Source organism: Melospiza melodia, chromosome 28 (assembly GCF_035770615.1).
Source record: "Melospiza melodia melodia isolate bMelMel2 chromosome 28, bMelMel2.pri, whole genome shotgun sequence".
Lineage (NCBI taxonomy): Eukaryota > Metazoa > Chordata > Aves > Passeriformes > Passerellidae > Melospiza > Melospiza melodia.
The window spans coordinates 6,993,757-7,115,652 of NC_086221.1; the positions used below are offsets into that span (position 1 = coordinate 6,993,757).

A 121,896-nucleotide genomic window follows, 5' to 3' on the forward strand; every position below is an offset into this window, starting at 1 on the left:
AGAGGGATCCAGGAACACCTGGGGTGGCACTGGATGAGTTTTAAGTTTTCACTTCCAACCCAAACCCTTTTGGGATTCTGCGTGGGAAGTGCCCCCTGCAAACCCCAGCTGTCCCTGGGAGCTGATGCTGGAATTTTCCTGTGGGGCTGGGAAAATAAAGAGACTTTTTAACACCTCAGGACCCATTTCAGCGACACCAAACCCGGGAGAAGGGGATGGATTTTGCAGGTGGGGAGCAGCCCCACAGCTGCCTTGGCTCCCAGAAAGCAGAGCAAGGAAATCTCTGCAATAAAAATTTATTTATTTATTTTTGCAATAAAGAGGGAGAGGCTGCAAAACCTCTGATGCCTGTCCAGAAACTGACTCCAAAGAGAAGGGGCTCTGTGGGTGAGTCTGGCTAGGGAGGATCTGTTTGGCCCTGCTGCTTTCCCATCAGCAGCTTTTGAGGGACTGGGGAGCCCTTGGGATTTTTTTGGGCAGCCCTGAATCCCAGTTCTGGGATTTTCCTCCCAGCTGGGTGACCCTGGAAATGGGGGATTCCTCATCACACTGCACCCCAAATCCTGGCAATCGGCTCCCTCTGCCTGAATCCCAACCCTGGGATTTTCCTGCCAGTTCAGAACATGGAATTCCTCATCTCACTGCACCGCAAATCCGTGACCTCTACTCCCTCTGCCTGAATCCCCATCCCGGGATTTTCCTCCCAGTTCAGAATGTGGGATTCCTCGCCCTAAACCCCTTCAGGCTGCACCCCAAAGTCTGGCTATCAGCTTCATCTGTCTGAATCCCCATCCTGGGGTTTTCTTGCCACTTGGAAATGTGGAATTCCTCCCCCTAGACCCCTTCAGGCTGCGCCCCAAATCCTGGCCATCAGCTCCCTCTGCCTGAATCCCAGTCCTGGGATTTTTCTCCCACCTGGAAATGTGGAATTCCTCACCCTAAACCCCTTTAGGTTGCACCCCAAATCCTGGCAATCTGCTCCTGCTGCCTTGGAGCCACTCTGAATCCCAATCCAGGATTTTCCTCTCGTCTGGAAATCTGGAATTCCTCACTGTAAACCCTTTTAGGCTGCACCCCAAATCCCAAATCCTGGCCATCAGCTCCCTCTGCCTGAATCCCAGTTCTGGCATTTTCCTGCCATTTTGGAACATGGAATTCCTCATCCCACTGCACCCCAAATCCTGGCCATCAGCTCCCCCTGCCTGAATCCCAGTCCTGGCATTTTCCTGCCATCTGGGAATGTGGAATTCCCACCCCAGCCCCTCCAGGGCCCTGCTCTGTTTGTCCACCTCCCACACCACCCTGGAGCTCTTTTCCCCCCCAACGCTCTGGAGCTGCTTTAATCAGCTCCCAGTTTTCATTTCGTGCCTTTCTCTCTCTCTCTCTCTCCTTTTTTTTTCTTTTTTTCTTTTTTTTTTTTTTTTTTTTTTTTTTTTTGTGAGGGGGCAGTGAAATTTATACAATATTTAAGCAGCATAGTGGAGTCCTGGAAGATATTATTAATGTAAAAGGGACAGGCTGGAAATGCACTTGAACCTGGTTACAATTAGAGGGTGATTTTTCTAAAGGTCAATGAATTCAGATAATATCCACAGGGGGGAAAAGAAATTTAATACCTTTTTAGTGAATTAATTAATTATAATATTATATCAGCTTGGGGTTCTTTTCCAGAATGATTAAGGGAACGATCTGTCTTAGGAGAGGCTGGGGGGAAGTCAGGGAGAGAAGGAGAGACTGGCAGAGAGAGGGGGGAGGCTTTAATGGGAGAATAATGGAGCCTTTTCTTCCCTTTCCAAACTTCCTGGGTTTGCAGGACGCACGACCCCGGCCTGCTGGGTGCACATCCCTCCTTTCCAGCCTCTCCAAGGGCTCCTGCAGGGATTATTCTGAGTTTTCCTCTCCCTTCTGGAGGAATTCTTCTGAGTTTTCACCTCCCTTCTGGAGGGATCATTCTGAGTTTTCCTCTCCTCCTTTCTGGAGGGAATATTCAGAGTTTTCACCTCCTTTCTGGAGGGAAAATTCAGAGTTTTCACCTCCCTTCTGGACGGATTATTCTGAGTTTTCCTCTCCTCCTTTCTGGAGGAATTCTTCTGAGTTTTCAACTCCCTTCTGGAGGGATCATTCAGAGTTTTCACCTCCCTTCTGGAGCGATTATTCTGAGTTTTTCTCTTCCTTCTGAAGAGATAATTCTGAATTTTAACCTCCCTCCTGGAGGGATTATTCTGAGTTTTCACCTCCCTTCTGGAGGGATAATTCTAAATTTTCCTCTCCCTTCTGGAGGGATTATTCTGAGTTTTCACCTTCCCAAGCTCCTCTGGATGCTTCAGCACCTCCAAGGCTGGACATGGTGCCAACCTCCAAAGCATTTCCATCCCTGGTGCCACCAACGGGGTTGTGGCCAGCTGGGAGGGCACAGAGATTCTGGATGGATTATTCTGAATTTTTACCTCCCTTTTGGAGAGATAATTCTGAATTTTCACCTCCCTTCTGGAGCGATTATTGTGAGTTTTCACCTCCCTTCTGGAGCGATTATTGTGAGTTTTCACCTCCCTCCTGGAGAGATTATTCTGAGTTTTCCTCTCTTTTCTGGAGGGATTATTCTGAGTTTTCACCTTCCCAAAGCTCCTCTGGATGCTTCTCCACCATCTCCAAGGCTGGATGTGGTGCCAAGCTCCGAGGCAATCCCAGCCCTGGTGCCACCAGCACGGTGCCCAGAGGGGTTGTGGCCATCTGGGAGGGCACAGAGTCCCCAAGAGCCACCAGAATCCGCGGCTTGGCTTTGCTCCAGCCTGGGCAGCCCCCAGCCCTCAGCGCTGTTGGTTCATCTGCAGCCCAGGCTGAGGCTGGAATTTACACTCCCTGCTAATCCAGCCAGCCTCGGAAATTAATTACAGCCCTGTGCATTAAAAATGAACATAACCTTTCTGGATCCCTGTTCCCGTGGCACGGGAGAGGGCCGGGGTCCCCCCAGAGCTGCCGCAATCGGAGCTGCTTTGCCTCTCACCCTTCCCCTGCCCTGTTTTTCGGAGATGTGCAGGGTTGAACTCGTTCATCGCCAGCCTGGGAGCTGGGAGAGTTCGGGGGTTTGGGGGTGTCTCTGCTTCCGGGGGTTTGGGGTGTCTCTGCTTCCAGGGTTTTGGGGGTGTCTCTGCTTCCAGGGTTTGGGGGTGTCTCTGCTTCCAGGGTTTGGGGGTGTCTCTGCTTCCAGGGGTTTGGGGTGTCTCTGCTTCCAGGGTTTGGGGTGTCTCTGCTGCTGGCAGAGCGTGCAGGGAAGGGGGAGGTTGGGGGGTCCCCTCTGGCCGCCCTTGGGGGGTTAAAGCAGCACCCACGGGCTGGGCTGGGCTGGGACCCCCAAACTCACCCGGGAGCTTTGGCTGCAGGAGAGATGGGCTGGGGAAAAAGCTCTCGCAGGTGTTGTTCTGCTGTTCCAGGAGCTACATTTACACTAAAATAAAAGTGACTTTATTTTATTTTATTTTATTTTATTTTATTTTATTTTATTTTATTTTGCTTCATTTTATTTTTATTTTATTTCATTTTATTTTGCTTTCTTTTATTTTACTTTATTTTTATTTTATTTTTTTTATTTTATTTTTTTATTCTGCTTTATTTTTATTTTATTTTTTATTCTATTCTATTTTATTTTATTTTACTTTATTTTTATTTTATTTTATTTTATTTTATTTTATTTTATTTTATTTTATTTTACTTTATTTTAATTTATTTTATTTTAATTTAATTTAATTTAATTTTATTTTATTTTATTTTATTTAAATAAAATTTTATTTAAATGCTTTATTAAATTAATTATTAAAATACTTTAATATATGTTAAATTATATAAAATATATACTTTTATACCATATATTTTAATACAGTATACTTTTATAAAATGTACACTTTTTATATTTTTAATATACTTCAAAATACTTTATTAAGTTAAATATTAAAATAATTTATTAAAAGAATATTTTGTTATTTTACTTTATTTTACTTTTATTTTATTTTAGTTTAGTTTAGTTTATTTTGCTTTATTTTATTTTATTTTATTTTACTTTATTTTACTTTATTTTATTTTATTTTGCTTTATTTTTATTTTATTTTATTTTATTTTATTTTATTTTATTTTATTTTATTTTATTTTATTTTATTTTATTTTATTTTACTATATTTTATTTTATTTTGTTTTATTTTATTGTATTTTAACGTGGGAATTCCAGCCCATTGCCACCCTCTTGCTGAGCTGCAGGGACCCCAGTGCAGAAAGGGGTCTGGAGGCTTTGGGGTGCAGCATCTCCACACCCTGCCCTGGCCCTCTGGGACCCTTCCTCAGCTCCCTCCGAGGAATTTTGGGCATTTTCCCAAAAAATCCATCCCGTGCCCGGCCTGGCTGACGCTGCTGGGCGGTGGAATGATTGGATGATTTGGATTTTAATGGATTCCATCGTGTCCCACCCTCGTTCCACAACCCCAGAGTGGGTTTGGACACCCCCAGCGATGGAGCAGCTCCAGGACGGGGTTTAGCAGGGCCGGGTTGGGGTGCTGGGCTGGGGGCTCAAAACGGGGTTCTGGGCTGCCAGGGGGTGTTCATCGCTGAGCCTTCATCACTCAGTCTTCATCCCTGAGCCTTCATCCCCGAGCCTTCATCCCTCAGTCTTCGTCCCTCACTCTTCATCCCTGAACCTTCATCCCTGAGCCTTCATCCCTCACTCTTCATCCCTGAGCCTTCATCCCTGAGCCTTCATCCCTCAGTCTTCATCCCTCAGCCTTCATCACTCAGTCTTCATCACTGAGCCTTCACCCCTGAGCCTTCATCCCCGAGCCTTCATCCATGAGCCTTCATCCCCGAGCCTTCATCCCTCACTCTTCATCCCTGAGCCTTCATCCCTGAGCCTTCATCCCTCACTCTTCATCCCTGAGCCTTCATCCCTGAGCCTTCATCGCTCTGTCTTCATCCCTCAGCCTTCATCCTCAGCCTTCATCCCTCAGCCTTCATCCCTCAGCCTTCATCCCTCAGCCTTCATCCCTGCAGATGTTCATCCCTGAACCTTCATCCCTGAGCCTTCATCCCTCACTCTTCATCCCTGAGCCTTCATCCCTCACTCTTCATCCCTCAGCCTTCATCCCTGAGCCTTCATCCCTGAGCCTTCATCCCTCACTCTTCATCCCTTAGCCTTCATCCCTGAACCTTCATCCCTGAGCCTTCATCCCTCACTCTTCATCCCTCGGCCTTCATCCCTCACTCTTCATCCCTCAGCCTTCATCCCTGAGCCTTCATCCCTCACTCTTCATCCCTCACTCTTCATCCCTGAGCCTTCATCCCTCCTCCTCCTCCTCCTCCAAGAGCACAGAGAACTTCCCAGCCCTTTGGCCGCATCTCCTCTCCCCTCCTTCCCCATTTCTCCTCACCCCCCCCCCCCATTTTCCACCGAACCAACCCTTTCATCCCCCTTCCCTCCCCCTCCAACCCTCACCCTTCATCCCTCACTCTCCACCCTTCATCCCTCAGCCTTCATCCCTCCTCCTCCTCCAAGAGGATTTGAGAACTTCCCTCTGAATTTCTCCTCAAACCCCCCCCCGTTTTCCACCAAACCAACCCTTCCATCCCCCTTCCCTCCCCCTGCAGCCCCTCCACCTCCCTCAGACTGCCGGCAGAGCGCCAGCCCCGCTCCCATTGTGCTATCTTTGGGTCCTAAATTAAAATTTATGACATCTTGAAATGAGCAGTGAGGGTAATTTTGCTTCTGAGCGAAGATGCTAATGAGTCCCCTTAATGGCGTGAATAAGGAGTTGACGGGTCGTGTGTCACTCGTGCTGGTGGTGTAATGGCCGCGGTAAGTGGCTGTAATTACACCCTGTCTCGCTCTATTTTGGCAGCCGTGGTGGGAGAGCAGCGCCTCAGCCGCGGCCGAGGCAGGGGGGAGGGAGAAAGGGAAAACGGGGAGAGAAAATCCTGGTTCCTCACGGGCGCTCTCTGCGCCACCCAGGCTCCTCATCCCCTCCAAAGCCCCTCCTGGCCTGGCCAGGTTTGGCTCCTGTAGGATGGGTGATGGCTGAGGATGGATGAGCTGCTCCATCCAGGGTAGGGGGGAAAAGGGAAAACGAGGAAAATGAGGAAAATGAGGAAAAGAAATCCCAGGGTGTTCTCTGTGGCGCCCTTCATCCCCTCCTGTGGGGCTTTGGAGCAGTGGCTGTGCCAGATTCCAGGTGGGATGGTTGTGGCTGTCTGATGCTCAGCTGCTCCATCCAAGGCAGGGCAGAGGGAAAAAAGGAAAAGGGGGAAAGAAGATCCTGGTTCCTCATGAGCGTTCTCGGTGCTCGCCTGGCTCCTCATCCCCTCCTCTGTGACTTTGGAGCAGTGGTTTTGCCAGGTTTGGCTCCTGTAGGATGGGTGATGTTTGGGGATGCTCTGCTCCATCCAGGGTAGGAGGGAAAAGGGAAAATGAGGAAAAGAAATCCAGGTTCCTCACGGGTGTCCTCTGTGCTCCCCAGACTCCTCATCCCCTCCCGTGGGACTTTGGAGCAGTGGCTTTGCCAGGTTTGCTCCAGTAGGACACTGGATATATTGCCTCCATTACAAGGAAATATATAAATTAACTTTCTGACCCAACAGGCTGATGCCACGGAGTTTATTTTGCTTTTCTGACCTGTCACCTTCACTTCTTTCTACTGCAACGTGGATCCTTTTGCCCAGTAATGTCTGATAACATGGACACACATCTGTCTCTATTACAACATCTAAACTCTCAGTTTATTCTTACAATCACATTACTGCACCATAAATCCCTTTATCATCTTATCCACTGCAGTTTCTTACTCACTTCAGGCATATTCTTACTTACAACTATAGAAAGATAAGTTTATGATTTCTCTGTCATGTCCGTGTGGTTTCAATGAAATAATTTCAATGATTTCTCTGTCATGTCTGTGTACCTTGCTTTCACGCCAATGCAAACTTCTTCCAGCTTCTTGCAAATCAAACCCTCCCGAGCCTGTGAAGATTTCTGCCTCTCCCATTCCCACAGGATGCTCCACACCCCCCTGGCACATCCCTTGATTTCCCCTTGATTTGCCCTTGATGTTCCCCTTGATTTGCCCTTGATATTCCCCTTGATTTCCCCTCAATTTTCCCCTCGGATTTCCCCTTGAATTTTCCCTCAATTTTCCCCTTGATTTTCCCTTGATTTCCCCTTGATTTTTCCTTTATTTTCCCTTGATTTTTTTCTTTGATTTTCCCCTCTATATCCCTTCTAATTTCCCTCAATTTCTCCCTCGATTTCCCCTCAATTTCCCCTTGAATTTCCCCTTGATTGTACCCTTGATTTTCCCCTTGATATTCCCTTGATTTCTTCCCTTCGATTTCCCCTTGATATTCCCTTGATTTTTGCTTAGTTTTCCCTCAATTTTCCCTCTATTTCCCCTTGATTTCCCCCTCTATTTCCCCTTGATATTCCCTTGATTTCCCCTTGATTTTTTCCTTGATTTTCCCCTCTACATCCCTTCTAATTTCCCTCAATTTCCCCCTTGATTTCCCCTCAATTTTCCCCTAGATTTTCCCCTCAATTTCCCCTTGATATTCCCTTGATTTTCCTCTCAATATCCCTTCAATTTTTCCTCAATTTTCCCTTGATTTCCCCTTGATTTCCCCTTGATATTCCCTTGATTTTCCCCTTGATTTCCCCTTGATTTTTTCCTTGATTTCCCCCTCTATATCCCTTCAAATTTCTCTCAATTCTCCCCTCAATTTTCCCCTCGATTTCCACTTGAATTTCCCCTTGATTTTCCCCTTGATATTCCCTTGATTTCCCCCTCGATTTCCTCTTGATTTCCCCTTGATATTCCCTTGATTTTCTCTTGATTTTCCCCTCGACATCCCTTCAGTTTTCCCTCAATTTTCCCACGATTTCCCCTTGATATTCCCCTGATTTCCCCTTGATTTTTTCCTTGATTTTCCCTTGAATTTTTTCCTTGATTTCCCCCTCTATATCCCTTCAAATTTCCCTCAATTCTCCCCTCAATTTCCCCCTCGATTTCCACTTGAATTTCCCCTTGATTTTCCCTTTGATATTCCCTTGCTTTTCCCCTCGATTTCCTCTTGATTTCCCCTTGATATTCCCTTGATTTTCGCTTGATTTTCCCCTCGACATCCCTTCAGTTTTCCCTCAATTTTCCCACGATTTCCCCTTGATATTCCCCTGATTTCCCCTTGATTTTTTCCTTGATTTCCCCCTCTATATCCCTTCAAATTCCCCTCAATTCTCCCCTCAATTTCCCCCTCGATTTCCATTTGAATTTCCCCTTGATTTTCCCCTTGATATCCCTTGCTTTTCCCCTCGATTTCCTCTTGATTTCCCCTTGATTTTTTCCTTGATTTTCCCCTCTATATCCCTTCAAATTTCCCTCAATTCTCCCCTCAATTTTCCCCTCGATTTCCACTTGAATTTCCCCTTGATTTTCCCCTCGATTTCCTCTTGATTTCCCCTTGATTTTCGCTTGATTTTCCCCTCGACATCCCTTCAGTTTTCCCTCAATTTTCCCACGATTTCCCCTTGATTATTTTTTTCCTTGTTTTTCCCCTCGATATCCCTTCCGTTTTCCCTCAATTTTCCCTCGATTTTCCCCTCGATTTTTCCCCCTTGCTTTTCCCGAGGACCCTTCCATCTCCTGGGGACACCAACACCTCCATCCCAGCTCTGCCACGTCCCCAGGTGCCCGCAGAGCCAGCCCAGGTGTGTGACAGGACACACGTGGCACCTTTGAAGGGGACAAAATCAACAAAGTTCGGGATTTCTGTTCCCAGGCCCGCCGGGATCGTGACCATTGAAATATTGAAGTACTCGCATATAAACGGCGCTTTCAAGTATTTTTGACAAGGGTACTAATTAAATCTTAATTGACACTGCACTAATTAGCTTCTTAATTACATGGAACCACATAATTAGCAGCACACTCTGTGCTAATTGTTAATTAGGAAAACCAGGCTTCCCCCCCCGCTCCATCCCTCCCCTCCTGTTGTCGTTTTTAACTAAAGAGGCTCTGGTGGGAGGAGGAGGAGGATGAGGAGGGGTTTGTGCTGCCAGCACGTGGCACGGGGGTGGTTTTGGGCTCCAGGTGGGGTTTGGGATGGGGATGGGGCGCAGGCACACCTGTGAGAGGGATGGGAGCTCTCCTCGGTGATGAAAAACCCCAAAATCTGCTCCAGCATCTCCCTCCCCACCCCACCGTGCCCATCCTCACAGGGGAACAAGCCTGGACTTTTCCAGCTCTCTCCCTCTCTGATTCTTTTTAATGTATTTTTTTTATCATTTTTTAAATTGTGCAGTTTTTCCAGGGAATTAAAAAAAATAAAAAGTGGCCCAACACCTGCTGCAGAGCCCGACTCTCCCAAGAGCCTGGAGGAATGGGATGCGCAGCTGGGATTGCAGCACCGTGTTTATGGGGAAGGAGGTGGAGGGGGAAAGAAAATAAAGAAAATATCTGTATTTTCATCAGGGGGAAAAGGGGAGGGAAAGGAAAGGGGAGAGGGAAAAAAAAAAAAAAAAAAGAAGAGGTGAGAAAATTGTGCTCATTTGACAAATCTTTCTAATTAGGGGCCAATTATGTCCTCAGATTCCTAATTGGGATTCCGGCAGGTTTTCAGGCTTGTAGGGTAATTACAGGCTCGTAATTCTATTAAGATGGAAATTTGGGAGAAATACCTTATCATAACATTTAGATTTTGCCATCTGTGTTGACGGGGCTGCAGCTCGGGTGGGAAGGGGCTGCTTCACTGCCAGGGTGAGCCTGATCCTGATCCGGGTCCTGGTCCTGATCCATGTCCTGATCCTCATCATGATCTTCATCCTGATCCTCATCCTGATCCTGATCCTCATCAAGATCCTCGTCCTGATCCTCGTTCGGATCCTGATCCTGATCCTGATCCTGATCCTCATCCTCATCCTGATCCTGATCCTGATCCTGATCCTGATCCTCATCCTCATCCTCATCCTCATCCTTTTGCTGATCCTTGTCCTGATCCTCATCATGATCTTCATTCTGATCCTTGTCCTGATCCTGATCCTCATTCTGATCCTCATCCCAATCCTCATCCTGGTCCCAATCCTCATCCCAATCTTCATCCTGATCCTCATAGTTATCTTCATCCTGATCCTGATCCTAGTCCTCATCCTGGTCCTGATTCTCATCCAGATCCTTGTCCTGATCCTCATCCTGATCCCCATTCCAATTCCAAGCCTCATCCTCATTTCATCCTGATCCTGATCCTGATCCTGATCCCAATCCTGATCCTCATCCTCGTTCCATCCTGATCCTCATTCCAATTCCAAGCCTCATCCTCATTTCATCCTGATCCTCATCCCACCCTGATCCTGATCCTCATCCCATCCTGATCTTCATCCCAATCCTGATCCTCATCCTCATTTCATCCTGATCCTCATCCCACCCTGATCCTGATCCTGATCCTCATCCCATCCTGATCCTCATCCTCATTTCATCCCAATCCTGATCCTCATCCCATCCTGATCCTGATCCTCATTTCATCCTGATCCTCATCCCACCCTGATCCTGATCCTGATCCTAATCCTCATCCCATCCTGATCCTCATCCTCATCCCAATCCTGATCCTCATCCCAATCCTGATCCCAATCCTGATCCTGATCCTCATCCCACTCCTCAGCCAGTGCCGTTGGCATCCCCACGGGCAGAGGGGAAAACGGGGACGGGGGACCTGAGCCTGGTCTCAGATCTGTTGTGTCCCCAGCGTGCTGGGACCCTGGATCCAGGTGGAGATTCCCAGGATCCTGCAGGGTTGGACACCCCCAGGTCCATCCCTGCCCCATCAATCCCAACTCCAACCCCAGTCCTGTGGCGTTTCCAGCCGGGAATATCCAACAGTGAATTTAAAAGGAAGGAAGAAACAGCTCCCTCATCTTCCTCAGGTTTGCCTTGTCACCTGTGCTTGTGCCATCCCTGGATGGGTTGGGACACTCCTGTCCCCATTCCCCCCACGAGCATCTCTACAATTCGGGGTTCCCCAAATCCCTAAAGCTAATTTTCATTTTTGTTCCCCAACTCTTGGCTAACGAAACCAGCTGTGGGTAATTATTTTAATCTGCATTCCTGGGCGGGAATGCAGCTTCCCCTTCTGGATCCGCAAATTTAGAATTTAAAAAAAAGGGAAAGAATTAAAAAAAAAAAAAAAAAAAAAGAGCAAAACCCTTCTCTCCATGAGAGTCTGGCTGCCTTTGATCTTTTGTGTGAAGCCTCTTATCAGGAGCAGAGTAGGTTTACACTGGAAGATACAGGGATAATACAGAGATAAGCTGCAGCCCCAGCTCTCCTTTGTGTGGCAAATTCGATAGGACTGGCAAAATGTTTACCGGGAGAGCCTGGCAGAGAAGGAGTCCCCAGCTCAGCTGAGAGGAAAATGATAAATTTAAATTTAATATTAAATAAATATTTATTATTAATATATATATTTAATATTAATAATAATAATTGCTTTTCGCAGGGTAATTAAAGAGTGGGGGCTCAGCCCCGTGATGGGGTGGGAGCAAAGGGTTGGTTTGCTGGGAAACCTCTTGGATTTTTGGGGTTGAATGGGACTGCCAGGACCCCTTGTGGGGAAATTCCATGATCCAGATGTGTCAGATATTCAACCACTGGATCATTTTATTGGGATGAGAGTGGAAATGGCAGCACTGGGGTTAAAGGAGTGACCCTGGGGGTGCTTTGGTCACAAATTTTGGCTCTCGGGGTGTCACAAATTTCAGTTCATGGACTGTCACAAATTTCAGTTCTTGGGATGTCACAAATTTCAGCTTTGGGATGGATCAGAAGCCAGAGCTTCCCAGAGGCTCAGGAGCATCATTTGGAGGGGAGGGAGAAGATCTGGATGGGGAAAACTGCTGGGAACCCCTTGGATTTTTGGGGGTGGATGGGACGGGCCACTGCCACGTCCACACAGGAAATTCCCTGATCCAGAGGTGTCAGATATGCAACCACTGGATCATTTTATTGGGATGAGAGTGGAAATGGCAGCACTGGGGATAAAGGAATGATCCTGGGATGCTTTTGGGGTCACAAATTCCAGCTTTGGGGCGGATCAGGAGCCAGAGCATCCCAGAGGCTCAAGAGCATCGTTTAGAGGGGAGCAAAGAGACCAGGATGGGGAAAACCACTGGGAAAACCCTGCTGGATTTCTCCTCCTGGAGGAATTCCCCAACTCTTACAGGTGCCAGGAGGAATTTCCCAACTTTCCCAGCACCCCAGACACCCCTTGGCAGCCGGGCAAGGACATTTCTCCCTCCCAGGACCCATCCCTGGGGTCGCCCCAGGAGCAGCCCCCACCTCCTGCCTCTCTGTAATCTCTCTCCTATTAATCCAGCTTTTTATTATTATTATTATTGTTATTATTATTAAACATCTCTCTTCTCCCAGATCATCTCGGAGCCGCGGCGAGGTCCCCGGTAATAGCTCCATAAATTTCAGCCATAAAAAGTAATGGAGGGAGACAAATGAGATAATTAGGAATAAATCTTGGCGAGGTCTCTATTCATCAACATCCCCCAGAACTGGCCAATATTCCAAATCATTAGCAAAGCCCGTAATTAACAAAGAGCCGAGGCTTCCAGCGTTAATAAAGCTCGCTCAAGTTGAGATTATCAGGTAGCAGCTGACGAATCAGCCCTGGTAATATTATGGCCTTTGTTAAGGATCTTCTTGCTTTTTTTTAAAGCTAAAAACCCCGTGTCTTTTTTTATTTCCCCCCCCTCTCTTCTGCTAAATTTTAATTAGATTTTTTTTTTTTTTTTGCATCTGTAGAGGGCAAGGGAGGGGACAAAGGGATGGGAATTTTTTTCTTTTATACTTTTTATGATGGCAAAAGAAGAACCTGATAGGTTTTTTCTTTTTTTAATTTTATTTTTTTCTCCCCTCTCCATTTCTCACTACTTTTATTCATTCCTCCACATTCCACTGCAGGGAGTTCTCCAGGCTGGTACCAATTAACAGGCAACTTTTATTGATTCTTTCCCCTAAAAACCTCAGGGTTTTTTGGAATATTTGAGGTGCCAGCTCAGCTCTGTGAACCCGCCACCCCCAGCGCCTCGTTTGGGTTAAAAACAAAAGGAATCAGCCAAAATTCAAGTGCAGGGATTATTTTCCCACACTGGATTAGGAATTTTGAGGGTTTCTGAGGAGTTTTTCTGTCCCTTACCCACCTGGACAACGTGGGCACCACAAACTCAGCCCCCCATATCCTTCATCCTCCCCAGCTGGCACGGAGTGTTCAGATAATTAAAATTTAACTCATTTAATTAAAAATGAAGCACTTAAAAATAACTTTTAAACTGTTTTAGAGCTGCAAGGCTGCTCAACCCACTTCAAACCCCAGGGAACCTCAGTTTGGGGGTCTCTCTGCCCCAATTTCAGCCTCTTTAAACTCTCTTAAAATCATTTATTTTATTATAAGCTAAAAAATGCTTCAAATCAAGCTGGGTGAAATCCTCGCTGCTGCCAGGGGTGTCTCCAGACGAGGTGCAGCCACTTGGCTCTTCTGGAATGAAAATGTGACCCTCGTGTCTTCATTTTCCTTGATGTTTTTTCTTGATTTCCCCTCGATTTCCCCTTGATTTTTCCCTTTGATTTCCCCCTGATTTCCCCTCAGTTTTCCCCTCGATTTTTCTCTCAATTTTTGCCTTGATTTCCCCCGATTTTTCCTCAATTTCCCCTTCATTTCCCCTTGATTTCCCTCTAGATTGTCCCTTGATTTCCCCTCGATTTCCCCTCAATTTTTCCTTGATTTTCCCCTTGACGTTTCCCTTGATTTTTTCCTTGATTTCCCCTCGGATTTTCCCTTGATTTCCCCTCAATTTTCCCCTCGATCTCCCCTTGATATTCCCTTGATTTTCCCCTTGATGTTCCCTTTATTTTTTCCCTTGATTTCCCCCTCGATTTCCCCTTGACTTTTTCCTCGATTTTCCCCTCGATTTCCCTTCGATTTCCCCTCAAATTTTCCTCGATTTTTCCTCGATTTCCATTTGATTTTCCCCTTGATTTTTTTTCTGGATTTCCCCCCCGATTTCCCCTCAATTTTCCCTCAATTTCCTCTTGATTTCCCCCTTGATATTCTCTTGATTTCCCCCTTGATATTCTCTTGATGTTCCCCTTGACTTTTTCCTCGATTTTCCCTGGATTTCCCCTCGATTTTTCCTTGATTTCCCCTCAATTTCCCCCTCGATTTCCCTTTGATATTCCCCTTGATTTTCCCTCGATTTTCCCTCCATTTTCCCCTTCATTTTCCCTCGATTTTTTTTCCCTTGATTTTCCTTCGATTTTTTTTTTTTTCTTTCTTGATTTTCCCCTGATTTTCACGAGGACCCTTCCATCACCTGCTCCCAGTCCGCGGGCTCTGGTGGCACTGGTGGGACTGGTCCCGGCCTCACTAGAGGGCAGCATCCAGCCTGGAATGGACCGGGAATGAACGGGGAAATTCGGGAACTATTCGGGAATTATTTGGGAATTATTCGGGAATTATTCGGGAATTATTCGGGATCCGCCCCGGGAGCATCCTCAGCACTCGGCACCCCCAGGGTCCACCGAGAGCATCGGGTTTGGGATTTGGGGCAGATTTGGGGAGATTTGGGTTCCTGCAGGAGCCACTTGATCCCAAAATCGGGGTGGGATTTGGGAAATTTGGGTTCCTGCAGGAATTTGGGTTCCCAAAATCTGGGTGGGTTTTGGGAGAGATTTGGAGAATTTGGGTTCCTGCAGAAATTTGGGTTCCTGCAGGAATTTGTGGTCCTGCAGGAGCCGCTTGTTATATATAAAAATACAAATACAAATACAAATACAAATACAAATACAAATACAAATACAAATACAAATATAAATATAAATATAAACATAAATATAAATATAAATGTAAATGTAAAATGTCCATCTAATACATACATATGTTATATGTATCATACATATAATATATATGTATAATATATACACAAATCTATAAATATACATATATAATATATAAAAATATGTGTATATATTGGTATGTGTATATCTAAAATATATTTAACATATATATAAAATATATATAAAATACATATATATGTGTATAATGTGTGTATATATAATGCCACTGGGTGAATATAGAAAAATCTATATTTGTGCAATATATATATATGAGCCTATCTATATATAAATGTAAATACATATTTAATTTTTAATCTATTATACATGTACATATTTAATAATGATAATATATTTATAGATCATATTATATTTTAATATAATTCTATAATATATTTTGATATATTTATTTTTATGTCTTTTTATATAATATATTTTAGAGAATATATTTCAATATAATGTTTTATAGAATCTACTTTACCTTACCATTTTTATTTTAATTAAAATACATTCTAGATATAAATTATTAAAATATTAAATATAAATACATTAAAATATATTTTGCTTTGAAATTTGTGATACTTCAATATCATATTCTGGTGTAATGTTTTAATATTTTATTTAAACATGATATTTAAATATAATATTTTTTAAAAATAGAATATATATTTTTTACCATATCTTTTTTCATCCCATAAATCAGTTTAACCCATGCAGGGCTAAATCCAGCACCGAATTTTCCTCTCCTCAAAAAATTCCCCTGAATTCCTTTCAAACATTGGCACCTCCAGCTCTCAGATATTCCTGAATTCCAGCCCCTCTCTGGTTTCCAAAAGAAAACAACCGGGCAGGAAATCATTATTTGGGTTTGGGAGGCTCCTCTTCCTGAGGGGCTGCCTGGAAAAATCACTGGAAAAGCTGGAAAAGATGGAAAAGCCTCTGGAAAAGATGGAAAGTGTGGAAAAGGCTTTGGAAAAGGTGGAAAGGCTCTGGAAAATGTGGGAAAGGGTTTGGAAATGCTGGAAAAGGTGGGAAACATTTGGAATAGGTGGGAAAACCTCTGGAAAAACTGGACAAAGCTCTGGAGAAGGTGGGAAACCTCTGGAAAAGTTGGAAAATACTTTGGAAAAGGTGGAAAGGCTCTGGAGAAGGTGGAAATGGCTCTGAAATAGGTGGGAAAGGCTCTGGAAAAGCTGGAAAGGCTCTGGAAAAGCTGGGAAGCCTCTGGAAAAGGTGGAAAAACTCGGGAAAACATATAAAAGGCTCTGGAAAAGCTGGAAAGGCTCTGGAAAAGCAGCGGATTTCTCGTCCAGAGGACGCTCACGTTTCTGGCAGGTTCTGGAAAGGCTCAGGAAAAGCTGGAAAGTCCCTGGAAAAGGCTTTGGAAAAGGTGGAAAGCCTCTGGAAAAGATGGAAAGGCTTTGGAGAAGCTGGGAAGGTTCTGGAAAAGCTGGAAAAGGCTCTGGAGAAGCTGGAATGTCTCTGGAAAAGCCCTGGATTTTCCATCCAGAGGATGCTCACATTTCTGGCAGGTTCTGGAAAAGCTGGGAAAGGCTCAGGAAAAGGCAGAAAAGGTTCTGGAAAAGATGGAAAGGCTTTGGAGAAGCTGGAAAAGGCTCTGGAAAAGCTGGAAAAGGCTCTGGAGAAGGTGGAAAAGGCTCTGGAGAAGGTGGAAAAGACTCTGGAGAAGCCAGAAGGGCTCTGGGAAAGCGGGAAAAGGCTCTGGAGAAGGTGGAAAAGGCTCTGGAGAAGCCAGAAGGGCTCTGGAAAAGCTGGAAAAGGCTCTGGAGAAGGTGGGAAAGGCTCTGGAGAAGCTGGAAAGGCTCTGGGGAAGCTGGAATGTCTGGAAAACCCTGGGTTTTCCATCCAGAGGATGCTCACATTTCTGGCAGGTTCTGGAAAGGCTCAGGAAAGGCTCTGGAAAAGGTAGAAAAGGCTCAGGAAAAGCTGGAGAAGGGTTTGATGAAGCTGGAGAAGGCTCTGGAGAAGCACTGGGTTTTCCATGCAGAGGATGCTCACGTTTCTGGCAGGTCCAGGAGGGGCTGTGGGACACGGGCAGTGGGAAAAGTGACGCTGCTGGGGCCGGGGAGGGCTGAGAGCAGCAGAGGAGCCGGTGGCCCCGAAACGTTAATTCCTTCCAGCTGCTGTCAGGCTGGCAGGTTCTCAAAGGAAGTTTAATAGACTGCAGTCGTCTCCCCTCGGCCCCGTCCCCCCATCCTGCCAGAATCTGGGATTACATGAGCTGCTCTGCCTTCCAAAAAAACCCAGGTTTATTTTATTTTATTTTTATTATTTGTTCCCCCCCCCCCCGCTTTGGCTCTGGGAGTGTTTTCTTTTCTGTGTGAGTGTGCGCGCACGCACGTGTGCTGCCTCCCAGCTGAAGCTGCCCCTTGGATTGCAGGGATTTTGGGGGGATTTTGGGGTGGCACAGAGCAGGAGTGGGGGTTGGAATGAGGAGGAGGAGGAGGAGGGTGAAGAGGAGGATGAGGAGGAAAAGGCTCCCTGGGCCTCCTTGCTGGAGCGCTCCCCAGCCCCGCCGTGTGAACGGGGAGGAAACAGGATGGAGAAAGTATTTGGAGTGGAAAATAAAAATGCTCTCCTGCTTTATTGATCGTGATTGAGGACAGAAATAGCCCAGGCTGCTGACAGCCCTCCCCACCGAGGCAGCAGCCAAACGTGGGGCTCATCCATGGAAAAACCAGGAGGAGTCTGGGGAGCTCAGGGCAGGTTTGGATCCCAGGGGCTCCTGCAGGATTTCCAAACCTCCCCTTGTCCCTTTTCCAGGGGCTGAGCAGCCCCTGGAACCCATCAGCAATTAAACAACGAGCTCCCATCATTAATATTCCCATTCCCATCCCCTCCAATGTCCCAGGAATGATCAATCCCCAGCAGGGATTGCAGGAAAAGGAAACCCCTGTGCCCAGCTGGCATCGGGCACTGCCCACCCCAGGGAGCACTGGGGGCACCCTTAGCCAAAATACTGGTTTAGGTGACTTAAAAATCATGAATTTTAATGGATTTTAGCCAATTTTATTGAATCGTTTCACTTAAAACATCAAACTCAGGGCCAGCCAGGCTGGGGAAGGTGGGCAGGGAAACCCAGGGTGCCCAGGAAAGCCCAGCAGGATCAACACAGTGTGGGCACGGTGCTCCAACTCTGAGAAAACCATAAAAACCAAGTGCTGGCAGGAGAATAATTAGTTAAAACCAAGCACATCTGTTGTTAATTAATTCCCAGGCAGGAGGGTTTAACTCTTGCCCTGCCCAGCGTTTTGCAACCTGCACGGCCAGTGCCAACTTGCGTCCAGGGGAAAGGTTTAAATCAGGGTTTAAATTTTTCAAGTTTGCTCTGGTTCGTCATTCCCTGCTCTGGGTCACCAATCCCTGCTCTGATCCACCATTCCCACATCCCAGAACCACCCCTGGGAATCCCAGGAGCTCCTGGGGTGTGAGCAGAGCAGCCAGCACTGCCCAGGGCAGGGAATGCACCTCAGGTTTGGGGTGGGGGCTGAAATAAATTTGTCTTTGCCCCTTCCAACCTCCAGCCCTGAGGAGCAAGGTGGGAACAACTCTCTGAGGTGGGGTTTGCAGAGGGCAGAGATCTGGGCAGCCCTGTGCTGATTATTGCTCTTTTATTTGCGTTTTCCCCAAGGCAGCCGTTGCGGAAGCATGAACATCACACCCGTGGAGGAAAACACACCAGGATCCCATCCCCGCTCTGGATGGGGACCTGCTCCTTTGGGAGCAGCACTAAAGGGCTGAGGAGGAGCAGAAGGGGGGCTCAGGGTGTGTGTGTGACCCCCACCCCACCCAGCCAGCCCTCAGGGCCCCCCTGCACTGGGGGAATCTGTTCCCCATTAAGCGGCTGCGGCTGGTGGGAGCAGCCCTGGCAGCTCCACGCTCCCTAATTAGCAGCAGACACGAGGCCAGGCTGGGGAAGGCCAGAACCTCCGTGCCAAGGATGCGAAGGGTTTGGAGCAGAGCCCGTGGAACAGCTCTGCCAGTGCCACATGGGGCCCTGATCCTGTTTGTGCCAGGCTGGGCAGGGATGTGCATCCCACCCCTCACTGCTTCACCCCAAAGCCAGCACCCCCAGCCCTCCCTGCGGGGTGTGGGGTGGAGGAAGGCTGCCCACACCATCCTCTGTGCCTCCTCTGTGCACTTGCACCACGCCGGGCTCTTGCTCACCACTAAAAATAGGATTCCCGGCTGAGCTACAGTGCTGGAGGGCAGCGAGCCCAGATCCCCAGGCAGCCACTGTCACTGTGACCAACTGACCCATTTGGCCCCGGTTTTTAAGTGATTTTCCCTCCTCACTCAGCTTCAGCCCAGGCAGCAGCTGAGCTGGGCCAGCTGAGCCTTTCCAAGGGCAGCCAGACCCCAGAGTGGGGTCGTGGTCCCTGGCCCTGGTGGCATGGCCTGGCACGGGTGGGGGTGGCCAAAACCACCCCAGTTCCAAGGGCAGCAATCTCACCAGCCCCAGCCCTTCCATAGGAATTTGCACAATTTATTTTCTCCTTCGAGTAATTCGTGCTCTGGGGCTGGTGAAGCAGGTGACATCCGAGGGATGGTGGGACAAGAGCCAGGGTTTGTCCCAGGGGACCCCTGGGATTGTCCCAGTGGAGCCCAAGGCACTCCAGGACCTCAACCTGCTGTTCTCTGGAGCCAAGGACACAAAGTCCTCTTGCATTTTCCTTCCCAGCACAAGGAGCCAACAGGAGCACCCTTGCGGGCTTTCACTGACCTGTCCCATGTCCCCAAAGCCAGCTGGGAGCAGGATGGGCTGCAGGGACAGGGGACACGGAGCCTCTGTCTCCAGGGAGTGCCCTGCAGAGCACGTGCTGGGCCAGCTGCCAGCCAGAAATGAAGAAAGACTTTTATTTACAGTAAAAAGGAACAAAAAAAAAAAATCTATAAAATACCGTGACACTTCCCTTCCCGTCTCCCCAGCCTGTCAGGGGGTGTCTGCCACCCTCACCCAGCCACCACCTGTCCCTGGGATGGTGGCATGGGGACAGCAATGCTGGGGTCATTTGGCACCAATTGAGCCACCATGCCTGGGACACACTGGGGACACATGGGGGACACAAGGGGGACACACGGAGCTCAATGAGAGGAAAAGCTTGTTCCAGGAGGGCTCAGGCTGTGGGTATTGCACTTGGCAGCCAGGCTGGGCACGGAGGGCAGGGGGCTGGCAGGACGTGTCCCCCAGTTTGGGACACCACAGTGGGCTGGAGGCTCCAGCATGTCCCCGGTGCCCAGAGGTCACCCAGCCCTGGTGCTGTCCCTGCTCTGTGCCACCCCCTGTAACCCCCTTGGAGCACTGTCCTGGCGTGGTGGCAGTGGGATGGGCTGTCCCCAGTGTCAGGCTCTGCAGGATGGGTGTCCCCAAGGCCAGGCCCCAGGGTGGCTCTGCAGGATGGGTGTCCCCAAGGCCGGGCCCCAGGGTGGCTCTGCAGGACTGTGTGTCCCCAAGGCCAGGCCCCAGGGTGGCTCTGCAGGACTGTGTGTCCCCAAGGCTGGGCCCTGGGATGACTGGGATGGGCTGTCCCCAAGGCTGGGGTGGTTCTGCAGGACGGGCTGTCCCCAGGGTGGCTCTGCAGGACGGACTGTCCCCAGTGCTGGGGTGGCTCTGCGGGATGGTCTCTCCCCAATGCTGAGGTGACTCTGCAGGACAGGCTGTCCCCAAGGCCAGGACCTGGGGTGGCTCTGTGGGACAGGCTGTCCCCAAGGCCAGAACCTGGGGTGGCTCTACAGGATGGCTGTCCCCAGTGCTGGGGTGGCTCTGCGGGATGGGCTGTCCCCAGTGCTGGGCCCCAGGGTGGCTCTGCAGGGTGACTGTCCCCAATCCTGGGATGGCTCTGCAGGGTGACTGTCCCCAATACTGGGATGGCTCTGCAGGGTGACTGTCCCCAATACTGGGATGGCTCTGCAGGATGGACTGTCCCCAATACTGGGATGGCTCTGCAGGGTGGCTGTCCCCAGTGCTGGGATGGCTCTGCAGGGTGGCTGTCCCCAATCCTGGGATGGCTCTGCAGGGTGGCTGTCCCCAATACTGGGATGGCTCTGCAGGGTGGCTGTCCCCAGTGCTGGGATGGCTCTGCAGAGTGGCTGTCCCCAATGCTGGGATGGCTCTGCAGGGTGGCTGTCCCCAATACTGGGATGGCTCTGCAGGATGGACTGTCCCCAATACTGGGATGGCTCTGCAGGGTGGCTGTCCCCAATACTGGGATGGCTCTGCAGGATGGACTGTCCCCAATACTGGGATGGCTCTGCAGGGTGGCTGTCCCCAGTGCTGGGATGGCTCTGCAGGGTGACTGTCCCCAATACTGGGATGGCTCTGCAGAGTGGCTGTCCCCAGTGCTGGGATGGCTCTGCAGGGTGGCTGTCCCCAGTGCTGGGATGGCTCTGCAGGGTGGCTGTCCCCAGTGCTGGGCTGGCTCTGTGTGACAGTCACTCCTGCTCTCGGCTCAGGTGGCAGGAGGCTCCCACAGTCCCCCGGTGCTGGCAGAGGTAGAGCAGGCCCAGGCACCACCAGAGTTCCCGTGGCCCTTTCGGCTCAGCCTTCCCCGGGCAGGACACGCTCCAAGGACGAGGATTCCAGCGGGGGATCCACTCTCCTCCTCCTCCTCTTCCTCCTCTTCCTCAGCAAGGCCTCCTGAGGGCCCCGCCGGAGCCTGACCCACCATGGGAGATCTGGGGGGTCCTGGCACAGCTCCCCCCGCCCAGAGGGGCCCTCAGGAGGAGAAGCAGAGCCCGCAGCACTCCATGCAGATCTCCAGGCAGTCGGCAGACTCGCAGCAGGCGTCGATGATGCCGCAGTCCATGTCGCAGGGCAGGTCGCAGTCTGCGCACTCGCCCGAGTTGCAGCAGCAGCAGCAGATGCAGGAGTCCTCCGAGGTGCAGGAGCCGCACGTGGCGCAGTCCAGCACGATGTTGCACAGGGTCAGGAACTCGCAGAACAGGCAGGAGAGGATGCAGTGCACGCAGCAATCTGGGGAGGAACGCGGGGTGAGACAAGGCCGGGCTGGGGGAGCATCTGAGGGTGGAAATGCTCCCTCAGGAATTCATGGAAGGGAGGGAAAAAGGGGTCAGGAGTGAGTCTCCCTCAACACCCAGCCCTCAAGAGACCAGTTTTGGAGGACAGGAGATGGCCAGGAGGGTCCTGGGGTCCTGCTGAGCTCAGAGGATGCCACCAAGAGATCCCAAGGGATGAGGGGCCTGAGGAATTGGAAGATGCCACCCAAGAGATCCATAGAGATGATGAGTCCAGGGCTTGGAGGGTGCCACCAAGAGATCCCAAGGGATGAGGACCTTGAGGACTTGGAGGGTGCCACCAAGAGATCCCAAGGGATGAGGGGCTTGGAGGATTCCACCAAGAGATCTCAAGGGATGAGGGCCCAAGGAGTTGGAAGGTGCCACCAAGAGATCCCAAAGCATGATGAGCCCAGGGCTAGGACGATGCCACCCAAGAGATCCCAAGGGATGAGGGGCCTGAAGAGTTGGAAGATCCCACCAAAGAGATCCACAGGGATGAGGGGCCCAGGACTCAGAGGGTGCCACCAAGAGATCCCAAGGGATGAGGAACCCAGGGCTTGGACGATGCCACCCAAGAGATCCACAGGGATGAGGGGCCCAGGACTCAGAGGGTGCCACCCAAGAGATCCCAAGGGATGAGGAACCCAAGGAGAAGATCTGGAAAGCGCCCTCAGGGTTCAGCAGTACCTTCCTGCGCCTCAATGGGGATGTGGGAGGAGGGTGACTTGGAGCTGCCCTTGCTCTTCTTGCTGCCCTGGCTGTTGATGGAGTGGTGGGGCTGCAGCTTTCGGGGAGGTTTCTGTGTGCTGGGCACAGCTCGGCAGATCCCGTTCCCCGCGTCCCCGTTGGGCAGCAGCTGCGTGCAGGGACCAGGGGACTGCAGGGGTGGCCCCACCTGGGGCTGGCCTGGAAGGGAAAAGCAGAATGTTACCAGCCCTGCCCTCTCCACAGGGAGAAATGTGTGCCCAGACCCCGGGGAAAAACGGGAATCTGGTCACCAGCTGGACACAGGGTGAGCTGGAGGGTGGGTGGGCCAAGGGGATGGGTGGCACAGACATATTTTATGAAGAATACTTTCATTAGGACTTTTTCTCCTGAGAAGCTGCGAGGCCTCAGGAACAAAATGTAACCAATGATTATCTGCTGCTGTGGAATGCAACAGGTCCATCTTTGATTAATCTCATGTGGTTGTTTTCAATTAATGGCCAATCACAGCCCAGTTGTCTCAGACTCTGGTCGATCACAAGATTTTATTATCATTCCTTCCTTTTTATTCCTTGCAAGCCTTCTGATGGAATCCTTTCTTCTATTCTTTTAGTATAGTTTTAGTATATAATTTTTAATATAATATATATAATAAAATAATAAATTCTTTTAATATAATATATATAAAAAATAATAAATAAAATATTTTTAATATATATAATAAAATAATACATCTGAAACATGGAGTCAAGATTCTCATCACTTCCCTTGTCCTGGGACCCCTGTGAACACCACCACAGACGGTCTCAAGCTACGTCAGGGAAGGTACAGGTTGGATATTAGGAAAAAGTTTTTCATCAAAAGAATAATAAAATATTGGAATGCTCTTCCCAGGGAGGTGGTGGAATCACCATCTCTGGATGTGCTTAAAAAAAGACGGGACATGGCACTTCGTGCTGTGTCTGGTTGAGGTGTTGGGGCATAGGTTGGACTCAATGATCTGAGAGATCTCTTCCAACCTCATTATTCTGTGATTCCGTGAGGGAGATGGAACAGGAGATGTGGAAAAGGCGGCTGGAGGGAAGGAGACAAAGGCTGCTGAGAGAGGAAGGGATGGAAAGACACCAAAAAATGCAGATTTGTCATGAAAGATGGGCTGAAACTCTTCAGAGGACCTGAAGGAGGAGATGTCCCTGCAGGGCCAGGAGGGATGAAACCACCAAGAGCTCCTGAGTGTCCCCAGAGCCACAGGAGATGAGGCACCATTGCAGAGCCACAGGAGCTGAGGAACCACTGCAGAGCCACAGGAGATGAGGCACCACAGCAGAGCCACAGGAGCTGAGGAACCACAGCAGAGCCACAAGAGATGAGGAACCTCTGCAGAGCCACAGGAGCTGAGGCACCACTGCAGAGCCACAGGAGCTGAGGAACCACAGCAGAGCCAGCCTGCTCCTCTCCCCAGCCCTGCAGGAACCGGCCACTTCCTTGAGGTCTCTGCAACCTCTGGCTGAACTTCTCTGCAGGAGGAGGAAAATAACTCATTTCTGTGGCTGTGCCTCCCTCCAGCCTCTCCTGCTGCAGCCCTGTGTCCTGCCAGAGCCAGAGGGGTGGCTCGGCCCTTGCTCCTGCCCGCGCTGCCTCCTCATCCTCACCTGGGGGAGCACTGGGAACCAGCACAAGGTTCCAGCAGCCATCATCCTCCTCAGTAAGGCCACAAGTAAAGTAAAGTAAAAAAAAAAAAAAAAAAAAAAAAAAAAAAAAAAAAAAAAAAAATTTAAAAATAAAAATAAATATAAAATATAAAATAATAAAATTTAAAAATAAAAATAAAAAATAAAAAATAAAAAATAAAAAATAAAAAATAAAAAATAAAACATAAAATATAAAATATAAAATATAAAATATAAATAAATAAAATAAAACCCTGTCTGGTGGTGCTCCAGCCAAACTTTGCTTTTCCTCTCCCAGGGCAGTAAACAAGGGATGATTCAGGGCAGAGGCTCGAGGGCAAAGGCACCTCCTGGCACCAGGGAACAGGAGCTGCTTTCTGTGCAGGGCACAGGCGGCCCCTGTCCTGCAGCCACCAAAATAAAACAGATGGAAGGTGAAAATAAAGTGGGTGGAAGGTGAAAATAAAGTGGGCGGAAGGTGAAAATAAAATAGATGGAAGGTGAAAGACACGAGGGGATGGTCCCAGTACTTCGTTTGACCAGGCTGAGCTGGGCTTGGGCTGCACAGGGAGGTTAAAGTGGGAATTTGGTCTTTGAAACACGCTGGGAAAGGAATTTAAAATAGCCAGAGGTGAGCAGGAAGAGTGGGCTGAGAGCAGAGAGTGGGGAGACACAAACCAGGTCTTGGATAAAACTGGGATTGTCTGCCCTTCCTAAAAACCTCACGTGTGACCGTGTTCACAGGTGTCTCATGTTGACGGAAGAGACGAGGATCTGATTCCATGTTTCAGAAGGCTGATTTATTATTTTATGATATACATTTACATTAAAACTATACTAAAAGAATAGAAGGAAAGGTTTCATCAGAAGGCTAACTAAGAATAGAAAGGAATGATCACAAAGGTTTGTGGCTTGGGCTCTGTGTCTGAGCCAGCTGACTGTGATTGGCCATTAATTAGAAACAACCCCATGAGACCAATCCCAGATGCACCTGTTGCATCCCACAGCAGCAGATAACCATTGTTTGCATTTTGTTCCCGAGGCCTCTCAGCTCCTCAGAAGGAAAAATCCTAAGGGAAGGATTTTCCATAAAAGATGTCCGCGACACTCACGGAGGGTTCGCTCATTATGTGCCCTCACCCAGTGCCCTCTCCTGCCCCGTGCGTGGCACCGAGGTGCCCAGGGCTGTGCCAGGAAGGGGCTGAGCCTGCAGGGACCCAGCAGCAGCAGCAGCAGCAGCGCAGCAGGCTGGGACAGCAGCTGGATTGTCTGGGACTGCAGCAGCGTGCACTTGGCGCTCCCCATTTCGCTGCATTCCTCAGATTAAACTGTTTGTAAATCAAAATCACGCTGTGGCTCCGGCCAGGGGCAGCCAAAGGCAGCCAGGAATCCCCCCTCAAAGTTAGGGAAAACAGCTCCCATTGTTTTTAGGACAGCCTTTAAGAAACGAGGACAAAACTCTGCTAAAAGAGGCACCTTCAGCTCCCCTGTAATGCAGGAGTGGGGGAGCAGCCTGGAAAACAGGATTTTGGGGGGAAACTGCCTGTCTACAGCTCTTCAATAACAAAAACCTCCGGGATGTTTGTAACCTGAAACCCAAAACTTTGGGTTTCCCATGGAGGTGATGCTCTGGATGCCCTCAGGCTGTCCCAGGGCAGCATCACCAGGGTCCCTGAGCCACTGCCAGGGCCTGGATCATTGTGGCCACCTGGGTCTGCTGTTCCTGCCTGAAGCTGAACACACAGCATGCCAAACCTGCAATCCCTGTGTCCCAAAATGCTGCAAAACTGGATTTGAGCAGAGAGCTGAGCCTCAGAGGGGCCAATCCTGGCACTGGTGGGCAAGGACATCACCCTGCACCCTCCAGCCTTTTCTGCCTGGTTCCTCCTGAGCCTGCACAAGCCAGGCTGGCACAGGAATGCCCCATCCCATGGGAGAGCCTAACTGTGCTCCTCAGGGCGTGCCAAAATGGGAACAACCCCAAAAACCAATGGTGACCGCCCAAGAGCAGTGGGGACAGCAGAGGTGACGCTGCTCACCAGGAGGAGGGTGCCCCAATCCCCCCCAGCCTTGGGGGGCTGGGCTGGGCTGGGGAGGGGGCCGTGCAGGGCTGAGCTGTGACTCAGGCGTGCAGAATGTCTGTGGGCAGCCGGCCCAGCTCGCAGATGCTGCGCGAGGGCTCGGCCGCGGGAACCGGGAGCTCTGCTGTGCTCTCCTTGTGAGCTCTGCTGTGCTCTCCTTGTGAGCTCTGCTCTCCTTTCCTGAGCTCTGCTCTCCTCACTGAGCTCTGCTCTCCCTGTGAGCTCTGCTCTCCTCACTGAGCTCTGCTCTCCTTGTGAGCTCTGTTCCCCTCATTGAGCTCTGCTCTCCTCACTGAGCTTTGCTCTCCTCACTGAGCTCTGCTCTCCTTTCCTGAGCTCTGCTCTCCTCACTGAGCTCTGCTCTCCTCGCTGAGCTCTGCTCTCCTCCTGCAGTGCCTGCATTTCCCATCCTCTCCCCTTCCCTGCCTGCTCCCTGGAGGGGCAGCCCCATTCCCAGCCTCCCTCATCCCCCCCCTGGGGACCCTCCATCCAGTTCACACCCCTTGGAAGGGACCTGGGAAGCTTCCATCCATTTTCTGCCTCTTGCAAAGGGACTGGGGAGCTTCCATCACTTTACACCCCTTGGAAGGGGAGCTTCTGTCCACTCTACACCCCTTGCAAAGGGACTGGGGAGCTTCCATCCATTTGGGGTTTTGGGGGATGCTCCTTTCCCAGGCAGGCTGATCCCCCTTCCCACCACAGCACCCCAGAGAACCCCAACCCTTCCCAAGCAGCTCCAGGTGCCGCCCTTCCCTTCCACCTCTCCAGGTGACTCAGCCTCGCTTCAGGCTTTGATGTGGGGAGGAACAAAGCCGGGAGGAGCCGGGTTCCCACCTCAGCCCTGCTCTGTGATGAGTCCCCGAGGGCAACACTCACATGTCACAGCTTCGGGAGCGCCGCAGAGCTCGGCCCGGGGGCTTTTTGTCAGCACTGCCGGGGGTTTGTCACCTTCCAGGGCTTTCAGGGGTTTGTCACCTTCCAGGGCTTTCTCCTTCGAGGGTTTGTCACCTTCCAGGGCTTTTGAGGGTTTGTCACCTTCCAGGGCTTTCTCCTTTGGGGGTTTGTCACCTTCCAAGGCTTTCGGGGGTTTGTCACCTTCCTGGGTTTTCTCCTTTGGGGGTTTGTCACCTTCCAGGGCTTTTTCCTTTGGGGGTTTGTCACCTTCCAGGGTTTTCTCCTTCTTCAGGGATTTGTCTCCTTCCAGGGTTTTCTCCTTCTTTGGAACCGCGGGGCGGGCAGGGGACCGGGGACCCCTCAGGGCAGGGAGGGAGGGCTCAGGCACCTCTGCAAGAGAAACGGGGTTAGAGCTGAAAACGGGGTTAGAGCTGAAAACGGGGTTAGAGCTGGAAACGGGGTTAGAGCTGAAAACGGGGTTAGAGCTGAAAATGGGGTTAGAGCCGAGCCCCTGGGTCAGACAAACTCCCAAACACTGCCCACAGACTGGGGCAGGAGGTCTGGGCTCTCCTGTGCCACACAGCACACAAGGATGTCACCAAGGGATGCCAGCCAAGGGATGCCACCAAAGAATGCATCCAAGGATGAATCCAGGGGATGAACCCAGGGGATGAACCCAAGGGAGGAACCCAATGGATGCCACCCAAGGGATGAACACAAGGATAAACCCAAGGGATGAACCCAAGGGATGAACCCGAGGGATGAACCCGAGGATGAACCCAAGGGATGAACCTGAGGGATGAACCAAAGGGATGCCAGCCAAGGGATGAACCCAGGGGATGAACCCAAGAGAGGAACCCAGAGGATGAACCCATGGGATGAACCCAGGGGATGCCACCTGAGGGATGAACACAAGAATAAACCCAAGGGATGCACCCAAGGATGAACCCAAGAGAGGAACCCAGAGGATGAACCCATGGGATGAACCTGAGGGATGAAAACAAGGGATGAACCCGAGGGATGAACCCGAGGGATGAACCCCAGGAATACCACTAAGGGATAAACCCCAGGGATACCACCAAGGGATGCCACCCGAGGGATGCCACCAAGGGACGAACCCAAGGATGCACCCAAGGGATGCCAGGATGCCACCTGAGGGATGCCACCCAGGGCTTGGGCAGCCCAGGACGGGCACCGGGGCTGCACCACCCCCCAGCTGCTCCCCCCGCTGCAGCACCATCCCAAAACGCCTCCCCAAGCTCTCACATTCCTCCTCCAGAAAGCCAAGGGATCTGGTTACACTCGGCAGCCAGCGCTGGGTTTTTCATCCCCCTTCCCATGAAAGAGCCACTGTCTGCCCTGCCGGGGCTGGCCGCCACCTCCCTCATCCTCTGCACTCTGGGGCAGCACCAAGCCCTGCAGGAGCCCTCCGTGGGGCAGGAAAACCCTGCCAGCCCCTGAGTCATCCCCATGGGAGAAATCCCTGTGCCAAACACCCCCTGGCAGAAAGGCAGGAGGGGGCAGGACCACCTTCAGTGCTGCTGAATTCCCACGGGGAATTTGGGGTGCCAGGGGTGCCCGGGGCTGTGCCACACTGCCCCAGCCCCCCCTGCCCTCTGCCCATCCCTCAGAATAGCAAAGTCTTGCACAACAGGGGCTGGAACACACTTTATATAAAACTAAATTATAGGCTGGGCAGAGGGAGGCAGAGCACAGAGCCATAATTGCCCTGGCTGGAACAGGAGCCCTGCAAGCAGCCAGGGAGGGCAGGGGAGGAGGGAAAGAGGCCTGGGATGGTTCATGATCCTCCCTAAAACCAGGGTCCCACACACCAGAGCTGAGGGGGAAAGGAGGGCAATTAGGGATAATTAAATATCAATGTTATTAAAAGGAGAAAACGAGGGAAGTTGGGGGGTTCCAGCTGCACCCCAGCATCAGCAGGAGCCTGGAAATGCTGCAGCCAGTCTGGGGTGGTGCTGCTCTGCTCCACAACACCCTCCAAAATCATCCACGTGCCTCAGTTTCCCCTCTCTGCCCTCCCCAGGGTGCAGATCCAGCCTGGAGCTCCTGAGACAGGGTTGGGTTTTTTTTGGGGGGGAATTAAAACTCATGCCAGCACAGAGCCCTGCTCACACAGAGCTCTCACCGGCGAGGAGATTTTGGGGCTCAACCAAGGGAAACCCAGCAGCTCCTGCTGAATCTTGCACGACAGCATTGGCTCCAAATCCCAACGGAGCGCGAGCCCCAGATGGGAGAAAAGGCATTGCCATGGCTCTGCAAAGCCCAGAGCAGAACGGAGAGGTGAGGAGGGCAGGCCGTCACCTCCCCAGGGCTGTGGGGGTGAGAGACATCCCCAGCCTCTGGCACGGCCCAGCCCTGACCCAAAGGCAGAGGTGGAATCCTGATGGATGAGGGTGGGAAACGGATCATGAGGGAAATGGATCATGTGTGAAATGGATCAATGGAGTGTGGGAAATGGATCATGAGGGAAATGGATCATGTGGGAAATGGATCATGAAGGAAATGGATCATGAAGGAAATGGATCATGTGGGAAATGAATCATGAGGGAAATGGATCAAGAGGGAAATTGATCATGAGGGAAATGGATCATGAGGGAAATGGATCATGTGGGAAATGGATCATCACGGAAATGGATCATCAGGGAAATGGATCATCAGGGAAATGGATCAAGAGGGAAATTGATCATGAGGGAAATGGATCATGAGGGAAATGGATCATGAAGGAAATGGATCAATGGAGTGTGGGAAATGGATCATGTGGGAAATGGATCATGTGGGAAATGGATCATGAGGGAAATGGATCAAGAGGGAAATTGATCATGAGGGAAATGGATCATGTGGGAAATGGATCATCAGGGAAACGGATCATGAGGGAAATGGATCAATGGATTGTGGGAAATGGATCATGTGGGAAATGAATCATGAGGGAAATGGATCAAGAGGGAAATTGATCATGAGGGAAATGGATCATGTGGGAAATGGATCATGTGGGAAATGGATCATGAGGGAAATGGATCATGTGGGAAATGGATCAATGGAGTGTAGGAAATGGATCATGCGGGAAATGGATCATGTGGGAAATGGATCAATGGAGTGTGGGAAATGGATCATGCGGGAAATGGATCATGTGGGAAATGGATCATGAGGGAAATGGATCATGTGGGAAATGGATCAATGGAGTGTAGGAAATGGATCATTGCCCTGGCCAGGAAGGGGCTGGGGGTGCAGGAGTTTTGGGGAAAAGCAAGAGGTGTCTCATTCCAAGGATGCTAGAGATGAGGAGCTCTGAGTGGAGCCACAGCTGAAGCTCCCACAGAGCTCCCCGAGCTCTGGTTCCTGCTGGGGACAAGGACAGGCCAGGTGGATCCACAGCGATATCCAGGCTGTGCTCCAGCTGGGATGCAGCCCAGGCTCGTCCCTGCTGTGCCCACTTCACACTTGTAATTACCCTGCACAAGCCTCACACACAACCACAGGCAGGCAGGGAGGAAGGTGGCAATTAAATTAACTCCCCCGGGAACAAGCTGGCCAGGAGAGGGACAGAAATAGCCAGGAATGAAGTTTGGGTGAGCTGATCCTTCACACAGCCTCACATCCCACAGGCTGGATGTGGGGATGGGGCTGAGCCCCAGCCGCCCCTGGAATGGGGTGGGGAAGGACCCAGGGAGGGGTGGGAGAAGGTGGGAATGTGTGGGGTCAGAACAGAGCCCACAGCTCCCTGTCCACTGGGATCCACAGGGGAATGCAGGGGGAATGTTCAGGGAAAGGCAGAGGGAATGGGAAATGCAGGGGGAACGTTCAGGGGAAAGGAGAGGGAATGGGAAATGCAGGGGGAATGTTCAGGGAAAGGCAGAGGGAATGATCAGGGAAGGGCAGAGGGAGTGGGAAATGCAGAGGGAATGTTCAGGGAAATGAAGAGTGAATGCCCTGGGAAGGGCACAGGGAATGCCTTGGGAAATGCCCTGGGAATGTTGTGGGAAATGCAGAGGCAGTGCCCAGGGAAATGCAGAGAGAATGCCCTGGGAAGGGCACAAGGAATGTCCTGGGAAGTGCAGAGAATGCCCAGGGAAATGCCTTGGGAATGCTCTGGGAAATGCAGAGGCAATGCCCAGGGAAATGCAGAGGGAATGCCCAGGGAAATGCAGAGGGAATGCAGAGAGAACAACCTGGGAAATGCAGAGGCAATGCCCTGGGAAATGCAGAGGCAATGCCCAGGGAAATGCAGAGGCAGTGCCCTGGGAAATGCCGCAGCAGCAGCTCCCCAATGCCCCCAAGCAGGGGCAGCAGCTCTGCAGGCACAGGAGGAGCTGAGCAGACCCTTCCATCACTGGCACAGCTCATCCCACAGCTCCCTCTCCTTTAAATTCCCCAATCCCTGCCCTGCTGATCCCCCCTGGACCCCTCCTCCCCGCTGCCCCCAGAACAGGACCAGCTTTGACCCAAATCCATCAGATTTAAACCCAATTGTGAGCCTGGGCCAAACCCTGAGGCCAGCCAGCCCTTGGGATGGGACATCTCACTTTCCCCCAAAATTCCTGCACCTCAAACCCTTCCTGGGCAGGGCAAATCCTCCTCAGAGCCTGGGATGGGCAGCACAAGGGAGATGTGGGACAGCAGCTCAGAGCTCTGGATCTTGGGCGCAGAGGTAACGAGGCATTCCAAAAACAATAACTTCAATAAATCACAGCGCTGCCCCAAGGTACCAGAGATCAGCAAAGCGATAAATGTGGGGCTGATTTCTCCTGCCAAGCCCGGGACATGCACATGGAGCCGATTTTCTGATTATTCTCCCCGATCCCAAAGTCCAAATCCATCGGTCATGGGAGTCCTGAGACATCAGGGAGCCCGGGAAAACAGGACAGGAGAGAGGAGAGATGCAAAAAAAAATGGAAGTTCATGGCTGGAAATGCAAAATTCCTGCAAATTCCCAAGTTCCAACATCCCTCTGGGGGATGCAGGAGCTTCTGTGGAAAAGATCCTTGTGCTCCCAGTGGGAATTCCTGATGGGCTGAGCTCAGCATTCCCAAAGAGCTGGACAAACAAAAGGCAGGAGCCACAAACAGGAGCCACAGCTCCCAAAAATCTGTGGGTTCCCTTCTCCCTCCCTGCGCTGCCCAGACCCCCAGAGGCAAAGCTGGAGCTGTGCTTTGGGGTCCAAACTCAAATTTAGTCCCAGTCCGGGTCTTTTCCCTGCTGTTTTCCCTTTGTTTTCCCCCACTCTCTGTCCCCACAGTGTGTTTGGGATGGTTTCTGTTGGATTTGGGATGGTTTCTGTTGGTTTGGGATGGTTTCTGTTCGTTTTGGGATGGGGATTCATGCTGAGGATGAGGAAAGGAACCTGCTCCTTCCCAGCTTTGTGTCCTGGGAAGTTTTGCTGTCTCTTAAAAATTCCTCTTTCCCTTGCAGCTCCCCACTGGAATGGTGCCTTAATACCAACAAAATGTAAATATATTTACATTAAATTGATTTTTGTGCATAAGGAATAATTCCTCCCAAATTGCTGCAGTGTGGGAAGACGCAAAGCTGGAGCTGTGCTTTGGGGTCCAAACTCAAATTCAATTCCAGTATGGGTCTTTTCCCTGCTGTTTTCCCTTTGTTTTCCCCCACTCTCTGTCCCCACAGCGTGTTTGGGATGGTTTCTGTTGGTTTGGGATGGTTTCTGTTCGTTTTGGGATGGGGATTCATGCTGAGGATGAGGAAAGGAACCTGCTCCTTCCCAGCTTTGTGTCCTGGGAAGTTTTGCTGTCTCTTAAAAATTCCTCTTTCCCTTGCAGCTCCACACTGGAATGGTGCCTTAATACCAACAAAATGTAAATATATTTACATTAAATTGATTTTTGTGCATAAGGAATAATTCCTCCCAAATTGCTGCAGTGTGGGAAGACGCAAAGCTGGAGCTGTGCTTTGGGGTCCAAACTCAAATTCAATTCCAGTATGGGTCTTTTTCCTGTTGTTTTCCCATTGTTTCCCCCATCCTCTGTCCCCACAGTGTGTTTGGGATGGTTTCTGTTGGTTTTGGGATGGTTTCTGTTGGTTTTGGGATGGTTTATGTTGGTTTTGGGGTGAGGATTGGTGCTGGGACATGAGGAAAGGAACCTGCTCCTTCCCAGCTTTGGGAAGTTTTGTTCTCCCTGTTTTCCAGTCCAGGCTTAAAAATTCCTCCTTCCCCTGCAGCTCCCCATTGGAATGGTGCTTTAATACCTGTAAAATGTAAATATATTTACATTAAATTGATTTTTGCTGCATAAGGAATAATTCCTCCCAAACTGCTGCAGTGCCAAAGGTGCTTCTTGCAGGGAATTGATGTTTTGTCTTTCCTGAAACCCCTTGTAGGAACATTTCTCGCATTAATTTGGTTTGGCAGGAGCTGGTTGGAGCCACGAGGACCTTGCGGGGATGGGGTTTGTGGGGACACCAACCTGGAACTGGGGTTTTGTCACCCAGGTCAGACTCCAGCAGGGATGGACTGGATGGACCTGGCTGGTCCTGGCCTGTCTGGCCCCAAAATCCCTCCCTCCCTTCCCACCCAAATCCTATAAATAACAAATAACAACAACTCCCAGCCTTGCTGAGCTATTTGGGGTTTTTGTGGGTATTTTTTTTTTTGTGCTTTGTTTTGCTTTTTGTGCATTTAGGAAGTCACTTCTCACAGAAACCACTTTGTTTTTTGACTGCATTCCTCATTTTCGCTGTTTATCCAAAGCTTTGCCCAGGTGAGGCCAAAGGGTTTCCAGGTGGGAAGCAAAGCTGGGCTGGATCCTGGGCAGCAATTTGGGAGGAATTATTCCTTATGCAGCAAAAATCAATTTAATGTAAATATATTTACATTTTATAGGTGTTGAGGCACCATTCCAGTGTGGGGCTGCAAGGGAAGGAGGGATCTTTAAGCCTGGACTGGAAAACAGGGAGAACAAAACTTCCCAAAGCTGGGAAGGAGCAGGTTCCTTTCCTCATGTCCCAGCACCAATCCTCACCCCAAATCCAACAGAAACCATCCCAAAACCAACAGAAACCATCCCAAAACCAACAGAAACCATCCCAAAACCAACATAAACCATCCCAAACACACAGGGAATGGGGGAAAACAATGGGAAAACAACGACTGGGATTGAATTCAAGTTTAAGGAGCAACTGGGGCAGGAAAACTCCCCCCAAAAAACGGAAAATCTGGGAAATCAAAGAAGGAAATCCTGGGTGTCCCTAAGGAAAAGCAATTATCCCTGGAGCCTGGAAAGCAGCTGAGGTGAGGCCTTATCAGATCCAGGGAGATTCTGGGAATTACAGAGCAGGGAGAAATGATGGAGGGAGTAATTAATGCCCAGGCCAGGCTGGAAATTGGGTAACCTTGGGGGTTAAACCAGCACAGGTACTGCCAGGGGAAAAAAAAATGTGTCTTGCCCAATTTAAGTCCTTTAAAAAATAAAAGTTAATTGAGGAGGGGATGAAGGGGAGCTGCTCAATAATCTGAATTTCTCCAGCTCCTTTCATCCCAGCATAGATTGAAAAACCAGGGCCCAGCACACCTTCCCTGAGCTCCAGGGATTTTCCTTTAAAAATTGCTTTAATTATGGGGAAACTGAGGCAGGAAAATGGGATTTTCCCCCCCCAGAAAAACCTGTGGAGATGGAGCACAGAACTCTCTGTAGGTTGGGGTTTCTCCCATGCACAGGTCCCCAAAAATTCTCCAATTTTGGGGGCACGGGAAGGGATTTTGGGACTTTCCTGGTGCCCATCCCACAGAGGGGGGAACTCCAGGCATGGAAAAATCTGGGAAAAATCAGCAGAACTGCAGCAAACAGCCCGAGGAGGGTTTGGGTTTCTGCAGCTCCCAGGCTGGAGCTTTCCAAGGAAATTCAATCAGGATTTGGAGCAGCAGCAGGGGCAGCACAGCCCCAAGGCCCAGCTTTGTTTTGCTCAAACCCAGAAACTTTGAAATAAGCCAGAAATCTGCTTTTTCTTCTTTTTTTTCCTCCTCATGTTTCTTTTCTTTTTCTTGGTGAGTTTTGCATTGCTCAAAGAACAAACACCAGCGAAGCGTTTTCGGGAGCTGACAAGAAAAAAAACTTGGAAAGAGAAACCAGAAATGTTGCAAAAACTTCTTTCTGTGGGGTAAAAAAAATACATTTTTGTTGCTTTCAGGGCTTTTTTTCGGGAGGGGCTCTTTGCACTCTGTGTGCAACTCTGCAACCCTGCATTTAAATCAGTGCTGAGACAAGGAAAAAACCCATTTATTTTGATTTTGGATGGTTTTTTTCTTGGTTCCTGAGTGAGGTGGCCTCGATTTCTGCTGAGAATTCCCTGCTTGGGGCAGCCCAGGGCTGTTTTGGGGCTGAATATTTCGTGTTTGGGGCCGAATGTTTTGTGTTTGGGGCCGAATATTTTATGTTTGGGGCCGAATATTTCGTGTTTGGGGCCGAATATTTCCTGTTTGGGGCCGAATATTTCCTGTTTGGGGCCGAATATTTCCTGTTTGGGGCTGAATTTTTCATGTTTGGGGCTGAATGTTTCGTATTTGGGGCTGAAAGTTTCGTGTTTGGGGCTGAATATTTCAGGTTTGGGGCTGAATATTTCAGGTTTGAGGCTGAATTTTGCATGTTTGGGGCCGAATTTTTCATGTTTGGGGCCGAATATTTGGTGTTTGGGGCCGAATATTTCGTGTTTGGGGCCGAATATTTCGTGTTTGGGGCTGAATATTTCATGTTTGGGGCTGGGCACTCCTCCTCTTATACCTCAGGGCAAAATCCTTGGGAACAGACAGAAAAAATTAAGGAAATCAAAGGAAATGTGTGTGTGCCAAAGCCTGAGCTGGGACAGCTGGGACACAGGCAGGGATTGGGGACATGGATGGGGACACGAGGGTGGCAAATGTCCCCTCTGGGAATGGGAAAAGGGAGGTGGGACTGAGCAAATTTTGCTCATTTCAAACCCAGGTTTTGCTTCTGGAGGTGGATTTGTGTCCATCTTCACATGGAGAACGAGGAAGAGGAGGAGAAGGAGAAGGAGAAAAAAGGAGAAAGAGGAGGAGGAAGAGGAGGAGGAAGAAGGAGATGGAGGAGGAGATGGAAAAGAAGGAGGAGGAGAAGGAGGAGAAGGAAGAAGAAGAAGAGGAGGAGGAGGAAGAAGAGGAGGAGGAAGAAGATGACAGAACCTCTCTTGCTTCCCACTGTCCCTGCTCCTCCTCCCTGAAGGAAGAATCATCTCACCAAGCAAAAAACTCTTGTTTTTTCTCCTGTTTTCTGCTGATTCCTCTAAAAAAACAATCACCAGGACGGACAGACAGACAGACAGACAGAGAGACTCTTCTCTCCCAAACTACCTGTGGCTATTTCAGGCTGTGCCCCCGTCCCTGCTGGGTGGGAGGAGCTGTGGTGGCACCCAGCCCATCTCTGGAGATGCCAGGGAATGAAATTTTGGGGGATAAAATCTCCACGTCCAGCTGGGGACCTGAGCGGGGCCACCCCCCCCCATCGTGCCTCAGTTTCCCCGTTTGTTCCCCATCCTAGAGGGAGGGTCCAAATGAGCCGGGCTGGTTTGTAAAACTCGGGAAAGGGAATGCAGGGAGAATTCCCAGGCTCTGAGCTGCGTGACAGAGCTGCTGGCTCTGGCCCAAAGCCACCAGGGCTCTGCTCCTGAGTGTCACAGGGACAGACAGACAGACAGACAGACAGCCTGGGACACGCTCGTCCCCAAAACCACACGGGGAGGGAGGAGGGAGAGTCAGGGTTTGGGATGGGGAGCACAGAGCTGATCCTGAGGAGGAGCAGGGTGGGATGAAGGCTCTGGAGGAGGAGCAGGGTGGGATGAAGGGAAGCTTGGGCCGGCTCTGCTCAGTTCACACTCAGCTCTGGGGGAGCTGAGGAAGAGGAGGAGGGGGTTTGGGATGGTTTGGGATGGAGGTGAGGCCACTTCAACGTGGGAAAATGGAACTGGGCACTGATGGATGTGCCTTAAACAGGGAACACCAAACTGGGCACTCAGGGATGCCCCTGAAATACGGGAACACTGAACTGGGCGCTGATGGATGCCCCTTAAATTTGGGAACAACAAACTGGGCACTCACAGATGCCTGTTAAAATCTGGAAGACCAAACTGGGCACTGATGGCTGCCCCTTCCAACAGGGACAAGAAGTCCCCAACAGGGACACACCAAACTGGGCACTCACAGATGCTTCTCTAAGATGGGAACACTGAACTGGGCACTGATGGATGCCCCTTAAGTTTGGGAACAACAAACTGGGCACTCACAGATGCCTCTTAAAATCTGGAAGACCAAACTGGGCACTGATGGCTGCCCCTCCAAAATGGGAACACTGAACTGGGCACAGATGGATGCCCATTAAATTTGGGAACAACAAACTGGGCACTCACAGATGCCTCTTAAAATCTCAAGACCAAACTGGGCACTGACGGCTGCCCTTCCAAGATGGGAACACTGAACTGGGCACTGATGGATGTCCATTAAATTTGTGAACACCAAACTGGGCACTCAGGGATGCCCCTGAAATATGGGAAAACTGAACTGGGCACTGATGGATGCTCCTCTAACACGGAAACACCAAACTGGGCACTCGGGGATGGCCCTCCAAGATGGGGAAACTAAATTTGGCACAGATGGATGCCCCTGAAATTTGGGAAAACAGAACTGTGCACTCATGGATGGCCCTTAAATTTGGGAACACCAAACTGGGCACTCTCTGATGTCCCCAGTGAGGTCCCAGTGCTCCTGCTGATGCCACCAGCACCCCTGGGAGCTGAACCACTCTCTACCCACCCACAGCTTTGGTGTGGCCACAGGAAAGGCAGAAAAGCTCCAAAACCATTTCCACCAAAGCATTTCACGGATTTTGAAGCCGCTTTTTGAACCCTCCCTCAGCTGCTGGTGCAGGAGCTCAGCAGAGCTGGGGCTGGGGACAAACCCCTTGCAAAAATCTCCTTGCGTTCCCAGCTCGTCATTTCCCACCTGGAAAAGGAAGGAAATGCAGGGAAATCAGCCCCAGGGAATGCAGCTGCTGCATCGGGGATGAGTTTGGAGCAGAGCTCTTCCAGCTGCAGGGGGAACAGAACAGGAGGGTGAATTCTCCAGAGCCAGCAGGGGCCGGTCCAGCTGTGCTGGTCCCGCTCTGCTCACCAAATTTTGGGAATTTTTTGGGATTTTGGGAGCTGTTCCCAGGCTGGATTTGCCCCTTTTGTGTCTGGCTTGACAAACCACCATGTGCTCCTGCAGCCTCCTGCTCGAGGGGGTTTTAGTCCCTCCCTGGGGTTTTTAATACAGTTTTTAGTGCAGTTTTAATGCAGTTTTTAGTACAGTTTTTAGTACAGTTTTAATGCGGTTTTTCATGCACGTGAAGCTCAGCAGGGCCAGAGGGGCTCGGGGGGCTCATCTGTGAGGATTCCCCCAAATTTTCACCCATTTCTGATCCCTGTAACGTGCCCAGAGCAGCCCCCGTCCCTCGGGGGGTTTAACTCACACCCCCCTCCCCGGGCTTGGCACCGGGACAGAAACTGAGGCAGAGTTTGGGACTGAAATCCCAGCGGGGCCGGCGGCTGCTGAGCTCACACACAGACACAGCAGCACGGGAAACGCGGCCGGGCACAAACGCACACTCACGTGTTCACAATCACACACAAACACACACTCACATGTTCACAATCACACACAAACACACACTCACATGCTCACAATCACGCACAAACACACACTCACATGCTCACAATCACGCACAAACACAGCCAGGGGCACAAACACACACTCACATGGTCACAATCACACACAAACACACACTCACGTGTTCACAATCACACACAAACACACACTCACATGCTCACAATCACACACAAACACAGCCAGGGGCACAAACACACACTCACATGCTCACAATCACGCACAAACACACACTCACGTGTTCACAATCACACACAAACACACACTCACATGTTCATAATCACACACAAACACACACTCACATGCTCACAATCACGCACAAACACAGCCAGGGGCACAAACACACACTCACATGCTCACAATCACACACAAACACAGCCAGGGGCACAAACACACACTCAAATGCTCGCAATCGTGCATAAACACACACTCAGATGTTCACAATCACACACAAACACACACTCACGTGTTCACAATCACACACAAACACACACTCACATGTTCACAATCACACACAAACACACACTCCAATGTGCACAATCACACACAATCACACCCAAACTCACACCCAAACACGGCCAGGGCACCAGCACAGCCTCACATGTTCACAATCACACACAAACACTGCCAGGGGCACAAACACACACTCAAATGCTCACAATCGTGCATAAACACACACTCAGATGTTCACAATCAGCCCCAAATACTGCCAGGGGCACCAACACACACATTCAGATGTTCACAATCACACACAAACACACCCAAACTCACACCCAAACACTGCCAGGGGCACAAACACACATTCAGATGTTCAGAATTCTGCACAAACACTGCCAGGGGCATGAGCCGATGCTCAGATATTCACAATCCTGCAAAAACACACACTCAAATGTTCACAGTCCTGCAAAAACACACCCGAACTCACACCCAGACACTGCCAGGGGCACAAACACACACTCAGATGTTCACAACCCTGCACAAACACACACTCAAATGTTCACAATCGTGCACGCTCCCCGTGCCCAGCAGTGCATCCCCACAGCCCCAAACTGCAGCCGGTGCCCCATAAACGCACCCCGGGAGCCCCTGCACACACCCCCACTGTGCACACACCCTGCCCAGCACCCCAAAACCTTCCCTGGGATCCCCAAAACCTTGCATGCAATCCCAAAAACTTCCCTAGGATCCCACAGCCTTCCCTGGGATCCCAAAACTTTGCACGGGATCCCCAAACCTTCCCTTGGATCCCAAAACCTTCTCCATGATTCCAAAATCTTTCTCGGGATCCCACAGCCTTCCCTGGGATCCAAAACCTTGCATGCAGTCCCAAAACCTTCCCTGCGATCCCACAGCCTTGCAAGGGATCCCAAAACTTTGCAAGGGATCCCAGAACCTTGAAAGCGATCCCAAAACCTTCCCTGGGATCCCACAACCTTCCCCGTGATCCCCAAACCTTGTATGTGATCCCAAAACCTTCCCTGGGACCTCAAAAACTTCCCTGGCATCCCACAGCCTTTCCTGTGATCCCAAAACGTCCCCTTGGATCCCAAAGCCTTCCCTGGCACCCCAAAACTTTGCACGGGATCCAAAACCTTGCATGCAATCCCAAAACCTTCCCTGCGATCCCACAGCCTTGCAAACGATCCCAAAACCTTCTCCATGATCCCAAAACCTTCCCCGGGATCCCACAGCCTTCTCCATGACCCCCAAAACCTTCGGCGCGATCTCAAAACTTTGCACGGGATCCCAAAACCTTCTCCATGAATCCCAAAACCTTTCCCGGGATCCCCAAACCTTTCCCGCGAGCACACAGCGCTCGCTCCCCTCCAGCCTCGCTGCCCCTCTTTGTCCCCCCATGTCCCCCCTTTGTCCCCCGTACCTGGCGGCGGTCCCGGTTCGGTTCGGGGCCGCTCGGGCCGGGGGCTGCCGGGCCGGGACATGGCTGCGGGAGGCTCGGCGGGGCTCGGAGCGGGGCCCGGCCCGTCCCGGTGCGGTGCCGGTGCTCGGTGCCGCTCACCTGGGGCCCCGCGGGGCTCCGCGCCCGCCCCCGCGCCCGCCCCGCATCCCCCGGCCCCGCCGCTGGGCTGGGCTCCGCTCCGGGGCTTTGTCCGCGCCGGCCCCTTCCAAAAATAAAATTTAAAAAAAAAAAAAAAAAAAAAAAAAAAGAGACAGAAAAAAAATCGAATTAAATTAAAAAAAAAAAAAAAAAAATAATGAGGTTGGGAGCGCGGACCCGCGGCCAAGCCGCGCTCCCGGAGCTGCTGCCGGAGGCTGGAGCGGAGCCGGGAGCGGGGAGAGGCGGAGGAGGCTCCTGGGCCGGCCTCGGGTTTGGGATTGCACAGCTGGGCTGAGCCCTCGGCTGGGGCTGAGGGAAACTGCGGGGGGAGAGCAGCGCTGAGCCGGGTCTGGACCCTTGGGTGGGTGGTGGAGCCCCTTGGGTGGGTGTTAGGAGCCCCAGGTGGGTGTCAAAGCCTTGGGTGGACATTTGGATCCCCTTGGGTGGGTGTTGAAGGCCTGAGTAGGTGTTGGTACCTTCCAGGTGGGTGTTTGGACCCCCTTGGGTGGATATTTGGACCCCCAGGTCGGTGTTGGACTCCCTTGTGTGGGTGTTTGAGCCCCTTAGGAGGGCGTTTCAACCTCTTGGGTGGGTGTTTCGACCCCTTAGGAGGGTGTTTCAACCCCTTGGGTGGGTGTTTCAACCCCTTGTGTGGGTGTTTCAACCCCTTAGGAGGGTGTTTGAACCCCTTGGGTGGGTATTTGGAGCCCCCCAGGTGTGTGCTCCAGCCCGTCCACTTTCCCCCAGGCACCAAACCCAAGCGGGACCTTTGTTCCCTGACTCCCTGGCGTGCCCAGTGAACTCCTCTGCTTCCCCCACCCCTCCCTGCCTCAGTTTCCCCAGCTGGAAAATGAGGTTTGGCTCCCTGGGGCGATGCTGGGATGGGAGGTGACGGCGTCACAGTGTCACAGTGTCACACTGTCACTCTGTCACACTGTGCCAGACCAGGGGTCACTCCCTGCCCTCTGGATTTTGCCCTCTGGAGTTCCAGCTCCGTGTTCCAGAGCCCTGGGAGCTCCTCACTGGAGTTCAGGTTGAAATTCTAAGAGTAGAGCTGCCACTGGAGTTGTGATAAATCAGATTGAGGAGGATGCTGATGGTCAAATGGGCTCTTTAATAAATAGTTTTACACCGTCTGCCACAAGTCCAAATGGGCCAACAATGGCCTCTCCCTTTATTTGAATAAAGCCAGAAAGGACTCCTCTCTCTCCTTTTTGGACATAAACCTCTGTGGATTAATTTTCCCAACACGCTGAAACAACAGCTTGGCCTGACAGCCTAAAAAAATAAAATTTAAAGAGTAGTGGGGAAGCTTAATCATGATTTTGGGGCTCCAGGATCTGTGCAGCCCCAGCTGTGTGGGGAACAGGGTTCCCCAGGCTGGCAGCCCCAGCTGTGCCATGCAGGGAAAGGTTTTACAGGGATTTTGGGGCTGGAGAGCAGCAGGGCTTTACCCACAGCAGCCTGGGCTGCCACCTGTGCCACGGGCAGTGGGACAGCCTGGAAAAAATCCGTGCTGCTGCTTGGCATGGGCAGTGATGGGCCAGCAACCAGTGCCCCCATCTCTGGGGGCTGCAGGGCCCGGGGCAGGGTGGTCTGGGGGGAAATCTGGTCCCATCCCGACACTGGAAAAATCCAGGGATGGAGGAGAGCAGCAAAACACTGGCTGTGTCCAGGGGGTCACACTCAGCACACTGAAGGGAGCGTGGCCACAAAAACAAGGATGTTTTACCCCCCAAAATAACAGAGGGTGATAGAAAGGAGCAGTGAATCCCTCAATGATCACACCAAGCCTCTTCCTGCACTGTGAATCCCTCAGTGATCACACCCAGCACTCTCAGGGTCCCATGAATCCCTCAGTGATCACACCCAGCCTCATCCTGCACTGTGAATCCCTCTGCAATCACACCCAGCCTCATCCTGCACTGTGAATCCCTCAGTGATCACACCCAGCACTCCCAATGTCCCAGTGAATCCCTCAGTGATCACACCCAGCCTCATCCTGCACTGTGAATCCCTCAGTGATCACACTCAGCACTCCCAATGTCCCAGTGAATCCCTCTGCAATCACACCCAGCCTCATCCTGTGCTCCCAGTGAATCCCGCAGTGATCACACCCAGCCCCATCCTGCACTCCCATGAATCCCTCAGTGATCACACCCAGCCCCATCCTGCACTCCCATGAATCCCTCAGTGATCACACCCAGCACTCTCAGGGTCCCAAGAATCCCTCAGTGATCACACCCAGCCCCATCCTGCACTCCCATGAATCCCTCAGTGATCACACCAGCCCCATCCTGCACTGTGAATCCCTCAGTGATCACACCCAGCTCCATCCTGCACTCCCATGAATCCCTCAGTGATCACACCCAGCACTCTCAGGGTCCCAAGAATCCCTCAGTGATCACACTCAGCACTCCCAATGTCCCAGTGAATCCCGCAGTGATCACACCCAGCACTCCCAATGTCCCAGTGAATCCCTCTGCAATCACACCCAGCCTCATCCTGCACTGTGAATCCCTCAGTGATCACACCCAGCACTCCCAATGTCCCAGTGAATCCCTCTGCAATCACACCCAGCCTCATCCTGCACTGTGAATCCCTCAGTGATCACACCCAGCACTCCCAATGTCCCAGTGAATCCCTCTGCAATCACACCCAGCCTCATCCTGCGCTCCCCCCGGGCCGGCTGTGCTCCGAGGAAGGCTCTGGCTGTGGGATCTGGCCGGCTTTGTGCAAACAAGGCCGTTCCTGTAGGTGTGTGACTGCACTGACCCACATTCACAAACCCTGGCATCCCGCGCCGCTCCCGGCTCCGCCGCCGCCAAAATAAACCCAAAATAAACCCAGGCCAGCTCTCGCAGCTCCCGGTGCTCCTCGGGGGGAGCAGGGGCTGGGCTCCACCTCCCCTGGATCTACACCCCAAAACCCCTGGATCTGCTCCCCCCAAACCCCCAGATCCACACCCCATCACCCTCAGATCTTCACTCTATAACCCCTGGATCTACATCCCAAAATCTCTGGATCTGCATCCCCAAACTCCTCTGGATCTGTGCCCTAAAACCCCCAGATCTGCACCCCAAGCCCTCCAGATCTACACCCCAAATTCTCAAGATCCATGCCCTAACCCCTCCCGATCTACACCCCCAAACCCTCCTGATCTGCACCCTAAACCCCTCTAATCTATACCCCCAAAACCCCAAGATGTGCACCCAAAATTCTCCAGATCTGCATCCTAACCCCCCGTGATTTACACCCCAAAAACCCCAAGATCTGCACCCCCAAAATCCCAGATCTGCACCCCAAACCCCCCTGACTTACACCCCAAAAACCCCAAGATCTGCACCCTGAATTCCCCCTGATTTGCACCCCCAAAATCCCAGATCTGCACCCCAAACCCTGTGGGCTCCCCGTGCCCCAGACTGGAGGCGTTGGGAGATTTGAACCTCCCTGACCTTCCCGTCTCCGGCAGGATTTAGCGCTAAAACCTCGACTTTTCTGTTCAAAGAAGGTTTTGCAACATTCCCGGCATCCATCCCTGGGCAGAGGCTCGGAAAATAAAATAAATAAACAAGAGAAAAACGCGTGTGATCCTGGAAAACAAGGAATGAAAGAGCGGGGTGGGATGGGGCTGGGACAGAGCTGGGCTGTGTTTTTTTGGGGTCTGAGCCATCACCCCCTGATTCGTGGAGCAGAATTTCCCTGTGCCTCTGCACACACAAAGTCTCTAAACAAAATAAGCTCCTCAAGGCCCTTCTGCTCTGCCTGCCTGGCTGGGTCTGCAGTGAATGACCCCAGTGTTTTACATGTGCTGCTGAAAGGATTTTGATGAGTCACGAGCTATTTCTGTAAATAATTAAAAAAAAAAAAAAAAAAAGAAGGAAATGGACATTCAATATTTAAAAAAAAAAAAAAAAAAAAAGGGGCCCTGTGAACGTTCATCTTCAGAAGACGGAAAAATTAAAAACTTCCCCAAAACTTCGCTGTGTGCTCCTTCATGGGTTTCTGCACGGAGTGAAGTTTTGAGGAAGTTTTTAATTTTTCTGCACCCCAAAACCTCCAGATTTGCACCCCAAAATCCCCAGATCTGCGCCCCAAAACCCCCAGATCCACACCCCATCACCCCCAGATCTGCCCTGCACAATGCCCGGGATGAGCTGAGGTTTCTGGAGAGGTTGGGGTGGCAGAAGTGGGAGCTGACGCCCATCCAGGTGTCCAATCCCATCCAGGGCCTGCTCCCACCTTTTCCTGGGCTTTTCCTTCCCACAATTTTTCCTCTCCTCATTTTCTGAGCCCCCAGAGCAGGGGGGTTCACAGTAATCCCACTGGGATGAGTGGGCTGAGTGTTTTGGGGTCCCTTCAGCCCCGATCCCAGCCACAGAGACCCCCAAAACACCAGGGAAGGCTCAAATCTCGGAGCAGGAACCCTTTGGAAATTTCCCTTCCTGACCCTGATATTCCAATTTCTTAATGCTCATTTAGGTAAAAACCAAACTCAAAAACCTCAAAGTTCTCCCTCTTTTTTTTGGTTCTTTAGAGCTCTCTGGAAGCTTTGCTGGCTCTGGGTTATCCAAGGCAGTGACTTCCCCCAGTTGTGCTTCAGGGGTGAGCAAAAATCCCAAAGATTTGGAGTAAAACATCGGGCTGAGTAAAAATCCCAAAGATTTGGGGTAGGTAAAGCATCTGGGTGGGCAAAAATCCCAAAGACTTGGGGTAAAACATCGGGGTGGGCAAAAATCTCAAAGATTTGGGGCAAAGGATTGGGGTGGGTAAAAATCCCATGGATTTGGGGTCCAGCTGGAGGGAAGGGAGGGATCCATGTGGACACAGCTCTGGAGCAGAGGGGTGGGTGCCTCCTGCCAGCGTTTTTTGGGGTGCAGGAAGTCGTGTCCCAGTGTCCCCTCCCATCCACAGACTGGTTTTGCAATCAAACTGGGAGAGCTTTCATATCTGTGCCAAAGGGAAAAAAACCACCAAAAAATAACTAAAAAAAAAGAAAAAGGATAAAAAAGTTTCTAGTTCAAAAGTTAAAATCATCTCCAAGTGTTAAATCCATCAGAGCCAGCGATGATCCCAGGGTGGTTGGGGAGGGGGAGATGGGGACCCAAACCAAAATGGGGAGGGGGAGATGGGAACCCAAACCAAACTGGGGAGGGGGAGATGGGGACCCAAACCAAAATGGGGAGGGGAAAATGGGGAGCCAAACCAAACTGGGGAGGGGGAGATGGGACCCAAACCAAAATGGGGAGGGGGAGATGGGACCCAAACCAAAATGGGGAGGGGGAAATGGGGACCCAAATTGAGCTGGGTGAGGGGAAATTGGGGAGCCAAACCAAACCAGGGAGGGGAAAATGGGGACCCAAACCAAACTGGGGAGGGGAAAATTGGGACCCAAACCCCCAGAAATGGGGAGGGGGAGATGGGACCTAAACCAAACTGGGGAGGGGGAAATTGGGGACCCAAATCAAGCTGGGGAGGGGGAGATGGGAACTCAAACCAAACTGGGGAGGGGGAAATGGGGACCCAAACCCCCAGAACTGGGGAGGGGGAAATGGGAACCCAAACCAAGATGGGGAGGGGGAAATGGGGACCCAAACCAAACTGGGGAAGGGAAAATAGGGACCCAAACTGAGCTGGGGAGGGGGAAATGGGGACCCAAATCCCAGCTGACCCCACACTCACCGAGCAGATGAAGCCACTTTTCTCCCCTCTCCTTCCTTCCTTCCAGGGCCGGCCTTTGCTCCTGGAAGGATTTTTTGGGAGAATTTCCTCACTGAAAAGGGAGTCAGGAACTGGGGAGGAGCTGCCCAGAGAGATGGTGGAGTCCCCATCATCCCTGGAGCTTTTCAAGGTGGGGATCACAGACAGATCTCAAAAAATCAGTGAATTCTGTAAAAAAATTTGTCTTTTCCTGGAGCTTTTCAAGTTGGGGATCACAGACAGATCTCAAAAAATCAGTGAATTCTGTAAAAACTTTTGTCTCTATCCCTGGAGGTTTTCAAGTTGGGGATCACAGACAGATCTCAATAAAATATTGAATTCTGTAAAAAGTTGTGTTTTTTTTTTTTTTTTGGATTTTTTTTTTTTTAGTTTGTTTTTTTTTTTTTTTTTTTTATTTATTTTTTTATTATTTTGGGGGGTTTTTTGGGGTTTTTTGGTTTTTTTTTTTTTGGTTTTTCGGGGGTTTTTTTTGGTTCTTTCTTCTTCAGGGGTTTTTTTTGGTTCTTTTTTTTTGGTTCTTTTTCTTTGGTTCTTTCTTCTTTTTTTGGTTCTTTCTTTTGGTTCTTTTTCTTGTTCCCCCCACAGCAACCTCAAGCAAAGCAAGGCCCAGCAGCAGCAGCACGATAGGTAATTTCTTTTTATTGCATTTTATAATGCCATTGTCCATACAGATTACATGCAGCTAGACCTACTGTACAAGGGTTTACCGTCTGCCCACGCAGACACACGGAGAGCTCGGAGTACAAATACACAGCCAGGATTTTCCTTTTTTACAGCACGGGGAGGGCAGCGAGGGAGCCTCGGGGTCGCTTTTTACACATCCGCCCTCCCCTCCGCCCCCTGGGACCTCACCCCACCTCCCCAGCATCGCCTTCCCGCCCAGCGCCGCGCAAACCGGGGGGGAAAACGGGGGAAAAAAGGGAAAAAATGGGAAAAAATGAGAAAAAAAGGGGAAAAAAGGGGAATAAAATAGGGAAAAAAGAGGGAAAAAGAGGAAAAAAATAGGAAAAAAAAAAAAAAAAGAAAAAATAGGAATAGGAAAAAAATAGGAAAAGGAAAAAAAAATAGGAAAAAATAGGAATAAAATAGGAAAAAGGAGGAAAAAAAGAGAAAAAAAATAGGAAAAAAAGAGGAAAAAAGAGGAAAAATATAGGAAAAAAATAGGGGAAAAAAGGGGAAAATAGGAAAAAAAAGGAATAAAAGAGGAAAAAATAGGAAAAAAAAATAGGAAAAATAGGAAAAAACTAGAAAAAATAGGGAAAAAAAGAAAAAAGAGAAAAAAAGAGGAAAAAATAAGAAAAAATTGGGAAAAAACAGGAAAAAACAGGAAAAAAAAAAGAGGAGAAAAAGAGGAAAAATAGGAAAAAAAAAAGAAAAATGGGAAGAGGAAAAAAATAGGAAAAATAGGAATAAAATAGGAAAAAAGAGGAAAAAAAGAGAAAAAATAAGAAAAATAGGAAAAAATTAGGAAAAAATAGGGAAAAAAAGGGGAAAAAATAGGAAAAAAAGGGGGAAAAAAGAATAAAAGAGGAAAAAATAGGAAAAATATAGGAAAAAACAGGCAAAAAAAGGGAAAAAAATAGGAAAAAACTAGGAAAAATAGAAAAAAACAGGAAAAAAAAGAGGAAAAAGAGGGAAAAAAGAGGAAAAAATAGGATAAAAAAGGAAAAAATAGGAAAAAAGAGAAAAAAAGGAAAAAAAACGGAAAAAATGGCAAAAAATAGGAATAAAGAGGAAAAAAAGAGGAATAAAAGAGGAAAAAATAGGAAAAATATAGGAAAAAAACAGGCAAAAATAGGAAAAAAAAATAGGAAAAATAGGAAAAAAAGGAAAAAACTAGAAAAAATAGGAAAAAATAGAAAAAAAGAGGAAAAAAAGAGGAAAAATAGGGAAAAAGAGGAAAAAATAGGATAAAAAAAGGAAAAATAGGAAAAAAGAGAAAAAAAGGAAAAAACAAAAAATGGCAAAAAATAGGAAAAAAGAGGAAAAAAGAGGAAAAAAAGAGGAAAAAAGAAGAAAAAAAAGGAAAAAATAGGAAGAAAATAGGAAACAAAATAGGAAAAAAGAGGAAAAAAAAAAGAGAAAATAGGAATGAAATAGGAAAAAAATAGGAAAAAAAAGAGGAAAAAATAAGGAAAAAAAAAAGAAAAAAAAAGGAAAAAAAAAGGAAAAAAACAGGAAAAAAAGGTGGTGGCAATGCTGGCGCTTCCCGGATGTCCCCAAGGCGATGTCCCCAGTCTGTCGCAGCTCCATCCTCCCAGCCCAGCCCCTGGCTCTGGAATGTCCCGACCTTCCCCAGCGCCCGCAGGATGAAAACCGAGATCCAGGGAGAGGCTGCGGGGCAGCGAGGTTGGCCAGGGGTGTAAACAAAGCCAAGAAAACCCTTTGGTTTGGTGCAGGTTCAGCAGCTCCTCCTTCCCTCCCAGCGCTGGGTTCTGACCCACCCCGTCCCCAGGTGTGGGGAGAAGAAATCATTGAGGAATTAATAAAATAAAAATAAAAATTAAAAAAAAAAAGAAAAATAAAACAAGGACAAAACCGTGGAAAATGAATAATTCCTTCAGTGGGAGATACCAGAAAAATGCCTTTAGGTCCAGGGAGGTGCCCTCAGCTGCCCCCAAGGGTGGAGAGAAACAGAAAATAAATCACAAAAATACAGAATAACCCCCCCCCCCAAAAAAAAAAAAACAAAAAGAAAATTTGTGTTGGTAGGTTGACAGCCAGAATATCTCTATCTCAATATATACAGACACACAATTCCGTTTGGTCCTTGATCCTCCCTCCCTCCCTCCCCAGCAGCGTTTTGAGGTAAAACTCGCAGAATTCCGGAAAATTCCAACCAAAAATGAAGCAGAGGGGCGGGAAGGGAGGAGGCAGCGAGGCAGGAGGGGACTCTCAGTACCTGGGCTCAGGTGGAGCCTGCAGAGGTGGCCGGGCTGGGTGGGGGTGAGAGAAGGAATTCAATTTACCCAATTTAATTTAAATTAAATTGAGTATCAAACCAGGCACGTTTCCCTTTGGAATCGTGGAATTCCCAGGGTGGGGGGGAAAAGGCATCACCTGGAGCCACTGGGCTTTTCCAAACCTGTGCGTTGTGTTTTAAGGAAAAAAAAAATCCTCTTTTCTATGGATAGATTTATTTTTATATATTTAATATACAGGGAGTGCTCTTGGATGGGGCCGAGGAGCAGAGGGGAAGGAGCCCCTGGGTTTGGGGAGGGATTTGGGCTGAATCCATGGGGATCTGCAGGCCTTGGGATGCATTTTGGGGGTGTTTGTACCTCTGGAAAAATTAAAAAAAAAATAATAAAAATCACACCCCAGGGAGGTTGGAAAAAAAAAAAAAAAAAGGGAAGGTAAAGGAAAAGGGTGAGAAATGGGAAAAAAGGGGAGCAGCTACAGAACCCCCCAAAAATCAGCTGAAGAGCTGGCAAAGAGGGATAAAAATCCCCAAAATCCCAAAAGCCTGGATGGGGACAGAGGTTCCCTGTGGAGGGCGATGAGGGGTGGCCCAGCATCCCAAAGTCTGGAATGTTCCTGCTCCTTCCCGGGAATAAAGCAGCAAAAGGCGAGAAAAACCCCCATGGCAGCTGTAAACGTGTCCCAACAATGATTTAAATTAAAGAGTGGGGGAAAAAAGGGGAAAAAATGAAGAAAAAAGGGGAAAAATGGAAAAAAGGGGGAAAAAAGGAAAGGAAAGAGGGGAAAGTAGGAAGAAAAATAGAGGGAAAAGGGGGGAAATAGGGAGAAGAAGAAAAAAAGAAGAAAAAAGAGGAAAAAGAGGAAAAAGAGGAAAAAGAGGAAAAAGAGGAAAAAGCAAAGAGGGAAAACAGGAATAAAGAAAGATGAGGGCAAAAAGAAAAGAGGAAAATAAGGGGAATAAAGAAAAAATAGAAAAGGAATAAAAGACAAAGGGGGAATGAGGGGAATAAAGAAAAAGGAAGAAAAAAGGAGAAAATGGAGAGAAAAAAAGGGGAAAAAAACTAAATAAAAAAGAACAAAAGAGGAAAAAGTAAAGTAGATGGGGAAAATCCACGGCGCCTCGCAGCTCCTGGGGCAGGAGTGGGATGGAGTGGGATGGGCACAGCAAAAGGGGCTCCTTGGTGCCCCCCAGCCCGGGCAGGGTCTTTGGTGCCCGGCAGAGCCCGGGAAGGGGCCGGGCACGGGGAATGCACCGGGAATGAACCGGGAATGAACCGGGAAGGAAGAGCCTGGAATGGGCTGGGAATGAACGGGGAGTGAGCTGGGAATGAGCCGGGGATGAGTCGGGAACGGTCCGAGGATGCTCGGGAAGGAAAGCCTGTCCCGGAGCCGGGGATGCTCCGGGAATGAGCCTGGAATGAGCCTGGAATGAGCCTGGAATGAGCCGGGAATGAGCCGGGAACACTCCGGGAATGAGCCGGGAACACTCCGGGAAGGAAGGAAGGAAGGAAGGAAGGAAGGAATGAAGGAAGCGCAGTCGCGGCGCTCGCACGGCAGCCGCGGGCACGGGTGACACCTAGAGGGGTGTCGGGGGGATTTATGGAAATGCGGGGATCCGGGCACGGGAGAGACCCCCGGGCACCGCCCCAGCGAGTGGGACACACCCGGGACACAGAGGGGGACACAGGGACACCCCAGCCCCTGCAGCCGGCTGGGCATGGAGGATGCGCCGGGCAAGGAAAAGGATGAAAGGGATGAGGGGGAAAGGAAAAGGATGAGGGGGAAAAAAAAAGGATCAAGGGAAAAGGATGAGGGGAAAAGGAAAAGGATGAGGGGGAAAAGGAAAAGGATGAGGGGGAAAGGAAATGGATGAAAGGAAAAGGATGACGGGGGAAAGGATGAGGGGGAAAGGATGAAGAGGAAAGGAAAAGGATGAGGGGAAAAGGAGAAGGATGAAGGGAAAAGGATGAGGGGAAAAGGAAAAGGATGAAGGGAAAAGGAAAAGGATGAGGGGAAAAGGATGAAAGGAAAAGGATGAGGGGGAAAGGAAAAGGATGAAGGGAAAAGGATGAGGGGAAAAGGAAAAAGATGAGGGGAAAAGGATGAAAGGAAAAGGATGAGGGGAAAAGGAAAAGGATGAAAGGAAAAGGATGAGGGGGAAAGGAAAAGGATGAGGAGAAAAGGAAAAGGATGAGGGGGAAAGGAAAAGGACGAGGGGAAAAGGAAAAGGATGAGGGGAAAAGGAAAAGGATGAGGGTAGTCCAGGCTCACCCCACAGCCCCAGGAGCCCCTCGGGGGGGTGCCCTGGTTTGAAAACCAAGTGAGGATTTTTTGGGATGCTCTGCTCACAGCATTTGGGTGCTGTTTGACCACAGCATCCCCAAAAAACCTCACTTCCTCTTCAAACCAGGACAGGGGGTGACAGAGGTGGCACACGGGGACAGGCGACACCTTGCCCTGACCCACGGCTCCGGGTGTGGCACTTCCAGCCCCAAACACAGCTCCTGTGATGCCAACGGTGACACAACCGCCGGGAATGTCACATCCCAGGAAAACGGGACAGAGAGGGACGGAGGAGACCTCGGGGTCACTTTGGAGGGCCCAGAGATGGCCAAAAAAACCCAGAGCAGCTCCAGATCCATCACAGCAGATCCTGCTGGGTGCCAGGACAGCCAGAGCCAGCCCGGCTGTGCCAGGGAAGGGGAGGATTCCAGGGGAAGGAGAGGATTCCAAGGAAGGGGATGCTCCTGAGGGAAGGTGATGCTCCCCAAAGCCACCACGGGACACTGGAAATGCCACACTGCCTCCCTGGCACTGGGTGCCCACATCACCACCCCAGAAAGAAAGAGCAGGGAGAAGAGGGGTGTTTGGTTGTGTTGTTCTCGTTATTATTAATACTTTTTCATGTTTTTTGTTGGTTTTTTTTTTTGGCATGAATACCATCTGTTCACCTGAACTACGGACCTTCTGTCTCTAAGAAATCTTTTGGTATCTTCCCATCTGGACGCAAACAAAAGGATGAGGAAAAGAAAAGATGAAAAGCAGAATTTCCTCCCCCCACACCCCACCAGCAGCAGCAGCAGGACTTGGCCACCACAGGGATCCTCCAGGGCCAGCTTTGATGACCCCCAGGTCCCCTGCAGGTGCTCAGCTGTGGGGATGGTGCCCCTTTGCTGCCCTGGCCCAGCTTTGGGGGTGCGATGGGGGGCACTGGGAGTGCCTGGAGTGACGTGGGAGCAGTGGCCAACCCTGCTGGCTGGGAGGTGGCAGCACTGTGGCTGATGGCCAGCAGGACAAAGGGAGCTGTGACCTTGCTGCCAGCACTGCTGGGGATGGTCAGCAGTGATGGTCAGCAGTGATGGTCAGCACTGATGGTCAGCACTGCTGGTCAGCACTGATGGTCAGCACTGATGGTCAGTGGGGATGGTCAGTGCTCCTGGGGATGGTCAGTGCTGCTGGGGATGGTCAGTGCTGCTGGGGATGGTCAGCACTGATGGTCAGCACTGACAGGGTGGTCAGCAGTGGTGGGAATGGTCAGCACTGATGGTCAGTGCTGCTGGGAATGGTCAGCAGTGATGGGAATGGTCAGTACTGCTGGGAATGGTCAGCACTGCTGGTCAGCACTATTGGGGTGGTCAGCACTGCTGTGGCCAGCAGCCCCCCTCCAGCTGGGGCTCAGGGAGGGTGGCCAAGCCTCGAGGCTGCTCTGCTTGCCCCGCAGAGGTGACAAGGGGACACGGTCCCAGCACCACGCGGCTTGGTGTCCATCCCAGCTCCGTGCCAACCCCCACACCCTGCACAGGACTCAGCCCCGTTTCTGCTGTTTCTTCCCCCAAAGCTGGGTGGAGGCAGCACGTGGGCAGGGTCCACGATCCCTCCGTAGTGCAAAGCCCACTGGGGGACACAGAGGTGACAGCAGGGCCCTGCCATGGCTCCCCAGGGCTCAGGGGACAGAGGTGCCTTCCCTGCAGGAAGGAAGGAAGGAGGGACCGCTTTGGACAGGAACAACCAACCCACCATCCTCGTCCACCAGTCACTAACCAAGGGAGGAGGGCAGGAAAAGTCCAGCTCTTGGGGTTTTGCTTCCATGTCGTGGTGGGGCCAGTCCGTCCCCAGGCAGTGGCAGCGTGAGGGACACGCCAGCAGCAACAGGTCGGTGCCATTGTCATTGTCATCGTCCCAAGGAAAACCCTTTTGCTTTGTGGAAGTGCCTCGAAAGAACCAGGAGAGCGCCAAGGTCACCTTGGGGAGGTGGGAGCGTGGCGTGGTCTCCGTCCAGGAGGGTGGGAAGGGTCTGCCCCGGGCTGGGGGAGGAGGAAGGAGTCCTTAGGACAAGTCCTCCACCGGCAGCTCCTCCTCCAGGTCCCTGTCGTCGGCGATCGTCACATTCTGGTTGGTGGTGGCCATCAGTGACACGGGTCTGCTGTCCTCCTCGGCCTCAGCTGGCTCCTCCTTCACGTGCACGGGGTGGCTGTGGGGAGGGGGAGCCTTCAGCCTCGGGGAGTGGGTGCCACCACCCAAAACTCCCCAAATTTTCTGGTCCAGAACCCCCTCACCCTTGGAGAGGGAGCCAAAATCCCATTTGCTCTGAGAGGTGCCCACAAGCAGCCCCTGGTGGTTTTGGGGAAGGGGAGCCTTCAGCCTCAGGGAGCTGATCTCATAACCCAAAACTCCCCAAGGTTTTCGTTCCAGAACCCCTTCACCTGGGGATGAGAGCCCACCAGCAGCTCCTGGTGACTGTGGGGAGCCTTCAGCCTCAGGGATTGTGTCCTACCACTCCAAACTCCCCAAAGTTTTTGGTCCAGAACCTCCCTCACCCTGCGAGCAGAAGCCAAAACCCCCTTGGCCCTGAGAGCCGCCCACAAGCAGCTCCTGGTGGCTTTGGGAAGAGGGAACCTTCACCCTCAGGGACTCGATCTCATAACCCAAAACTCCCTGAGTTTTTTGGTCCAGAACACCCTTGCCTTGGGGACGGGAGCCCAAACCCCCTCACCCTGTGGGGATGGGAGCCCAAACCCCTCACCCTGGTGCCGGGGGCTGCCCGTGCCCCACGTGCCAGCCTCCCTGGGCACCCCCGTGCCCGGGCAGGGCCAGGCTGACCTGTACTGCTGCGGGGACAGGCGGGGGCTGTTGCTGCCGTTGCTGTTGACCTGCTCCACGGTGCTGCTGACGTCGTCGTGGCCCACGTGCAGCATGGCACTGGCCGAGCTGGTGTTGATCATGGTGGGGCTGTTGAGCAGGGGGAAGCTGCTCTCTGCCAGTGCAGCCTGCGACAGGGAGCATGGAGGGATGTGGGATTTGGGTTGGAAGGGCCTTAAATCACATCTCATCCCACCCCCTGTTGTGGGCAGGGACACCTTCCACTGTCCCAGGTTGTTCCAGCCTGGCTTTGCAGACTCCCAGGGATGGAGTCGGTGCCAGGGCCTGCCCACCCTCACAGGGAATGATCTCTTCCATGTATCAAACCTAAATTTCCCTCTTTCAACTTGAACCCAATCCCTTGACCCTCATTTCCTGATGAGATGCAAAGCCCCAGTGGAGAACAGGACTGTGGAGGGTTGAGAGTGTCCCCATGTCCCTGTCAGGGCCAGGGCTGGGTCCTTACCTGGTAACTTGCATTAAGTGCTCCATAACCGAGTCCTGAAATCATATTTTTGACTAAGGTGGGACTCCTGCAGGAAACAGAGAGAAAACAGAGGGATGCAGGGCTGAGCGTTCCCAGCCTGGGCACGGGGCTGGTGGCAGCTCTGGGGCTGTGTCCCACGGGGGAAGGAGCACCCACCCTGTCATCTTTGGTGGCCTTCTCTTTTGGTACTCGTGCTCGTCCACGGTCCACACGGCGCCCTTGACGTTCTCCACGCGCACGAAGCACTTGTGCAGGCTCAGGTTGTGGCGCACGGCGTTCTGCGGGCACACGGGCACGGCCTCGGTGCCGCAGCCTTGCCAGCCTCCCCCCTGCCCAGCCCCACACCTCCTGGGGGTGTCCTGCCCCCCAAAACCCCGCTGGGTGCTCCCTGACCCCATTGGCACCGAGTGGTCACGACCTGGCTTGGAGGATGCTGAGGAAGGTGGGGACAGGGTGGGACAAGGGACAGCGGCTCCACTGCAGCTCTGGCGATGCTCAGCAAAGCCAGCTCCTCTTTCCTTTCCTTTTTCTTTCCCCCCCACCCCAACCCCTCCCCTGTCGTTTTGGTCCTTTCCCTCCCTTTCTTCTTTACATCGACCATCTTTACATTTCTAAATGTAAAATAAAGAGACACACACGTAGGCAGACAGCGCAGCCCCGAGAGATACCAGCTCCCTTTTCCCCTTCCAACTCCCTGCCATTTGCTACTGCCCCTATTTCATTACCAATTTTAATTTGCCTCTAATTAAATCCTGTGTATTTTTCCGACTCACTTGCTAATCCATGAGGGAGGCAGGAGGCTGGAGTGGAATCTCTCCGAGCTATAATTACAAAGGGCCTAATCACGCCGGGGCTCTGCCTTTGAATAAATTTCCTTGCATTAAGGTTCTCAGATTCTCTGCCTTGCAAATGAGAATGACCCCAATTTCAGGAAGTTGGCCTCGGAGGGTTTTTTTTTTCTCTCCTTTTTTTTTTTTTATTTCGAGTCCTGATTCGTGATGAGAGACTAATTCGTTACGCTAAAACATTAACAGCAATTTAAAAGGTCGAACGGGGGCTGTATAAACAAAGGAGCCTGGCCAGCACAACAAGGCAAAAGGAGACACAAGGACTGAGCACCCCCCGTGCCTTGGAGTGCCAGAGTGCCCAGAACTCAGCAATGGCACCAGCATCGCCCCTTTGGATTGGAATTTGAGGAGAAAACAAAGCTGGGATCGTCCCTTGTCATCCATTTGTCCGTCCATCCCTTCATGGATCCATCCATGGATCCATCCACAGATCCATCCATCCATTGTCCACCAATCCATCATCCTCCATCCATCCATCCATCCATGGATCCATCCATCCATCCCTCCATCCGTGGTGCCAGGGTGACACGGTGACAAGCAGCAGGACAGGCTCCTCTGACCCTTTGGGGACACTTTGTGAGCATCTCCCAGGGTCCCTGGGGAGGGAGCTCCAGGCCCAGCCAGGGCTGCCTGATGGGATTTTGGGGGAACCCCCTGGGTCACCCCTGATTCAGCTCCTCAGGGGACACTTGGTGTGGCTGAAGCCAGGCCCTGTGTCCCAGCCTTGTGTCACTGTCACCAGAGGGACATGCTCCATCTGAGCCATGCCCTGGCACAGGGCTCTGGCACCCCTCAGCCCCAATCTCTGCACTGCCATCGCCCACAGGGACATCCCTGGAATTCCAAGAGGGACCTCAGGGTGCAGGACAAGCCCTCGTCCCCCACTCTGTCCTCACCCCAGGACTGTCCTGTCACTGTCACTGTCACTGTCCCTGGGAGCACACACAGGATGTCCCTCCCTGCCAGGCTGGGTCCTGCCCACACTCCCTCCTTCCTTTTGTCCAAACAAATCCCTGGATTTGCCAAACTCCAGCAAACTGCAGCCAGGGGTGTGGCAAAGCCAGAACCCCCCTGTCCTGTGTCCCCTTTTTGCCCTGGTGACATCCCCTGCTCTGAGGCACAGTGAGGATGGGCCTGGGAAGGCTCGGGGGGGGATATAAAATAAAATAAAATATAAAATGAAATAAAATGAAATAAAATGAAATGAAATAAAATAAAAAAATAAATTAAAGAAAATTAATACAATAAAATAAAGTAAAATAAAATAGAAAATAAATTAAATAAATGAAATACAGTAAAATAACTAAAATAAAATAAAATAAAATAACTAAAATAAAATAAAAAAATGAAATAAAGTAAAATAAAGTAAATAAAATATAAAATAAATAAAATAAAATATAAAATAAAATATAAAATAAAATAAAATAAAATAAAATAAAATAAAATAAAATAAAATAAAATAAAATAAAATAAAATAAAATAAAATAAAATAAAATAAAATAAAATAAAATAAAATGTGATGCTGCATCCCTGGTGCCTGGCATGCCCCATCCCTGTGCTGCTCCCTGGTCACAGAGGAGGTCCCAGGCCAGCCCCTGCTTTGGGGACAGAGGGGACGTGTCCCCCGCCTCAGCCTGAGGTGGTTTTGTGCTTCCAGGCAGTGTTTGCTCAGAGCCAGCCCAGCTGCTCTGTTTGCTTCTCATCTCTCTCCTCTAATGATGTTTGCTCTGCACCCTCCACCCACTCCCTGGGCCCTGCTGGGGTCTCCCCGTGGCTTCCCCACCTTGGTTCCAGCACTCCTGTCCCATCCCAGGGGGGAGCTGCAGGAAAGGAGGGAAAAACCCCAGAAAAGTGGTTTTCAAGAAGAGGAAATATGTTATTTTTCCCTGTGTATCCCTTTCCAGAAGAAGCCTGGCCTTGGGCACTGGAAGTTGTGAAGGGAATTGTCCTTCCCCCACCTCAAGCTCTTTTTAATCCCTTTTTGGGGCTAGAACAGGAAAAAATAAAGAATAAAAAAAAAGAGAAGCAGAAAACTGAGGGATGCCCTTCTCCACCTCTGCCCCTGTTAACACGGGTTATGTGGAAAATGCAAAAAAACCCCAAAATATTTATTCCTTTCAGCAACAAAATGACAGAAAAAAGGCAATTTCACCTCATTGCAGAGGGGGAAACTGAGGCTCTGGGGACAGTGATGCCACAGAGGGCTCTGCCCCATTGCTGCCACCCTGTCCCCATTCCAGGGCTTTGCCCAAATGCCTGATTTCCACCCAAAAGCTTCCCACAGAAGCAAAGCCTGGCTCTGCAGCAGCGACACACGGGGGCCCTGAGCTCCTGGAGAATGGATTCCTCCTCCCCAAGCCTCTCCAAAAGCTCCATCTCACTTGCACCTTGCTGATTTTAATTATTTTTATTTGAACTAACAGGTTTCCCTCTGCCACTTCACTCCTTGCTGCCCTGAGCAGGAGGGAGCTGAAGCTGCCTCTCAGTAAATATGGGCAGCAGGAAACAATAAATAAATAAATCTCCCCTCTTGGTTGAGGCAAGAAATGAATCACAGAATCACAGAACTGCTCCTTCCACACCCCCCTGCTCCTCTCAGATGGCTTTTCTCAGCTTTAATTTCTACAAAAAACAAAGAGGGAGCAGCCCCAGCACTCGTGTGCTGCTCCAAAATTCACTCCAGCAGTGAATTCACCCCAAAATTCACTCCAATTTTGGGGAGAATTCACTCCCCAAACCAGCAGTGTCACCTGCCCCCAGGTTATCATTAACCTCATTTGCTATTTCCAGTCTCTCCTCCTCTCCTGCCTCTGCCCTTGCTCTCCACAGAAAATCCCTGGATTTCACCACACAGCCTTTTGCTGTATCCCAGTGCAGGGATGATGCATCCCCACAGCCCAGCGAGGCGTTTTGGGGGGCAAAAAAAGTAGGATTTGGTCCTAAAATAATTTCTTACAGCATTTTAGAGCTGGGCAATGAAGTGGTCCTTTAGCACAGGAGCATCTCCTGCAGCAGCCAGGCCTGGGTGGGACGGGGTGAGGCATGGGGGGAATGGGGTGAGGCTTAGGGGAGAATGGGGTGAGCCCAGGGTGGGTTGGGATGAGCCTGGGGTGGGATGAGGTGAGTCCAGGGTGGGTTGAGGTGAGGTTTGGGTGGGTTGGGGTGAGCCAGGATAGGATGGAGTGAGCCTGAGCTGGGATGGGGTGAGCTCAGAATGGGTTGGGGTGAGCCTGGGGAAAATGGGGTGAGCCTGGGGTTAATGGGGTGAGCCCAGGCTGGGGTGAGGAGAGCCTGGGGTGGGTTGAAATGAGCCCAGGGTGGGCTGGGGTGAGGTCTAGGTGAGCTGGGGTGAGCCCAAGGTGGGATTGGGTGAGCCAGGATAGGATGGAGTGAGCCTGAGCTGGGCTGGGGTGAGCCTGGGGGAAATGGGGTGAGCCTGGGGTTAATGGGGTGAGCCCAAGCTGGGTCAGGGAGAGCCCAGGGTGCCAGGCAGAGCTGCTCTCACCTTCCAGGTGGCCGTGTTCCTCCGGAAGTAGGCGAACATCCGCGTGAACCAGTTATAGATTTCATTCAACGTTAGCTGCCTGTCGGGGGTCTCCAGGATGGCCTGGGCAGCCAGAGAGGGGACAAGGCTGTCACTTGTGGGGTTGGACACCACCCCAAGGGGTTCAGCAGGTGGGGAGGGGGATGAGGGAGGGTTTTGGGGTGCAGAGCTGGTCCCTGGGGCTCTCACCTGCCGGATGAGCGAGGCGTACGTGAAGGGCGGCCGGACGTCGGCGTTTTTGTAAAACTCGTGGTTCTGTGCAAGCTCTGCAAAGACACAACAAACAGAGGGGAGGGCTGCAGTGAAGGAACCCTCTGAGCCCCTCAGGGGGGCGCTGAGCCCCAGCCCCGAGCTCACCTGAAGAGATTGGGGTGCAGAACTTGTCCGAGTTCCTCCTGCGGATGGGCCCCACGTTGTGTAAAGTGGAAGAGCTGATGACGGAGGGGCCCTGCCGCAGGGGGGTGATGGGCGCCGTGGCCGAGGTGGGGGGATGAGGTAAACCGTCAGGAAACGTGTCAGAAGTGCTCTTGGAGAGGCTGGCGCTGGAGACCAGGTTCAGCTGCACGGACAGGCAGGGAGGGAAGGGGTTGGGAAGGCTGGGAGAGCATCGGGAGCGGCGGCGGCGGCGGTGCCAGAGGAGGTGGGGAGGGGATGGCAGGGGAGGCTTGGGGGGCTTGGGAAGGGTGGGATGCAGCCAGGGGGTGGGGATGGACCCAGGGGATGGGGATGGACCCATGGGATGGGAACGAACCCATGAGATTGGGGATCAACCCATGGGATGGGAATGAACCCATGAGATTGGGGATTAAGCCATGGGATGGGAACGAACCCATGAGATTGGGGATCAACCCATGGGATGGGAATGAACCCATGAGATTGGGGATTAAGCCATGGGATGGGGATGCACCCATGGGATGGGGGTGAATTCATGGGATGGGAATTAACCCATGGGACTGGGATGAATCTGTGGGATTGGGGTGAATTCGTGGGATGGGGATGGACCCCATGAGATGGGGATGGACCCATGGGATGGGAATGGACCCATGGGATGGGAATGAACCCGTGAGATTGGGGATTAACCCATGGGATGGGGATGGACCCATGGAATGGGAATGAACCCATGAGATTGGGGATTAACCCATGGGATGGGAATGAGTTATAGATTTGGGACTGGGATGAATCTGTGGGATTGGGGTGAATTTGTGGGATGGGGATGGACCCCATGAGATGGGGATGGACCCATGGGATGGGAATTAACTCATGGGATGGGGATGAGTCTGTGGGATGGGAACTAACCCATGGGATGGGGATGAATTTTTGGGATGGGGGTGAATTTGTTAGGATGGGAATTGACTCATGGGATGGGGGTGAATTTGTGGGATGGGGGTGCAAGAGTGGGATGGGATAAACCGGTGGAATGGGGGTGACTCCCTGGGATGGGAATTAACCCATGGGATGGGGATGAATTTATGCAATGTGGATGAATTCATGGGATGGGAATTAACCCATGGGATGGGGATGAACCCATGGAATGAGGATGAACCCACGGAATGAGGATGAACCCATGGGATGGGGATGAGTTAATGGGAAGGGGATGAACCTGTGGGACAGGGATGAACCCATGGGATGGGGATGCACCCACTCCATGCCAGAACTGGTGGAGCAGCTGCATCTCCCAGAGGGTGGCCAGGGCACATCCACCCCCCAGAGCCCACCCAGGTGAGCGTGCACAGGGCAAGGAGGGGACAGCCGCCATCGGGGAGGGGACAAAGAGGGCAGGAGGGGACTCACGCTTACAGGCTGGCTGAAAGGCTTTGGCTCTGAAGGTCTCATGTGGAGATGGGCCATCATTGCTTGGAGACGCTCGCTCTCCTTGGCCAGCTGGGGGAGGCAGGAAGCAGGACAGGGACGGTCACACAGTGCCAAAGTCACCATGGAGGAGCTGCCATGAGCCCCCAAACCTGATCTGGACATGCAGCAAGCCCCAGGGTGTCCCCCAGGTGCCACCTCCCGAGAGCCCCAGTGGGGCTGTGGCCTGTGGGGGCTGCTGCAGCCACCATGGAGGGCACAGGGGCCACTCCAGCTCCGTGTGTGCACTGGGGGAAAGATCCACAGAGCCATTCCCAGAGCCCCCAAGCTGCCACCCACCAGCAGGGCCACCCACAGCAGCCCTGGGTGCTCTTGTCCCTGTGCTTGCTGTCACTGTCCTGTCCCCTCTGCCTCCCCAGCAGCTCCCTGTCCATCGGTCCATCCATCCCCCAGCCTTCCCACATCGCTGTAATTGCTCTCCCTGCCTGTTTACTCCCTGCACTGAGCAGAGGCTGAAATATTCACTGTGGCACCAGGAGAGATTTTGAGCCCGGCGCAGCCGATGGGATCTGACACCCCACTCCCCTCCCGTCACCTTCCCTTTCCACGGGGACCCCTCAAGCTCAGGGGGAGTCCCCACGCTCCAGCCAAGCCCCCTGGCAGAGCTGGGCGAGGAAGGGGTTAAAAGCAGGAGTTTGCAGCAAGTTTGGAGCAGCTCGGTGCTTTCTGTGCCGCGGCGCTCATTAGAGCTGACAGCTCTCCCCTCGTGATGCAGCCGGCACAGCGGGAGCTCCGCGCTCCAAACTTTCTAATTGGTGGCTCCGTGGCAGGTTCCTCTCTGCACACACACGGCTCTGCTCTCGCCCTTCAGCTTCTTTTTTTTTTATATTATTATTATTATTTCCCTCCTCCCCTTTTCCTTTCCCTCCCCTCTTTAAGCCCCAGTAATTGCTTTCAAGCTTTGGCGAGGCGTGGGGAGCGGGATGGACGGCAGGGATGGTCTGAGGGGACACAGCCTCCAGAGCCACCCGGGTCTGGCTGTGTCCCCCCATCCCACAGACCCTGTAAGGACCCTAATTCTGGGCGGGGGGGTCCCAAGGGTGCTGCAGATCTTGTCGTGATGTGACCCCTGTGGTGTCACACACACCACGCTGAGCCCCTGCCACCCCAAGCATTGTCCCACCATGGGGGTGACCCCCACGCCCCATCCCACAACCCCTAATTCTGGGTGGGGGGGGGGTCCCAAGGGTGCTGCAGGTCTTGTCCTGATGTGTCCCAGGACAGTGTGTCCCCTGTGTTGTCACACACACCATGCTGAGCCTCTGCCACCCCAAGCATTGTCCCACCATGGGGGTGCCCCCCCTGCCCCATCTCATTTTCCAACCTCCCCCATTTTCTCCCCCCCTTTTCCCGGTCAGGTCCCTAATTCTGGATGGGGTGGTCCTAAGGGTGCTGCACTTGTCCTGCTGTGTCTGTCCTGTCACCAGTGTCACCCCTGTGTTGTCACCCACAGCCACCCCTGCCACCCCAAGCATTGTCCCACCATGGGGGTGCCCCCCCTGCCCCATCCCATTTTCCAACCTCCCCATTTCCTCCCCCTTTTTCCCTCCCCTCCCTTCTCCATTAACAGAATTATTTCAGAGCATGCTGGGGGCTCAGAGAGGCTGGCAAAGGCACTATTTAAAGAACTGCCTGGCCAAAAATAGCAGCCCAAAGTTGGGCTCCAAAGACCACAAAAAATAAGTGGCCTGGTTTTCATGCAGCCCCGTGGCTCCCAGGGAGGTGGCACAGCCCATGAGGGGACAAACCCTCCCATTTTCCACATCTGTGGCATCTCCCGCTACCCACAGGACACTTTGGGATGAGACAGGAATGACTTTGAGGGCTTGATTTCCACCTGGATGCAGGGAAAGTGTTTGGGAAGGGAGTTTAAAACAAGTCCCCACTTGGGTGGTTACAGTCCCCAACCCTGTCACCCTCTCCTGAGGGGAGCACAGGGTGACAAAGAGGTGGCACAGCCCACATGGGGACAAACCCTCCCATTTTCCACATCTGTGGCATCTGCTTTTACCCACAGGGACACTTTGGGATGAGAGGGGAACGAGTTTGAGGGCTTGAATTTCACCTGGATGCAGAATTCCTCTTTGGGAAGGGTGTTTAAAACAAGTTACAGTCCCCAGCCCTGTCACCCTCTCCTGAGGGGAGCACAGGGTGACAGAGAGGTGGCTTTTTGTCCCTGTTTCCATGGGGACACCCACCTGTATCTCCAGCTGCTGTACCACTTGCATCTGGACTCGACACTGGGCCGTGCTCCGGTCATCAAGTGCATGTTCTGTGTTGAGGTGTCTGTGAGGAGAACACGGAGGTTTGCTTAGGCCTGGGCATGCCCAAAGCTCGGCCCCCTCTGCTGGGGCCACACCTGGGAGCAGCCCTGACCTGCAAATTGCTCAGGGATGCTCCAAAGCGGGGCGAGCACCAGGGAAACTGAGGCACGGAGGTGACTGAGCAAAGCAGGCTGTGGCAGCAGCCCAAACAAAGCCGGGCTGGAGGACGCTCAGCCCCAGCCCAGGCAGGGCTGAGGAGCAGCCTCTGGCACAGGGGCAGCCCCGTGGAGGTTCCTGGAGCAGGCAGGAGGTGCCAGCAGGACCTGAGGAGCAGGTTCCCATGGCAGGGTGCCTTCCACGCTCTGAGGAAAGCCCTGAGGGCACACGGTGCCATTTCCAGGCCGCTCCCCTTCCTGCCTCGTGTTTGTGAGGTGCTTTGTTGAAGGAAGCACCAGCACCTTTGGTCCTCGCTGCCCTCCCTCCTCCTCCTCAGGGAGAGGAAGGCTCCTGGTGACAGAGTGACAGAGCCAGGGACAGCCTGGCATCACCTCACCCCCAAACCCACCAAAGCAGCAGCCCGGGGACACAGCCAGCCCTGGGGATGTCACAAGGCCAGGTCCTGTCCTTGCCGGGGAGCCTCACTAGAGGAGCAGGATGGTTTGGAGAGGGATTCTGGGGAAATGCCACCCTGGGAACACCCCAAAAGGTGATGCTGGGGGGTCCCAGGGGCCGTGTGCCAGATGTTCCCCAGGATTAAAGCTGAGACACCCCAGAGAAGGCGCCTCAGCCTCCCAGGCTGGCTCTGGAGCACAGAGGAGTCTCACCCTGCTGCCTGCGGGAGCCTCCCAGCCCCAGCGTGCACAGACACGTCAGGGAGCCAGGCCCTGCTGCCAAACCCATCCCTGAGCAAAGCCCCCAGAGCCCCAGCCCTGCCCCTCTGCCTGCCTGGCACTGCCAGGGCACGGCTGCCTTCTGCAGGGGAACAAAGCCAGCTGGGAATGGAGCCAATTCCCACTGACCCCAACCCAGCACAGCTGCAAGGCCACGCTGCCCCTCCAGCCCAGCACAGCTGCCCATGGAGGGGATGCCCAGGGGATGCCCAGGGGATGCCCACGGGATGCCCAGGGGATGCCCAGGAGATGTCCAAACTCAAGGCAGGTTCCAGCTCCAGTTGGGCTTGGCTTTTGGGAGCTGCAAATTTTCTGTCCATCTGTCCCACACCTCAGCACATGCCCATGTTGGCACGGAGGGGACAGAACCCCTTCCCCAGTGCTGCTGGGGGGCTGCCCTGGTGCCCATGGTGGCAAAGAGGGACAGAACCCCTTCCCTCGTGCCCATGTTGGCAAGGAGGGGACCCTGCCTGGCACAGCACAGCTCCGCCAGCCCCCTGACCCAGCTCTGGGCATTCCCTGCCAGCTCCAGCTCCACCTCCCAGCCCGGAGCTTGCTCATCTGGCCCGTGCCACTGGAACATGCCCTGCCAGGCAGGAGGAGATGCCTTATCTGGCTTCACCCCATGACTCAGAGGAAGGAGCACACAGGAGGCTGAATCATCCTTCACTCATCCCCCGGCTGCCTTCACACCTCCTCATCCTCCTGGGCAAGGCTTGGCACAGTCCAAGGGATGTTCCCACCCAGAGCCAGCCCTCAGAGGGTGGCAGAGGACAGAGGGTGAGTGTGGAAAGCCCCAAATCCTGCCTGCTGCAGAGCGCGGTGCTCGGCCAGCAGACAGCCGGGGAGGCGGGGGAAGGAGCCCCGTCAGCTCCTTCTGATGTCTTTGCTAAAAATCCCGGCTACAAAGAGATCTAATTGCAAATGAACTAATTAAGTAAACCTCTGACGAAGCGTGAAAACAATTTGTTTGACCCTGACGCTAGCAGAGGGCTCTCAGACAGCAGAGTTAATCAGTCAGCGCCGGAGCCCACAAGCGGTGTCAGCGGTGCCATCTGCCATCTGCTGCCTCCCCCCCGTGTCCCCAGCAGGGCTGCCAGCCCCCCTCGCCTGCTGCCGGGCTCTGGCCTCCTCCACATCATTCACTCATCCCATGGCTTGGCTTGGAAGCGCTCATAAAGCTCATCCCATTGCACCTTTGCCCCGTGCAGGGTCACCTTCCACTCCCAGCCAGCCCAGACTCGGATATTTCCAAGGATGGGACGACACCGGCAGCAATTCCTGCTGGGTTTTCTCCTTCTCCATGAGGTCACTCAGCTCAGGGTACACACTTTGGGACGCCTGGATCAATTCCCAAGATCTTCCCCTCCATGGAATGGAGGAATGCAGGGACAGAATCATCCTCTTTGGGATGCCTGATCTGTTTTCTCCTCCTCCATGAGGACACCTAGCTCAGAGAGCACATTTTAGGATGCCTGTTCTCCTGTTTTCTCCTTCTCCATGAGGTCACCCAGCTCAGGGCACACACTTTGGGACGCCTGGATCAGTTCCCAAGATCTTCCCCTCCATCAATTCTGTCCCTGATGGAATGCAGGGACAGAATCATCCTCTTTGGGATGCCTGTTCTCCTGTTTTCTCCTCCTCCACGAGGTCACCCAGCTCAGGGCACACACTTTGGGACGCCTGGATCAATTCCCAAGATCTTCCCCTCCACCAGGTGCATTTTATCCCAGCTGGGACAGAAAAACCTGCCCCAAAGAGGTGACACTTACTTGACAAACTGCCCCAAGTCCTCACAGAGGGTTTCGCAGCCAGGCCACTTGCACTCTCCGTGGCCGTAGAGCGGGTGGGAGCCGGGGGTCTCTTCGTGGGAAGAGCTGCACAAGAGGGAAAGGGGCCTTCAGGTGGGGCAGCTGGGATGCTCCAGCATTCCCAGGGCACCCATGGGACACCCCACAGTGACAGCTCCCTGTCCTCTGTGGGTGCAGCAAAACAGTGCCAGGCCTCTTTTATGGGGTGGGCAGAACGCCCCATCCCTCCCAGCCCTGTGGGTGATGGATCCCAGCCCCTTCCACCTGCCCAGGAATAAAACCACAAAGTGCCAGGGCCCGACCCGGCTCTACCTGTCCCTTCTGGGCGTGTGCATGGTGCTCTGTCCATTGGGCAGAGGGTGGTGGGAAATGGGAGGCGAGACCTTGGCGGCCGAAAACGAGGTAGAGTTGGAGGTGTTGGTGGTGAGGTCAAGACCTTCCTGCTTAATGCTGTCCTCCACGGGCTGCGTGGCCGTGACCTCCTTCCAGAGCTGCTGGAGGTCTGAGGGACAAACAGCTGAGGCACAGGAGAGCAGTGTCAGCAGGGACATGAGACAGCACCCAGGGCTTCTTTCCTGCTCCCTGACTCCCCAAATCTCACCCAGCACCGGGAGAGCATCACCTGGAGCTGGGCACAGCAAGCAGAGGCTGCAGGGCCCCATTGGGAAACACAGATCAAGGCACCTGCAGCACTCACAGAGCTGTTCTCAGAAGGGAGAAGAGCCTGATTTCCCAAATCCTGGCACCCCTCTGCCAGAGGAAGAAGTGTCCCAAATCCTGACAATCCTCTGCCAGAGGAAAAGGTGTCCCAAATCCTGGCACCCCCTTGCCAGGGTACCCCAAATCCTGACACTTCCCTGCCAGAGGAAGAGGTACCCCAAATCCTGGCACCCTTCTGTCAGAGGAAGAGGTGCCCCAAATCCTGACACTCCTCAAGAGAGCTACCCCAAATCCCAGCACCCTTCTGCCAGAGGAAGAGATACCCAAATCCTGTCCCAAATCCTGTCACTTCCCTGCCAGAGGAAGAGGTACCCCAAATCCTGGCACCCTTCTGCCAGAGGAAGAGATACCCCAAATCCTGACACTCCTCTGCTAGAGGAAGAGGTGCCCCAAATCCTGACACTCCTCAAGAGAGCTACCCCAAATCCCAGCACCCTTCTGCCAGAGGAAGAGATACCCAAATCCTGTCCCAAATCCTGACGCTTCCCTGCCAGAGGAAAAGGCACCCCAAATCTTGACATTCCTCTGCTAGAGAAGAGGTGCCCCAACCCTGCACCCCTCTGGAACCCACACCCCAAACCCCGCACATCTCCAGCTACTGACACCACCACCCCCCAAACTTTGGGGGCACCACAAAACCCAACACCAGCGCCCCTCCCCAGCCCCCCTCAGGCAGATCTGGGCAAGCTCCACGCCAGGGACCCCCCCAGGCTGTGATCCTTACCTTGGGGCAGGCTCTGCAGGGGCACCGTGCCCTGCCCCGGCGGGAGGCTCACCAGGCCCTGGCGCTGCAGGTTTAACAGGTGCTGCTGCTGGAGCTGCTGCATCTGCAGGAGCTGCTGCTGGAAGGCCAGCTGCTTGTTCCCCAACGGCTGCTGAGACAAAAGGAGGGACAAATCCCAGCTTTATTGGCGGCCTGGCAGGGCAGGAGGGGGTTGGAGGTGGCGGCGAGGGGCGCTGGCAACGAGGGGTGGCAGCGCTGGGGACGCCGAGCCCGGCCGTGCCTCCATCCTGCTGCGGGGCCTGCTCGGCTCAGAGGCTTTGATCTATCGGAAGAGGAGGGGAAGGAAAGGGAAAAGGGGAAGGGAAAAATAAAGCGCTGGAAGGAAAGGGAGAGAGAGGAGCTGGGGGTTTGCTCGGAGGAACGCACAAAGCTTGGCTGGGGGGTCCCCAAGGGGGAGGCTCAGCTGTGGGGTTGGTGTAAAAAAAGGGGGGATCACAGCAGGCAACAGGCACAGAACCCTCCTGTAAGGCAGAAATTTAGCCCTGTTTGTCAAAAATGACTGTTGTGAGCCCTTTCTCGGTGAGGGGATGGAACTGGTGCAGGGAAGGGGGTGCCCAGTGGCAGTACTGGTGTCCCCACCCCAGCCACAGCCACCCCCTAAGGAGGTGACCCTCCGTCACCCCCCAGAGCTGGCCAGGCTCTGACCAGCAGCGCTGGCCCTAAACTAGTTAGGCAGGACGGGTCCCTGGGGAGGCGCCGAGAAATCCATGAGAATTAAGTGAAGGGGAGAGAATTCAATTAGGGCTGGGGACAGGCAGCTGCTAATCCGAGCTGGCCGGGAGAGGGGAGCTGCCCCGGGGCTGCCCGGCCTCATTAGTGGGGCAGGCGGCTCCGTGACCCCGTGAACCCCCCCAAACCCCCCTGCTTGGGCAGACGGTGCCGGCGGGGAGCCAGGCTGGGGCACGTCCCCCCCTCGCTGCGCTCTGCACCCCCCAAAGCAGCATTTCCATGTTCGTGCTCTGACTGAGCAGCACAGAGAGCTCTGCAGGCAGGACTGGCCTTGTTTTGTGAGCACCAGGGGATTCGGGCCCCCCAGGCACTGGGAATTCCAGGGAACTGGTGATCCCTGAGGCTGCATCAGCAGGGAGCAGCAGCCAGACTCTCTGTGGCAATCCCTGAGTGAGTTTGGGGCCATCCCAGTCCCTGAATTTGGGGCCATCCCAGTCCCTGAGTGAGTTTGGGGCCATCCCAGTCCCTGAGTGAGTTTGGGGTCACACCCAGGGTCTCACTGCATGCAGGTGGATCCCTGTGGATGTTGTTGGTGCTCAGCCTGGGATTTGTGAATCCAAGGCTGAGCCAAACCCCTCTCTGCAACACCAGGCACCACCACCAGTCCTGTCTAGGGCACAGGCTGAGTTTAATTCCAGTTTCTCAGCCTCAGGGAGATGTGTGGGCTCTCCCTGTCCTCTCCACCTCTTGGCCACGGTGGAATTGCCTCCCCAGAGTCACACCTGGATCCTCCCTGGCTCTGTCTCAGCCCTGCACCTCTGAGGCTTAAAGATCAAGGCACAAATCAAAGCAATTCCTGCTCAGCGAAGAGAAATCCCCGACTGCTGAGCCACGAGGGCTGCAGGCCATGGGATCAGCAGGATGGAGGGAGAAGGGCAGGGCCAGGCTGCAGCCTGAGAGCTTTAACAGCTTCTCTGTCCCCCCAGGGTGTCCCCTCCCGGCGAGGGGGAGCTCTGCCACAGTGTGGGATGGACACACTGTGCTTGTCTTGCTTCGGAACAGCAGCTGGCATGGAAAGGGATGGGATGGGACGGGACAGGATTCTCCTCCTCTTCCCGGCTCCACCACCGCCCTCCCCGAGGGCCCCGGGGCAAGCCCGAGCTCTGCTCCAGCACAGCCTCATCCACGTCACTTCCAGGCTGAGCTGCTGCGAGGGGATGAGGTCAGGAGGATCCCTGGGCACGCTGCCTGCATCCCACAGCCCAGCCAGGCTTCTCTGACCTGGCCTGGCTGGATTCAGACCCCTGAGCCCCCTGAGCCACTCCTGGCTCTGGCAGGGACGCTGTTGAGCCTGGTGATGTGAAGGTTGAACCTTCACGTGCCTCAAATCCACGTCCCTCCAGCTTCCACAGACCAGGAACAGGAGGAGCAGCCCCAGGAACACAAATCCAAGCCAAAGCAAGGGCTGATGCAAGGGGAAGCCAATCTGCCACCCCCAGGGAACACCACAGACCCCCAAAGCCCTGAGTGATGGGTGAAGGGTTGCAGAGCCATCCACCAGCACATGGACTCCAAGCCAAGCCTTCCCTGGAGAAACCAGGCTGGGGAGAGCCTGGGTGACAGCGCCAGCACTGCCAAAACCTCACACTCTGCTGATCCTCATAACTCTCATTTCCCATTGGAAAAAACACTCCCAGAGGAGCTGGGGCCAAATCCTGGCCTTGGCTCCCCCAGCTCATTCCCAGCCCTTTCCCAGCCCATTCCCAACACATTCCTGGCTTGGGGTTGGGGGTCTGCAGCATCACCAGGCTTGGTTCCCCCAGCTCATTCCCAGCCCATTCCCAGCTCATCCCCAGCCCATTCCCAGCTTAGGGCTGGGGGTCTGCAGCATCCCTGAGGTTTGGTTCCCCCATCTCATTCCCAGCCCATTCCCAGCTCATCCCCAGCCCATTCCCAGTCCATTCAAATCCAAGTCTTGGCTCTCCCAGCCCATTCCTGGTGTGGGGCTGGGGGTCTGCAGCATCACCAGGCTTGGTTCCCCCAGCTCATTCCCAGCCCATTCCCAGTTCATTCCCAGCCCATTCCCTCTTAGGGCTGGGGGTCTGCAGCATCCCTGAGGCTTGGCTCCCCCAGCTCATTCCCAGCCCATTTCCAACACATTCCTGGTGTGGGGCTGGGGGTCTGCAGCATCACTGAGGCCTGGCTCTCCCAGCTCATTCCCCGCTCATTCCAGTCCATTCCCTCTTAGGGCTGGGGGTCTGCAGCATCCCTGAGGCTTGGCTCCCCCAGCTCATTCCCAGCCCATTCAAATCCAAGGCCTGGCTCTCCCAGCTCATTCCCAGCTCATTCCAGCCCATTCCCAGCCCATTCCCGGCGTGGGGTGGGGGTCTGCAGCATCCCCGTGCATTAGCCGCAGCTGAGCGGGTGCAGCCAGCGGGGCAGGAGGCGCCGTCACTTTGATTTATGAGCACATCAGGAGGAGTTTGCGCCGTGACACGCGGGACTGACAGCAGCACTTCATTAAGCTGACACCGGGGTTAGGAGGCAGCAGCTCCCCCTCCCCGCCCTGCCTGCCTCAGCACAGGGACAACCCCTGCCCTCGGCAGCTCTGGGGACACACTGGGACCTTCCCAGGGGATTTTGGGGGGTCTCTGCAGCCCGTGGCTCCTCCAAGCATCCTGGGAGGAGTAGGATGGGAGACATGAGCACAGCTCCTTGTTTATCCCGCACTCCAGGATGCTGCTGGAGCATGGGGGGTGGCCCTCACACCCCAGTACAGGAAAATGCTGTAGGAAGGGCTGGGATGTGCCAGAGCTCAGCCCCATCCTGGTGGGATGCATGGATTCATGGATCAGCTGCTCTGGCCCTTCCTCATGGCCCCAGTGTGGCACAGCACCCATGGACACGGAGCATCCTTAGGGACAGGATGCTGCTGACAGGCTCTTCCCACCCGTTTCCATCCTCTTGTCTGTCCTTTTCTTCTCTGGGGCACTCCCCAGGGAATATCAGAGCTGCTCCTCTTGGAGATTCTACCCCTGCTCCTGGGGATATCAGAGCTGCTCCCCTCAGAGATTCAACCCCTGCTCCTGGGGAGAATAGAGCTGTTCCTCCCAAAGATTCTGCCCTGATCGTGGTGAGACCAGAGCTGCGCCCCTCAGAGATTCTGCCCCTGCTCCCTGGGATATCAGAGCTGCTCCCCTAGAGATTCTGCCTCTGCTCCGTGGGATATCAGAGCTGCTCCCCCTGAACATGCTGCCCCTGTTCCCAAGAACATCAGAGCTGTTCCTCCTGGAAATTCTGCCCCTGTTCCTGGGGATATCAGAGCTGCTCCTCCCAAGATGCTGCCCCTGCTCCAGGGGAGAATAGAGCTGTCCCTCCCAAAGATTCTGCCCCCGATCGTGGTGAGACCAGAGCTGCTCCCCTCAGAGATTCTGTCCCTGCTCCCTGGGACATCAGAGCTGTTCCTCCTGGAAATTCTGCCCCTGATCCTGGGGAGAACACGGCTGTTCCTCCTGGAAATTCTGCTCCTGGGGAGAACAGAGCTGCTCTCCCTGGAGATTCTGCCCCTGCTCCTGGGGATATCAGAGCTGCTCCCCCTGGACATGCTGCCCCTGCTCCCAGGGATATCAGAGCTGTTCCTCCTGGAAATTCTGCCCCTGCTCCCTGGGATATCAGAGCTGTTCCTCCTGGAAATTCTGCCCCTGCTCCCTGGGATATCAGAGCTGTTCCTCCCAGAGATGCTGCCCCTACTCCCTGCTCTCCCCGGCGATGCTGCCCCTGCTCCCAGCTCCTTCCTGGTGTCCTCCCCACCTGCAGATCCCACTCTGAGCTGCTGACTAACGGAGAGGAGCCCTTGGAATCAGGCAGAGGGGAAGCAGAAGGTGTTTGGTTTACAAATCCTGCAGCAGGACCGGAATTAAATCCAGCCGTGGGTTTCCAGGAAAAGATCCAAGGGCGGCTCTGTGGAGGCATCCCAGGCACTCCAGCTCTTCCCTGAATGTCAGGGAAGCCACAGCATCACCATTTCCAGCAGGCAAACATCAAACTTTAGGAACACCACCCACGCAAATTTTTGGGGTGAAACCAAAGCTTATGCAAGGATTTTGAGGAAGGGAAACACTGACATCCCCTTGCTGAGATCCCCTCAGTGCTTTTCCCAGCAGGAGAGCTGGACACACACCCCTCCAGCAGCATCCAACACCCCTTCCCCCCGCTGCTACACCCTTTCTTGTTGGATAAATTTCCCATCTCCTCTGTACCATTTAATTAAAAGTTAACACGAGCTTTTTAAAGCAGAGCCCGCTAAGCAAGCGCTTTGTTAGAGCTTAATTATATCCCTGCTCGGTGCTGCAAGAGAACATCACCAGGGCCAGCAGGAAAGTCCTTGAGGAAGCTCACATTTACACCTCCCCCATTTCCCCGAGCACCAGCAGCTCCTGGAGATGGTTCTGATAACCCTGACCTGGAAATTCACCCACAGCCCACGGTGAGAGCCTGAGCCACTGCAGCCACCCTGGTCCCCTGATGCCAGCGTGGCTTTGCCAGTTGTGCCACCCCAACACACAGCCTGGGCCTTGAATCTTCCCTCCTTGCCAAAAAACTGAGTTTCAAGCGCTGGGTGTGCACCAGGGTGCTGGATTTTGGGAGGAGCGATGGCCACAAAGAGCCCCAGAGTTGCAGGGACGTGGAGGGAGTGGCTCAGGAACAGGTCCCTTGTCACTTGGAGCCCATGGAAGGACACTCAGGGGAGGGGCAGCAACGCCAGACGTGAATTCTGCAAAACTGCAGAATTCTCCATGTGAAATTGCAGAATTCTCCACAGCAAAAATCTCCACGTGAAGCATTTTGGCAAGAGAGAGGGGCAAAAGCACCCAAGGGAAAGGAAGAGAGCAGAGCTGGCCCAGCCTCTGTGTGACCCCAAAACAGAGCCACAACCCCTTGGGGAGCATCACTGTGCCCTTGGGGCACAACCTGCTGTGTAAAGGGGGTTCTGTAAGATTGCTGCAACCACAGGGGCACAAAATGAGTCTCCAGCAGGCACTGCCAGTGTGATTCTGGGGGGCTGAGTGCCCTGCCCATCTCAGAGTCTCCTGCTGGAAAAGCCCTTTCCTGGGATCCCTGCTGTTTGCCACATTCCCTGGGCTTGGAGAGCCACCCTTTTCCTTCCTGGTGGGCATAGCCCAGCTCTGTTGCCACCTGCCCAGCCCTGCCCACTCACCAGGGCACCGCTGTGCCAGGACTGGGCTGCCCAAGCTGAGCCTGGCAGGGCAGGGCAGGGCAGGGCAGGGCTGGGCTGGGCCTTCTCTGATGTCACCACGGGGGGATTTGGGGAGCCCTCGCTCTGTGCTGGGGGGATGGCACCTGTCCCTGTCACCAGGGAGGGTCCAGCGCCCCTCCAGTGCTGCCCCACACTCCCCACACCCACACCAGATCACAGACAGGAGGAAGAGGAGGAGGAAAAAGAGGAAGAACAACAACTGCCAGTGACTGGACTGGCAGACATCAGAGCAGCATGTCCCGTGTCCCACTGCCATGGGCTCCCTGGGGGCTGTCCCACACCCTGCTGTGTGCTGCTGCCCTCCAGGTGAGCTCACCTCTTTGGGTTGCTGCTTCCCGGCTTGCTGCTGGGTCAGCAGCTGCAGGTGAAGCTGCTCCTGCTGCTTCTTGTAGTATTCCTGCAGCTGGGGAGGGGAGAGAGCAACGGCATCAGCAGGGGAACCACCCTGTGCCACCTCACCACCCCGTGCCCACCTCACCACCCTGTGCCCACCTCACCACCCTGTGCCCACCTCACCACCCTGTGCCACCTCACCACCCCGTGCCCACCTCACCACCCCGTGCTCACATCACCACCCCGTGCCCACCTCACCACCCTGTGCCACCTCACCACCCTGTGCCCACATCACCACCCCGTGCCCACCTCACCACCCACCCTGTGCCACCTCACCACCCCGTGCCCACCTCACCACCCCAGTGCCAAGACTTTGCCACAGCCACTCCAGCTCCTGGCACTGTCACCAGGGCTCCCTGTGTCACCCAGTGCAGGGCAGGAGGGAAAGCAGCAGAGGAACTCTGGGCACGCATTGCCAAGGGGTCTGGATGCCCATGGCCCCTGAACCCCCTCCCAATGCCCACCCTCATGTTTATTTTAATGCCAACCTCGACAGAAAAGCAGGCTGGGGTGCTCTGGCACATCACAGAGCACTTCAGGGTGGGGAAACCTCAGTTTTGGTGTGATGGGACCCCAAAACCCCCCTGACAAGTGCTGTGAGAGTCCCAGCTGGGGAGGACCAGGAGCACCCACCACCCCTGGCCTGTGAGAGCTGGGGGCAGCCAAAACAGCCCCTCAAATCAAAGCAGAGCTCTTTAACCCCCCCTGGATCCCCAGGGAGCCTCCAGAGAGGGTCCCAGTGCCCACAGGCAGCGCTGGCACCTGCCAGCATCGCCACCAGCTCCCAGCCTGGCCCCTGAATAAACCGTGGGTGACGGATTTGCTGCGGGCAGGGAGGGGGAGGAAGGCACGGGGAGGTCAGTGAGACCCCCCCCAGCCCCTTCAGGGGCTCAGGAATGTCCCTGGGGATGCCGGGATGCCTTTATCAGCCCCAGGGCTGGCAGCAGCCGGCGGCTGTTTGTGTCTGGGAACAGGTTTGGAGGGGCTGGGTGTTTACCCCCGAGCCAGGGAGCTGCAGAGTGGCCGGGCTGGGAGCAGGAACATTGGGTCAGGGGTGAGAGGTGTGATGTTTGGTTTGCTGCCGGTGGAGAATGTGAGCTATTCCGGCCTGGGTTGTTTAATTTGCAGTCAAACGTGTTTCTTTATCCGGCTCCAAAGAGGCTTGTGGAAGGACCCACCCAGGGTAGTGTTTACCCTTTGTTCTTTCCCCGGGGCCAACCTTGAATCCTTATCGGGCTGTTTGGAGTAAACAGGTACTGGAGGCAGGAGGAAGGGTGTGGAGGATGCTTGTGGGGTTTCTCCCTCTCTCCCTCCTTCCCGCTGCCGGGAGCTGTTTACCCAAGCAGACAGATTTTGTTTCAGAGTGGAAATCTGCTTTTTTTTGGTTTTTTTTTTTTTTTTTTTTTTTTTCCTTCTCCTCCTTTCTCTTCCCTCCCCATCTGACTAAAATCTCTGGAAAGGCCGAGCAGGGCCATGAGAAACAAAGCTCAGCTCTGGAGCTGGACACAGGCACCTGCCCAAAGCCCAGCAGTGGCCACGGGGGCTCTGCTTGGGGCACACTGAATCAAGGGCATCCACCCTGACCCCAGCTTCTCCCCGGAGCTGGGCAGCCCCAAATCAGCTTCGAGCAGGGATTTTGCAGGTTTTGAGACCCTGGCTCAGGGTGGCAGCACCGTCAGCACCTGCAGCTCTTTCCATCCCTGGACGTGCTGGGAATCCCAAAGGAAAGGTGTGGAAAGCAGAAGGAGGAAAGGACCCATTTTTGTGCCTCCAACCAACCCCAGCACTCCCAGAGGCCGGTGGGAATTGCCTGGCTGGGTTCAGTGTTACCTGTTGCAGCATTATTGCCTGCTGCTGCTGCAGGAGGGCCTGGAGCTGGGGTGGGGACAGGATCTGCTGCATCTGCTGCGGCGTGATCATCTGTGGGGACATCATGGCCACGGACACGGGGACCTGTGACAGCAAGGACACGTCACCACTCCCAACCCCGACCTCCCCGAACACCAGCAGTGCCTCTCCCAGAGAATCCTCCATGTCCCCCATGTCTCTGTCACCTCTGCATGTCCCATGGTGCTGGCTGGCACCAAATGAAGCTTCCTGAACCACGAGAGCTCTGAACGAGCTGAGAGCTCTTTCTTAATTGCAATTTAGCTGGAGGATCAAACCACAGCTCCCTCCCCTGCTGGGAGCATGGGAAGGGTGGAGGGAAACGCCAGGGAAGTGGGAAGATACCGATCACCCAAATAACTCTGCAGTGCAGAGCACTGAGGAAGAGGTTACGGGGTTCTCCAGGCACATCAAAGCTTTACCTCCATCTGACACCAGTAACTCCTGTAATTCCTGTGCCAAGAGGAGGGAGGGCCGAGGGAACCTGCCAGCCCCTGCCTTTGGTTATCAAAACACGGCTCCACACCCTGGGCAAAGCTGCTGGGAAGGTGTCAGTGATGGATCCCAGCCCTGCTGGGCCCTGCCCAGGTGGAGCAATGCCCGGATGGAGCCATCAGGAGCTGCCTTGTCCTGGCCTCCCACCAATCCCACCAGCCCAAAGCCCTTCCCGAGGCTCTGGGCAGGGCTAGGGCTTCATTGTAATTGAATGGCCCCCCTGGATGCCTCATATTCCTGGGAAAGCAAATAAGAATTGCTGGTCAGGAGCCACCAGCAGCCACGAGCTCTTCCAGGGGATCCCAGGAAGAAGCAGCAGCTCCTTGGCATGTGGGATGGGGCAGAGCACGAGCCAGGATCCAGCTGCACGCCAAGGAGCCAGTTCTGACCCAAACTAAACAGCTCCTCAGGATCTCAGGACCTCAAAGAGCAGAGAAACCCAGCAAAATCCCATGGAGAGCCTGGTTCCTGCCAGCCCTCCCAGTGATGCCAGCCTGGAGCCCTTGCAGCCACTCCAGCAGGGATGGCACCACAGTGTGGCCCCGTGCAGTCCCTCCCATCTGTGATGGGTGTCCAGGTGACCTTCAAGGGAGATTGCAAAGCCTTATCTATTTACTCAGGCATTCTGCTGCAGGGAGGCGTCGGGCACGGGGCGAGCTCTGTTCGTCACCAGCGTTTCCCCCTCCAGCCGAGCTATCGATTAAACTCCTCTGACTTCCCACCCAAGGGCTGGAACTCAGCACCCTGCAAGGCTCCAGCACCCACCAGAGAGCCCTGAGCACCAGCACCCAGCGCAGAGCTGCTGTTTGGGCACCCAGGTGCTCGCAGCCAGCTGTGCCAAGCCCTGAGTGAACATCTGGGCAGAAGGGAAGCTGGCAAGGAGTGTGCGCCCAGTAGCACTGCTAATTTCCCTTTGCCTATTCATCAACTCCAGCACCCACCAGAGAACCCCAAGCACCAGCACCCAGCGCAGAGCTGCTGTTTGGGCACCCAGGTGCTCGCAGCCAGCTGTGCCAAGCCCCGGGTGAACATCTGGGAAGCTGGCAAGGAGAGCGAGGTGCGCGCCCAGGAGCGCCGCTAATTTCCCTCTGCCAATTCATCAGCCAGCGACGTGCTCGGAATGAGAGCCCCTAATTAATTGCTCCTCCACATCCCCCCCAAGCCCGGGCGGGCTCCCCGCCCCCTCCCGCGGCCCCTCGAACACGTTTGCTGGCATTTTCAAATCGGAGGCATCCTAATTACCGGAGAGTTATAACACCTTCCATTTCTCGCCCAGCGGACTGACACCCTGTCAAGAGCAAAGAGAATTGCCAGAGGTTTTGACAACACTAATTGCCCCTATAATCTAAAAACACAAAGGAGAGGCGATTAGTCGAGAGGGCCCCAGCTCTCGATCCGACATGAGGTTTTCACAATGTTACAAGAAAACAAAAGTGACGCTTTTTAGAGTTTGATGGCTGCTAACAAAAGCAGAATTATATTTTCATACAACCTTTGTCTGCATTAAATGGCTTTTTTTTTTTCCTTCCCCCCCGCTCGGATGCGGAGCTGACACGGAGAAATGGTGGCGGATCCGTGTGGGGGTGAGGTGGGGATGGGGTGAACTTGAGAGGGGCATCTGAGCTCTGCTGCTTCCTTGGCTGCTGTGAAGAATTTCCCCACAGCGTGGAAAACGTTCCTCTCCCCGTTAAGGTTTCCAGGGAAAGCAGCAACTTTTACTAAAAGAGGAAATTCCCACTTCCAGGCGGTTTTGCTCCCATTCATCCCACGCCTCAGTGCTGGGAATGTTCCAGCACTGCCTTGACCCTATTGTGGGCCAGCAAACCCCAGTGCTGGGGGGTTTCTGTCCCAAGCTCTGGGGACACTGCCAGCTGCCTCTGGTGGGGACAGGGAAAGCTGCTGCTCTGGCAAAACGAGATGGGAATGGAAATGGGGATGGAGATGTCCATCCCAACCTGGCCAAAAGCCCCACAGGGATGGGACACCCCCTCACCTGCACCCATGGCCCTCAGTGACAAGATTCCCTGCGGCAGGATATGAGGCCAGCCTGGCATCCCTGGATATAACAGTGGGATCTGGGCAGCAACTGCCTCAAAAACTGGAATACACGAGAGCTGAAGGGTGCCAGGCAGAGCAGCACAGGGGCTGTGAGGAGTGAGTGCCACCCAGCTGAGGGGTGAGTGCCACCCAGCTGCCACCAGCCCAGGACACCAGAGCAGCACAGGGGCTGTGAGGGGTGAGTGCCACCCAGATGAGGGGTGAGTGCCACCCAGCTGCCCCCACCCCCAGGCACGGGAGCAGCCAGGAAATGTCCCTGCAGCCAGCACATCCCTGGGGAAGCAGGTCCCGGCAGCAGCAGCAGCGGTGGCTGGGGACCAGCCCGACGCGTCACGAGCTGGCATCTGCCAGACACCGAGTCAGGAAGGGTTTGACTCACGCCTTGGCCGGCTGCCACCCCGCAGAAAGTGCTTACTAACAGCTCTGGCTGCTCCCAGAAACAGCCGGCGCTGCTCGGGCCGGCCAGCAGCATCTCCAGGGGCTGCTTTTCCAGGCGGGCCCGGCTGGAATCCCCGTGCCAGAGGCAGTGGGTGGAAAAGCAGGCAGGTATTCCAGGGAATATTCCCTCCCTGAGCCAAAGCCAGCTGAGGGAAGCAGGACTTGGCCGTGTGGAACGAGGCAGGATGGGGAGCGAGGCTGTTGAGAAATTTTTCCTGGATTTTTTTGGGTTGTTTTTACGGGAAGCGGGTTGAACTCGCAGGCACAAGGCAGAGCGGGGGAAGCCACAGCCCGGCAGCCTTGGCTTGCAGTGCCACGGTGCTGTCATCAGAGGGACAGTGCCCTCCTGACCCTGGGGACAGCTGGCTTGGCACGGCCTGGGGACATCCTCCATCAGCATCCAAACATCCCTGCTCTGCTGTCACCCGGGCTGGGAGGTCACTGCAGGAGCCACCGTGTCCCCAAGGGCCACACGTCACTGCCACTACGGGAAGGGGCAGCTCCTGCTCCACGCCTCAACCACACAGCCCAGACCTCGTCCCCCCATCCCTGCTGGCTCTGGGATCACGGGGATGAGCACCCCTCTCTCTCTCTCTCTCTCTCCTGGTTTTCCACAGAGCTCAGGGATGCACATCCCTGCTCTGATCCAATCCTGGGGTTTAACTCCCAGTTACAAACAGCAGGGAACATGTTTGTGCTGTTTTTTCTAATTTTAACCACTCTTTTCAAATCCAAACCAAACAGAAACAAATTGAGGAGACTGGGAACAGAAGGGAGGGAACAACCACCAAAAGCAGCTTCAAGTCGTGCTGTTGTAAGGGCAGGGGATGAGCAAATCCCACCCCAGAGCACCCAATTCTCACAGGACCAGAGCAACCCCAACCAACCTTCCTGGCACATCCTGCCCTCCCTTCCTGCACTCAGCATCCCTGGGTGAGCTCCAAGATCCAGCTGGCTCAGACAGTCTGGGAGTGCTCCCAGTGCCAGGCAGTGATGCCACTGACACCGAGGTGACCCCAGCCATGGCTTATAAACCCTGAGGGGTGGCACAGGGCCACCCAAACGCTGCTGTGCCACCTCTAGACCTCACCAGGCTGGCATGAGACAATGCACTGAAATCTGCCCAGGGTCAGAGGAGAAATAAAGCTCAGCCCCACGTGCCAGGCTGGGTTTTGAGGCCGTGGGTGGTTTTAGGAGCAATTTTAGGAACACTCTGAACCAAGTGAGTGCCCTGGGTGGGGTGGCAGCAGGGTGAGCAGGTGGGGGGACACCAGCGTGGAGGACACCAGGCCCTGATGTTCAGCTTCCTGTGAAGAAAAGGAGGAATCAATGCCCGGCATGTTCAGCCCAATGTGTATCCTCGTTAGAGCATCCTCATTAGCACATCCTCGTTAGCGCAGCCTTCCTGCTGGGGAGGCCCCAGTCACACCTGGCTGGGCTCCAGTCCCTGCTTGGGGACAGTGGCAGCCCTGAGGTGACAGCACTGAGCCCCCTCCTCAGCCAGCCCTGTCCCCCAGCACCAGCTGGGCAGGATCCCCATATCCCCTCCATGAGCACGGGGGGCTGGCACAGCTCTGTCACCGAGATTCTGCAGGGATTAAAGTGACTTTGCTCTTCTGTGAACCCAAAACACCAATCCCAGAGTGGGATGGTGGCAGTGGCACCGGGCTGGCAGAGCTGGGGGCTTTGGGATGGAGCAGGGACAGACAGGGATGCTCCAAGCTCAAATGGAAAAACCTCGGTGCGAGCCAAGACAGACGGACAGGCTGCTGCTGCTGCTGGATTTTTTTTTTTTTCCCGGAGAGGGAACGCAGAAGGGCTGGTATTGATCTGTCTTCATTACCCATTTCACTCAAGTTTCAAATCAACAAAATACACTTTTCCGCTCTGCTGCCCTCCCCGCTGCAGCAGACAAAAGAAAAGCAATTTCCCGCAGTTTGCTCCAAACTCCTCTTTCCTCCCTTCCCCGGGTGCCCTCCAGCCCCTCTCCCTTCCCAGCCACTTGATCCCAGCAGAGGCAGCTCTGAGAGCACCCAAAGAGGGCACCCCATCATTCCCAGGTGCCTCCAAGCCAGCGCTGGGGTGCTGCTTTTCCAGCACCTTCTGGGTTTTCCTGGATCCCAGGGGGATCTGCTGCTCCCACCATCCCAGGATGACAATGCCCTGCAACACCAAAAGCCCCCAAAAGCAACATTTTGTCAGTGCCCACCAAGTTTTCAAGAGTTTTAAAGTTGTAAAGAAATAAACTTATTTCTAAATGTTTTAGAACACCCAGAGATGGGGTTTTGGGTTTTTTTTCCCCTTTCCTGCAGCTGTAAGTGGAGTGACAACATGAGACTGTCCACACACACCTCATGGCATGTGGGAAGAGGGTCCCTACTCCAAAACAAACCCCAATCCAAGATGCTGCTGAGTCCAGCAGCTCCCTGCTTGTTTTTAAGCTCAGGCTGTTGGGAATGTCATTAATCCTGCTGGCTTGGTGCCCCAAAACTGTCCCATCCCCATCAGTGGGGTGACAAGGAGAGTGCATAGTGTGGGCAAGCACGGGGGTCTCCCTGCCAGCACTGGGACCCTCCTGCTCATTCCTCCAGGACTGGGGGCCAGGAACCATCTGGCACAGAGCTGAAAGGAGACAAAATTCCCCACGCATGTGGAAATCCCTTCCCAAAGTTGTGGGGCCGCACATCCACAGGCAGCAACCCCAAGGACACCCCAATTCTCAAACATCCCCACCCTGCTTCGCTTCCTGCTGCCTCCAAGCCAAGGAGGGCTGCGCTGGGACCCAGCCTTCCTCCTCCTCCTCCTCTTGCAGCCGTCCTGGCCAGTCTCATCCACACCACGGTGCCTTAGATAAACTTCCTTTCAAAGGAGTCTGCTTAATCCCCTATCTCCCCTCGGTCAGATCCCGCTCCAGCTGCCGGCGGGGCCGCGGGGGGAGGCACTGCCGGGCGCTGCTGAGTTATGAGCTATTTCTGACTCACGTCTACAACTTTCACAAGTCCTTTTTGCAACACGGAGAGAGAGAGAGAGAGAGAGAAAAAAGGGAGGAGGGGAGGGAGGGAGGGAGGGAGAAGAAGGAGATCCAGTTCGCTCCGGCGAAAGCCGCTGGCCAGATGGGCAGCAGGGAGGGGAGGCTGGGGAGCAGCGCGGGATGTTCGGCTGCGTCCAGCCGGGGAGAGCACGGAGGGATAAGGAGCAGCAGGAGGAGGAGGAGGAGGAGGAGTGCAGGGACACACACCCACGGAGGGGAGCGAGGCGCCGGTTACCGGAATCTGACTTCACCCTCGCCGCCTTTGTCCTCTGCAGACATTTTCCATGCAGTGACTGCATTTCCTTCCTGCCGGCACCGCTGGAAAAAGCCGCCTGTTTGTGCCGTAGGAGCCCTGACTAATTCCCACTGCTCCCACCCAGCTGCTGTTTCCCAGCCCGGGGGGTTCTGGGCTCTCCTGACCCCTTGGCAGCTCTGGGATTTGCTGCTGGATGGCTCAGCCATGCCCTGGCACAGAGGATCCAGGGATTGCCCATCCCAGCCTGGCTCCTGCTGCCACCCGGCTCAGCCTGGCACAGGCAGGACCTCCAGCTCCGAGAGCGCTTGTGCTAATTACTTTCCTTTGTTAATTAAACCCACGTGGCTCTAATAAGGTAACCTGCTGTTCTCCGATAAATTTAATTAGCCTGAAGGGAGAGCCCCTCCGCACAGCTATTTAAATTGTCACTTCCCATCGCTTGGGCTTTGCTTCTCCCTGCCTCTCCCTCTCTCCAGATTTCACCCCTCTCCTGCCCATTTTCTGCCCTTTTCCTCTGGCAGAGAAGGGGAGCAAAGGGAGGTGCCCCATCCCTACAGGAGCAGGATGTGCCAACCCAAAGCCCATTTTCCTGCCAGTGCCACAAATCCCCATCCCAGCTGGGCCTCTGTCCCATCCTGGAGGACCTGCCCTGGCTCCAGCCCAAAGGACTGTTCCCTTTTCCAGCCCCCAGCATCAATCCTGGGATGCTCCAACCCTGGGAAACTCTGTCTCCAAAACACTGTCCCAAGAAGTGGTGACACACAGTGACATCCCCTCCCCAACCATCCCCACACACAGATAAACCTCCCAAGAAACTTCTGGAGGTTCCCAGAGGATTTAACTCCTGGAGTGCTCCAGCCGTGAGGTGACAGGGGTTTGTGCTGTCCCCAGGAGGGGGTGACAGGGGACATTGGGGCTCACCTGCACCGCTGGCTGCTTGCCCTCGTTGCTGCTGGGGGAGCTGAGCCCCGTGGCCTGCTGCAGCAGGAACTGCCGAGCCACCTGCAGAGCCTGCAAGAGAGACACAGGGGTGGGCATGAGCAAGGCTCCCTCCTCCTCCTCCTCCTCCTCCTCCAGCTCTGGCTCCTTCTCCATGGATTTCCCTCACGGGATGGGTTTGATACACAGAGAGGGCAGCACTCCCCAGTGCTCCCTCCTGCCACACCAGTACATCCCATTAGAGACCAGCACCTTCCCAGTTCCCATGGGGACAAACAATCCTGTCCTCTCCCAAAAATCCCCACCAGTACATCCCATTAGAGACCAGCACCTTCCCAGTTCCCATGGGGACAAACAATCCTGTCCTCTGCCAAAAATCCCCACCAGCTCCAGCATTCCCACCTCACAAGGGTCATTCTCAAACCCCAGCTCTGGCACAGCCACTCAGAGATCTGTCCCCTGGTTGATTTATTTCACAGCCACCAGCACCACAGCTGTCCCCTTGTGCCCAAAGCCACCGTGGGTATTTCATTTTATTAACTGGATTGTGGCAGAAAGTTCCAGCCAGGTTTAGGGGAAGCCAAGTGTGGGATTCCAGCCTGAATCAATCCAGGAATTTGTCTGAGTGCATTTGATGGTGATCCAAGAGGTGCTCAGCAACCCACACAAGTGACCACCATGAAACCTGATTGTTTTTAGGGGGGTTTGCCTAGAAAAAGTGAAGAGTTCTTCAAGTTTTTACAGGGAATCCCACAAAAAAAATCCCCCCCGGGAATCCCACAAAAATAGGGAGAAAACAACAGAAATTGATAAAATGCACTTGTGAAAAACACAGGTACAAGAGAGCCATGCCCAGCACTACAGGCAGCTGGAGAAAATGGGAAATTAAGGAAAATCCTGTGAAGAGATGAGGAGAGGAGCAAGCGTGAGCTGAGAAAAAGAGCTTGGGAGCCAGGAAAAGGAGTAAAGCTCTGAGGAAAACAACCCAGTGCTCCCAGACCTGTTTGCTCCTTATTTCTGCTTTACAAGGATTCTTTTCCTTCCTTCTGGGTTTTTTTTGGGCACGTTTTTGAAAAATCTCCACCCTCCTTCCCTCCCCAAATCCACTCACAGCTCAGCACACACCTCACCTGTTGATCCAAACCAAGGAGCACCCACAAAACCCTAACCCAGAGCCCCTCCTCAAATGGAGCACCCATGAAAAGTAATTCCCTGCATTTTAGGTCCCATTTCAGGTCCTCCCTGTGCTCCTGTGCACAAGGGAACTCTTGGGATGAGCACAGGATGCCCCAGCTGTGCCACATCTTTGGGTGGAAAATCCACCTGACCCACTCTGTGCAGCTGGACAGGCACTACAAGGGCACGTGGAAAATGAGAGGGAATTTCCAGTTGGAGGCTGAGAGCAGAGGGTTTAACACACCCAGCCTTACTTTATAAAAAAATTGTAATTTCATAGCAGGAGGCTCAAACCAAACACCCCAGACACAACACTGGGCACCCTTGGCTGTGTTTGTCACTGTCCCACGAACCAGAGAGCCCCAAGAAAATCAAAACCTGAGGGATTTTATAAGTAAATGGATCCTAACTTCCTATTCCTGTGGTGAATTTACCAGAGTTGTGCCCCAGGATTGTGCACCCAGAGCTGACCCATGGCCACTGAGCAATAACTCCCAAACTTCCTTTATCCAAACAACTCAAAACTCAGATCCTGGAGGACAAACACCACAATTCACCGCTGGGAATCACTGATGGAAAAATCCCATGGTCCTGATCCCGAAGTTGCCTCAGCCCCAATGTTTTCTTTTTTCTCCAGGGCATTTTATTTTCCCTGTTATTACCAGGGATAGATGTGCATCGGTAATGCGAGCACAAAAACCCTGTGACAGTTATGACAGCTCAAGGTCTGATATTTTAATTACTTTTAGAAATGAAAACAGTAATTCCAGTTAAAAGCCAAGGTGGAGGAATCCACTTGATGGCAGCTTGGGCCCGAGGCTCCCACCAGGATGGGTGCTGGAGCATCTCACATCCCCACAGCAAATCCCTGAGCTTTAGTTGCTTTTCCAAGTGTCTTTTAGCAGAGTTTTCCATGAATTTGGATTCTCCATGTGCAATTCCTGCCATTTTTGCAAGCACCACCTCACAGAGGACACCCAGTGAGGGCAGGGCCCTGCCCCAGCCTAGCAAAAATCAGCGCAGCAAGGATGAAAAATAAAGGGAGAAAAGCCTCAGGAGCAGAACTCCAGCATACAAAAAGTGCTGCACAAAACTTCTCCAGCACACAAAAAGTGCTGCACAGGATTTCTCCTGAAATTTCTCTTCCCAAAGTTCAAATTTCTCTTCCCAAGGCCTGGCTGGCCCGGGGTGGCGGCTCGGCCCCACCGCGCCGCCTCTCAGGGGGGAATTTAATTCACTCCCCGCTGGCTCCCTCACTTTGGTGTGCTCTGAAGCACGAAATTACAAAGATTTACAGGGAAAAAAAACCCGACATGGCCTCACAATTGCACACAGGGGCCTCTCTGGCAAGGGCCCGGAGCTGCCCCCTCCCTCCATTGCCTCTGTCCCCTCTCCATCCTGAGCTGGGCTCAGCTGCAGACAGGGATGGAACCTGCTGCAATATCCCTCAAACAGAGATGGAACCTGCTGCAGGTCCTTTAAACAGGGATGGAACCTGCTGCAGGTCCTTTAAACAGGGATGGAACCTGCTGCAAGGTCCCTCAGACTGGGATGGAACATGAAACCTGCTGCAAGGTCCCTCAGACAGGGATAAAACCTGCTGCAGGTCCCTCAGACAGGGATGGAAACCTGGACAGAGCATGTGGAGCACCCAGGATGGAGTTTCAGGAGGCAGAGCCACCTGTCAGCTGCATTTGTTGCCCAAACAAGGCAGGAGGAGCAGCCCATGGTGGGGGGATGAAGATTTCCATCAGTCAGAGCCTCTCCTTGGGGCTGAGGAGGTGGGAAGCAGAAGGAAGACTTTCCCTGTGGGAGTAGATGGGATTTTACCTCTGTGAACCAGAGGGAAAACGATTTATAAATAAAAATCAACACATATCCAGGGTGTTATCCCGGCGTTATCCATCAGCACATCAGCAAGAATTGGGAATGAATTCCTTGTGTCAAACTCCCTCTGATCACCAAATGATCCCAGAAAAAATTTGCAAATGCTTCTAGAAAAAGTTTGCAGATGATCCCAGAAAAAGTTTGCAGATGATCCTAGAAAAAAATCTGCAAATGATCCCAGAAAAAATTTTGCAGATGATCCCAGAAAAAGTTTGTCTCAGACACAGATAGGGCTGGTTTGGCCCTGCCCTCCCCAAACGCAGCACACTCCAGGATGAGGAAGAGGATGGGCACCTGGACATTGCTGGGGGAGGCCCAGAACTTCCTTGGGGTGTGGAACACACCTGGGATTGCGGGGAGAGGTGGGAGATGCTGGAGGGTGTGTGCTGGCATGGGGAAGGGGTCCATGAACAGCCAAAATTTCCATCCCAGCCATGCTGGGACCAATCCCACCCTGCCAGGACCTGCTCCCACAGCACTGGAGATTTTCCTGCTCCCAGGATCCCACCAGGGATGCTCATCCCTCCCCTCAGACCCCAAATCCCCAAATTCTCTGAACCATCCCAAAATCCAGACATCCTCCAGCAGGGGAGCAGCCTCATTTTCCAACTCCCACCCAGCCTACCTGAGGATTATCCTGATTTTTCCCTCTCCACCCCTGGATGTGCTGGATGTTTCTCCAGACCCCCAGCAAGGGCAGATTTTGGCTGATTTTTGCCTTTTCCATGGTAAACAACACAAACTCCCCTTTGTGCCATGGGGAAATACCAGAAAACAAAACAAAAAACAAACAAACAAAAACAAACAACCCCCCAAATAAACAAACAAAAAACCACCAAAACAAAACAAAAAAAAAAAAAAACAAAAACAAAAACAAAAAAAAACAAAACAAAACAAAAAAAAAAACAAAAACGAAACAAAAAAACCCAGGAAAGCCAAACCTGGCTCCAGCCCTGGAATAGCCCAGGGAGAGCTGCCTCACACCACACCTTGGATTAATGTGGGATTAATCTTCATCCTTGCCTCTTCCTCCTCAAAACCTGCCCCAGCAGAGCCTCTCTGAGGCCTAATTGGCAATAAATGGGTCAAGAGCTCAAAAAAAAAGTTTGGACAGCATGGAGACATCCATGGTCATTAGAAAAGGAGGAGCCACAGCCTCCCCCCAAAAAATCGACACAAAATAATCCCAGGACAAAGGAGAATCTTGCTTGGGGGATTTGGAAGTGCCTCAATTACCAGATATTTCACTTCATGAGGATGGAGTTTTTAATTCCAGCTGGGAAGAGCTGCCCAAAATCATCTGAGGGATTTTCCACCTGGATCACAGCTTTATATGGTGTTTTACCTTCCAAAAAGAATAAAAACACCTGAAAATTTCCATTAAAGCAAGAACTTTGCATGGAATGAAGGAGGAAGGGGATTTTTATCTTCCCTTTTCCCTCTGATCCTTTTGGAGGGTGGAGAAAGGTTGGGAAGGGATGAAAAAAAATGGTAAAAAAAGAAAGAAAAAAAAAAAAGGGAAGATTTTTTACACTAACCTCATAAAAATGACATCGTCACATTCCAGAATTAGAGCCATTAAAACAACACACAGGGATATTTTTAGCTGGATATTAACAGTAAATGATGCCATATTGAGGAGCACTTCCACCAGCCCAGCCCTGGCCTCGCTTAACCAGAACCAAATGGCTCCAAAGAGATCCAAATGAACAAAAAATGACATAATTCCTCACAGGAAAATGAAAAAAAAAAAAAAAATTCCCTTTTTACACCCAGCTCTGTGTCTGTGGCCCAGCCCCAGCTGTTCTGTCCTGTTCCAATGCTCCTGGATTTTATTCCTCTGCTCCTGACTCCTCAGTCCTCACAGGAAAGGGGCTAAACCCAGCCCCAGTAATTAACAGGACAAGGAACAGCCTCCTGACAATCCCATTCCGTGCAAAAAAAGGGGAAAAAAGGGAGGAAAATGAGGGAAAAGGGGGGAAAGGGGAAAAAGGCAGAAAAACTGGAGAAAAAGGAGGGGGAAAAGGGGAGAAAAAGGGGAAAAAATGGGAAAAATAGGGGAAAAGGAGGAAAAAAGGAGGGAAAAAAAGGTGGGGGGGAAAAGGAAAAACTGCTCCTGCATTTGTCCTCAGTGAAATATTAAATATGAACCAGGGAAGTGAAGAGAGAGATGAGTTTCACTTAAGTGCTCCGGCCTCGTTTTTATCTTAAATACCCTAATAATAGAGGATTACACAATATATTTGAGATGTGATCACATGTTTTATGGAATGGTATCTCTCCCAGGGCAGCAAAGTGCCTCTCCTCCCCCTCCACACCCTTCCCCAACTCCCAAAAAAGTCCCGTTTGCTCCTTCTCCAAAACAAGTCTTATTTTTGTTTATTCCTCCCCGTTTCTTTGACGTCTGTCTGCAGCAAGCTGCAATTTTTTGGGTATTTTTTGCGCCATAAAACAACACCAGAGCAGCTGGATTTTCCAGCTGGCTCCTTTTCCATGGATTTAGAGCTGCAAGGAGCTCCTGTGGGGTGCCAGACTCAGGGATTGTCCCCTTGCTTGTCCCAGGACATCCCTGCTCCACGAGGTTTGCACGGATTTGGGTTCTCCATGCGGAAATCTGCTGTGTCTGCAGGGATCTTCTTCCATCCTTTCCCTCCATTCCCTGCACTCCAAACCTGCGGCGACCCCATCTCTCTGCGCCCCATGGATTCAAAGAATTCCAAAAGCTGGAATTCTTTGCAGCAATTCAGCAAAAAAAAAAACACACCCAGGAAAACCCCAAATTGTGGCTGAGCAGTGGTTTATTCCCACTCCTAAAATTCCAGAGGATCCTCCACCACAGGGATGTGCCACCCCCATCACCCCATGCCCCCTTTCCTTTCCCCTTTCCTTTCCTTTTTCCTTTCTCCTTTCCTTTCTCCTTTCCTTTTTCCTTTCCCTTTTCCTTTCCCCTTTCCTTTCCCTTTTCCTTTCCCCTTTCCTTTTTCCTTTCCCCTTTCCTTTCCTTTTTCCTTTCCTTTCCTCTTTCCTTTCCTTTCCTTTTTCCTTTCCTTTTTCCTTTCCTTTCCTTTTTCCTTTCCTCTTTCCTTTCCTTTTTCCTTTCCTCTTTCCTTTCCTCTTTCCTTTCCTCTTTCCTTTCCTTTCCTTTCCTCTTTCCTTTCCTTTTTCCTTTCCTCTTTCCTTTCCTTTCCTTTTTCCTTTCCTCTTTCCTTTCCTTTCCTTTTTCCTTTCCTTTCCTTTTTCCTTTCCTTTCTCCTTTCCTTTTTCCTTTCCTTTCCTTTTTCCTTTCCTTTTTCCTTTCCTTTCCTTTTTCCTTTCCTTTCCTTTTTCCTTTCCTTTCCCTTCCCTTTTTCCTTCTCCCTTTTTCCTTCTCCCTTTTTCCTTCTCCTTTCCCAGGAAAAAGGGAAGGGAAGGAAAACGGGAAAGGAAGGAAAGCTGGCGGATCCCTTTGGGAGGTCCCTCCCCGTTCCCACAGCAACAGCGGGGACAGGGGAGGGGTCCCGGGCCGGGGGCTGCCCCCGGTGCCCCCGGGCGACCTCTCCCCTCCGCCAGCCCCTGCACAAAGCTGCCGGGAGCTATTGAGGCTTTTCAGCCCCATCCGAGCATTGAAATGCAGGGATTTAACCCCCCCCACCCCGGGCTCGGGAGAGGAGGGAGAGGAGGAGGAGGAGGGAGGAAGGGGAGGAAGGAGAGGCGATGCCCTTTCCACCCTGCTCTCCCCTTCCAGGCTCTCTGTGAAGTGGCATGGATTGGGAGGGATGAGGATGGATGGATGGATGGATGGATGGACGGATGGATGGATGGATGGATGGATGTTGAGACCTGGGTGACCCCGTCTCAGCAATCCTTGCTCCAGGGACACCCCACAACAAGGTCTCTGAGCACCCCACAAACACCCCCATGGCCTCAACATCTCACCCACCTCGAGGCAGCACCCTTGGAGAGCAGCTTTAACCCAAAAATTCCCTGCCAAGACCTGTCTGGCCTCACACTTGTATAAACAGCGAGGTGACAGGCACTGGAAAAGGTCAAAAATGGAATCTGGGCACAGAAATCCCCACAGACACAGAGCTTTGGGGTCACCAGGATCAAACCCCCACCCCTGCAGGCTTCCCAAGGTTTCTTGGAGGGATTTCATAAAGCTCAAAGAGAATCAGGATGGAGAGCTGCCATTCCAGGATGAGGGAGAGAGCACACGGAGCAGCCCAGCCATCCAAACACCCGGGCAGAACGCTGGGTGCTCCCGGGGATGGAGCAAAGCCTCCATCAAGCACCTAATTGTCCAAAACTCCGCTGTGGGGACATTTATTCCTGACCCCAGCTGGTGCTCAGCCCGCTCCCTGAAGCAGGAAGATGGATAATCCTCGGGATGGGTTCTCCCCCTTCCTTCCCCAGGTGCTGTCGCTGGAGGTGTCACTTGGTATTTTTGGAAAAAAAACAAAACCCAAGTGACACCAAACCCTCTGCTTTAACAATCCCACATGGCCAGCCAGCTTCCCACCAGGAGAAACAACACAGGGGTGAAACGAAACATCAGCATGAACCAGGAGAATCCACAAGGACGAAAATCCTGATTTTCTGGAGGAGATCCCCCCATTTCACAGCCACGATTTGCATCTTTTTGGCTGGGGGGACACACAGATCTCCCGTTATCCGCTGGAATTCCAGGAGGGAGGGCAGGGAGCTCCTCAGAGGGGCACTGGCAGCAGCATTACACGCATGATTACCCTTTGCATGCGGGGAACAGGGGCTTAGCGGCGTGCGGAACGCCTGTTATCCAGGTAATGGATTTACAGCACTCCCTACTAAAGTATCAGACACAGCAATTTTTTACAGCTTTCACGCTGGAATTTATGGCTCAGGGAGGCGATCTCCGTACGAGGAGAGGGATCATTGCCTTATTTAGTAGCTGAGCAGGGAAATTGATGTTTTTTCGCCAAAGTTTGTTTGGAAAGGTAAGCTGCAGGCACGTCCTCAGGGCTGAGAGGGGACACGTGTGTGGCAGGGGCTACCCCAGGGGCACATCCAGAGCTGCTGCACACACGTGTCACTGTCACACGTGTCCTGTGGGTGAGGTTCAATCTCCAGGAGTGCTGGGAATGGGAAAGCAGCTCCTGGAAAACCAAAATCCTCTCAGGCAGGACCTGCTCCTTGTGTTACAGCCAAAGTTTTTGGTGTCTCAGCCCCGTGGATTGATGGCGGGCAGAGCAGGCAGGAAAAAAACCAGCAGGTTTGGATGGATGGGCTCTGCTTCCCAAGGCATGTAGGACAGGGACAAACCCTTGATTTTTGGGGCACTCGACCACGAATGGCCAAACCTAGTGCAGCCCAACCCTGAGTACAAATCGCGGCAAAACCCAATGCTGTCCCCAAACCGCATCCTTGCAGGACCCCGCTGCCTGTGCAAGCCAGCTTTGAAGGAACAGGTTTGGATAGGTGGGCTCTGCCTCCCAAGGCACGTGGGACAAGGACAAACCCCTTGATTTTTGGGGCACCTCAACCACGAATGGCCAAACCTGGTGGAACCCAACCCCGAGTACAAATCGCGGCAAAACCCAATGCTGGCCCCAAACCGCATCCTTGCGGAACCCCGCTGCCCGTGCAAGCGGGGCTTGAAGGAACAGGCCAGCCTGCATTACCTGCTGCTGCTGGAAGTGCAGGAGCTCCACGGGGCTCATCTCTCCGTTGGCCTCGGCTCCGGCGGCTCCGTCGCGGCTGCCGCCCCCGGGGCCGCCCCCGCTGCCGCCGCCGCCGCCGGCATCGGGCTGATTGCTGAGGCTGCTCACCCCGTTCTGCGCCGAGGGCGTCGAGCGGATCGTCTCCGAGGCAGATTCAACCATCATGACTCGCTAGCAGGACCTGGAGAGGGGAGAGAAGAGCCTGAGAACGGGGGCTGAGATCCCGGTGGGATGGGTGTCAAACCGCGTTGGGTTTTAGTCGCGTTCGGTTCGCACCCCAAAAAAATAAACGGGGAGCTGCTGCAAACACGGTGCACGCCCCTAGGCAAAGCAAGTGCGACCCAGTCCTTAGGAAAACCCACAATTCCAGCTTTCCCTGAGCCTGGTGCGGGGCACTGAGCTCCAGGAATTCGTTTGTTTTCCCCAAATTTCATGGTGAGAGCACACCTGAAGCCCCAGCGAGACACAGAGCTCCAGGAATCCGTTTGTTTTTCCCCAAATCGCAAAGTACTTCATGGCGAGAGCACACCCGAAGCCCCAGCGAGACACAGAGAGCCTGCACCTCATATTCCACCCTGAAAATCCTAACAAAGTCAAAACATTCCCTCCAAGTGCTTCATCTCCCAGCAAACCACCACTTCCCAGCTGGAAAAACCACCGGGCAGGAGGTGCCAGGCTGAGGAAACCCAGAGGAACGGCAGAGCTGGGATGTGGGAACGAGAGCCCAGCAAAACCAAGACTGGAAAATCCTTCCCTTCTCCCAGTTTTTGCTCAGTGGGCTCGGATGAGTGGCAGGTTGGTGGTTGTGAAGCTGAAGGTGCCTTTTTCTAGGAGAAACTCCTGGTTTTGGGCTGGTACTGGAGAAAACGGGACCAGCACACCCAGCACTGCTCTCTGCCACATCCAGCCCTGACACACAAAACTGGCAGCACAGAATCCACCCAGGAGTGAGGGTCTCTCCCTCCTTCCCAACACTTGTTTTCCTCCATGGAAAAGCAGTTTTGTTTCCACACCCCTCCATCCCACCAGCACGGGCTCAGCGCTCACCCACCGCCGCTCGCGGAGTTTGGAACAAGACAGGAACAAAACCAGAGGGATGGGATGAAAAAACACCACCCCCCTTTCTCTTTCCACCCTCTTTTCTTCCCTATTTCCCCCCTCCACACCCCAAAAGGCAGCGAGACAAACCAGGAACAACATAATTGCTGAAATGTGGCGTGTAATAATCGCTATTCAGGGGCTGATCATTCATATTAAACAGGGAGCAGCGAGCTGCTCATTTGCATGTTGGAGATTATCTGCATTTCAAAAGTCATTTCCGCAGGGGATATGAGTGACATCCATTCCCAAGGGGAGCTCCTGGCTCCCTCCCACTGTCCCAGGGCTCTGGGGGTGACACACCGGTGGCTGTGGGACAGCTCAAGGTTAAGGGGATTAGTGGGATTTGGATTTGGTTGGAGCAGCTTCACAACGATGGGAAGCTGCTCCAACCTTAGCAGCAAAAATCTGGAATAAACCCCTCACTCTTTCCTCGAAACTACACTATTTCCTTCCCCACTTTGAATTTCAAGGATTTCAAGTTCAGAAATAGGAAATTATTGCTGTTCCTATTCCCGTTTTCCCTCTGAAATCCACAAGGGCCCACGGGGAACGCTTCGTGTCCGACCCTCGAACGGCATCACCAGGGTCAGAAACTCATCAGGATTCCAGCAGGGATTTCACTTTTACATGGAGAACAGGAATATCCAGAGTTACAACAGGAAGTATTAAAAAAGGGGGAAAAAAAATAATAAAAAAAAGAGACAGTTTTGGAAAGGATATAAAACTTTCCTGGCTTCGGGCATAAACTGGAGTTTAACTGTTGGGAATTAGGAGGAAATCTCTGCTGGTGGAGGAGCCGTGGGCTCGCTCTGGTGGTTCCAGCCCCTGCCAGAGGCGGGATGCTGGAGCAGATTCCTGCAGCCAGGGTGATTCCCGGAGCTGGGGACACCGGGCCAGCTGAGCTCCCTCTCCAAGTCCTGTAAAACTCCACTTCCCGTTCCCAAACCCCTCTGGGATGCTGCAGTGTCTGCGATCCCAACAACGCTGCTAGGGAAGTCATAAAAGAAAGTCATCACCATAATAATGGAAATATTTCCATTCCTATAAAAAGTTTCGCAAAACCTTAAAGAAGAAGAAAAACTGAAAACGAAGCCGGGTGTCTGCGAGGTTATAAACTGGATTTAAATTAGCAACAAGCACTTTTCCAGCCAGGACGGATCTGGGATGAGTGGGAAGAGCAGAACTGGGCTGAGCGATGCCAGAGCACACGTGCAGCCCTGCACAGAGCCGGGGGGGATCCGCAGCATCCCCGCTCCTGCTGCTCATCCCTCGCAGTTCAAACACCCGCAGAGTTCCAGGGATTCTCCTCCTCGGCAGGATCAGACCTTCCCCCAGGCACAGCGGCAGGGACGGAGCCCAGACAGTCAGCGGGAAGATCCAACAACACCCACATCCAGAGGGGAAGGGTGGGTTTGCTTAAAAGGGGAGGGAGGAGCCCCCTCCAACGGCAACAGCAACAGAAGCTGCACAAATGGATCGTTAATTACCATTAATTACCATTTCAGACTCGCTGAACCACCGCTCCGCGTTTTTTGTTCCCCCCTTTTATCCAACCACGCACCTTCCGCAGGACAAAGGGAAGGAAACGGAGAATTACAAACGGAGCAACGAATCCCCCTGCCTTCGGCAGGACCATATGGCAACGAGGGTGTATTAATTACCGCGGCTTTTAATTAACAATTGCTTCATCTGAGCAGTAACATTTCCTTGACATCCCCCGACTCGCCGCTAACCTGCGCGGAGCACGCTGCATCCCAGCCATCAATCCCGCTTTATTGACATCCATCCCTCCCGCAAACAGGCACGATCCCAGGGTTTTCCAATTAACACCTCCGCACTCTCTAATTAGCGCAATTAACGGGCTGATGGATGCCCGGAGCTTCCCTGGGAGGGAGGGGCTGGGGATGCGGCTCCCACTGCTTGTGCCACAATTCCCATGGGAACACCGTGAGTGTGCCATGCCAGGAGCTGGCACTGCCACCGAGCCCTCCAGAAGGGAAGGATGAACACGGAGGTGACCAAAACCACGGGCTCGAAGCGATGGATGTGGGATTTCAGGAGCAGCAAGAGCAGGGTGAAGCAGTGATTTCCCCCCCCAGAAAAACTCACAAGGAATTTTGGCCCATCCAGACCCGTTCCAAGCGATGCCACTGCTCCACCTGATTCCAAGCACAGGAAAATTCAGTGGCACTTCCCAGCCTCCAGGACCTGCTGGAACAGCCACAGCCACACCACGAGCTCCTCAGAAACCACTGCCCCAACACCAATTTCAGCAGCTTTCCCTATTTTTCATTATCCTCGACAGCTCCGTAATTTTGGGCTGCCCTTCGTGGGCCGTGCACTGACCCGGTGTCACCTCCACCCTGCTGTCCCTGTCCTTGAGCCCCCATCCCCAACCACCGTGGGTTACCCTGCCCTGAGTGTCCCCAGCCACAAACTCCAAGAGCTCCTAAACCATTACCCACGAGGGAGGGATGAGGATTTAACAGCACTGGGAAAACTTTCTATGAGCTGGGACAGCACAGGCGACACACAAACTGACACTGAGAGGTTCCAGGGGCTGTTTCCCACCCTTCCCACCACATCCCAGTCCCAAAGTAGAATTTCAGAGTTATCCCAGTCCCAAAGCAGTATTCCAGAGTTATCCCAGTCCCAAAGCAGTATTTCAGAGTTTTCCCAGTCCCAAAGCAGTATTCCAGAGCCCTCCTCCCTTCTCCAGCCTAGCCAGGACACAGAGGGGAGCAGGCCTTGGGTACCAGCGGATCCCCAAGGAGCACAGAGCCAGCAAGCCCTCAGAAATCTGCAGGATGCTCCTCTGCACAGCTGGAAGGAGAAGAGGACTCAGGCAAGCTGGATGCCAGGCCCTGGATCTGCTCCCAGCTACAGAAAGTTGAGCAACCTGCCCGTCCTGCTCCGGCACCGACAGGCTTTAGGAAGCGGCTGCTAATCCTAAAAGGCTTCGCTGGAAGAGAAGCAGCAGCCCAGCATTGCTCCAAGAGTGGCTTTTTACCCTTTAATTAACACATAAACACATGGAAATGTGGAAAGGGGATTAAAATAAAAGTCTGGGGGAGCTGAGACGAATCCGGAGCATTACTGTAAATTAGAAGATATTTAAGGAACCAGGGACCGGCTAAGCCCAGGCACTGCTTTAATGGGATCTCACCTCTGGGCACTTTCATCTCCCACTTTCATCTCGCTCCCAGCAACTTCTTTGGGAAGAGCCAACCTCTGGTGCTTCACCTTCACCCCCTGGCTCTCCTCACCTGCCTCGGGGCCAGCCCAGCCCAGCCACACTCGTGGGCACCAGGGACAGGCAGGCAGCGAGGAGCCTTTGCTGAGAGCCACAGCGAGGTTCTCCTGCCCCCAAAATGGGGGATCCTCGGATCAGAGAGCTGGGGAGCACCTGGAATTGTGAGGACTCCAATGTGGGAAAGCCTGGGATGGTTCCTGTGCTCCTGGCAAGCCCCACCTGCCTCTCCAGAACCTGTCACCCCCGGAGCATCCTTTGCTCTCCAGAGCTGCCCCAAGTGCAGCCAACCCCACAGGAGATCCCACACATTCCCAGAGACACCAATACCTGCCTGGCACCTCTCCCGCTCCCTTCCAAGCTTCCAGGAACACAAAACCTCTCCCAGAGTGGGTGTGGGACCGGCTGGAGGTGGCCAGGCCGGTGTTGGCACCGTGGGGCTGCTGCTCCATCCTGGAGCGCGTGCCCGGCTGCCCCATCCTGCTCCATCCCTGCTTCCCTCGCTGTGCTCTTGAAAAGATTAAAAAAAAAAAGGAACCCCACTCCATCTCATTAAGAAAGTAAACACAAGAGCCGTCTAAGTGTCTAATTAAGCTTCTAATTAGTCCCTGCTTGTTACTAATGCAAATTAGATTACGCCGCTTAACTACAGCATGTCCACAACACCCTTGTTAATTGCGGCCTTTTGAAATTAAATTACTCCCTAATTAGCATATCAAAGCCATTGATTCGGAGCCAGGAAAGATGAGGGCAGGAGGAAGCCTAACGCCAAGTTTTGTTAATCAGGGACGTCTAATTAAATAGTGACGTGGAGCACGGGGCTCCCACCTCGCTGCTCCGGAGCCACCACACGTGGGGACCCGGGGACAGCCCCTCGGTGGGTGCTGGAGGTCTCTGGATCACTGCTGGGGTGATGGAGCAGCCTGTGGGCCACCATGAAGGTCCACCACCTGTGTCCCATCAGGTGGGGATGCAGGTCTGGTATCCACGTCCCAATGGGTCAGGATGCAGATCCAGCACTTGTGTCCCATCACAGTGGGATGCACGTCTGGTATCCACATCCCAGTGGGTCAGGATGAAGGTTTGGCACCCAAACCCCATCAGGTTGGGACGCAGATCCAGAACTTGTGTCCCAATGGGTCAGGATGCAGGTCTGGTACCAGTGCCCCATCAGGTGGGGATGCAGGTCTGGTATCCACGTCCCAGTGTGTCAGGATGAAGGTCTGGTACCAAAGCCCCGTTAGGTTGGGATGTAGGTCCAATGCCTGTGTCCCATCAGGTCAGGATGCAGATCCAGAACCTGCTTCCCACCAGGCAGGGACGCACTTTTGGTATCTGTGCCCCATCAGGTGTGGCTGAAGGTCCAACACCTGTGTCCCATCAGGATGGAATGCAGAACCAGTTTCTGTGTCCCAGTGGGACAGGATAAAGGTTCGGTACCTGTGTCCCATCAGTTTGGGATGCAGGACCAGCACCTGTGTCCCATCATGCCAGGATACAGGCCTGGCACCTCTGTCCCATCAGTCTGGGATGCAGGCCCAGTGCCCAAATCCTGCAGGATTCCCACTGAACTTCCCAAAATCCAGGACGTCCCCATGAAGCCACATCAGCCACCACAGTGCCAGTGCCAGCCCTGCATCCCCTCATTTCTCATCCCCCTAAAAACTTGCTTTCCTTCAGCCCAACACCATCCAAATGGGAATTTAAAGATCCCAAAACTCCCTTCCGTGCACAGGGATCAGGGTCACCCTCTCCCCAGCCCCAAAACCCTTGGTGACCCCACCAAGAGGAGCAGGAGAGGCCCTCAGTGAGGACAGGTGGGGCTGGGAGAGCCTCTCACCTGTCACATCCCAAAGCCACAAGAAGTGAGGGGACAGTGCACAGGGGGAGGTGACACCGGGCTCCTGACACCAAATCCCCCCTTAGGGCACCGGGCTGGGGGACACATCCCCTCACCATCCCTGAGGAGCCCTTGGAGGGGACACCACCACCAAATCCCACACCATTCCCCCAAAGAAACCCCAAAACCACCTCTCTGCTCTCATCTGGGGGATCCCCCAACACCTCCAACCCCAAATTCCCACCTGGACATCAATAACAGAGCCACCAGCGAGGAGACTGCACCCAAAGGCAGAACCACTCCAAGGAGAGTGAAAGTGAAGCCTAATTTTGAAGTTATTTCAATAACTTCCTGAATGACCCAGTTCTTCCCATTTTATAACTTTTCCTAGATTTTTTTTTTTGGTGTTTTTTTTTCTTTTTTTTTTTTTTTTGTTTAAAGAGGTGGGAAGGGAAAAAAAATAAAGGGATGAAGATTGGAAAAGTTTAATAGAGGGAGAAAAAGTCTATTAAAAAAAAAAAAAATAAGGCAGGCAGCCCGTCTCAGGGGAAGAGCTGAAATATTAAAGAAAGGAAAATCGCTTCTCCTGCTGCCGAGCCAGGGCAGGAGAATGGAGCAGCTGGAAGAGAAGGAACGGGGCACTTTTAATTGAAAAAAAGGAGATTCAAATGAAATATCCAATATCCCCCGTTAAAGAAAGGAAGAAAGACGGACCTTGGCCGCCGAGAAATTGCTGAAAGCCCAAACTTTTCTTTCTCAGAAGTTATAGGAAAGAGGGATGAGAGAAAGGAAGGGAAAAAAGGGTCTTTCATCCGAGAGGAACTCGGGGGGAATGGAGGATGAGGGCGGGGAGAGACAGAGAGAGAGAGAGAGCGAGAGCAAGTTTTATTCATTTATTTTATTTTATGAGATGAGTAAAAATAATATATTTAAAATAAAATTAAAAAAAAAAAAAAAAAGAGAGAGAAAAGGCCGAGTTTTATAATGTCCCAGTGTTTGGAAGCAGCGGAAGGGAGCGGAGAGGGGGGAAAGCAACTAAGAACAGAAGGGCCGGCTCCAACCACCCGCCGCACGAGCCTCTCTCCCAACGAGATTCAATTAATTGATAACAAGAGGCATCAAATTAATTTTTCAAGGATGTTAGATTTTGATGAAGGAAAAAATCTCTCTGATTTTAATCGGGGCGGCGTTTAAAAGGCATAAATGAATATCCCTTTCTAATCATCTGAGGCGCCGAGGAAGCACCAAGCGGTTAACGTGGAAATTCAAATCGTTTAATTGGGGAGGGTGGGGGAAGAGGGGAGGTGGCCGTGGTGGGGGAAGGGGGCCCGGGGTTTTCTTTTTAAAGAGCTTTATGAAGAAATTATTTTTTTAAAAAAATTATATTTCTTTCAAGCTCTCCCCCACTCCCCGTCCTTCTCCCAGCCCCGGAACGCAGCCGCACTTGGAAAAACCCATCTCAGAGCTTTTTTGCTTTTCAATAGAGACTGTTTCCCAGCACAATCTAATTAACAAAAATGATAATGAAGATGGTGGGGAAAAAATTTCAGAGGGAACAAAATTAAAAAAAAAAAAAATCCCTCCAAACTCCCAGGGAAAAAAAATCCCAAACCCACAGGATAAAGTGAGATTCCCATCACGCTCAACTCCCATCCATCGCTCTGTGTTTCCACATGGGATGAGGGTTTTAGGATTTGGGATGAGGTTTTCAGCACAATCCCCCCAAAATCCCATTTAAATAATTGCCAGCAGCTCCCATTGCTGGCGTGGGATAGAGCTGTAACCAACACGGCATCACCCACACCAGTTTCCCAAAGGTTTTTCCAGCATCTCCCCGTAAATCCCAGCTCGGTTCAAGCCTCACCCACACGCCCAGTGCCCAGCTCACACTTTTTTTGTAAAATTCACACACTGGGGACACATCCCCCTGGTGCAAATCCCACCTGGAACTCCTGCTGCAGACACCAGAGCCCTCATCCCGCCCGGAGCACACGGAAAGCTCCGGCCAAAATCTTCTCTGTTCCCAGCCAGGATGGTCCCACACCTGCCTCCCAGAGCCTGGGACACCTGAGGAAGAGGAGGCATCTTCCTCTTGGATGGAGGCTCAAGGACAGTGCCCTGTGGCAGTGAGGAAGAGCAGGGACACAGGAAAATGTCCCGACTCGATCCCTGCGAAGGCGAAAGCTCCCGGAAAAGGGGAGCGATGGGGGAAGCTCTTAAATCAAAATAAACCCCAAACTCCAGGGGCTCCCCGCTCCCCACCCCATCAGGAGAGGTTGAAAACGGCAAGGATGGAGCCAGGGAGGAAGAAATGCCCTGGAGCAGGTGAGGGACACTCTGGATGCCAGGGCTCGGGCTCGGCCTCTCACGTCCTACCCCGAGTGAAATTTCCCAGCTGAGTTCGTGGGGAGTCAGACTGGAAGTTGCTAGACGTCTCTCCTGGCCTTCAAATAATCCAGAGGGGAGGGAAAAACAGGCATGGTACCTATGGAGCAGGAGGGAGGAACTCGGACGCCACAAGTTTTCCCAGACTCCGTCGTGTCTGTGCAAAAATTCGTCCGGAAAACGCTCTGGTTAACGCACTCCCCGATGCTTTCCACGGCAAATCCCATTCCTATGCAGGAAGAGGCCTGGTTTCCATCCAGAAATTGTGCTGCTCATGAGGAGGGAGCAGAAAAAAAGCAACGGGGGCAAGAACTGTCCTTGGGCATTTTCAAACTCCTGGTCTGAAGTCCATTTTTCTTCGCATCCCAGTCGGAGGCAGCGTGACCCGAGGCTGGATCCGTCTCTCAGCCCTGCCAGAGCCTGGTTCCACACTTCCAAACAGCTTCCCTGATTTTATTCCTGCACAGCCTGGCTTCTCCACGGCCAGCCTCAGCATCTCCTGGTTCCTCTGGGCACCTGCCACCCCCACGGAGCAAACCCAGCCCCGCAGACGAACGCGGCTCTGGAATAACCCCGCAGATTTCTCCCCTAAAATGTGGGTAGCAGCGTGTTCAGCAGGGCTGTGCTGGGATCTGGGAATGCTGCTGGGTGCCCACGGAGGGGAGTGGGTGCTGCATTCCATATTTGAGGCCTTGGGAAGAGAGCAGGAGAAGCAGGAGCATCCCTTGGCTGCGGGAAGCGCTTTTCACCAGGACTCTGTGCTGAAATCAGGAGGTCACTGTGGTGCCCTTCTTGGTGTCATCTGGATGAGCCACGTCCAGCCACCACATCCTCTTCCCAGGAATGTCCTCTTCCTAAGAATATCCTCTTCCTAAGAATATCCTCTTTTTAGGATGCCCTCTTTTCAGGAATATCCCCCTCTGTGGCTCTTCCATGGGGAATCCGGGAGGCGCGGCCTGTCCCAGCGTGGATGGATCCCACAGGGATGGCAGCAAAGCTCTGCCACAGCTCCAGCGTCCCTCTGGATGCCAGCCTGGCACACAGGGAAGGGCTCTGGTCCCACAGCATCACTCCAGGGTCACTCTCAGCACTCCCAGGTCGTGCTGATCCATCCAGGCTCCCGAGCATCCCCAGAGCTCAGCGACAGCGGCGTCTTCAAACCCAGCACATCCTGCTGGACTGGGACAGAGCTGGGCAAGGGGGAATCCATGTCCTCAATCCCTGCTTGTCCTCCTGGCATTGCTGAGGTCCTGAAGCCAAACTTTAGGGTGTCCTGGCCCCCAGGTGGCTGCTGCTGCTCCAGCTCGGTGGCCAAGGAAAGCCCAGCACCTTCCCAGAGCCGTGGGACACCGAGCACCCTGCAAATCCCAGGGATTATTCCCAGGAATTGGGCTCCCTCCACCCCTCCTAAAAATAACCCTCATCCTTTAAAAATATTAAATAATGATTCACCAACTGCTGTCACCCTCCTGCAGTCCTGTGGGCACCCTGGGGTGCTGGGGCAAGGAGAGGTTTGAGGTCCTCAGTGCCCACCTGGCTCCCAGCGCGTCCCCTGCCTGAGCAGGACTCACCAGCAGACAACTGGAAGCTGCTGTTTTAGGGGAGATCCCAAAAACATCCCAGAGCTGAGGGCTCTGGCACGGGGGCACAGGTGAGGGTGCCCACCTTGGGCTGGGTGCCCGCCCTCTGGGTGTCACCTTTGTCCCCGGGCAGGCACAGCACAGCCCCCGAGGCCCCGCTGGCACCGCTCCTCCACAATCCGCTCACATCCTCTGCCCACATCTCCCGTGGGCACACAGAACTGTCCCCAGGCTGTCCCTGGGTGGGCACAGAGCACTGACATCACCCACTGCAGGACATGGTGTCACAGGGGCTGTCACAGGCCGGGTACCAAGCCGGGGGATGTCTCCTGTTGTCCCCAAACCAAAAATCATCACATTGTGCCGAGGGAAGGCGACAACACCGGGATACAGAATCAGACAAACTGTGGGGGAATCAGACAACAGCTGGGGACACCAAATCCCTCAGGGACACGAGCCACATCCCTGTGTCCCCCATGTCCTCTCCTGCCCACTGCCAGGAGTTTTCAACCCCCCTATCATTATTTAAACCTCCAGATAAACCCAGCAATTTGTGCTCGTTCCCCGAGCGCTTGGGAAGGACCCAGGCTGCAGAGGAAGGAGCTGTTTGTCCCCTCTGAGAGGACAGGGCTGTGTCCCTCCATCCTTTTCCCAGAGGGACGGGCACAGCCCTGTCTGCATCCCAAATTTACAGCTGGAATTTTACAGAGGATGCAGCGCTCCCAACGCATCCCCTGCTCCGGCACGGTGGGGACACGAGGGAGCAGCAAGCACCGACCCTCCCAGAGCCAGCAGCAGCCCCCAAACCACCCCCTCACCTGCCAAACCCCCTCCCACTGCGTTCCCGCTCTTCCTCGGGGAGGATTTTAAACCCCCAGCCCCACAGAGCAGGGGGATCACCCCAGCATTCCTGATTCCAAGCGGTGCCGGTGTCGGGGCTGCTGGAAAACCTGTGGGATGAGGCATGAGGAGGGGTTTGGTCCATGGGTGCAGGCATGAGGAGGGGTTTGGTCCATGGGCTGCTCCCACAGCTCCAAAGTCTGACCCAGATTTGAAACCGTGGCTCCACTTCCCAGGGAAAAGGGAATTTGTTCAGTGGGAGCCCACCAGAATCAAGGGAAAGATTTCAATGGATTTAGGAACAGCCCTGCCCTGTATTATTTTATAAATAAAACCTGGGTTAAAAGGAGAAGTGGGAATAGCCCACACAGGGCAGTGGCTGCATCCAGAGGGTCCTGAGCATCCCTCAGGATGCAGAGCCCAGCCCTGAGATCTGTCCCATGGGAATGGCTGAGCTGGGCCCTGCAGCCCCCGGCACCTCTGGGTCTGACTTTGGGAAAGTGAAATCCCGGTTCCAGCCCAAATCCCACTGCTGTCACTTTGGGGAAAGGGGATGGAGTGAAGGGTGTGCTGTGTTCGGGAGCAGAGCTCAGCCAGAATTCCCTTCCCAGGGTTTCTCACGCTCCCCCACCTCTCCCAGGATGGATTTTTGGACATTTCCCTTCACTTGTTTCTCTTGAGAGCAAATTGAGGGAGTCTCTCTTCCCCAACATGCACAAAAAGCCAAAATTACAGAGATCTGCCCCAATTCTTCCTCTCCTTCACCTCCATGGGACAACAAGGGCTCTGCTGCCAAACCCAGACCCCCTACAAACCCTGAGTGCCTTGGGGACAGAGGGACAAGAACGGGTCCTGCCAGAGAGGCAGAACTGAGGATGAGAACCCCACGCTGTGAGTTCCAAGAGGCTGAGACAAGCTGGGAGCAAAGGGATGAACAGGAGCAGCACCCTCCTCCTCCTCCTCATTCCCCAGCTTTACCCATCCAGCAGGTGACAAGAGCCCCTTTTGTGCTCCAAATTAAGAATTCTTGTTGATTTTGAGGGTTTGATTTATTAATGGGGAACATCTGTGGCAGCCTGACACCCCAAACCCTGCAGGGGCTGAGCACAGGGCAGGGCAGCAGGGGATGGGGATGGGGGACCCTGCCCTGCCCACAAACCCAACCCCATCCCAGCAGGACAAAAATCCGCCCAGGAAGCTGCAGGGAAAGCAGGCTGGGGTGTAAAGGAGAAATGTAAATTTTCAGGAAATAATCCCAGAGAAAGGCAAAGCTGGAGACTTTATAATCCCACCTGAATCCACCTCGCTGAAAACCCAGGGCTTTGCAGCTCTGCCCGGCCCGGCATTTCGTTCATTTCCGAAATTAACATTTCCTGCCTCAAAACTTACAGCACGCTTCCCCCCGTGCCTTTATTTGCTGCTCCTCTGTTTCTAACAGGCCTGGTGATGCCGCGTTTCTCTTCCCCATCCAAGCTGCCCCACGCTCAGGGAATTTCCCTCCCACTGCTGGGACAAGGGACACAGAGGGGACACAGGGGAGCTCTTCTCCCTGCCCAGAATTGTCTCCGCCCAATATTCCTGCCCAGATCAGCCCAAAACTCTGAATTCTCAACAAGAATTTCAGCTCTGCCGGGTTATTTCCTCCACAAGCTGTGGCTCCTCCAACCCCGCTGTGCCCACCCTGAGCCCCAGAAGCTTTTCCCGAGCCTGCAGTGGGGCACTGTGCCCCATCCTGGCATGTCCCCTGCCATCCCTGCCAGGCATTCCCTTCTCCAGGAGCCGAGGAAGCCCCAGGTCCCTGCAGGCTGTGGGGTCCCCCCTGCTCCAGGAGCACCCTCCCAGCAGCTCCAGGATGGTGTGGGCAAGCTGGGGTGCCCCGTGCTGGAACCCCCATGCCAAGGGATGTGCCATGAGCCCTCCCTGGGCCATGGAGCACCTGCAGAAGGGCAAATCCCCACTCCCAAGCATGGCAGACACTCGGGAGAGGCAGGAATGTGAACCCAAGGGGCCTCCAGATGGAAGGAACTGCTGGGAACTCGGGATCACAGCTCATCCCTGGCTCCACAGCACAACCCTGGCCTTGTATTCTGCATTAAGCCTCCAACCTCCAGCCCTCCTCCACTCTTCCCTCTTCTTTCCCAAGGCATCTTTTCCCAATCCATGGTGGTCCCATCCACATGCAGCTCTCAGACTCACAACAAACAGCAGAGAGAAAATCACTCACCTAAAATCTACAGGTTGTGGAATAAAGCAGGGCTCGGAGAAAGCGAGGGAAGGGTTTGGGATCAGAGCTGACAGATCCCGGGAGAAGCTGGCACTGGGATGCTCAGCCAGGAACCTGGAATGGCACTGATTTTGTGCCTTTATCAGCCCTGGAGCAGTGAAATCCCCGTGGATGAGCCCAGCTCTGGCCAAGGGCTGCTCCAAGGAGTCGATCCTGAGCCCCTGCTCCGGGTGAGCAGCTCCTCCTGGCCATGGCTCCATGTGGGAACAACAGGAGCAGCATCTCCCCGAGCTGCCCAACACACCCTGACAGCACCCCGAGCACAAACCCATCCCCCTGGGCCTTCCTCCTCTTCCCTTTCCTCCTCCTCCTCCTCCTGCTCCAGCCGGGGCCGTCCCGGTGCTCCCCAGCCCCATCTGCCCATTGCAGCTCCGGAGGAGTTTTCCCAATGAGGCAGAAAAATCCACGTCCAAATCACCTCCAAACCACCCCCACCCCGTGGGATTTTTTTTCCTCCTCTATCCCCTTAAATTATTTTGTGCACTTTCCCACAGTTTTTAAAGGAATCTTCCACCAAACCATTTTATCACCCCGACTTCTCCCTCCGACAAACCCAGCGCGGAGCCCTGAGCGGAGCAAGGCGAGATTTCCTCCACATCCACCCTCTGCTCCTTCATCCTCCCAGGTGAAAAACCCCTGGTTTTGCTGCCAGCCTGGCTCCACAATGCAGGAGGAGGCACAGCTTCCCCAGGAACGCGCTGCCAACAGCTGCTGCCAACCTGCCAGGGCACGGAGCCGCTGGCAAGTGTCACCGGGGCTGGCAACGCCACAACGCTCCACCCCAGAGAGACCTGGGCACGACGGGCTGCAAACACAGCCTGGCTTCTCCTTAAAAAGCAAATAAACCCCCGGAGAAAGGATCCAGACTCACGCCGGGCTCCTTTCCCTGCGCATCCCGGTGCCAACCCCGTGCCCATGGCGCAGGGATCCCTCAATGACTTCCCTGCAGCTCCAGCACGATCCCCACAAAATAAATCATGGCTTTGGATCCCTCCTTGCCTCCTCTGATTCTCCTGCCTCTCCCTTTTCCCTGATGCCATTCCACTTCCAAGCACGTTTTTGTCACGGGCGGCCGGATCACCACAACACATTTCGTGCTGAGCCGTGCCAAGAGCCGTTTAAATTAGGAAAAGTTTGTAGAAAACAAAAACAAACCCTCGAGCGGCGTCTTGGCTGGATTTCATCTCCCAAACACTTGGAGAGGGGGGGGGAGGAAAGAGAAAAAAAAAAAAAAAAAAAAAAAAGAAGAAAAAAGATTAGGAAGTTTTTCAAGCTGTGCCCGGCCCCATCTTGATCTACAAGTTCTGTTTGACTTGAAAAGGTGCAGCACAAGGAGGTTTTGTAAGAGATGAAATGGGTGAAATGGGTGCAAGTCCTTGCCCTGAGCTGGCCCAGGTGCCAGCGCTGCTGGTCACAGCCCCACGGCCACTCGGGGGGCTCTGGGGACACCCCAAGGGTCACCAGCTCCGTGCAGGGCCACATCCCAGCCCCTGGGCTTGTTTCAGAGCCAGCTGCTCCCCGAGTTTCAATCAGGTGCATCCACGAGTGGCTCACCGAGGATTTTTACACCTTCCAAGGCAAACCCATGGAAATTCCAGGCTCGGAGCGGTTTTATTTTCTCTCTTTTTCCTTCCCTCTCGTGCTACCAGGGCTCTCCCCTGTGTGGGGAGATGCCCACGGAGCAGCAGGACTGAGCTCCCCACGCTGCAGAATCTCCCTGTCTGAGCTGCGGGAGCTGCAAAGCAGAGAGGAAGGGATAGAAACACAGAGGAAGGGACAGAAACACAGAGGAAGGGACAGAAACACAGAGGAAGGGACAGGAAATTTCAAGTTCCCACTTGCAGAAGTGGCAGGTGACACCGAGGCAGCAGCGGGGTGATTTTGGGAGCAGAGCAAAACCAAGGGTGGCACTGGAGGAGGAGGTGGGATCCCTCCCCACACCCAGAAATGGGGAACAACCCCTGGAGACCCCAAACCCACCTTGCCAGCCCCATCCCAGCGCTCTGCTGGGCTTCAAACCCACGGCGATGAAGGGGAAATAAACCCATCACAGCCCTTCCCGAAATAAGCGAATTTCCCCAAATCCTTCATGCTCCCAAAGCCCACAGCGAGGGGGAAGGCAAGGAGCCATAAATGTGCATGAGTTACAAACCCAGGGACCTCCAGGCTTCTCCTCCCGCCTTTCCCCGGTGGGAAGAATGAGCCTGCTCCCGTTGCCCCCCACCTTGCTGCCACAAAGGCAATCCCAGCCCCACAACTCTCCCCCTCCGGCCCCGCTCCCCGCCGGACCGACAAGAAAGGAGAAAAAAAGGATGGAAGGGGGGGTGAAAAAAAAAAAAATATCAAAGGAGAGAAAACGCTGAAAGGCAAAGCCCCCCGGCCCCTCCCCAGCCCCACAGCGAGACACAAACATCAGCAGACTCAAAGCATCCCCCGAGCCAGCGGCGGAAAAGAAAAGCTGCCGGGCTCTCCGGGCAGCAACTTCACAACTGAGTGCACTCGCATTCCTGCCGGGTTATTAGGAGAGAAAGGCCGAGGGCCCGAGGAGATATTTTAGTGTCACTTGGTTTTATACATCGCACTGATTTTTTTTTTTTTTTGTTGTTGTTGTTGTTGTTGTTTTTTTCCAAACGCTCCCTGCTCTTCCCTTTCCAAATGGGATGCAAAACCTGCAGCTGCTTGGTTTCCAGGCAGGACAGCGGGGCTGGATACGGATTTTAGAGATATTCTGGATATTATCTGTTTCTCCAGCCCCTTCCCCACCTCCCCCAGCAGCAACTTTAATCCGTTTTATTCCACCTCGCTCCGTTTGCTCAGCCTTTCCCCCCTCACCTCCTCCTTCCCTGACCCCGCTGGGCGACACATCCCGGGGTGCAGGGGATGGAGGGGGGCATTTTCCACACTGATCCCCTTCTTCTGCACTTTTCCCCCCACCAAATCCAACTTTGGTGCCACTTTGGATTTTATATTTTACCTGCCCGCGATGCTTGATCCGGCCGGGAATGGACGCACCCCATCCCCACAGTGAGAATCCCGTTAAAAAGGGGCTTTGGGATGGGGGAGATCCACAAAAAAAAAAACCACTCCTAGCAAATAATAAATTAAAATTATACATGAAAACAAACGGGGAGCAGCTCAAAGCAGCAGTTCCCAGCGTTATTTCTGGGAGATGCTGGGAGCAGAGGGCTCCGGGATCTTCTCCACTGCCCCCAATCCCACACCACAAAGGGCAGGAGAAGCCGGAGCCTCCCAGGGCTCCACAGCCCTGACAAAGCTCCCTGGTTTGGCACGGGGAATTCTGCCCCTTCTCCCCCACATTTTCCCCTTTTCCAGTTTGATTTAAGCAATCTGAAAGAGGAAAAAAATGAAATAAAAAGGGGGAGAGCAGAGTAATTTTTCCAAACCTGATTATTTCCTCCACCCACCCGCTCCTGGAGCTTGTTAGATTTATTTCTGATAGACTTTAAGGTGGGGCGGCAATTAAAAAAAAAATTTAAAATCCTTAATTTAGAGTTAAGATTCTGGAAAACCCTGAGACTTTGCTGTGTTTTAATCGAGGATATGGGGAGGCATGAAAGGGAACACATCCCTGCCGACACTCGGGACCGGGTCACGCCGCCTGCCTGAGACACATGTTGGGTTGATTTAACATCAAATCCCTGCTCTCCACGGAACGTATTCCCCGTGTAAATTTTTAACGCACCAGCAGAAATTTGTAAAAGTAAATCCTCCTTCTGGTTTGGGTTAAAAACAACCCAACCTTTTAATACAGAAACTAATAACAATTTTATTGTCTGCCCCGCAGCTTTACGACGCTCGCGGAGAAGTGAGGTCTCAATCCGATGGAAGTTGGGGTGGAGGGTGGGAAAAGGAAAATCTTGGGGTATCAAGTGATGGGGAGGGAAGAGCTGCCTGAAGCTGAGGAGAGATCCCAGGCAGGAATTCGGACATGAATTCCTCCAGGACTACATTAAGAGCAGCAGGAAAGAAAAAAATAATAATCTCAGCGCAAGTTTTCCGAGCGGGCACTTCCCAGCCACGACTCCCGGCAAAGTGGGGTTGGTGAATTATTCCCACTTTCTCCTCTGCACATTTTTCATTTGTATTAAAAAGTGCACAGGAGGGAGAGAGGGGGAAACACACGGCCCTTGGCATGTTAGCGTTTTAAACGGGGAAAGAGAAACCAGCATCGCTCCCGAGCGGAAAAAGAAAACCCAATTACGCTCCACTTGTTCTCTCCCATCCACACCTCCGAACGCGCCTGCCAACTCAAACCAGATTTCCTACACCCAAAGAAACATCCAGAGCCACCCTCGGCACTTCCCGAAGTGCCCTTTCCTCCCGGAGAGGGGGAGAGGGCAGAGCAGACAGAGGCGCGTTTGTTTATCCCACGGAGGAGCGGGGGAGAATAGAAAATCCCTGAACTTTGCCAGCGCCGGGAGAGCATCGCAACGACGGCGGACACCGCGCTGGGAAGGGGATGTTGCCGGAGGCTGATCCAGGGCTCCTGGTGAGCCAGCACACGCTGCCTGCCCGGGAATTTCGGAACTCCCAGAAGACGATGCTCCGTAATAAAAACTCTTCCCGAGCACGTTATCGCTGCCGGTATCACCGGCAGCGTCCCCGCTGAGCCCCCGCGGCACCGGGCATCGCGTCCCGGTTAAAGAGACCCCCCCCAAAATCCTTGGAAAAGCCTCCCCAGCCTCTCTCCCCGTCCAAACAAAGGCGCACGGAACCCCCGCAAACTTTACAAGCGGGCGAAAGGCAGGCGCGGGTGAGCCGCGGGGCAGGCGGCTGCCGTCAGCCCCTCCGGAATCCAAACCTGCGGGGCTTTCTCGGGAATATTCTCCAGCTCCATCCGAAGCCGTGCCTCGTCCTCCTCTCCCTCACCTTGCGCTCTGGGTTAGGGTTTGGACGCTGGATTTTTTCCCAGGGCGCTGCGGGAGCGACGGCCGGGCAGGCTGCAGGTTGTCGGGGACGGCGGCGGCTGCTGCTTCTCGCAGGAATTGCAAAACTTGGGGCAGACTTACGGATTTCTCTCCGAGGAGGGAATCACACCACCCCCGGGCCCAAGCGGCGGCGGGTCGAGGCTGAGTTAAAAAGTGATGGAGGAGGGGGGGAAAAAAAAAAGGGGGGGAAAAACCCACCGGAGCCCCTCCAGCAGCCGGAATTCAACCAGAACTGCCGGAGAGAAAGGAAGAGATGGGGAGGAAATGGGAAGCACCAACAAAGGGAGCAGCGCTGGGGCGGCTGCAGGGCAGGGGCGGCCGGGCCCCCCCCGCTACCCCGGAGCGCTGCCCCCTCGGGGGGTGCGGGACCCCCGAAGCGGAGGCGGGTCCGGATCCGGCACCGGCAGCGCGGCTGTGCCGGCGGCAGCGCAACTTTCCCGGGGCCCGACCCCTCCTTACCGAGGGGGCTGCGACCCCCCCCCCTTCCCCTCCCGGTTACCGGCCGCCCAAAACGCCTCGGGGGCGGCGGCGACCCCCGCGCCCGCCCGGAGCGGGGCAGCCCCGCACGCACCGGGACCCCCGCACGCACCGGGACCCCCGCGCCGCTCGGAGAGCACCGGGACCCCCCCGGGGAACGCTCAGCGCCCGCCGAGCCCCGGCTCCCCCGGCGCCGGCCCCGCTCCCTTTGTCCGGGCGCCGCAACAAAACTTCCGAGCGCGGCGCGGCCGAGCGCGGGGCACGGCCCGCCCGGGGGGCAGCGAGGGGACACCGGGGAGGGGGCACACCACAGCCCGAGCCCCCCGCACCTGCCGGGGGGTCGCACCCCGGGGGGACACCCACAGACGGGATGGGATGGGACGGGACGGGACGGGACCCCGCGCCGCTCGCACCCACCTGGTCGCGCCGCTCGCCGGGCTCCGGGGCGGGCATGAGCCGCGCCGCCGCCGCCGCTGCTGCCTCCCCCGCCAGCCCAGCGCTGCCCTCCCCGCACCGGCACCTTCCCCAAACTTGGACGGGGCGGGCGCGGCGGGGCCGGGGCTCAGGGGCGGCGCGGCATGGCCGGGCCGGGGGGCTCCGTGCCGCGGAGCTCCGAGCGGGGCTGGGCGCGGGCAGCCGGGGCCGGCCGGGCCGTGGCCGCGCTCTCAGGTCCGGCTCGGCGCGGCGGCGGCGCGGGCGCGGCGGCGGCGCGGGGCGGGCGCCGGCCGCCCTACCATAGTTCCTCTAAAGCAGGTGCAGCCGCTTTCCCCGCCCGAGCATCCCCCCCGCGCCCCCCGCTCGCTCGCCCGGAGTTGTTTTGGTTTTTTTGGGTTTTTGGGGGGGGTCTCCCCTCGCTGGTTGGTGCACACCCTCCTCCCTTCCCCCCCCCCCCCAGCCCGGCGTTCTTTGGGCCCCCCCGCGTTTTGCTCATTAATGCCTGCGCTAATTGGTTTCTGCCGCGGTCGGTCCCCGGCGCGCAGCGAAGCTGTGGGGTTGGGGAAAAGGCGGGGAGCGGCGGGGAAACTGAGGCACGGGGGGACTGGGGACACGCACAGGGGCGCTCCGGGTGGGGAAAGGGCGCTCGGAACGCCGAGTTCAACGCGCGGGGCAGAGGCAGGACAGGGGCGCTGAGCCCCATTTTTAGGTGGGAACAGCGAGAGGCTGAGCTGGTGACCCCAACACCTCCAAATCCGGCCTGTGACACCCCCGTGACACCCCCGTGACACCCCAACATCCCATCCCACAGCAGGGACAGAATCCGCAGAGCCCCTGGGGGAACAGAGCTGTGTCAGGGGGCAGCACCCAAACCAGCACCCCGTTATTGCACCCAATCATCTGCAGAGAGGCCCCAAAACTCCGAGACCCAACCCAGCAGGCGGGTGCTGCTCCCAAACCCTCTCCCAGCGCTGGGGACGCGGCTCAGGGTGACACAGCCGGAGCAGGGCAGGGATCAGCGTCCCAGCCTCGCCGCTGCCTCAGTTCGGGGCTGAATTCCCACCTGCCCCAGGCACCTGCACACTGGGGATGGATGATCCCACTCCCACAGGCAGAGGTTTTCCAAAGCCACTGACATCCTGATGGCACCAAAGAGCGGCCACTCTGTTCCCTTTTTTAACATTCAAAAGTGGCTCTTTTGAAATTTCCATTTTAAGAGGTGAAATTGGAATGAAAAGCATTTCGACCCACCTGGATTTTTCTTCCCCCTATAATTTAATTTTTTACAGTAAGACTGTTTATGGTTGGTTTGGTTTTGTTTTGTTTTGTTTTTTTAATAATCTATTATTGAATGAAAAGTTCGGGAATTTCTGTGAGATGGGAAAGCTGGTTTTCTACAACAACATTCTGATGGCCCTAGGAAATATCCCTGGATCTGCCTCCCATCCCATTCCTTCCCATCCCATCCCATCCCATCCCATCCCATCCCATCCCATCCCATCCCATCCCATCCCATCCCATCCCGCTCCAGCTCCATCCAGCCTGGCCTTGAGCACTCCCAGGGATGGAGCAGCCACTTCCTTCACTCCAGGCCTTGTCCAAATCCCTTTCCAGCTCTCCTGGAGCACCTTCAGGCCTGAGGAACCTTCACTCGTCCAGGCTGAGCATCCCCAGCTCTCCCAGCATGGCAGGGCAGATGCAGCCCTTGGACCAAGCCTTGGTGGTTCAATCCCCTCCGTGCTCAGGGCTCAGAGCTGTGGGACACCCCACCCCATCTTAGGGGGTCCCCAGATGGGAATGCAGCATCTTCAACCCCCCAGTCCGGCCCAGATCCCTCCTGACACTCTCCAAACCCTGGGAGTGCTGGAAGCTCTGAGATCTTTGTGATTTCTGCCCCCACCCATCAGTGCACGACAAACACAATGCCCGCTTTTATTCCACCCCAAAGTGGCACTTTTCTGGGTGAAAAACCAGCTCTGAGTGATAAGCCTGGTCCAGGCTGTGCCTGCCCTCTTTTCCCTTTTGAAGACATCAAACATCATCAGAGGGGGAAGGAGCTGCACGTGGGCAGCCTGTGAATCCAGCCTGGCCCCAAATCCCTCTTTGTGGCAGCCTGGAAATGAGGCAGAGCAGGGATGAGGGGTCTGAGAGAGGAGACACAGCTGGATCAGGGTCAGGCAGGGCTGGTTCAGCTCCTTCCCTGCTGGGGTTTGGTCTCTGAGGGATCACCTGGCTGCTGGGAAAGCAGTGGGGATGTCAGGGATGAGGAGATTCCCAGGAAGGAGAGCAGCAGTGCTGAGCTCCCAAAAGAGAGACTACCGGGAAAAAAGGAAGGGGAAAAAAAAACCTTCCTTTGGTTCTTCACCTCGGGCTTGGGTCAGCTCCAGAGGGTCCAGCAGAGGCAGGAGGATTTGGAGCTGTGGGATGAAACATTTTGTGTGGATGTAAAGTCAGAGCAGGGTGAGGGATCAGCCCCAGCCCCGGAGCCCTTCAGCTCTTCCAGGAAAACTCCACCTTCCTCCTCTTCCCAGCTCATCCTCGCTCTCAGCATCTGCAATCCTCTCCCGAACTCCCAGCTGGGGGAAGCTCTTCCTTACAAAGTTGGGCTTTCTCTCCCCCAGGGACTGTCTGATCTCACAACCAGGATTTTGAAAACCTTTCAAACCTGAACATTTTCGGCCAAAGGAAGGTGATCCTGTGCTTGCCCGGAATGGGAACAATCCCAGTTTGCTGGGAGGCTGACAGAAAGCTGAAATCTTCCACAGAAAAGGTGAATTTGGGTTTGTCCTGAATCCCACCTAAGGAAAAGCAGCTCTGAGTCACCTCACCTGAAGCGTCCTCATCCCTCCAGGAAAGTTCTCTCCACGATGAACCCAAAGCCTGTTTGCTCCTGGGCTGGCATTTCTGGCAAACAGGTAGTGGAGAACATCTCCTTTGGTTTCTCTTTTTTATTCTGTGGGAAGAGCAACTTCAGAAACAAAATGTGAGCTTTCTGAATGTGCTCGCTTGAAAAATCAGTGTTCGGTGATGGGAGCAAGTCGCCCTGAACTCCTCTGCTTCCTGCCCCGTCCTGGATTCTCTCTCTCCTGCTTCCAAGGCGAAATAAAGAAAAAAAGCACCTGGAAATATGAAGAAAAAGATAATTAGGGATGGGAAAATGGAGAGAATGAGGGAAGAAAGCAGTGTTTTGGGGAGGGGGTTATGCATTGACACAGCTGAACTCCAAATCCCCATCCCTTCCACGGGGGAAATTCCAACTGATAAGCAGCAAAATCTGACTTTCCACCCAAATTACAGCATCCATTTTCACCCCAGCATCCCGTGATACCCAGAAATGCCCCCACGCCTGCTCCTCTCCTTCCTGAGCATCCCAAGGCCCATCCCAGGCTCCATCCCCGGGTCCATCCCAGGCTCCATCCCAGGCTCCATCCCCGGCTCCATCCCAGGCTCCATCCCCAGATCCATCCCAGGCTCCATCCCAGGGCCCATCCCAGGCTCCATCCCCGGCTCCATCCCCGGCTCCATCCCCGGCTCCATCCCAGGCTCCATCCCAGGGCCCATCCCCGGCTCCATCCCAGGCTCCATCCCGGGTCCATCCCAGGCTCCATCCCAGGTCCATCCCAGGCTCCATCCCAGGCTCCATCCCCAGATCCATCCCAGGCTCCATCCCTGGGTCTATCCCAGGGTCCATCCCCAGATCCATCCCAGGCTCCATCCCAGGCTCCATCCCCGGGTCCATCCCAGGCTCCATCCCAGGCTCCATCCCCGGCTCCATCCCAGGCTCCATCCCAGGCTCCATCCCAGGGCCCATCCCAGGCTCCATCCCCGGCTCCATCCCAGGCTCCATCCCAGGCTCCATCCCAGGCTCCATCCCTGGGTCTATCCCAGGCTCCATCCCAGGCTCCATCCCCGGGTCCATCCCAGGCTCCATCCCAGGCTCCATCCCAGGCTCCATCCCCGGCTCCATCCCAGGCTCCATCCCAGGCTCCATCCCCGGGTCCATCCCAGGCTCCATCCCAGGCTCCATCCCCGGCTCCATCCCAGGGCCCATCCCAGGCTCCATCCCAGGCTCCATCCCCGGGTCCATCCCCGGCTCCATCCCAGGCTCCATCCCAGGCTCCATCCCTGGGCCCATCCCAGGCTCCATCCCAGGCTCCATCCCAGGCTCCATCCCAGGCTCCATCCCAGGCTCCATCCCAGGGTCCATCCCAGGCTCCATCCCAGGCTCCATCCCAGGCTCCATCCCCGGCTCCATCCCAGGCTCCATCCCGGGTCCATCCCAGGCTCCATCCCAGGGCCCATCCCCGGGTCTATCCCAGGCTCCATCCCAGGGCCCATCCCAGGCTCCATCCCAGGCTCTATCCCAGGATCCATCCCCGGCTCCATCCCAGGCTCCATCCCCGGCTCCATCCCCGGCTCCATCCCAGCCCCTCCAGGGCACCGAGCAGAGCAGAGAGCAGGACCAGCCCATCCCTGGGAACCCCACGGCTCTGGGGGCTGCACCCCCGGCCAGCCCAGCGCTGGGGAGGCTGGGGGGTCCCACAGAGCCCCCCGAGGGTCGGCGCAGGCAGGGGAGGCTCCAGGAGCCGAGCACACGGAGCAATCCGGCTCTGCAGCTCTTGGACCCCGCCGGGCTCTTGCGCAAGGGCCGGGGATGATGCAGGAGTTCCTGTAAGCGATGAGAGGCTCCTGGCTGCCCGGGAAAGCCGCAGACTGCTGCCTGTCCGGGGCTGGCACCGCTCCCCTGCTCCAGCCAGCGGCACCGCGGCACCCCCGGGCAGGATCCCCCCGAGCAAGGGGATCCCCACAGCGCCGGAGCTGCGCGGAGCAAGGAGATCATCAGCAATGTGGGCTCAGCTCAGAGCTCAGCGTGGCTTTTGAGGGAGCTTTCACCGCCTCACGCCCCTGGCTGGTGGCTGTGCCGTGCCTCAGTTTCCCCCATTGAGGGCTGGACTCGGCCAGGTTTTGTGGAGCTGGAGGGGATGGGTGAGGGAGGGAAACCCCAGAGCCTGGGAGTGCTGCCCCCACACAGGGGCACGGGGATGTCTGGGCAGTTCGGGGGTGCCCAGGCAGTCCCCAACGCCCCTCTGTGCCCGCAGAGCCCCATCCCAGGGCAGCAAGGAGCTGCAGGCAGCAATGACCCAGCCAGGATGGAATTCCCTGAGCCCTGCCAAGCCCGGCCGTGCCACCAGCACCCGGGCACACGGGGCAGGAGGCTCCCTGTCCCCGCCAGCACGTGCCGTGCTTTGCCTGCGGGATTTCCTCACTTCTTCTCTTTTTTTTTATCATTTCCCAGCTTTTCCAAGAATGTTACTCATCCGGATGAGAGCTTCCAGCATTCAGCTCCCTGGTTTGGGTGAGCTGTTCCCTCCTGGGGCCGCACTGAGATCCTGGGTTTGCCTGAGTTGTTCCCTGTGTTTTCCTGTGCTGTTCCCTCCTAGAGCAGGATTCCTCTCCTTGGTTTGTTATCTCCTAGAGCAGCACTCAGCTCCTATATTTTCCTGTGGTTTTCCCTCCTAGAGCAGCACTCAGCTCCTGTATTTTCCTGTGTTTTTCCCTCCTGGAGCAGCACTCAGCTCCCTGGTTTGCCTGAGTTGTTCCCTGTATTTTCCTGAGTTGTTCCTTTGTGGAGCAGCACTCATCTCCTGTATTTTCCTGACTTATTCCCCTCCTGGAGCAGCATCCATCTCCCTGGTTTACCTGAGTTGTTCCTTTATGGATCAGCACTCATTTCCCTGTTTTCCCCGTGTTTTCCCCTCCTGCTCCTTCGGGAGATGCTCACCCACACGTGGTGGCTGCTGTCACGGTGCCGGTCGGGAATTACTCATGGTGTAAAGTTGGAGGAAGGAGGGAGGGAGGCCACGTTCGCTGCTTTGTCCGCAGTTGGTCATTTCTCACCCTCTGATAGAATTTTTTTCTCCCCTCCTCTCTTTCTTCTCCTGCCAATGTTCTCCGTCCTGGCTCCCTGAGCTCCCTCCTGCTCGCTCCTGTGTTGGGTTGGAGAATCTGCAGCTCTGTGGGGTGAAAAATGTCCTTTGCTGTCCCATGGTCCCCTCACACCTGGCTGGGAGTCCCTCCCCTTGGGAACGCCCTTTTCCCACTCTGCCACTTCCACATTTGCCCATTTCTGCTCAATCTTGGCCCAACTTCCCCCCATCTGTGTCACAATGTCCCCACATGGCACCAACCAAGCCCACCCTGCATCCCCTCTCAGACCTGGTGTGTGACACCTCAGGTGGGTCAGAGGAGGGGCAGAAACACCCAGAAAACCCCAAATCTTCACACCCAGAAACCCCCAAATCTTCACACCCAGAAAATCCCAAATCTTCACACCCAGAAACCCCCAAATCTTCACACCCAGAAAACCCCAAATCCTCACTTCACCCTTGCTCATTTCTGCTCATTCTTGGCCCAACTTCCCCCATCTCTGTCACAATGTCCTCACATGTCACCAAGCCCACCCTGCATCCCCTCTCAGACCTGGTGTGTGACACCTCAGGTGGGTCAGAAGAGGGGCAAAAAACACCCAGAAAATCCCAAATCTTCACACCCAGAAAACCCCCAAATCTTCACACCCAGAAAACCCCAAATCTTCACACCCAGAAAACCCCAAATCTTCATACCCAGAAAATCCCAAATCTTCACACCCAGAAAACCCCCAAATCTTCACACCCAGAAAACCCCAAATCTTCACACCCAGAAAACCCCCAAATCTTCACACCCAGAAACACCCAAATCTTCATACCCAGAAAACCCCAAATCCTCACTTCATCCCTGCTCATTTCTGCTCATTCTTGGCCCAACTTTCCCCCACCTCTGTCACAATGTCCCCACACGTCACCCATAAAGCCTACCCCGCATCCCCCCTCAGACCTGGGGTGTGCTGCCTCAAATGGGTCAGAGGAGGGGCAGAAACACCCAGAAAACCCCAAATTCTCTCTCCAGAGGGAAGGGTGGCTGTGGGAGTTCCTGTCCTGCTGTTCCTTGGGAAGACTCAACAGAAAAGCATTCGGGACACTCACTCCTTCCCCTTCTCCACGCACACCCCAGCAGATCAATGAATATTTTAACAAAGAAATATTTCATTAAAAGAGTTGATTGCTTAATGAACTGTCCCTGTGAGCCATCAAAATGCAATGGGCTTTTTTTTTTTTTTTTTTTCCCTGCCTTTAACGAAGGCAAAGATTCATATCACGAAGAAGTGGCTTATCAAATTACCGTAATAGCCTGAGTAGAGCCAGCCTGGGCAGGGTGAGGGGAGCCCAGGGGCACGAATGGGACTCACCAAGCAAGGTGGGAGCAGGGTGTCCCTAAAAACGGTGCTTGGGATAGTGGGAAGAAGGTTTTCATCCCTTTGGGCTGCCAGGGTTTGAAGGGAAAGAGAATTCTCCATCCCTTTTTATTGCCAACTCAAGAACGTTGTGATAAAGGGATATAAAAGGGGTTTCTGCCATGCGAGGCCATGGATTGCACCGGGGCTCCTTCCTCCTCTGCCTGGCTCTTGGAATCACAAACCAGGGCATGGTTTGGCTTGGAAGGGACCTCAAAGTTGCTCCAGTTCCAAACCCTTTGGGCGACTAGAACAGAAAAGCACCCAAAACTGTAATCAGTGTCTCTTATCAGCCCAATCAGTGTCTCTTATCAGTCTCCCCAGAGCTGCCAGGCAGGACAGGGGCTCGTCCTGCTCCCTCTGCCTTTGGAAGCTCAGTGAAAATGTCCAAAATGTCCCTGCTCACCCCGGGTTCCCTGCAGGCTCCTCCTGCTCAGGGGCTGGGCACGGCTGGAGGGATCTGGCCATTAACAGGCGGGAAATGAACAATAACCTGACAAGAAACGACCAATTTTCCATCAATTAGAGCGAAGCCTCTTTTTGTCTTTCGGTAAAATTAAGTTTTGCTGACTGGCGATTACTTTGGTCTGATGACAATTCATTAACATTTACACGGGGAGGATGCTAATGGCCGGGAGAGGAGAGGAGAGGGAAGGAGCTGCTGCACTTTGGGCAGGAATGAGGGCTTGGAGAAGCTCTGGAGGTCAGGACAGGCCAGGGAAGGAGGGAAGGAGAAGCTCTGGAGGTCAGGACAGGCCAGGGAAGGAGGGCAGCAGGAAGCCCTCCCGCCCCTCTCTGCAGGAACACAACAAGGGCTTTGTCTGGGGCTGGAATTCTGCTCCTTGTGCTGCTTTTCCCCCTCTGGGGCTCTGGGTTTGAGGGCCCTGCAGCGTCCCTGGGGCCAGCACCAGCCCAGGGCCCCTCTGAGCCACTCCTGGCAGCGTGGGGACAATGTGGGCAGCGCTGGGCAATGACAAAGCCAGGCAGGGAAGTGACCACCAGCACCTCCAACCACCCAAACCAGGCACAATCAGCCCCAATTTCTGTTAGAGAGTGAAATGGGAATAAGTGCTGAGTGTGAATATTTGTGTTTGTAGGGATACGTGTGTGTGTGCAAGGCACGGGAGCATTCAAAAATCAAATTATTCCCTGGATCAGAGCTGCTGCATCAGGCCTGTCCTTATCTGAGAATCCATCCCCAAATCAAAGGGCAGGAGTTTCTCAGGAGTTTCTCAGCCCAAATTTCTGCTAGAGAGTGAAGGGGGAATAGGTGCTGAGTGTGAATATTTGTGTTTGTAGGGATATGTGTGTGTGCAAGGCATGTGAGCCTTCAAAAATCAAATTATTCCCTGGATCAGAGCTGCTGCATCAGGCCTGTCCTTATCCAAGAATCCATCCCCAAATCAAAGGGCAGAATTTTTTTAGGTTTCTGCTCCTCTTGCATGTTGGTTGGACACCTCCACACCTGAGCAGGTTTGGGGGAAAAACCACAAACCCTCCTTGCCACAGGAGCCACCTCAACCCTCCTTTCCCCTTAAATAAAAACTTCTGGGACGTTCCCAAGCCCAAAACTTCCCCTTTTATTGATTTATTTGCACAGTGATTCCCAGTCTGGCAGGGAAGGAGCTGCCTCGGATCCCTTCCCCTGGAATGGGGCAGGGATTGCTCATCCCAGGGCGATTGGGAAAGCTCAGGGAGCATTTCCTGGAAGAGGCCTTGGATTCTGGCATGTGTTGAATCAGAGGCACAGCACAGCCCTCCAAGCTCCTGGGACATTTCCCCAAATCCCCATCCTGCATTTAGTAAGGGGAAAAAAATGGTGAAAATGGTCAGGCTCTCACCAGGTTTTTCTGGTTTTCCCCCCATGTTCAGGAAGGGTGAAATTTGGATTTTTTTTTTTTTTTTTTTTTTTTTTTTTTTACTAGGATGGGTGAAGTTTGGATTTTTTACCAGGATGGGTAACACAGGGATTCAGGAAGGGTGAAATTTGGATTTTTTTACCAGAATGGGTAACGGTCCTGGGACATTTCCCCAAATCCCCATCCTGCATTTAGTAAGGGGAAAAAAAATGGTGAAAATGGTCAGGCTCTCACCAGGTTTTTCTGGTTTTCCCCCCATGTTCAGGAAGGGTGAAATTTGGATTTTTTTTTATTTTTTTTTTTACTAGGATGGGTGAAGTTTGGATTTTTTACCAGGATGGGTAACACAGGGATTCAGGAAGGGTGAAATTTGGATTTTTTTACCAGAATGGGTAACGGTCCTGGGACATTTCCCCAAATCCCCATCCTGCATTTAATAAGGGGAAAAAATGGTGAAAATGATCAGGCTCTCACCAGGTTTTTCTGTTTCTTCCCCCGATTTCAGGAAGGGTGAAATTTGGATTTTTTTACCAGGTTGGGTAACACAGGGATTCAGGAAAGGTGAATTGGGATTTCTTACCAGGATGGATAACCCAGGGACTCAGGGAGAGTGAAATTTGGATTTTTTTAGCACGATGAGTAACACTCCTGGGACATTTCCCCAAATCTCAATCCTGGATTTAGTAGAGGGAAAAAATGGTCAGGTTCTCACCAGGTTTTTCTGGTTTTCCCCCCATGTTCAGGAAGGGTGAAATTTGGATTTATTTTTTTTTTTTTACTAGGATGGGTGAAGTTTGGATTTTTTACCAGGATGGGTAACACAGGGATTCAGGAAGAGCGAAATTTGGATATTTTACACAGGGATGTTGGCTCCCTGAGCTGTTCTGTCACTCCATTTATAACTTTATTTGGGAGGGGATTTCCACAAAACCCCATAAAAAACTGGGGTTTCCCATCAAAAAGCTTTTCAAGTTCTTTCATGACCTTTGTTCAACAACGACCTAATTTCACTCCAGCTCTGGCACAGCCTGTTCCTGAGCTGGGAGGAGAAGTGCCATTCAAAATTGGGTCAGTTTTCATTAAAAACCCTCCCGTTCACTGATAGTTTTTCGCGTGTCAGAAGGACTGGGGCGAGCTCCAGACGCCGGCTGCCCTTCTTCACTGGAGAAACGGGTTCATCTTCCTGGGAAATGGCTGCTCAAGGACTTTTGGGCTCTTTTTCTCCTCCCAAAAGCTGGGATGGATGCGGGGTTTTGGCGGTGCCCCTTCCCGAGGCTCCTGGCTGGGTGTTGGGTGTGAGAGTTGAGCTGGGGTGGGGCTGATTGAGGCTGGGCCACGCTGGCTGTGCC

At 53.4% G+C, this 121,896-nt stretch overlaps 2 protein-coding genes across 5 annotated transcripts; both read right to left on the reverse strand.

Annotated features, from left to right (window-relative positions):
• Positions 1 to 21,164: 21,164 nt before the first annotated feature.
• Positions 21,165 to 40,920, reverse strand: MDFI (MyoD family inhibitor). Its single transcript, XM_063177738.1, has 5 exons — positions 40,860 to 40,920; positions 27,592 to 27,687; positions 27,280 to 27,342; positions 22,635 to 22,853; positions 21,165 to 21,903 (listed from the first exon to the last, which is right to left on the reverse strand). The coding sequence occupies exons 1-5, from the start codon at positions 40,918 to 40,920 to the stop codon at positions 21,647 to 21,649; spliced, it is 696 nt and encodes a 231-aa protein (XP_063033808.1). The 3' UTR covers positions 21,165 to 21,646.
• Positions 40,921 to 53,123: 12,203 nt separating this feature from the next.
• Positions 53,124 to 111,380, reverse strand: FOXP4 (forkhead box P4). Of its 4 annotated transcripts, none has more exons than XM_063177945.1 (17): positions 111,341 to 111,380; positions 92,179 to 92,398; positions 83,462 to 83,551; positions 76,206 to 76,328; positions 74,299 to 74,385; positions 67,976 to 68,126; positions 66,844 to 67,048; positions 66,493 to 66,597; positions 63,765 to 63,852; positions 61,489 to 61,578; positions 60,055 to 60,256; positions 59,887 to 59,963; positions 59,659 to 59,760; positions 55,462 to 55,583; positions 55,285 to 55,351; positions 54,780 to 54,946; positions 53,124 to 54,150 (listed from the first exon to the last, which is right to left on the reverse strand). In XM_063177945.1, exons 2-17 carry the CDS (start codon positions 92,380 to 92,382, stop codon positions 54,006 to 54,008), a joined length of 2,025 nt encoding a protein of 674 aa, XP_063034015.1. In that variant the 5' UTR covers positions 92,383 to 92,398; positions 111,341 to 111,380; the 3' UTR covers positions 53,124 to 54,005. The 4 variants fall into 4 exon arrangements, with proteins under 4 accessions (XP_063034015.1, XP_063034016.1, XP_063034017.1 ...); XM_063177946.1 differs by having other exon boundaries at positions 53,125 to 54,150; positions 67,976 to 68,123; XM_063177947.1 differs by having other exon boundaries at positions 53,128 to 54,150; positions 61,495 to 61,578.
• Between the last annotated feature and the right edge of the window lie 10,516 nt (positions 111,381 to 121,896).

Excerpts from the sequence above, each read along its gene's own strand:
- MDFI (XM_063177738.1), bottom strand. The coding sequence starts at position 40,920 with ATGTCCCGGCCCGGCAGCCCCCGGCCCGAGCGGCCCCGAACCGAACCG. Across the intron at positions 22,854-27,279 it reads CGCTCCCGAAGCTGTGACAT|GCCAGCCCCAGGTGGGGCCA; the intron begins GTGAGTGTTGCC and ends TTTCCCTTCCAG. Across the intron at positions 21,904-22,634 it reads CCCCATTGAGGCGCAGGAAG|ATTGCTGCGTGCACTGCATC; the intron begins GTACTGCTGAAC and ends GTTCCTCCCCAG.
- FOXP4 (XM_063177945.1), bottom strand. The coding sequence starts at position 92,382 with ATGATGGTTGAATCTGCCTCGGAGACGATCCGCTCGACGCCCTCGGCG. Across the intron at positions 74,386-76,205 it reads AGGCAATAATGCTGCAACAG|CTGCAGGAATACTACAAGAA; the intron begins GTAACACTGAAC and ends TCCCCTCCCCAG. Across the intron at positions 60,257-61,488 it reads CTTTCAGCCAGCCTGTAAGC|CTGAACCTGGTCTCCAGCGC; the intron begins GTGAGTCCCCTC and ends CTGTCCGTGCAG.